General features: G+C 41.9%; 3 protein-coding genes across 8 annotated transcripts in view; all 3 read left to right on the top strand.

The window, feature by feature from the left end:
• Positions 1-18,705: 18,705 nt before the first annotated feature.
• LOC115781849 (tyrosine-protein phosphatase non-receptor type 5) lies at positions 18,706-34,402 on the top strand. 2 transcript variants are annotated; one of them, XM_030731732.1, is made up of 14 exons: positions 18,706-18,813; positions 23,061-23,167; positions 25,127-25,400; positions 28,318-28,440; positions 28,575-28,670; positions 28,925-29,181; positions 29,316-29,508; positions 29,938-30,022; positions 30,252-30,331; positions 30,508-30,645; positions 30,734-30,844; positions 32,599-32,759; positions 32,989-33,102; positions 34,031-34,402. In XM_030731732.1, the coding sequence occupies exons 3-14, from the start codon at positions 25,134-25,136 to the stop codon at positions 34,122-34,124; spliced, it is 1,719 nt and encodes a 572-aa protein (XP_030587592.1). In that variant the 5' UTR covers positions 18,706-18,813; positions 23,061-23,167; positions 25,127-25,133; the 3' UTR covers positions 34,125-34,402. The 2 variants fall into 2 exon arrangements, with proteins under 2 accessions (XP_030587592.1, XP_030587591.1); XM_030731731.1 differs by lacking the exon at positions 18,706-18,813 and adding an exon at positions 18,877-19,005.
• Positions 34,403-38,199: 3,797 nt separating this feature from the next.
• Positions 38,200-82,305, top strand: dusp8a (dual specificity phosphatase 8a). Of its 3 annotated transcripts, none has more exons than XM_030730515.1 (7): positions 38,200-38,535; positions 44,993-45,397; positions 56,492-56,630; positions 77,373-77,539; positions 77,641-77,800; positions 78,156-78,279; positions 78,571-82,305. In XM_030730515.1, the coding sequence occupies exons 2-7, from the start codon at positions 45,161-45,163 to the stop codon at positions 79,811-79,813; spliced, it is 2,070 nt and encodes a 689-aa protein (XP_030586375.1). In that variant the 5' UTR covers positions 38,200-38,535; positions 44,993-45,160; the 3' UTR covers positions 79,814-82,305. The 3 variants fall into 3 exon arrangements, with proteins under 3 accessions (XP_030586375.1, XP_030586376.1, XP_030586377.1); XM_030730516.1 differs by lacking the exon at positions 38,200-38,535 and adding an exon at positions 38,758-38,777; XM_030730517.1 differs by lacking the exons at positions 38,200-38,535; positions 44,993-45,397; positions 56,492-56,630 and adding an exon at positions 71,458-72,330.
• A 12,663-nt stretch (positions 82,306-94,968) lies between these two features.
• The window catches only part of mob2a (MOB kinase activator 2a), a 62,745-nt gene continuing 13,534 nt past the window's right edge, over positions 94,969-144,179 (top strand). Inside the window, exon 1 of one of the 3 annotated variants that reach the window (XM_030732208.1) lies at positions 94,969-95,538. In XM_030732208.1, coding sequence (XP_030588068.1) covers positions 95,522-95,538 — 17 coding nt within the window. In that variant the 5' untranslated portion in view covers positions 94,969-95,521. Of the gene's footprint in view, positions 95,539-124,222; positions 124,424-127,100; positions 127,451-144,179 lie in introns of those variants that run through there. The other 2 variants (XM_030732206.1, XM_030732207.1) reach the window with 2 other exon arrangements.

Consider the following 144,179-nt stretch of genomic DNA (forward strand, 5'->3'; position numbering starts at 1 on the left):
GGATTCTCCCTCGACGGCACAAAATGCCAGTCGTGAGGTGATGTCAGCTCTTGGATTTCTGCCACTCGGGTTCCAACAAGCACTTTAAAGTGGCATGACTCAGACTGCAACCAAGTTAGAACAGTGGTGGAGTCTGACCACAGAAAAACTCTCTGGATAGGTACGCTGAGTTCAGTCTTTAGCACATGAGCTAGCTGGGCACCAGTAAGAGCTGCACACAATTCCAGCCTTGGAATGGACAGCTGCTTTCGTGGAGCAACTCGTGACCTAGCTGCTAGAAAGGCGACTTCCTTGAGCCCGTCTGGAGCTTCTGTGACTAGATAGGCAACTGAGCCATATGCCTGCTCAGATGCGTCACAGAACACATGAATGTCCCTTTTGCTGTCCGGCATATCTAACGCTGCTGTGGTGTAGCATCGGGGTAAAGAAATCTTCTCCAAATCAGGCAACTCTGCTTGCCAGATTTCCCATGTTTGCAGCAGGTCTTCAGGGAGTCTTGGGTCGTCCCACTCTCTTTTCTTGTCCCAAAGACGCTGAATGACAACCTTAGCTCGGGTGGTGAAAGGGATAATGTAACCCAAGGGGTCATACAAGCTAGCCAAAGTTCTGTAAATACTTCGCATTGTCACTGAGTGGTCCCTAGTTGGAAGATGCTTGTAGTGCAGCAGATCTGTAGGACAATGCCAGTGGAGACCAAGTGTGGATTCGAATGAGTCAAGCTGATTTTGATTTATCCACAAATTGCTGCTGGTGGACCTGGCATCTTCTGGGAGGTGACTGATCACTGAAGGTACGTTGCTGGCCCATTGTCTTAAATCAAATCCTCCATCAGCAAGGATAGCTTGTAGCTTGTCGACTAACATCTTGGCTTCCACTTCGGTGCTGAAACTGTGCAAACAATTATCCACATAGAAGCTCTTTTCAACTGCCTCACGGATGTCCTCTCCAGGCTGGCTGCGATCTCGAATGTGCTTTTGCAGGGCATAGGTGGCACAACACGGACTGCAGGTCGTCCCAAAAGGGAGCACCTGCCACTCGTAGACACTTGGAGGTTCCTCTCTCTTCAAGTCTCTCCAAAAGAACCGCAGCAATGATTTGTCTTCAGGGAGGAGTCTCACCTGATGAAACATCGCCTTAATGTCACTGGAGATGGCCACTGTATGTTCGCGGAAGCGAAGAAGTACAGCCAACAAGGATGGGCCTAAAGTAGGACCAGGTAGAAGCAGTTTGTTCAAGTTTTTCCCTTGATGCTGGAATGAACAGTTGAATACCACTCTCTTCTTATTGTTATGCTGAACCATGTGATGTGGAATGTACCAAGCTTCCTCAGACTTCTCCACATCTCCAGGTTGCAGTTTAAGTATGTATCCAGCATCCTCCAGTTTCTTAATCTCAGACTTATATGCTTCCCCTTGATCAGGAGTTTTCACCAGTCTCCTTTCGATATTTCTGAGAAGGGGGAGAGTTGCTTCGGGAGTTGTATGCAGCGGTTCTGCGCCCTTAATGCGAAGCATTGGAATGGCATATCTGTGTATCCCGCTAACCTCGACTCTGACGGTTTTCTCTTCCAGGATACGCAAAGCCTCACTATCTTGGCGGGACCTTGTTACTACCTTGGAGCTTCGATATGGAAGAACATCCAGTTGCCAGAGTCTTTCAATCTGTTGATGCAACTCAGTGTCGGGAGACTGAAATGAAATGAAGTGACATTGTTGTTCATCTGATCCTGGTTTTATTCCTTCCGCAGGACCTTGTAATGTCCAACCTAGACGAGTCCTGACTGCTGCTGGTCCACTTGTATTTCCCAAGCGGACAGGTTCGGTAGGAGTGATTAAATGTGGGAAGTCAGATCCAATCAGGAGGAGTGGTTGCACCGTGTTTATTGGTTGAAGTGGAAGATCCTGCAGATGTTTGTATTTTCTCTGAAGAGCCTCAGTGGGTTGACTATGTTCAGCAAGGTGCAAAGATTTAGCTGTGAAGGCTCGATTGATCCCAAATGTCTTCGCTGGTTGAGTTATGGGGGAGACCGAGAATGAGACTGCGCTGCCATGAATGACCCTTGAGTCCCTTTTCACTGTGTGGAGTACAAGGGCTTCAGGCTCACCTTCCAAACCAAGCTCACGTGCAGCGCTGTAAAGCAGAATGGATCGTTCTGAACCATCATCCAGAACGGCAAAGGCGTCCATGCTTTTGCTTCCATTACTCAGTCGGACCTTGGCTATCTTGAGTAACACTTTACGCTTCGTTAGGGAACGTCCAACATAAAGGCTATCGTCCAGAGTGCTTGTCAGACAGGCACCCACAATGGTTCCTTGTTCTGGAGGTTTCCCCTTTCCCGGTGTGTCCCCCTTCCCCTGCCACTTCTCATTAACATCATGTAATATCAGCAGGTGTCTACGACCACAGGTTTTACAGGTTACTCTGAGAGTACATTTGGCAGACTGATGTCCTCCACCACAGCGCCAGCAGCGGTTATTTGTTCTTATCCACAGCACTTTCTGTTCCTTTGTGAGCTGCTGAAAGTCCTGACAGCCATTCAAGAAATGAGTAGAGTGGTCACAGTAGGAACAGTACATTTTACTCTTAATTTTCTCAGAAGTATTGGCGGTCTGTGGCAGCTCAGAAACTTTGATGTCTCCTGATTTCCCAGCACTAAGAAGTAATGCTGTAGTTCTTGAAGCCAGTTTCTTATCCTTATCCATGCCTCTTTTCCTTTGGTTGTCTCTGGTAGGAGTCAAGAACCTGGTGTTGTCTTCATACACTTGCATCTCAAAATCCAGCCACTCTCCAAGATCATACAGCGTTGGGATGGGGACCTCAGTGGGATGAACTCTCCTTCTGAAACTGCTTCTGAGTTCCTGTGGAAGCTTACTTAGCAACCTAGAAACATGAGATCCACACTGGAGTTCAATGTTGCCTTCTCTTCCTAGCTGCTCTAACATGCCTAACAGGGAACGCACTCGTAAAGCAAACATGCGGAACGCTTCTCCATCCCCACTGCGGATGTCTGGTCCATCCATCAGTTCAGCTATGCGGGCCAAGGCAAGCTGGTGCGGCTGGCCAAACTGCCTGAACAGGGCATCCATTGTGTCTGTAAATGGATGTGGAGAGTTGCAAAAGGAATCTGCTATCAGCTGAGCTTCCTCTAATTTAAGATGGTCTGTGAGAACCTGATACTTAAAATGTTCAGAGGCACCCCCAGGTAGGATGTTGTCAAGAGCAATCCTAAGCCTGGAGAACTCCCGTGGGTCGGGATGCACAAAATAGGGAATAGTTGGAGCGGGACCACTATATGTGCCCTCATGCTTAGGTTTAGGTGCAGACGGCGAGCTAGGAATCATTCTGGAGGCACAAGGATCTTCTCTTCCCAAATGCACATCAGTGTCTGTGCAGTTGAACCTGGATGATCCGGGAGGGACTAACCTTCTAGGAGCTGGCACTGGATGTGTGGAGATCTTTGCCTCCACTGAACGTCGTGGTGCAGGACTTAGAGACCCTGGTAGACTCGCTGATGCACTTTCCTGGTATGTTCTGTTCCCATATGTATAGCCTTGGTCTGCATGTTGCACACGCTCAACGTTGTGAGGGACTGCCGACTCATCTCTTATCCTTGCTGAAAGTGAATGATGCTCTACGTCTTCCCTCCTAGCTTTCTGTAGTGTGCGAATCCTGGGCTTTGGGACAGGAAATTCAGCTGAGTGTACTCGGTGTGCTGATGGAGCAGAAAACTTATCCTCGGCCTCACTAGCCATAAGTTTCTCCATTTTGTGTTCCATCACCTTTAACGACTCCAGTACTGTAGGCAACTGTGATGCCGTTCTCCGCAGCTCCTGCAACTCTCTCCTCATCTCACTGTTGTAGTGATATAATTTATCTCTATCTCTTGTGAGCTCCAATATAGCTTGCCGTTGGTTCTGATTTTCATAGCGTAAACGCTCCTTTTCTCTCTCATCATCAGAATGCTCCCACTGATCCATCACTCTCCAATCGGGAGGACTAAGTAGCTGGCTGACGGGTGCACTATAACGATCTTCAGCATCTGAATCACTGAAATCAGCAGGAGGTATCTGTGCTCTAGAAGCAGACTGACGCCCGGGCTGTCTAACATCCATCTGATAATCTGACAGATAGCTTGGTTGGCATATAACTCGTCTGGGCCTCACTACAGGCCGATCTTCATCTCCACTTTGCGCACTGGTTGCCATTTCCTGCAGTCTTTCCCTTACTCCGGCTCGAAGGACCAAATTGTACTAAAGGCTTGGTTACTCTTAGGGGGAAAGGCTGCGGGCATCCGGTCAAGGATGAGGCGTTACTTGTCTTTTGTCGTTTATTTTAGTTCTGCTCACATTACAGTTCCTTTGTGCATGGTTTCTATAAAGTACACATCAAGAAAATACACTAATCAGGATTCAAATTATAAACCTGCACAATATGCTCAGTAATCTTCTTCCATCACTTATATACAGTTCAAACAGATAATAAGTAGCAAGCTACATCCTAAATGCCAAAGTAACTTCAGTAGGTCAGATAAAGAAGATAATTAACGGCTACATACATGACTATGGCGTCTGCAGGCGCCTACCGTTAGCTTATTTCCACATTCGCTAGGTAAACATGCAATGTCTTACACAAAATTAGCTAATTACCACTGAACTCAGTTATTACCAATTCAACGCTACCAAATAATATCAACTCTTAAATGTCATCTACTTACAGTTAGCTGCACGCACACACAAAGCTCTCTTGAGTGGCCTAAACAACTTAAAACTACTGGAAAGTCCGGTTTTGCTCGCTCACAGTCCTCCTGCACTCCATCGCCGTCCTGTGCTGCTGCTCTGCTAAGTCCCGGAATCCTGAAGCGCTGATTGGTCGATGCTGATTATGATTGGCAGGCGAGCCGGCCAATGATGATCCAGATCAGCCTTTGATGCACTGGCAGACAAGTTTCCAGTCTTTTCCACAGTGACATACTCCTCTGTGTTCCTGTGCGTTTCAGGAGTGACCAAAGGCCTTTAGTGCCACAGTGGCTTTTATGACGCTTCTGTTTCACCATTCTCCTCAGGTCAGCCACACAATACCTTTCAGGCCTTTACTGCACATGTGAAGTGAATTCTGAGTGTAAGTGACATAGCTAGGAGGTTACTTCACAGTTGAAATGTGAGCTATGTATTGTTGAGTGCAAACTGAGCTATATGTTCAGTCTAGAACATATAGCGAGACATAAGAGTACAGCAGGGAATTTATGTACTTTTACAGTGAACAGTGGTCATAGACTCAGTCTCAGTACAGCCTCTGTTACATGCAAGTAACACATAAATCTCCTTTCTGGTGCATTCTTGGCATTTAATACTCAAAGACAGATTTTGAATGGTATATTACTTTAAAGTTAAACAAAATTAGAAAATCACCATTTTTATTACTTTAATGTAGCTGGCAACTTTAGCTAGCTGCGACGTACTCTCATGTGTACATGCAAAATTAACACGTCTCAATGCTTGTGCTTCTAAAGATATGCAGTGTTGAGTGGGTAATTTTCTGACCTTTTAGTACACTGGATGCTGAAGCTGCTGTGTGACAAACACTTTTATACTGGCTGTTAAAAGAACCCTCCCGATGATGTCTAATGGAGATAGAGATTATATGAGCTGGTCACTGTGACCCACTGTTCTCAGTGTTGCGTAATCCTCTGGGGATTGTTTTTCTATGGCCCTACCCGCCTTATGTTATTTTGCAGCCATTAAGAATATAAATAATATGATTTTTTTTTCTTTCTAGCCTGCTGCTGTTTCCCTTCTGTACTTTGTCAGGAGATCAAAACTCAAATGGTTTCTTGTGAGCGATATTGCTGATAATGTGACGGCAGATGGGGCAGAAGGAATGTTATCTGCATGTATTTATGAACATACAAACATCTATCTGCACCTACAGTGCAGCAGTCAAATATGCAGCATTAAGCCACGCACACATTACTGTTGGTAGTGTCTTTTCTCTGCTGATCATTAAGTCCCACCAGTGTGTTCCTCAGGCTTATTACTTTACATTTAACATAATGCGATCTTAATTATCAGCACAGAGAGTTGCAGAAGTTCCGCAAACCATCTTACAGATTTTTTGTTGTGGAAGCACCTCAGCTTTGTGTATAAGGAACTATTTCTTCTGACATTTTATTCTCACTAAAATGTCTCTTGACTGTTCTTTTTCTTTTTCTTTTTCTTGTTTACTTTTACTGCTCATCATCATCATCATCATCCATTCATGCATGCACAATGAATAGTCGAAACATTTAAAACACTGATATATTTTTTTACAAAATCATTAAAATATTGCCTCGTGAAGAGAAGATTCCTTAAAACAAGTAACAGTCTAGAGACCACTGAATTATACTGTTGAGTGTAATTATAAAAATGTTGTAACAAATGATTATTGTCTTGATGGACTGGCCAGAAGTTTGTCACCCAGAAGAGAGTTTTTCACTTCCTGTGTCAGTGTTTTTGCTTTGTGTTTTGAACTTTGCTTCACATTCTTTTCACTTGCTGATTTGTTTCATTATTTTAGCTTCTGGGTAGCTTTAGGCACCAAAACCCACTTTGTTAGGTTTAGAAAAAGTTTGTGTTTTTGATGATAATATGCTCCTTCACAGCATGGACCCTGTACATTGAGTCCATTTAAGAAGGACACCATGGGGTCACTTACAAGCATCTAAAATTATGTCCCTCAGTAAGCACTCTGACCAGATGCTTTTGGTAGCCATCAACAAGCTTCTGGCATAATTCTGGTCAGATATTTGACCACTCTTTTTGGCAGAATTGGAGTTCATTTAAATTGGTTGGTTTTTCTGTCATGGACCCGGCTATAAAGCATAGTCTACAAATATTCATTAGGGCTAAAGTGAGGGCTTTGGGAAGGCCATTCTAGAAGCTTAATATTAGCCATTCCATGTTATGCATTCCAAAACCATTTTCGCTGTGTGTCTGGGATCATTGTCCTGTTGAAACACCCAATTGTATCAAAGTGTCAACCTTTTAGCTGTTGATTTGAGGTAAAGTTGAAGAATTTGGAGTTAATATTACTCCATCAAAAGAGCAATCCCAAAGCATGATGCTACCACCATCATGCTTGACAGCTGGTACAGTGTTTTTAGGTGTGAAAGCCTCACCTTTACACCCCCCCCCCCCCCCCCCCCCACACACACACACACACACACACACAAACATACCTCTTGTCATTGTGGCCATATTGTTCAATCTTTGTCTCATCTGACAACAGAATGTTTCTTCAGAAGGCTGTTGGCTTGTCCATGTGGGCAACTGCAAATTTCAATTGAGCTTGAAGGTGTTGATTTTGGAGCTGAGGCTTCAGTCCAAGCTGATCAGATTTGCATCACTGTGCACCGTAACACTGTTCTTCTAGCAGTTTCCAGTTCCTAGGTTGTTCTAATATAGTTGTTTGAACTGATGATGAAATGGCTATAAGAGACCTTACCAGACCTTACCAATTAAATACACTTTGTCAAGTTTTATGAGCATTTCCTGAGTATATTTTTCTGCAATCTTGTGGGGTGCACTCTGTGGGTAGGAGAAGGCTGATGCCTTCAGGGAGCTATGTTGCCATGGATGTTCATTCACTGGCCACTTTATTGGCTAGACAGTTCAGCTGCTTGTTTTTTTTTGTTTGTTTGTTTGTTTGCTTTTTGTTTGTTCTTTTTTTCATGAGCCCAGAAACCCCAAAGTGCTGCAACCAACAACAAAGACCAAGAACCAGTTGAAACCAGCACATCCTAGTTCCGCCCTAGCAGCACAGGGCCCCCAGTACACCGCACGAGCTGAGAGACAGCAAAGAGACCAAAAAGCCCATGAAGGACACCAGCCAGCAAAACCAGGGAACCTGGGCACACCCCTGTGGCACAGGACAACCAGACCCATGGGATGCCCACCTAGTGTAATGGTGTAGCTATGTTTTCTTGCCACACTTTGGGTCCCTTAGTACCCGTTAAAGATCTTTAAATGCAGCAGCATACCTGTGTATTGTTACTGACCGTTTCTATCCCCTTATGACCACAGTGTATTGAGATTCTGATGGCTATTTCCAGGAAGATAATGCACCATGTCACAAAGCTCAAATCTTCTCAAACTGGTTGCAATAAGTTCACTATACTCTACAGTCACCAGATCACAGTCTAAAAGAGAAACTTTGGGATGTGGTGGAATGGGAGATTTGCACCATGATGTATAGCCAACAAATATGTAACAAACATGGGTCAAAATTTCTGGGAAATGTTTCCCGCACCTTGTTGAAAATATGCCACAAAAATTAAAGTACTTCTGAAGACAAACGGGGTCAAACCCACCAGTAGTAAGGTGTACCTAATAAAGGTAGCTAGTGAATTTTGCCATATGACATGAACAGGTGTTTACTTGAGACCTCATTCAACAAAGTTCCACTTGGGAAAACTTGAGTTGCCTTTTTTCTGTTTCCCTCTTTTTGTTTATGCAAACAAGTGTTAATCTGTACTAGATGAAAATAAATCTGTCAACATTAAAATATTTCAGTTAGTTTTACTTAAAAGCTATGAATGTCATGGTCCTGGGCCTCATGCCCAGCATTTTGTGTTCTTGCCCTTATGGTTCTGTTTTGTTGTGTCTCTAAGTTTGCTTATTTAGACTTTTAGTTTGTTTAGCGTTCTGTATTTTGTTATGGTTTTATATTACATTCCTGGTTTCCTGTATTCCTGCCTCCCTTGCGTCTCTGTGTTCTAGTGTTTGTTTTGTCCCTCTGTCATGTCCCTTGCCTCATGTTTTTGTACTGAGTTTTATTCCCAGTTTTGTGACTAGTCTGCATCTCTGCTCCTTTGCTTGCTTGTTTCCTGTTTTACTTTGTCAGTCTCAGTCTCGTCTGCCTTATATTTAGTTTACTTCCTGGTCTTGTCCTGTTTAATTATTCCCAGCTGTGTCTCCACCTGTTCCCGATCCTCTTGTTATCCTGTGTCTGTATTTAAGTCCTCAGTCTTCGTCAGTTCTTTGTCATGTTGTTGTCAGTATTTACCTTGCTGTGTGTCACCCTGCTATTGAGTGTTGTTCTGGTACCCATCCAGCTCCAGTGTAGCTGTGTTTATTGTTTCATGTCACTCTTTAATAAACCATCTTTAAGTTTACTTCCATCTGTGAGTCTGGTTTTTCTGGGGCCTCACACTATTGTTTGCTCAGGGTTTCTAGATCATTGTGCTTGGTTAGCAGCAAAGTGGGTGACATGTACTGAAGTTGTGTCATCCACAGGATCCAAGGTTTCTTAGTAGAACAATGCATTTTAATGAATTCACCTACCTTAAACATATAATCCTCCCTTTGGAGTTCAGTAAGATGCAACTGGTATCAGGGCATAAAGTTTTATCATATACTTTATTTGTAAAAGATAGAAATATTTGGCTGCCATATTTGTCAAATATTGTTCTCATCTGCAAGGTGACAGTGTGATGTGCAAACACAAGGGAGGGTTAATTTACGCTCATAAAGCAAATCCAATGCAAATCATTACTATTGTTGTTCCGCATTTAGCATGGCAGTGTACACTCCTATCCAAAAGTAAAAAAGCAAAAAAGCAGCACAACTTAAATTAGATATTATTGCATTTCTGTAAAAAAAAAAAAAGTTTGTTGTGTTTTCAGATGTTTTCTCACAGCCACTGTGATGGTGCAGAGTCTGTAAATGCTATTAGAACTGATCTGAATAGATTCATTATCTGTTGACTTTGTGTTATGTTGGATTACTTATTGTAATAATGAAAGGAAAGTAAAATGAGAAATGCTCTGTTTACAGTATATGATAGAGTAATGATTGACTGTATATTTGATAGTCAGATTTGCTGGGAATAACTTCAAAGAACTGCACGTATAGACAAAAGCACCCTGGTTCAAGTTCAAAGGTGAAAAAAAAAATCCTTTGAATGTTTGCATTTATCTTAGTATTTCAATTTCCAGGTCAAACAATGAAGACAATTGATGGATTTCCTATAGGCCAAACTTGGCTCTCAGCCTAAAACACAAACTGAAGGTCTTTACCAGAGATAAAGAGAAGAATGTGTATGTACTATAGAAGTGAGCTGAGTTGTAAGAGGACTTGTACACATAAAAATATCTCAACTTTTTATTCACTGTTTTGAACTGGGAGGATTCCTTAGAACAGTTCTACTCTGAGTGAGCCCCACCTCTTCCTCAGCCATCTGAGTGATAAAATAGCTCTCTGATATGGATGATCTTTGAAAAAGAAAAAAAAAAATAGATCAAGTGTTTGAAGTTTGCTCACACAATCTTCTTCCAACTGAGATAATGTTTCTCTTTGGTTCCATGGGAACACCCAAGGAAATGACCAGTGAATTCTCTTTCTCCAGACATGCTTGACTCTTGTTATTCTGCAAGAGTAATACTCGTTTCCGCTTTAGGAGCAGCACTTTCATGTAGGCACCTTTTAAAGTGATGTTAAAGCATTGTTGCTGTATAGCTCATCATTGGCACTGCTACAACACAGCTGGAAAGGAGGAACTAGAGGGGATGGAGAAAGTCACTGCCATAGATGACTGTGAAGGCCAAGGACAAAATCAATTAAGCAAATACACACATTGGAAACAATGAGCATATAAATCTTTTGTAAAAGTGCTAATATGAACACAATGTTCTTGATTATTGTGATAGAGCTACACATGAACACACACAGATACTTGTAAACTAACTGTTTTCTGCACCTCTGAAAGTAAAAACGGACAGCTACATTTCTTCACCCTCTCTGCTTTTCTCCATCTTTGCAAAAGATCTTCTCTTTGAACCTTTACCTAACCCATTCTGTCCTCTGTGCACTGATGTACTTTTTTTTCTGCTTTAGGTTGTTGGCAGAGAGAGAGCTGCAGCATCTGATTGTATTTTAAATAACAGGTCACGGACCCACACGCAGGCAAAATATCCACGTTGTGCTGTTCATGCTGCATGCCAAATGTTCTTCATAGTTAAAATAACTCAATTTGTTTATTTACTTCCTGCATGCATGTGAACAAACTTCATGGAGTCAGACCTGTTTAACAACACATAAGCATTATAGATGCGACACGAGTGGAGTTAATCACATCCTCAGCTCCAAGATTCTCAAACAGGGGCACTTGCAGTGACAAATAACTGTAGAAAAAAATGTGACAAAGTTCGCATGTTCTCCCCGTGCCTGCGTGGGTTCTCTCCACATACTCCTGCCTCCACTCACAGGCCGAAGACATGCATGTTAGATTATTTAGTGATTCTAAAATGGCCATAGGTGTTAATGTGCAAGCGTTTGTCTGTTCTCTGTGTTGGCCCTGTATACTGGTTACTTCTCCCATAGTCTGCATTTTGTCCATGTCTTCCTATACTCTCCTAAAATAAATAGAAAAAACTTGCCATAGGCTAAAATTGTTAAATAAAAGGACATGACAAATAGTTTTCTCACACCCATCAGATAAAGTGCTGTTGAAAATCTTGCCTAGAGGTTGCAAATAACTCACTGAAATATAGTAAAAGTTTAATAAGCTGTTAGGTCCTTCATACACATCTTAAACCTCTCTACCTTCTGTTCATGTGATATTCTTAAGGACTGAACCACAGCACTTCTCTTTTAAACACAATATTATTTTAAAATCCAGTTATAAAGCCATCCATGAATATAGAGACCTGCATGAATAGATTATTAATGAACAATTACATGCAGAAAACTCCTACAGTGATAACTAAGGTCAGTTCTCAGATCTTAAAACATGTTGTATGTCAAAGATTTTAAAGTACTGAATAGTTTTGTGGCAGCACAGTAGTGCAGTGGCTGGCACTGTTGCTTAACAGCAAGAAGGTCTTGGGTTCAGATCCAGTGGTTGACTGGGGCCTTTCTATGTGCAGTTTGCATGATTTCTGTGTGCTTGCTCTCCAGCTACTCCAGCTTCCTTCCACAGTGTGCATTTTCTCTTGTGCTAGTGTGTGTTGTTCCTGTGTTCAGCACTTTGGTCAGTGGTTGCTGTTTAAATAGTGCTTTATAAATAAAGTTGGCTTGGATTGGTTGTCTGTCTCGCTGTATTAACCCTTCAACAGACAATTGACCTGTCCAGGCCACTTGAAATACAAATGCAGACTTTCTTAACCTGACATGAACATTTCTAATGCTTTACAAAAACAAAAACGAATAAACAACAAGAGATAACATGAGGGGAGGGGCATCATCAGACAGTAGTGTGTTTATTCCTCATCTGTCAGTAGGCTTTTGTCTGTACTTCCCCCGATACAGTCCACCTTCTCATTTTCAGTCTCGTCTGAGATTTGGTGCTAAAGCATTGTTGTTGTATAGCAACAAATAAACTACATACAATTTATACAAACCCAGTATTGATAAAGTTGGGACGCTGTAAAAAAGGTAAATAAAAACAGAAGGCAGTGATTTATAAATTTCATAAACCCATATTTTGTTCACTAAAGAACATAGAAAACAAATCAAATGTTTGAACTGAGAAAATGTAGCATTTAAAGAAAAATGTTGGCTGGGACTGGGACAACAAATGAAAAAGTAAGTGGTACTAGTGGCGGAACAATTTGCAACTAATTAGCTTTATTGGCAATAGGTCAGTGACATGATATTATTGACCCATATAAAAAAGTATATAAAAATAAGGTAAAGTGGGCTGAGGCAAAGCGAAAACCTTTTCTGTGGTCGGAATTAAAATTTGAAATTTCAGTTTTGAAAAACATGGACACTTCATCCTCTGGACTAAAGAAGGGGGCCATCCTGTTTGTTGGCAGTGTTCAGCACAAAAGAAAGCAAATCTGAATGTATGGGGATGCAAAGGTGCCTATGGAACTGACAGCTTGCACTTCTGGAAAGGCATTAAACATTTGATATGTTTTCTGTGTTCTATTGTGAGTAAATATGGCTTTATGTGATTTACAAATCATTTCACTCTGTTTTTATTTACATTTTAAAAAGTGTCCCAAATTTTTGGGAATTGAGCTTGTATTCCCAGAGAGCTTTGGACACTGTATATGTCATACAATCTGCTATTTGACTGTGGTCTGCCTTGTCCAAAGCATGGAACTCTCCTCTACATCTTCCCATCTGCATTACTTGTTTGTTTATGTTGGGTAAATGGGCGTAATTGCTGTTGTGAACATGGACATGAAGCTGTCCATCTCCACTATCTGGGCTTCTTGAGATTTGAACCCTGGAGTAAACAGGGATTCGCAATCTAGCATGCAATCTGAAGTCTAGCAGTGCTGGTGCGGCAAGGTTGCTGTGACGGGGCCCTGCAGCAAGGGTGGAGATGCACTGGAAAAACATTATGTCTACACACTCCATTAAATGCTCTATCAAGGACGTTTGATTTCTCCATAGCTTCTTCTTCCCAGATTAATGTCTGGTAGACTCTCTGTCACAAGCATGTACACGTTAAAGCAAATGCTTTGCAGATTTGTATCCCTTGTACATAAATGATTAAGCATGCCACATTCTCATTTCCAACACATAAACAAAAGTCCTTGCAAGCACTTGTAGACAACTGATAATGGTCTATTTTCTTCCCTTCATTAAATGGTTACAAGTTGAATAAAAGTATTATTTTTGTAACGCTGAAGGTTATACTGCCACTCTCATGTTCACATCACCAGTCCAGGCGACAAAGATGTGTTAAAGTTTTTTTTTTACATAGCAGCTCGGGAACTGGGAGGAGGTGTTTTTCTCGCTGCTTACTGTCATGGGCAGCGTTAAAAAAATTATTCTTCTGGGTAAAGTCAGCTGAATAATGTCTTTTACCTCAAATGACAACATTTGAGTAGAATATCCGAAGGGAAAACCGAGAAATGAGTGGCAGATTGATCAGGAATGAACCGCTTCCTGAATGCAAAAGTTAAAGAATAACTAAAGCAAGATCTACTAACACTAAAAGATCAGTTATTTATGAGCAGATTTACCAGTACTGTGAATCTGCAAGAACCCTCTGATTTTAAACCGATAGTTAATTATTACCACACATAACCTATACTCAATATGGCTCACTACCAAAATAAAATGAAGGGCATGGCTCCAAACTACAAGAATTATCAGAGAGAGAGAGAGAGATTCAGGAAGTGCTTCAACATTTTAGTATGATTTCTATAAAACAGATTTTAAACAGGAGTCTGAGATGCAGAAGGCAAAGTTTTATGGCTTTTATTCCTTGCGATTGATTGAACACCCAAAATACTCTGTCTTCAACATCCCATATGGCAACAGACAGCATGTTCGTTAGACCTGCCCTGCCTCGTAACAGCCATCTCTGATATTCAACAGATGTTTTAAACTAAAAAAAGTGCAGCATTCACTGACTAATTTCAGCGTCTCGAGGGACTGCAGCGTCAGAGAGCTGATCCTGCACATTTCAGCTGTACAAGTGTTTCACAGGCTCAGTAATATTTCCCATGACAGGATCAGTAAACTGATCTCTAAAATCAACAGAACTCTTTGGTTTTGTTGCTCCAAATTTAACTTGGAAAAACAAAACTATTTATATAACTTACTGTGTTGTGCCACCATCATACCAGTGACAACAAACAAATGTTTACTCGAGAATTTTGATGTGGTTTACATAATCCTGTGACATTACAGTAAATAATGTATCCCCACAGAGTTTCACGTGTCTGACTGTGACAGGCTGCGGTCATCAGATGAACACTTTATAGCTCCCTGATTCCCTCTGATGCAAATGTGCAGCAAGATTAGCCTGCCTGTCTGTGCTGAGTTGTGCTTTAAGGCTGGAAGCTGTTGCATTCATCTGGCTGTGACATGATGAGTCACAGTCAAATCTGAGATTGGCATCGGTTTGGTAACAGACAGGAAGGCTTTAAGCCCAATTAGCGCATTTAAAAAAAACAAAAAAAAAAACTCCCCACACTAAATATCACTTGGCTAAATGTTCCAGAGGCAAGTATTAATGAGACAGACTCCACTGGGTACATCTCTGGAGGTACCAGCAGTGAGTCACCGGGACCACTAGATGCCTCCATTTGCTACCACAGGAATGCTGCTCCATAATCTTTTTAAATTTTTTTTTACTGTTCTTTATATGTACTGTATCATGTAGTCAAGTTTTCCAGGAAGTAACCATTTTAACACCATTGTTGCTTCCTTCTGTGAGATTACAAACATCACATTTCAGTAAAATGTCTGTGTGGTGTGAGAGGGAATGAGGAAGTGATGTAACAGTTTGATGTTTCAGCGTGGCAGCTAGTGAACCAGGCAGTTCAAGGCCACTGGATATATCTTTCCCTGTATCATTAATTAGGTTAGATCATGCTTTAATGCTCACTGAAAAGAGGGAAAGGCGATGGGAAGATGAAGGACAGAGGAGTTTGGTTAGTTGATTGGAGTAGGGTAAAGGTGAGCATGTGTGGGAGAGACATGTGGATGGGAAGGAGAGGACTCTGAAGTGGGTCATAAATAAGAAAGAGTGGGAAGGAGAGAAACAAAATGTCTACAAACATGAGAGGTAGTTTAGCAAGTCCCTTGAATTTTATTGGTGAAAATAAAGGAAATTCAACCATCCTGTGAAAGGATAACACCAGCTATAATAACAATGATGCTTTCAGACTGTAATCCTCTTTAAAGGGGACATGTTTGCTTTTCCCTTATAGATCTGAGCCAGAAAGCTCAGGCTTCAGTTTATTATTCCTTTAAAAAAAAAAAAAATCATTATTATTACTATTTTAACACTTGGCTTTGTGTTTTGCAAATAAAAGTGAATAGCCCTAATATGGTCTCAGGTAGGCTACAGCTCTGTCTGTGAGTACAACAACCGTTTCCACCTGCTGTTCAAACCTAATGTTTATGAGGAGCGGCCAATCAGAAGAAAGTTAACTTAAATAGAGGGGGAATTAAACCAAAACAGATTGTACACTATGACCTGAGGAGCTGCATCAAGGCCCAATATAAGATACACTGTATTGCCAAAAGTATTCACTCACCCATCCAAATCATTGAATTCAGATGTTCCATTCACTTCCATGATCACAGGTGTATAAAATCAAGCACCTAGGCACGCAGACTGCTTCTACAAACATTTGTGAAAGAATGGGTCGCTCTCAGGAGCTCAGTGAACTCCAGCACTGTGAAATTTCCTCACTACTAAATATTCCACAGTCAGCTTTTAGTAGTATTATAACAAAGTGGAAGCAATAAAATTACAGAGCGGGGTCAACGGATCGCATAGTGTGCAGTTTGCCAACTTTCTTCAGAGTAGAGAATTGTTTTTCAGGAGTTGGGCTCGGCCCTTTAGTTTTAGTGACAGGAACTCTTAATGCTTCAGCATACCAAAACATTTTGGAGAATTTCATGCTCCCAACTTTGTGGGAACAGTTGGGAATGACCCCTTCCTGTTCTAACATGACTGCGCAGCAGTGCACAAAGCAAGGTCCATAAAGACACGGATGAGTGAGCTTGGTAAGGAGGAACTTGACTGGCCTGCATAGACTCTTGACCTCAACCCGACAGATGACCTTTGGGATAAATTAGAACAAAGACTGTGAGCCAGGCCTTCTCATCCAACATCAGTGTCTGCCGTCACAAAGGCACTTCTGGACGAATGGTCAAGATTCCCATGAACACACTCCTAAACCTTGTGAAGAGTTGAAGCTCTTATAGCTGCAAAGAGTGGTTTGACATCATATTAAACCCTATGGATTAAGAATGGGATGTAATTCAAGTTCATATGTGTGTGAAGGCAGATGAGTGAATACTTTTTGTAATATATTTTAGAAAAGTCCAAGTGTGAAAATATCAAGGTGAAAATGAGTATAAAAGCTTTCTTTTCAAAGTCTTTATATTGATGTTTACACATCTGCAAAGATTCAGAAAAAGTACAACAGATGTATTCAGCTACTGTTGTATCTGCTTCCTTTGGTAATCAGATGAATACTTATATTCATCAACACAGAAGCACTGCTTCAGCTGAATGGTTAGATTATGCTCTCTATCTCTGCCATAGAAAAGGCGATAAACCCTTCTTCTTTTTACAGATTGTTTCTGCTGCCCCCAAGTGGCCAAAAAGAAATCAGATAAGCCATGGTGGGTTTCTGATGGGTTTAAATAGTCACTTTGCAACAATTTGTGTTGCGCACAAAAGCACATTTTAGCAGTGGACTCTGATGCTTTTTAGAATACAACAGTCTCCACCTTTTCCCCCAAATATCACAGCTTATTACAGTGACTGTATGCAGTCCATTGTGGCAATGCAAATGAAACTAATTTAAATGTGAAAAGTAAATCAACAACAACAACAAAATGCAATAGTGCTTGTGTTCCCTGGGATTTGTGTTGATCATATAGTGGCTGTTTGTGTTGCTGGTTAGTTCAAAGAGCTCATGACAGGGAAAGGCTACCATATGGCAAGACAGGAAGGAGGGTGAGAGAGAGAGAGAAGAGAGAGAGAGAGAGAGGAGGAGGAGGAGGATGGACAAGAAATGACAGGAGATTTAAGAAGAGAGAGAATGATAGAGACCGGAAATGGAGAATAGATCTGGGTGATGGTGATGATGATGATGATGATTGGGGGGATTGAAATGAGTGAGAGATGGTGGGTGGCAGAGCGTACAGCTTGGAAGCAGAGGAGGTGACAGTGGGGGGTGTTCACTGCTCAGTGATGTGTTATGATCTGACTTCCCCCACTACATTCACAGAGAAACACATCTTTTGTCACTTAAGAAGATGTTAATTTTACCTTTTATTTTTTACTGGAGACGTACTGGATTTTTATTATTATTATTGTTACTGTTATCATTATTATTAACAGACCGAGCAATGTATTTGTCTCTTTGCGCGTGAGTTGACATCCTCCGTCCTTTCTGTAGCACTCAGCCCCAACCTCCATTCAGTAACAAATATGATGTGAATCTTTAAAAACTAGTAACAAATATATTTTCCCCCACAAAACAGCTCACTTTAGTTGATATTTCTCCAGTGGTAAATAAATGGGGTGTATTGTTTTAGCCGCTGATTATTTAATTAATGGTGTAGTGGTGTAGTGAATAATTTTTGCAGTAAGGTGGCACATGAGAACTACAGTGGCCCTGTTCACTGTAATACTGAAACACTGTGGCTCAAATATGTATTTTTATTATCTGGGGTAAAAAAAAATCAAAGTCTAGAGTCCATTAGCAGGATGCATTTGCTGGAGGTTTTGGTATTTTTTATAGGGGCTTGTTGACAAATAATTAAGATGTATGATATCTCTAAGCTTATCCTTAAACTCCAAAACTTAATGGTTTACCTTGTTGCAACCTTCCTTTAGAGGTGAGCCCCCTGATATAACTGTATTAACAGATTTATGTCTCCACAGTATGATTAATAAACACACTCTCTCTCTCTGGCTCTATCTCTCTCCTTAACTCCCTCCCTCCCTCCCTCGCTCTCCCTTATTCTGGCTCTGTTGCCAAGGCTACCGTACAGCCTCTTGCTGCATATACCTAGACGAAGCTGCCGCCTGTGGATCTCTCTCTCTCCTCCAGGATACAAACAAAAGAAACCCATCAGACTTTTGTACCTCTATCTCTCTTCCTCTCACAGACACACACACATCTTATATTTGCAGATTCTTGTTTTCGAGTCTCACGCGTGTCCTCTTACTCTCTGTGTCTCTAACTGTCAGTCTGTCTCCTTCTTACGTGCAAACACACTCCTTCATCTCCCAGACAGAGAACCAGTAAAGGGATTGGCGTGGTTCTTGGTGTTTGGCTCCTGGTGTTTGGCTCGCAGGGAGCAGAGCGGCAGATGGCGATGTGAAGACGGGCTCAGCCAGGTAAGAGGACTTATCCTAACTAGACTTAAGGCTGTGGGTGAGTGACTGTTCCAGCCCTCCTCTCCTCTCCTCTCCTCTCCACTGTCTCTCCCTGTTTCCCCCTGCATGGCTGTGTGACATGAGGTGAATATCAATTCCTCAGCAAAACCCCCACGGTTTACATGGCCGCTGCGCTTTCCTGGCTGTAAAAAGGTAGGGGGTGTGTGTGATGTAGGAGCTGCATATGTGTGTGTTTATTCTTAGATTATTGAAACCGATCATTATGCCAACAGGTTGGTCCATCGATGCTGCTGTTAACTGGATATTCTCCCTCTCTTTTATCACTCAAAGCTTGATTTCCTCTGTGTTGTATCATGTCTATGTGACAATGTGGGAGTTACCAGAGAGAGATGCAACAGTCCACCTCCCTGGGTGATTCATTACTAATCCATCCAGCTCTGCACTGTGTGGTCGCTCTAGCTCACCGTAGCCATGTACGTGATATGAATGGTGTTTTGTCTTAGTATGAATGACTGCCAGAGAATGCCATTCCTGCACTGGTGTTTTGATGCAGTGCAATCGTGTAACACAATCCTTTGTCACCGGGAATCCAGATTTATCTCCAGCAGCCTGTAAATCAATTTGCTATGCAGCACATTTTAATTATTCATACAGTACAGCTTCGGCTGAATTGTAAGTTTATATGTGCGTTAATGAGATTTCTCTTCAAAAATGCTCGTGGAGCGGCTGCGAGAGATTGTAGGAGTGTATGTAAACAATACAGCTGATTGATTATCTGTCTTTATGATATACAAGTCAATGCTGCAGGTTTGCTGGGCATTTCGTTTTAAGGTCATTGCTGGCTAATGTGTGTATTAATATCAACATTTTCTCTGTGTGTATGGGAGATAAAGGTTGATGAGACAAGTCTTGGCCCTCGTGACTTTATCTCACGTTTCCATCTCATCATCACTTTCAGTAAGAGCTTCCTCTTACCTCGTCTCTCTGCCATATGAGCACTTCAGCAACACACTCAATACTCGCTCTTTATTCACTTTGATTCTCCTGGACACAGAAAATCTGCCACATAGTATACATGAGAATTTTACTGTAACGATGGAAGCACGTCCAACAAACATTTAAAAAAAAAAAAAACAGAGCAGAAAAGCAGATTTGGACTTATTACTTTTCCACACAGAGATACTGGGAGCATCAGGAATATCCATTAAAGCACACGCCAGCTGTCACCACTTTAATTCCCTTCGTTCCTGATTGCAGGAAAAAGCTTTACACAGCTGGCAGCCCCTTCTCATTCCTGGTCCTATGGCCCTTCTGGGACAGAGGCCATAGGCATATTGCATGGCTCGGTTTAGACTCTGTTGGACGGTGGGTTCTTGAATGGATGCAGATCAATGGAAACACTATGCGCATACTCTATTTGAAGACTGTGGGGGTGGTGTTTGTAAGGACCCAAGGACAGTAGACCTTCAGCAAGGAATGAGGCTCAATCTATAATCAGGTTTGACTTATTTGCTTTAAATTCACTTGGACTGAGCTCACTGCTCAGGTAAATGATTTAGGCAATTTGATTTTGAATAACACCTTTAATTTTCATTGTGTGTCTGAACTATTAGCAGTGATATTTTGTATACTGTAGCAGCATCATATATCAGCTAAAAACCCACATTTTCTTAGTTTCTAGATATTATCAGTGGCAATGTTCACTCTTCAAAGCCACAAAGCTTTATTTTAAATCCTAAGGAAGAGTCAGACATTTGCAAAGATACCAAATATGACTGTCACAAAACAGCTGCACTAAAGGGCTTTGGGTTGATGTTTTTGTTAAATGATTACAGTGTAACTGAATAGCTTATAGCTGAGAACATATAAACTGTTAGACACTCAGTACATGACCCCAGTATTTTCTGTACTATCCATCCATCCATTTTCTTCCTCCTATGAAAAAATCTATCTTCACATTTACGTACAGCATGTTAGGAAATAAAACATAATAACATAGCAAACCAGGTTTAGAGTTAGTACAGGTTCATATTTTTCCATAAATCAATATAACTCCCCATTTTCAGCACACAGTGCATTGTGCTGCCTCAGTTACTCATTCATTCCGGATTACTTCACCCTTAAAGTTTACGGGAAAGCAGGAGTTATAGCAAGTATTTAATCCTCATTTTCATACCACGCATCCATCAATATTCACATTCATGTCTTTTTCTGTAACATCAGAGACAAGAGTTCATCAAAAATGTAAATAACATAAATTGTACCATAATCTGAAAGTAATGAGAAACCTCTGAGTTAGTGTCTAAAGAATTACTAATGTTGGAGTAATGACTAATAAGTGAGTAGGAGAAGAGGAGTCGTGACCTCTGTGTTTCTGAAATCCTAGTGACTGCTTGGGTTAAATGTACCAGACGGTTCACCAAACAAGCCCTGAGACAAAGCAAGTGGCAGAAAAACAGAAATATTTACCTCAAAGAATAAAAGCAAAGAGAGGCAGGATTTTTTTTTTCTTAGAACAAACGTGAATATTGTCACTGCTCTCCCAGTGCAGATGTATGTTTGTGTTTTTCATTTTTCATGCAGCATATCTGACAAGTCTATGCCTGTGTGTGTGTGTGTGTGTGTGTGTGTGTGTGTGTGTGTGTGTGTGTGTGTGTGTGTGTGTGTGTGTGTGTGCGTGTGTGTGTGTATGCACACACACTACAGTATGCTAGTTGCCACAGTTACCAAAACGCCAACCTCACTGCGTCATTGCTTCAGACAACCTTCACACAAAAAAAGAGTTGCTCTTCCTCCCATTCATCCCTTCATCCACTCTTCTACCTGTCCACCTATTGTTGAAAAATGGAAGCACACTGAAAGTCTCTTATACAACACAATCTATGCCTGTATGTGTATGCGCACGCATGTGTGTGTGTGTGTGTACTTTATGTATGTGTGTACATTGTATGTATGCACATTGCCATGGCTACAAGCCGGTCTAACTGGCGTCATCACTTCAAAACCACCTTCACAGCAAGCAAAGAGAGAAAGAAACGGACTCAAAGCAGCTTCCCTCTGTTCAACACCTGCACTCAACACACACACACACACACACACACACACGAAGCTCCTGCTACTGGTGTGGTCTCATATTCCGCTGAGCTCACCCCATTCGTTCAACAGGGTCCAGTGGCACATAAGGAGAGGAGGAGAAACGGTAGAGAGGAGAGGAAAGCAGAACACGCTCGGCTTCATCATGCATACTGATTCGACTGGAGCAATCTGAATGTATTTCTGAGGGTGTCTACTTAGTCTGGCTTGAATCATCCCTGCCTCTTAGGGATGCAGAGAGAGGCAGGGAAAGAAAGAGTGGGGAAGAAATATTGACAGTTTACTGTGTCACCTTACATCACCATCCTCCGCTCATGAACGCACAGCTGGGAGCCGACAAGGGTGCTACTCTGATCCATCATTAGAGAAAGCTGAATTACCAACCCTCTTTTAGTGTCTCTCAATGTTACCAGTTGAATTTTTCACTGTACTATATATCATAGACTTTGAAAACAATGGCTGTAGCCACCATGTCATCACTCACTGGTTTGTAAACTGATATTTTGAAGGCTGTTGCCATGTTGTATTTTAGAGTCAGAAGTTGCCATATTTAGACAGGAGGGTGGAGTTACCAGCGAGCAAATTTTTATCCATGAACTGTAAGAGTACATCACACAGACTCGGGTAAGTAACATACTAATAACATGGTAGAGTTTCATTCAACAAAACTGGAGCAAAAGCTTCTGGGATGGGCTCACAGTACAATCTGTATTGTTCCTCAGATAATTGTATTATTAATAGTCTGAAAGGCACCATCACAAACTGTCAAACAATCCAGTTCACTGCTTCAGTGGCAGCATTAACACCCAATTATCATTTAAAGAGGTCAAACCCTGAACCATGCATCCCTTTAAGGTTTTGCACAACAGGTGACTCATAAAGCTATATTTTGTACCATGTTCTAAACATTTAAACATGGGTATCTATGAGGATTGACAGGCTGTCACAGACGGCGTCACATGGCTGTTTAAGGAACAAGTTTTAGCCACTTAGTTTCTCTTTCTTTTATTTTTTTGCCCTGGACGTTGGAAAGATTTGGATCATGTTTAGGACATTTGCAGCTGTTATTCCTGTGTTTTTACCATTTTGCTAACCTTAATTTTGAATGTAAGCCCCCAAGCTAAAATGTTTAGCCACTCTCTTGTGTCTTTCAGAACTGACTCTGCCTCACAATGACTGACTATGACCAGATGCCACAGAATACAGGATTTACCTTGATCATGTGATGTGACTCCCCTGCTAGTTCTTTGCCATCTCATTGGTGAGTCATTTGACTTTATTGCTCCTTAATGTTGGAAAACAGGCAAACAGAGAAGTTGTACCCTTGCATTTTTAGTCATTGATGAAAACTTGTTCCAAACTCACTCATGACCAATTTAGCTATCAGTAACACATTCAGACCAAAGTGACATTCACACATCCACACAAACCATGTGGTGCACACACACACACACACTTATAAATTAGCACAAAAAGAAAGGAAATTTGTGTTTGGTTGATTATTTCTTTGTTGCAACAATTCTTCTTGGCAATAAATCTCATATCATTGAGCTTCTGGTATCCCAGGTGCTGAAAGTCAGGCTTGTAATCATTGGAGGCAATCTCAATGTAGATTTTGAGATGAGATTCTGCAACCACTGGCAATCCCATATCTTCACGGTCTGGTACTGAACTCTGTTCTCCAATATGACGTTTGCCCTCACATAGTGGGTTTTATCAGAGACTACTTCGAGAATTTGGGAGTGGACAGGATGGAATGGCCTGCTTGCACTCCTGACCTCAATCCTATTGAACACTTGTGGGATCATCTTAGGTGCCAGAGTGAGCAACCTGACTTATGACAAATGGTGGTTGAAGAATGGGATACCATCCCACACCAGTATGTGACCAAGCTGGTGACCAGCATGAGAAGGAGGCTGCCAGACTGTTGTGACTGTGTGTAGTTCTTCCACATGCTACTGAGGCCCCTGTTGGTTAAATGAATACATAGCACAATTGCCAATATGTCTTGTTTCTTCAGACTTTAACCATCCAATCCAATAAACAGTCAATAGAGTCAATAGCAGAATAAGCTGTTTGGCATTGGCAGAGAAAATTTGGCAAGTTTTTCATGGGCATAGCCCACATACAGTACTCAACTCTGCTGCTCAACAAATGCCTTTTCCTTACAAATGTGGCACCATTAAAGGGTATATATATATATATATATATATATATATATATATATATATATATATATATATATATATATATATATATATATATATATATATATATATATATATATATATATATATATGGTTGAATGATAAAAGTACAGAGCAGAAAAGAGCATTGAATACACTGCTGACTGATACATAGAGGTGTGTGTCAGTTGATGATAATGCTCAGGACGGATGAGAGGGATGAGAGCCACTCTGTTGCCAAGGTGACGGACAGGGCTGTAAACATGCTACCCCTGACTCATTTCTCCACAATGGAGCCTCTCTCCCTCTCTCTCTCTCTCAAATACAGACACCCTCCACACACACACACACACACACACACACACACACACGTGTGCGCACGCACACACACACACACACACACACACACACACACACACACACACACACACACACACACACACACATTCATACAATGAAGTCCAATCTAAGGGAGACAAGAGGATCCGGAGATGAGAGGCACTCTGTGCTGCTTAGCTGTACATTTGAATAGACCTGTGGAATAAATGCAACCCTTTTTGTCATATACACGCTCATTTAGAAGCACACATTAGACACACACAATGTGACAAACACAGATAGCACAATAAAAATCAGTATGTAGTCCTGGTGAGGCTGAAAATTATGGCCTAGACATTTTATCATCCACAAAAGCAGAAAAAGAGTAAAGCTGTGAGTTCACAAGTACATCTGCATATTACCTGTTGCTAACACCAGGTGTTAAAAAGTTTAAGATCCTGTCAAAGGTCTCCAAAGCTATAAAAACCATTAAGAAACACCAGCAGTATTGCCATTTGTCTGCATTTTAAAATGTTAAACAGTCAAAACTGGACTCAGTATTTTTTGGTATTATTTTCAGATAATGTACATAATATGGCACACATAATACCTAATAATAAATACATGTTAACCAAATGCATTTAAAATCTGATCCATAAGCTACCTGGTGATCACATATGAAAGACCTTTTAACACAAAGGAACCTCATTCAACAGGGGCATCATGACCCGCCGGCTGAGTAGCTCCACTCGTTCCCACACCGAGGACTCTATCTTCCTGAGGCCTGATGAAGACCCTGTCTGGTTAGATGAGCCTACAAAGACTGAAAAAATTGGTGATGGAGCCCTTAAAAAAGACAGGCTATTGGAATGTAAAGAGGGACACACTGAAGGCCAACACCCCCAAGAGGAAGTGTTTCTACGTAAAGTGTACGCACTGGTGATTGAGCTCCACTGCTGTGCAGCACTGTTCATTGCCTCCCAAGTCATGGTATGTGAATCAGGCTCTCCCATATCTGCTTTTCTATCCATCCATCCATCCATCCATCCATCCATCCATCCATCCATCCATCCATTGTCTTCTGCTTATCCGGGAAGGGGGGGGGGGGGGCAGGTCGTGGGGACAGTAGCCTAAGCAGAGAAGCCCAGACCTCCCTCTCTCCAGCCACCTCCACCAGGTCATCCGGGGGGACCCCAAGGCATTCCCAGGCCAGCCAAGAGATATAATCTCTTCAGCGTGTCCTGGGTCTGCCCCGGGGCCTCCTCCCAGTAAAACATGCCCAGAACACCTCGCCCAGGAGGCGCCCAGGAGGCATCTTAGTCAGATGCCACCTCAACTGGCTCCTTTCAATGTGAAGGAGCAGCGACTCTACTTTGAGCCCATCCCAAATGGCTGCACTCCTCACCCTATCTCTAAGGGAGAAATCAGCCATCCTTCGGAGGAAGCTCATTTCTGCCGTTTGTATTCACGATCTCATTCTTTTGGTCACTACCCAAAGCTCATGACCATAGTTGAGGGCAGGGACATAGATTGAATGGTAAATCGACAGCTTCGCTTTTACACTCAGCTACCTCTTTACCACAACTGCATCACTGCGGATGCAGCCCCAAACCGTCTGTCAATTTCCCACTCCATTGTCCTGTCACTCATGAACAAGACCCCGAGATACTTAAACTCCTACACCTGGGGCAGCAACTTGTCCCTGAGCCAGAGTAGGTACTGCACCCTTTTCTGGCTGAGGACCATGGCCTCAGACTTATGGGTGCTAATTCTCGTGCCAGCCATGTCATACTCAGCAGCGAACCATTCCACTGTGAGCCAGAGGCCACCACCTGATGAAGCCAAGAGGACTGCATCATCCACAAAAATCAGAGATGAGATTCTGAGGCCACCAAGGCAGAAGCCTTCTGCCACTTGGCTATGCCCATAAGTTCTGTCCATAAAAATTATGAACAGAATTGGTGACAAAGGGCAGTCCTGACAATGTCTAACACCCACAGGATACCCCGAGGGACGCAGTGGAAGGCCTTCTCCAAGTCCACAAAACGCATGGAGACTGGATGGGCAAACTCCCACGGACACTCCAATATCCTTGAGAGGATAATGAGCTAGTCCAGCATTCCGCGACCAGGACGAAATCCACATTGTTCTTCTTGAATCCGAGGTTCGACTAATGGACGGACGCTCATAGACCTTACCGGGGAGGCTGAGGCTGAGGAGTGTGATAGTTGGGGCACACCCTCCAGTCTCCCTTCTTAAAGATGGGGACCACCACCCCAGTCTGCCAATCCAGTGGCACCGCCCCAGTTCTCCACACGATATTGCAGAGGCATGTCAACCAAGACAGCTCTACAACATCCAGAGCCTTCAGGAATTCCACTGCCTCTCACCGAGGGCAATTCTAGACTGGCACAAAGTCTAGCCCCTCTCCAGGAGACTGGTTTCAGAGACCAGGGCATGCGTTGAGGTAAGCCCAACTATATCTAGCCAGTATCTCTCGACCTCACGCACTAGCTCAGGCTCCTTCCCCACTGGAAAGATGACAATCCATGTCCCGATAGCCAGTCTTGATAGCCAGGGATTGGTCCGCCAGGGCCTTTGCCCTTAGCCACTGCCCGATACACATTGCACCCGACCCTAATGATGCCTCCTGCAGGTGGTGGGCCTACAGGAGGGTGGGCCCATGTCTTCTCTTCGGGCTGCGCCCAGCTGGGCACCACGGGCCAGACGATCTCCCTTGAGCTCCCTTCCCATGCCTAGCTCCAGTAACCCTATCCTGGGCAGGGTAAACAGTTCCCTTGGTGACTCTTCCATAGGGGTCTTTGAATCGTTCTTTGTCTGGCCCCTCACCCAGGGCCAATTTGCCATGGGAGACCCTACCAGGGGGACAAGCCCCCAGACAACATAGCTCCTGGGACCACTGGGACATAGAAACCCCTCCACCACAATAACACTTAAGGAGGAGGGTTTGCTTTTCTTGAAAATCAAACATGAGCTAAAACATACTCTGTCTGCTTTTCTCAGAGTATGGTTTAGGTCAGGGGTCAGCAACCTGTAATCCGGAAAGAGCCATTTGAGCCCCATTTCCATGGAAAACAAAACAGTGAGAGCCGCAAATACTACTGGAAGCCGGTAGCGGCTACTGCGGGTGACGCATATATTGAGAAACAAAAACAGATAAATAAAATGATTTTATTTTAATATTTCAAGATCACAATAATGTTCCAATTTAAAACTACAACAAAAACCGAACTGACAAAAATAAAATACACTTCAATTGGATACTTATAATTTACTTCCATGAGCCGCACAGAGCCGCAGATTAAGCCTGAATGAGCCGCATGCGGCTCCGGAGCCGCGGGTTGCCGACCCCTGGTTTAGGTCATGTTTGATTTTCAGCTCAGTAGGTAAACAGATAAACTGTTCACTGCAATATCACCAATGCAAATGACACTTTAACACTTAAGCATGAGGTGTTCTCTCAACTTGACCTTTAATTTCCTTTTCATATGCTTGATTGCATTTTCATATTTGCTTGAAGTGCTTCCTAGTTGGAAAAAAACTGGGGTGTGTGGGTAGATGAGGCTAAAATTTGACACCTCTTCACTATTAATTCCCTTTTCTTGTTTCTGTCTTTGTTGACTTCATGTTTGATTCATTCATACAGAAAAAAGGACAGGTGCAAGATTACCATTCGTAAATAAAAAAGCCTCGTAAATGCAGCCATGATTATGACACTAAACTGTATGTGGTCAATTTACATATTTTTTTTTTATTCCTGTGTGTAATGGGCCATCTTCTTATCTTTTCCACTCGCTTTTCACCTGAGAGTGGCCGCTGCCTGATTACCAGTGCATGAAAGACTGGAGCAATGACAATCTGCCTTTCTTTCTTTCTCTCCCCCCAGGGGTACTGGGTGTTTTTTGTGGTCGAAGGAAATGGGCCACTCTCTTCCATCTACAAAGCCCTGCAGGTCATTGACTTCTACCTGGGGTTCATCCTACCCTGCCACCCGATTTTTGGAATGGACGTAAGTATCAGTCCTGAATATGACTGACAGCTTTTTATTCTGGGTGGAGAACAAACAGCTGTTTAAAAGGATGTGAAGCATTCAACTATGTCTGATTAACTCATTCTCTCTCTGTGTTTCACTGCACTGGCCAGTCAGTGGTGTTGATGAGGGAGGTGGTAAACACCACAGAGCATAATTGGATTGTCCATGGCACCGCAGGCATCGGCGTGGCCATCTGTGTTGTCATGGTAAAACACTGGATTGATCCTTCATTTCCCATACAAAACTCTTTTCTATGCAAACGTTTCAAACTTTTGGTCATTTAATTTAATGTGTATGCTGGATTCGTGTTATTTATTATAAAGAAAAGAAGTCTTCAAAAGAAAGGTGTGCCATCTGAATCAGTTGTTTCCTAATGTGGAGACCTGTTGCTGTTTGTTTGATCAATTTTCTTATTGACTGAGAACTTCACTGCTTTTTTTGTCTTCTCTTCCCTCCTCAGATCATCCACATGGTGTGCAAGTGGTGTTATGGCACTGGCTTGTGGTCATCAGGAACTGTGTCGAGGGACATTGGCGATCGTCGTCAGTCTGTGAGCCGCCAGCCCTCTTTCACCTTGTCAGAGTGGACAGATGCCCAGGAGGATCTGATAGACCTGGACCCTGTGCCCCAGACTCCAGTCTTTGACATGGGCACAGACACCAGGACAGAGGGAGATGCTGCCACCCTTACTGTTACACCAGTGGGGCTTCAGGAGAGGTTAGAATAGACCATAGAGAAGCAAGAGAAAATGTTTGCATTTATGTTTGTTTGTATCTGCTGGGAGACTTACACTGTATCCATTCATTAGTAATGCATATATATGCATTTGTCTGACTGTCTGAATCACACAGGAGAGGCTCCAATGTTTCCCTGACCTTGGATATGTGCACACCAGGCTGCACAGAGCCCTACGGCTATGGAGCCCAACTCTCTCCCAGAGACCAGTCAGCCCAGGAGTATCTCCGACAGGGAACGCACATTTTGACCCCTGCCATGCTACACACAAGGGCCATGGATGACCAGAGCCTGCAGGCTGAGTTTTATGTGAGTGCAGCAACAGTAGCTCACCCACCTACGTGCTCGAGATTAATATGAAATGAACAGAGACTCACCGGAAAAGACGTACACACACACACACAGAGACGAAAACACAAATGCACACACCCACACACACCCATCAGAGCTCTGCACACACCCGTAAGCTTTTCTACTGCCTGTTAGTGGGCGAAGGATGGAGGGATGCAAGCTTTTTTTTTACATACAGAAAATTCCAGTGTCTGCTGGGCTGAAAAATGTGCATTCAGATTCATATACACACTGTCTACATGCACAATAAGACAGCAATGGTTCAGTGTGAGAAGCTGTGAATGACTTAATATGTTTCAATATTATTGTTGTTTTGTAGAAGGTAAGGTTTGGACTTCCCCATTTCTGTAATGACTGATTTTAGTTGCACTCATTGTTCATTGGCAGGAAACTCCCATGAACTTTGTGGACCCTAAGGAGTACAATTACCCAGGGCTGGTGAGAAAGAACCGCTACAAAACCATTTTACCCAGTGAGTACAGCTGTCACACAAGCAGTTACTATAAACAGATGAAGCTAACAAATTTTTATGCTGATTATCTTAAATAATTTCACATCCTCTTTCACTAAATATGCAGCTGTAAGATGAGTTACAGAATAAATGAATGCGCAGCAATTTCTTCCAACTTCTTCTGCTGCTATCTTTATATTACAGTCCCCCTGTCTATTAAATATGATAATGTCACACTGTCCACCTGCAGATACACACAGCAGAGTGATCTTGAAGTCACAGGATGAAGATGATTTTCTCTCTACCTATATCAATGCTAATTATCTTAAAGTAAGTGAAAATGTACTGTGATGCAGCTATTTTTTATGACTTTGATATGTAATGGTAACAAAATAACTTTATGTGTGTGTGTGTGTGTGTGTGTGTGTGTGTGTGTGTGTGTGTGTGTGTGTGTGTGTGTGTGTGTGTGTGTGTGTGTGTGTGTGTGTGTGTGCATGTGTGTACAGGGTTATGGGGGTGAGGAGTGTGCATACATTGCTACCCAGGGACCCACTGTGAACACAGTGGGGGATTTCTGGAGGATGGTGTGGCAAGAGAGAACCCCAATCATAGTGATGATCACCAACCTAGAAGAGAAGAATGAAGTAATTGTTTGAAGCATTATTGGATAAACGCCATTTAATATGCTAAATATTAACCAGAAAAACTTTCTGTGTCCATTGTTTCTCATAGAAATGTGCTGAGTACTGGCCCGAGGACACTGTGACACATGAGGGCATTGAGATCACTGTGGTCAAGGTGACCCAGGAGGATGACTACAGTCTGAGGGTGTTTACTCTGAAGGTAACTGTCAGTAATATGTCAAATACAAAGGGTGAAGAATACAACACCACTTCAGTTAACTAGTAAATGGGTCGGCTTAAACTAAACTAATGATATGCATATGAAACAATGGAAATAAACTTAAAGGGGGTCTTTTAGATTTCTTTTTTTCTGTCATACTGTCGCAGTAGTGGATACTCATGTTAAACATGGTCAAAGTTTCATTTAGGTAAACATATGTAAACCTAATCCCTGTGAGCCAAAAGCCAGGGTCTGCTCTAAACAGTCTGCTCCAGACAGATGTCAGTGTGGTCTCATGCACAGCTCTGGCTGTGAGTACATAAGCCCCACCTACCTGCTGTTGACATGTTCTGTTTGCAAGGGGCAGCCAATCAGAAGAAAGTTGACTTAAAGGCAAGACAAAAGATTAACTGAACTCAAGTGGCTGCACAAAGCCCAGTATAACATAAATAATGATTATTTCAAACTGTGAATTATACAAAGCTATTAGAAAAAATATAGAACTGGAAATTAACTCAATAGCCTTTTTAATTGTTTTTTTCTGGTGCTCATAGTGTCAAATACATGCATTAAATAAAACTCAGGGTTCACAGCCAGGTTTTGAATGTAATTAGGCACAGAAGTGTAGAAGTTAAGCTCTGCCATCTGTATGCTAATGTGCTTAAAGCAGCAAATGTTACCATTAGCAGGTAATCTCAGAAAGCCTCTCTGGCATTATCCTGAATGATGCCTTGATAAACTTTTGGAATTCGTCTTCTCCTCTCTCTCTCTCTCTCTCTCTCTCTCTCTCTCTCTCTCTCTCTCTCTCTCTCTCTCTCTCTCTCTCTCTCTCTCTCTCTCTCAGCCCAGGCGGGGTATACCCTGGTCACCAATCCTTCACACGTCTAATTCCAAAGTTTGGAAGAAACACTGAAAAAAAAAAAAAAAAAAGCACTGAAAGTGTACTTCATGTTATATTCAGAGTTACAAGAATGCAATTTCTGCAAAGACATGTTAAAATTTTGTGTTTAATTTTCAAATGAAGGCACTCAAATGAAATTCCATCACCTGGGTGCCCATTTAAATTCAAATGTTAGAGGCAGCTCTCACAAGCAAAACCATGGCTACAATTTAAATCAGAAAATAGTGCCTTTTGATTAACTGCTCTTACCTGCATCTGTTGACACGCGTGTGCACCATTAAATACACTGTTTAGACGATCTCAATTAATATTACAAAAACACCACAGAAGATCATCTCATGTTTTCAACATAACAAAAAACATGTTCCAATAAGTGTTTATAAAAAATAAAAACACATATCAAATTTTCATAATCTATCCAGTAATTTATCACCACAGATATGAGTGCTGGGAGGTGGTTTGCTCAGTGTTCCATTCATGTGTTCATGATGGTGCTTTATTTTTAATTTGGGGTTATGGTGGCATTGGCACTTAGCAAACAAAACAAGATAATTCAGTAAATGCAGCCTGCATCTGATTGCTGAGCACCAGGGGGTCATTATGTAACTGTGCACTGAGTTAAAAGCTTGTTGATTATTCATCTCCTGTGGTTATGTTGTTTATCTTATAGGATTCATAATTATTGGAAGACTGACATTCAGGGAATTCATTCAGCCATTTTTTTTCTTTTTTTTTTTTTCTTTTGCACCATTACACCACAAGGTAACAGTTTGGTCAAGCATGCAGAGCAACAGGTGCTCTCTGTGTGCATGGTATGATGACATCTGTGTCACTGTCTGTGTGCATGGACCAGTGCGGGGAAGAGGAGCGCACTCTGCGGCAGTACTGGTACACCTCCTGGCCTGATCAGAAGACCCCGGACAAGGCTCCACCCCTGCTGGAGCTGGTGCAGGAAGTGGAAAGGGCACGTGAGGAAGCCCCGCCCTCCAGTGGCCCTATAATTGTCCACTGCAGGTAAAGTGCTAAAGTTGTTTGTAATATTGGGAGCATTAAAGAGTATCTGTTTTTGCTGCTTTTTCCCACTAGAGAAACTTAAAATCCACTTGAGTATTTGTGTTTTCTTACTTCTAGTTCCCCATTTTCTGATTTCTTGGAGGATTTACTTTTACTCAAATTGGTGGGTTCAGTTCTAATTAATACAGAAATCCATCTAATTTCCTCTTATCCAACTTTTTCTTTGCAGTGCTGGAATTGGTCGAACTGGCTGCTTCATCGCCACCTCCATCCTGTGCAAGCAGCTGAGAACTGAGGGTGTAGTTGACATCCTGAGAACCACCTGCCAGCTCCGTCTGGACAGGTGAGATATGCTTAGAGTTCTTATCTGTGCTCATGCCTATCTTTAGTTCTGGCATGAAAGCTCAGCTGACGTAGTTTGATTTGATGTCGCTCCAAATCACAAGCTGGGTAGTTATGGCGTTAATAAGAGAGTGAAAATGTTGTTGAGATCATTGAACCTCTGGTTAAAAGAGGGTCATCAAACCTTTTAAGTTATTGTTCATCAAATGCACACATTCAAAAAATGCCTCATCAGAAGTCCTGTAAGCATTAAATGAAATTTTCACCTTTACTCACTTTTCAGTCAGAAAACAGCAAGCATGGGTGTTACTAATAATATTATTTATGTGAGGTACCATCCCAAGTGAGCCATCATGCACATTAGTACACCCACAATGAAAGCAGCCATTATTAGTGCTATTGGTTATACCTGTGTTTGACAAGTCAAGATGTCACGGCTAATGTACTGCATTTTATTTTTTTACTGGAGCTGTTAAAAAAAAAAAAAAAAAAAAAGGCGACCCAGTTTTACTTCAATACAGCAAAAAGGCTCATGAAAAAATATAGAAAGTTTGACTGAAAGCAATGTGAGGAACTAGACTAAACTGAATTTTTGGCAATGTCTGTTCACTATTTTGGTCAAGTTAGATATATGCGCATTTGACATTTTGTTTTGACTAAAGTCAAATGCAATGTCAAAGTTTCCTCCTCTGTGAGGAAGAATCCCACTGACAATCACCCAAAGACCACGAGGTCCTCATTGTTCTTTTTTTTAATTACCCGTGAGACGGCAATAAGTGAAGGGTGCAAACTGCATCCATAGACTGCTAATTAGTACTAAATAACATACTAAAAAATATATCACTGTTAGATCAATTAACTACACAACAAGCCATAATATTATTTGCGTGTGTGTGTGTGTGTTTGTGTGTGCCTGTGTGTGTTTTCAGGGGTGGCATGATACAGACGTGTGAGCAGTACCAGTTTGTGCATCACGTCCTCAGCCTGTATGAGAAACAGCTGTCTCAAACTGCTGAGGAGTAGAGTGAGCGCGACGGCCACACCCAGACTGAGACACACCACTGTACACGTATCCGCCTCAGGTGGTATGCACCACTGTACCTAGCATCATCTCAATCTCACCCTTTAACAAGTTCCGACCATCTTAATCTCTTCACTCAAGTCAGGCTCACTCAGACAGGACTGACTCTGTCCTAATTGTGTGTGGTTGACCAGAACAAACATAGAGGACGTGTGATTTGAGATACCCCACCCCCACCCCACCCAAAAAAATTGTAGTAACGCAGTCCTATTGATCCACATTTTCTTGGTAAATTGCAGCAGTCAGGCCCAAAATAATCCAAGCCAGCACTCTCGCCTTCATTTCATTTGCACTGCTGAGGTTTCCATCACACCACTGTACATTAGTCTCTGTCACCAAGGCCTTGTTTTGTACTTGGTCTAAATCAGCTTCCTCATGTAAGGATTATACAGTTATCAAAAGGTTAAACTGGAAGTGAAGTATAATCAGATTGCCTGCAGTGGTGTGAGTTTACTGTAAGGAAATTAAAGAAAGTATGTGTTAACAATAAGGGCCCTTTACAGTATAAGTGCCAGCATAGTTTAAATCTACAGAGATAATCAAATGCCAGCCAAATATTTAACTATATTGATATAAAAGTTCATATGAAATGTAAGTAACAGTAAATGACGTCTAGCGTCTCACCGACTCTCAATTTTAATGTAAAAAAAAAAAAAAAAACATTACAGAAGGCCTGTCTCAACTTTTGCTGCATTCAAGAGTCACCTCATCTTCAGGTTGCATGGTGCTAAGTGTTCATTAAAGGCATGTGCAATGTTATGGAACATAGGAATGTATAACAATTAGGTTATTAATTAACTAATTAGGATTTCTGTGCAATCTACAGTATTACAGTTTTACCATGCTGCCTGTGCAGTCCTCATGGCCCGTGATGTTTACAGTAAACAACTTCTGCATTAAGGCCACATAGACATTAACTCAGAGGCGTCACAGAGCAAGGGATACTGAGGGGACAGAGGCCAGAAATAGAATCACACCATTAGAAAAAATCAATGCAGGAGCTCTGGAGAATCCAATGTGCACAATCGATGTTTCCAGTGACACACACAGGAGGATTTAATGAAGAGGAAAGCAAAAAATGTTGCATAAAAAAATACACCATAAATATAAGGATATTCTTGCAAATGTCCTGTTTCTATCATGAAGCTTGTTGCCCTCAGAGTTTCAAGTTCTGCAATGCCTCTGCTTTAAATAGTAGCTTGAACACATCTGTGAAGTAAGAAGCCCATGATTGTTGTATAGACAGGCCAGGCCTAATCTGTATGAAGCACAATAGACCAACAAAGGTTGTCTCTCTGATGTTCAGTTGTAAAAGTTATTTTTATTTCCTGTATTGTGTTTTGATTGTGTTGAGTTTAATGGATTGCATGTGCTGTATGGGACTCCATAGGTCCACAATCAAAGCGACGTGATTGGTTGTCCTGCTTTTTGTTGTGTAAAAGGGTTTAAGCCTACTATTATTGCTTGCTCTCGGCCAATGCTTTTGATACAGTTTGCTTTTGTGAAACCAACCAGAGATATTTTTAGAACATTTTGATACAATCCTTTCGAGTAGATGCCTTGTGTATATTTCCGTTTACACCATGATGGAATGTAGCTCATACTGTGGATCAAACCATCGGTTTATATTGCAAGATTTAACGGAACAAAATGTGACAACTACCTAAGTTACCTTACAGTACAGAAGATAAATAGATTATGTTCAGTCTTCAGTATTATTACTTTAGGTCTTTAGGCTTTGCTTTAATATGCTTTGCTTTCTGTGTACGTTTTTATCGTTTTCTTGGAGAATTTTACCTCAGACTGAGTTTTTACGCAGTCCCCACTCTATTCTATCTGTGACTCGAGGCCATTCTCAGTTGACAACACGACAAGTAATTGTTATGTGTAAGGCAGCTAAAACAGTGAAGACAGTTTTCTACAAAAGTCAAACAACTTCTATTTTGACTCGATGCTTCAGATCAGTGGCCATGGATATTATCAGAGGGTGGTTTTAAAAGTGTGGACTCGGACCAGTTCATAAATATGAAATCAACTGGGAGACTATAACTGCCAAAATGACCTTTTATAGCAGCATGTGGTTGAGACTAACAAGAAAGGCTACAACATATTATCACACTTCTGAGATAATCCTCTGATAATCTCCCGCCTACTTGACCGAAAAGCTTTTATTTTGAGTGTTTGTTGTCCGTGCTTACCTGGCCTTCTTCTGAAGATCCAAATGGGGATGACACAACAGCCAAACAGTCAGACATACAACCAACCAACCAGCAATCAGTATTCCTCTCCTCTGCTACAGTATCGCTTTAAGTTGTGACTTTTTTGCATCCAAATAAAGATAGATTTTCATGAATCTGTGTTGCTGTTGTTTTTTCTGGGTTACCCTTTCTTAATTGCACACACAAGCCTGATTAGTCCTTTGTTGGTTTCATGCTGTGCTGAAGATAAGACTGTTCTAAGTGACAGGGTGCAGTTACATTCTTTCACCGCTAGATGTCAGTATATGAGATCTAATGACACATTGCCACAGGCTCCCTGCAGTCAACTGTTTGCTCGCTGACACATTGTCCAGAGCAACAAAACAAAGGCTTTCAGTCTGACAAAAGAGAACTGATGACACAGAATTCAAACACCCAACATCCATTCATTAAAAGAACAGTGCTAAATAATAATGCAATACTGTATATTGATCAGGTTTCATCTCCCTCTATTTCTCTTAAATCTCTACATTTATACAAATTACGGCCCTTCTCACTTTATTTGTAGGAGACATTCAGACTCCCAGTTTTTTGTCCTTTCTGAGAAAAATGTACATCTTTATCATTGATTTTATTTTTAAAAAATTTAGATCATGTAAAAATTCATGAAGCTCTCGATTTGAGAGCTACCCAGCTAATCTGATAGCACTTGTGCAGAGCTGCAGAACTGAGACAAATAATCACATAAATATTTACTGCAAGTATAGTATCGATTGTTTATGATGCTATATTTATGTATATTTTTCATGCATATTTCATCTATTTAAATTGTGCAAAATATGTTGTAGTGCAGGTTTTTAAGTAGAAGAATTTTATGCTGTAGTGGTAACTTGGTTTTGCTTGGATGAACGGCATCCCAATGAGACTGTAGACTATGCTTACATCTTTAACACAGAGAAAGGGGCAGCTCCATGGCTTACAAGTGCATTTCAGCTTAAAATGTCTGCTGCGTGATGAAGAGCAAACAAATGTAAATAGAAAAGTAAATTAGTACCTGTAACTGCAAACAAAGAGAAATACTCAACCATCTAGGATTTGTTACACAAAACCAGGTGAGCCTGTTTAGAATTTTTTCTTATGCAAATGGTTTTGTCTCTGTTACTTTCACATACCTTGATGAAAGCTGCAGGGTTATATCCTTTGCTCTGGATCAAAAACATGTTTCTGCAAGCTTTATTTCTATTTGAAAAAAAATTGTAAATTCAAGAAATTAATGCAGAAAAAATGCATTTTTTCATAATCGAAAGGGTTTAATATCTGTAAGAAAAATAAAGTTCCTCAAAGCAAAAACACAGAAATTCACTTTAAGAATTTTCATATTTTTACAGTAGGCATAACCTCAGAAAGGAAAAAATAAATAAAAAAATAATAATAAATAAATGAATATGAAATAAACACATTTTAAAAAAATCACAAGACAAAATTGCTCAATCGCGTAGAAGAGAAAGGAGCACATTTAAATAGAAAATAGAAAAAAGTGATAAATATTTTAATATAATAAGAAAATAAATAAAAGGTAGGCCTATACATTATTCCTCTTTTTTCCGTGTTTACATCAGTTTTTACTCTCAACGTGAGCGCGTCTCCTTTAAAAGAAAAAAAAACAGTCGGACTGTCCCTTTAGTCTGCAGCTCAGATCACTGACGTCACCCTACTCCTAAGCCGCCACCCCTGATTGGTCGGAGGTGACGTCAACCTCACAGTTTCTCTTTTTTTCCCGTCTCCCTCCTGAACCATGACCTCATCGGTTTAGTTCATGAAAGTGCTAAAGTGCACCTTCCGTACCTAACCCCCCACCCCTCCCTCCTCCACAACACACACTAACAGTTTTAGCCTTCACCTAGCCTAGTAAAGCTAATCTTCCTCTCCAGGAACCAGCTGAACGACTGAAGAGCCCGTTTGTAGCCTATCACCGCGCGCTTTCATCCCTCGTTTGCTCCTGGCGCTGTCATCCTCCGTCAGCTGAGGTCTACTGTACTGTATACCCCGTAACACCGCCGAGTAAACACCAGCCAGCCCCATGAAGACTCCGCCGCTGTCCCCTCACACATGGAGACTAGCTGAATAATACCCCTGCAGACGCGTGGAGCCCGAGGTGAGTGTTTGAGTGTGTTTATCAATTAGTAAGAAAGGACATTTGTTTGTTTGAGGCGGCTGCTCGCTGTTTGTGCTCGTCCCCTGCTCGCCGCTGCGGCGTGTCCGTCAGCGCGCACCCCCTCCCCCCCTTTTTTTTAATGTGCGCGCCTGTCTCGTAATGGGAATAAACCCTGTCCAGGCTCAAGTTATCGATTTTTTTATTGCTATTAAAAAATTGGTGTGCTGGCTGTTTATCGTAAGGTAGGTATATTAGGTTTCTTCCCTGAATTTTCTGTTTAATTTGAGCGCTGTTTACAGCCATCACAACCGATCAATGGAGTGGGTTCATTTTCGCGTGCGGACATATCCACGCGTCATAACAAACCCAAGGCAGGTTTCCCACTCAAAGGACGCCCGCTGAACCTTTCTGTAAGTGTGGAGTTTAACAATAGTTAATGCTGACTGTATCCAACGTATGTAAAGGCAGTGCCCGCTGTCCGCACTGGAGTCTGTTCTTATTTCTAATGTAGGTCGGTTTATTGTAGCGCGCGACCGCTCAGTCTCCATCATTATTAACGCTGACAAACGCTGTACAACGTCCTGTCTGTTTTGTTTTGTTTTTTATTGTTTTGTTTTTGTGCGCGTGTGTGTGTGTGTGTGTGTGTGTGTGTGTGTGTGTGTGTGTGTGTGTGTGTGTGTGTGTGTGTGTGTGCGCGCGCGCGCGCGCGCCCCGCCTCTATTTGATCAGTATTTGATTTTCAGAACATCTCTATTTGTCCACATTATATGTGTATGAGGGTGTATTTTTGTGGCTCATATTCTTGGTATCATTTGCATCAGCATTCATGTTGTTGTGCTGGTGGAGTCTGGGGTAGTCCCAACTTGTTGTATGACCCTGCATTTTGCAGCAGTCAATGCTCTAGGAGAGTATTGATTAGAGGACACCGGAAGGCTTTTTGCCTGGATGTTGTTTACAATGTGATGGCGCTGTCCTGCTGCACCAGGAAATCGATTTTTTCTTTCTTTTCTTTTTTTTTCTTTTTTTTTATGACATGGCCATTACAACAGCGTGTTGCACTGGTTAGTTCCAGTGGTAAACACCCAGGATTTAGCCATCATCAACTGTCAACCGTGAATTGTAGGCATATTAAAAATGTGATGACTTAAGGTGTGCCAATAACTGTTTTCTGACATTTTTATCTGATTATTGTATAGCTGTAACAGCAGTGAATGACAGTGAATATAGCGACTTTTAGTCACAGTCATGTCATGTTTTAATTAGTTTAACTGACAGAAATTTAATGATCTGGCCCTTTAACAGCCCAAGAGGTCAATCAATGAACTGAAAAAACATTTTATTCATCTTACTCGAATAAGTATAGTAACATATTGCCATTTAATAAAGTTAGAGGCACAGCCAAACGTATCAGTGTAGTGTCTTGTTTTAAAATTCTCCACTATAAATGGGTGACCCACTAGTGTTGGCCCAAGTACCTGCATGTTGCTTTGTTGTGGTCCCTCTTTAAAGTGTAAGTGATACACTCGAGAGAGACAGACAGCTTGTATACACAGACGGATGCAAACTTTGAGTTCATGAGAGAGCCTGTTGCACAGACTAAAGGGCGCAAGATGCTCTGATGATGTAATTGTTTGTGGTCTAAACAAACCAGTCCTGTCTGTCATTGTGCGAACCTTGCTCGCTTTATATCAGGCTACTCAAGGCTGTGGCCACAGGTGACGTTATGCAGGGAGTTAATGAATAACCTGGATGGTATTACATCACTGCTGGTTGCCCTCCAGTTGCTCTCTTTGTGTTTGCCGCTGTCCCTGATGTCTGATAATGGCATTATGGAGTTGGCCCTTCATGTTCAGCCCCTGGTTAAAGGCTGTGAATACCCCTGCATGAATTGCCCATTTTATGGAGATAAAGTTACTTCCTCAACTTGATGCTTATATGTACCACAAAAACCTTTTTGTTATCAGTCTTTTATTGGCAACTATAAAGAGAGTGTCACTAGAGAGTCTGTCAGTGTTTGTGTGTTTTGCTTGACAAGAGAGGGAAAGGTTTGCAGCTCTGGAATTTTTTTTTTTTTCTAGTTGGAAAACAAGGCATAGCAATCCTTTTTGAATCTAATTCTTAATGTATAATTAATTGGATTTTGAAATGAGACCATATGTTTTTTGTGTTGTATGTCTGTTCATTTTCTTTGCCTAGAGGAAACTCGTTAGATTTTAAACGTCACTGTGACCTCACAAAACAAAATTACAATTACAAAATCCCACACAAATTTCCAGCAGTGTGAAATGATGAAGTGATGACATTTTACATCCAAAAGGTCAAATTCGCTGTGACTATGAATGGATATTGATAAAAAAAAGAAAAAGTCTCCTATTATCAACTCTGCCTGTTGCCCTGATTCTTTATCATTCCCCTTGTTGATGTCTAATCAAATTTCTTTGTGGAGAAAAGTAGACTTGCACAGGTTTTTAGCATCAACACAGCAATGTATTATCTTTGAGTCTTCACAGTACAGACAAAAGGCTTGAATGCAAAGAATTACAAAAAGCTCCACTGCCATGAGATTAGCCGTATTGTTTTGCAATGTGCAACTGTTAGAAAACCACACCAGCATTGATAGGAGGACTGATACTGTAAGCATGGAGGCATATGATTGTGAAGGATTTGGAACTGGTTCTCAGTTTCCATCCTTAACAGTCACATCAAAAAAATACATTTCTGGATATCATCCAACAGCATAACTCAGAGAGGAAGGGAGAATTTGAGCTTGGATGTAACATGGATGTAAACGGCAACTTGATTGGTTGGTGGAGGCATATAAGTGGTACTGAGAAATAAGTGAAAGAAGAAAAAAACTTAATGTGTAGTAGATTCTAAGGGAAAGAGGATGTTTGGATTTGATTAATCAAGTTGAATGTTAACTTTCTGTGTAATTATTCATTTACAGCTGATATTTCCAGTACCCTGGAGGATGTGTTGTGTGTTTTTTTCCTCAAAGCAGACCCGTCAGTCTAGTTTTTCTGCTAGTTGTCATGCTGTCACTGCTTTGTTTTGACTTTGAGGATGTGCGCTACCTAGTCTGCCTGGATTATCTGACCATGTGACCTTGCTTGATCTTAGACAGCTTTGGAAAAGCATCCATCCGTTTTCTTCTGCTTATCAAATTCAGGGTCACAAGGGGGAGGGGGAGCGCCTATCCCAGCTGCTATAGGGCCAGAGGCAGGGTACACCCTGGACAGGTCGCCTGTCTGTCGCAGGGCTAACACAGAGAGACGGGCAACTATTCGCACTCACAATTTAGAATCGCCACTTTGGAAAAGTAGTGAGACTAAATTTAGGCTATGTTAGAGGAGACATCATATAGAATTAATATAACAATTTAAATCAGTGACTTGTGGACTAATTTGTTGCTCTTTTTTTTTTTTATTAAGTTAGTGAGTAAGATAACATTGGTGTACATACAGCTCACGCTGGGAGAATCTATCTTGAGTTGCACTGTCTGTTTTAGCTTTCTCTTGTATTCAGCATCAGCATCAGTCAGCATCCCATCACAATCACCCTTCCCGTGCCCCCCATCACCCCAGCCTGGGCTGTTTCTATGGCAACCGAATCTGCTCTGGGCCTGTACACACTGTGTCTGTTTCTCTGCTTTCTCTTCTCTTTGCTTGTTTTCCTCTATTCTGCTGGAGCCTCACAGCCTGGTGCTGTGTGATGAGCTTATTTTTATTTTATTTTTTTACTGTTTCTTTATTTTTTTTTTCCTGCCTGGATGTGATGTGGAGGGAAAAGGGCATTTTTGCATGAAGAGATGAGCTATGTTTGTTGTGCTGAGTAATCATGTGGATGTTTGTGTTCCTTCTTTTAATTTCTCTGCCTTTCTTGTATTTTCCTGTCTATGTTGTTGCTTTTTTTCTCTTATTAACCCTTCTTTTCATTCCCCTTCCTGTTCATACAAACAGGGTGTTTTTGAGTTTACCACGGGACGATTGTCTAGCGACACAGAAAGATGCAGAGGGCTCTTTCTCTGGCTACCACACATGTAAAACTGCACACTCCTCCCCTCCCCATCTCTGCTCACTGCACAAAAGCAAGAAAGAGAGTGATAGAGAAGGAAGGAGAGATTCAGAGAGGAAAAAGTGTGAGACTCTGGGTGGGTGGGAGAGCGGTCGCCATTAGACATATGCAGCATCAGATGCTGTGCTCAGCAGCAGGGACACAGAGAAAGAGAGAAAAAGATTCACATCCCTGGAAGCTGTGTTGTTAGCTGCTCGACTGAAGGGCTGCTTGCCAGATAAGGTATGGAATAACAGGTGATGGGGCAGGTTGTAATGTGACAGGGGCTGTTTCTTGTACAGGGGAGCACTGGTATTGCAGCAAAGCTTCCTGCAGAATAGATATTTTAGATGCTTATTATGTGAAGAGTGGGGGTTATGTCGGTGTGCCAGTAGGATATGAATTTTGATGCTGCATGTCACAATACTGTGCTTCACATTTGCAGTTACACACAGATTAGCTAAGCTTAAGTGGATTGTATTAATTTGTTTGTGCTGCTTTATATGCTTGTGCAGGCCACTGGGTGTTTTGTCTTCAACCTTCATTGACTAAATTTTTGTCTGTGTCATAGCTTGCTAGTACTTTCTGATACAGCAGCAGTTTGGTTGTGCTTAGCAGTGCAAGCAGTTACTACTGCCTGTTTAGACTCTCTTTCATGTTCTTGTGCTGCTCCCCTTGCATCAGGCGAGTTGCCAGGCATGTGTATATCTACTGTATGTTCACTTCCACAGTCTGTAAGTCCGTAGGAGACAAACAGTAGGCCATAGTGAAGGTAAGCGTAATGATGCAACACTGTTTGGCACCTCTCATGTGATAGCATTATCTACTCCACCTCCATGTCATACATTTTGTGTGGTCGTCTGCAAGTTAGATTCGATTTTTCACCCAAATTCTCCTTCATGTTTCCTCCTTGCTACATCTCCACAATCATTCCCTCTCCCTCACCTTGAGCTGGCTAAGTTGCTAGGCTAGAGAGCTCCTTGCTGAATAACATCCTTCAATACATCCCCCCAGCTCTCCTCTGTCTCACTCTCTCACTCCTCTCCCTCCCTCCACGGTGCTGCTGCCAGAACACAGGTGAAAAGTTGCAGAGCTGCTTTTATGTCATCCCAAGACACTACTGATCAGCTTCTCCCAGTCTCTCTTTTTTTTTTTTTAAACTTCTCTCCCACCTTCTCACCACTGTTGTTAAATGTGTTTTCTTTTTCTGCCTCTCTTCTCAAGAAGAACATAGCTTTATAATCTTTTGTATTTGGCTACACTCTATTATTAGCTTCTGCACCTCTATCTCTCACACTCTCCCTTTTCAACCGAGGTTTAAACATCCATTTACGCTTTGGGGTAAATGAGAAGGTGTCTATTCATTTTTAATGACACCATGTGCCTGTAGATGAATAAAACAACACGGTGGCATTCACATTCTGACCTTTTGCTTGTCGCGTGACACCTGGTAGACCAACGAAATGGACCTCAACCTGCGCTGTTTTTTAATTTTTATTTGCGTGTTCTCTTAATTAAATGGCACAGTGGTTTTGTAATGTGTAGTCTAGCACACACGCATACAGTGTTTCTCACATATGTGCAGTCATTGGTTTCTCAACACAATAAACGACTGTGTGTCCCATGTTAAAGGTAAAAGGGCTGTGGTGAATGTGAGCACGGAGGAGATCAGAGTGATTAGAAGTGATGGATAGAAGGAGGCAGTTCATCAAGTTTATGGATGGTTAATTTGGAACACACATACAAACACAGGCACAGGATGTCACACAGGCCTGTGTCCAGACCTGCTCTCTGAATTCCCCTGGCTTAATTTATCGCACGCCCTCAGTTTCCTGTTTCACAAGCTACTGCACAAGAGACCCTCGATCAACAACCACCAACCTTCACAAACTTACACAGGCACACATGCACCCCCTGGTTTTATTGTCTAATTTAAGTCTTTGTCTTCGGATGTGTGATATTCCCTCAGATCTCAGGACTGCTAAATCCCATTGGATAATCTGGTCAGCCTTTTAGTCTTTAAATAACTTTTATATTCATGTTTATGGCATTGTGGTTATTTTGATGTGCCAGGTGTTAAATATCTGCCAATAAAAGATAAGACAAAAGCTCAAAAGTATGTGTGAATTCAAATGCTAGAGCGGGGTTTGGAAATGTGTATGAAATGGATCTGTTGTTGTGGCTTTGCAGCAGTTGAGTTTGAAGGGTTTTATTTGTCGCTGTGGCATGACTGGACTGAAGCTCAGAGCGACAAGTGACGATGCCCTTTCCATTCATCAAATGTCCGATCATCAGCATCTCAAAACTGGAAGTGGCATTCTTAAATTTCTCTGTGGATACGTTCCTTACTAAATTCTGTTTTTTCGTTTTTCTTTTTTTTTTTTTTGATCTCTTCTTTCTGTAGGCACCATGGATCTCCCAGCGCCTGCTCAAGTGGTAGCCCTCCTCCACTGACCCTTATCTTCTCCTCCTTCCTCAACCTCTCTCACCTGCCCCTCTTTCTTCATACCTCACTACCCTTACTACCCCCCACGTCTTTGACCCTGGTTTACCACTCAGCCCTTCCTACATCATGGCAGGGGAGAAAGGGCCCAATAAGAGGAGTGTGATGGACATCAAGCGCCTGGCGAGCCTCATCCAGAGAGGGACAGGCCGCTTGCTGGTGATCGACAGCAGGACGTTTTCTGAGTACAATGCATCACACGTGCAAGGTGCCGTCAATGTCTGCTGCTCAAAGTTGGTGAAGAGGCGACTGCAGCAGGACAAAGTGTCTGTCACCGAGCTGCTTCAGCCCAATGGGAAAGTGAAGGTGAGTTAAAGCTCAATTAAGGTACCTGACAGCTGATGCTTTTTGGGTGGTAGAGTGTGATTAGAGAGCCTTTCACTTAAGTGCCAAGCTGTCATTATGCCAAGCGTCTACCTTGCTGATAAGGGCAAGACACTTGATTCCCACCAGCTTAATAATCTGCTCTTAAAACCTCTTAAAATGGTAATTTGTACATTTTTACACGTCTCACAAATAAATTAAGTTAGCTTTTTCCTGTGTTTCCAGTCTTTATACTTAGCCAAGTTTAGGCTGCTGGTAGATTTACAATTATGCACAGCGTGCCGTTTCTATTCTTACTGAACTCAATCAAAATACAGTTTTGGGTATTTCCAAAAATGTCTCATTTTTTTCAAACATGTAGTGCTTTGTATACTTCATAAATTCCCTCAATTCATAGACTGAAAAACCTAATTTAAAAAAACGGATTAACTTCAGAAATGCTTTTGTGCCAAGCAAACTTTGGGGATTTACAAGATTTTCGTCCATTTCCCACTGGAAATATGTTTTTGTTGCTTTGGGTCTTTTCCTCTGCTGAGATTTAGGGCATAGTAGTACATCAACACTGCTTGTATCATGTATTCATTATGCAGTAGGTGCCGCGAGTTGGTATGCAAAGACTTTCCTTGGGCCCGTGGTCTCAGAATCAGGTTCCCTTTCTAGCAAGTTGTCACTCTGTTGAAGTGCCCTCGTGCAAGATACTGATGTTAAACCAGTTTTATGAGATCATTACCAACAGCCTGACCCATGTTTCACTGTAGTTCTGAACTGGCATCCTCTGTGTTAGCCAAGCCTGCAGCGCATCAGTGGATGCTATATTTGGCGGGTAGGCACACATACTGTAGGTTTGTTGCTTATCAGTGGCCCTGAAATCGGATCCTTCTGGTTTCCATGACTTCTCCTCTGAATATGACAGCCTTTTTTCCATGGCCTGTCCACCCGTGGCATGCTGACTCCTGTATTTTTAGTCTCTGTGTGAAACTGAAGGAACTCTGAGAGGGGAAACCGAAGCAGGGAGAGGGGGTTGACATTTGTAAATGGTAAATCGACTGGTTCTTATATAGCACTTTTCTACTCTGCACGAGTACTTAAAGCGCCTTCTACAGCATATTTCTTTCAGCCATTCACACACACACTCATGCAAACACTTTCTGCATCTGAGTGCTTTCTATCTAACATTCACACATGCAAACACATCGCAAGCAACTTGGGGGTTCAGTATCTTTCGCAAGGATACTTTGGCATGCAGACTGGAGCAGCCAGGGATCAAACCACCAACCTTCTGATTAGTAGGTGACCTGCTCTGCATCCTGAGCCACAGCCATTTGTGTGTTATGTGTGTGGAACGTTATATTTGACTGAATACAGACAGCAGCAAAGCTGTAGAGGACATGGCAGATGATATTCTGCTTCCAGGCTTTAAATGTTATTTATAGATATTTAACTTTTAGCCATGTTACACCCAGTGCAATAAAGCAATGATTCACAGCAGCCCATGACACTTACCAGGTGAGTGAAATTTTTTTCTTAGGTGTGACTCAGAATGGCAGTTCATACAGTGTTTTTTTGTTGTTCTACTTCCTGATTGCCGGGAGCAGGTCTGGTTGTCTGACCTGTCATTCGTCTTGCTCTTATAAGGGTGATTTATGACCAGCTTTCATTGTGTGTCTGTCCTAGAGCTGACAAACTGGCTGATGTGTGTTTCCATCTGGTACCTGTCTAGTACCTCTGTAACAACTGAAAATCACACACTTCCCAAAAAATAACAAATACTTAGACTTTAATGTGTTTATTAATTTATTGCTTTGCCTCTCCTGCTTGATTACACGTTTAACATTTTTAGATGACAGACACTGTCTGCATGGTAAAATTAACTTTTGCTCTGTTAATAGCACCTGGGACATTGGCCAAGAGTCCCTATATACCTGCTGTTTCACACTAACCCTCTGATATAATGCTTTAATACAAGAGATTTAAGCAGTCAAATCCACATGCCTTTCCTTTCACCCAAAATGAAATATTACTAGCTGAATAAGGATGATGTATTAAACTGTTCAGATCAGTATTTGGTCTGAAGGTCACATAGAAAATTCTGTATCTGAAAACTTGACTTATTTTAACCAAAGGATCCAGTTTTGTTCAGATGATGTTATTATTTTAGCTCTGATCATGCACACCCAAAAATAAAATCTTTTGCAGACTACAGATGTAGACAACAAAGAGAAAATGATAAGAAAAAGCAGACGGATTTAAATAAGCTGCCACTGGAAAAAAGTTTGATAGAGATTTTGGATCACTGTCAAGAGTTTCAGCTTCATTACTTGCCCTGAGAGCAGCGAGCTTGAGTGTGTTTCTGTGCTCTGTCTTTGGGTTCATCTCTGTGTGGGGCTCTGTGCTTGGCAGATCTCACACTGTGGCACCCCATGGAGCCATGCTTCCTCCTGATTTCGCTCACTTTCATTCTCGTGACAGCTCTCTCTGTCTGTTTTGCAACCATAGCCTGCAGCTTCTTGCAACCAACTCATTTCTTATTAGTTTATTCCAGCTTTCCTCTCACTGTCTAGTGTTGCCCCATGTCTGCTTTATTATTATCCATTCCCCACCCGCAGTAAAGAGGATAAGGCTTGCGATTAATGCAAGGCTGGATAAAGCTGGAACTAGCCGGGTTAGAGAGGAGGGCCTGACGGACCCAGACTCTTTTGTTATTGGCTAAGCATGACATCATCCCTTTTGTGTGGCCACTGGCAGGCCGCGGGCTGGGCACGTGCAGATTGGCTGTGTGGTGTTAAAGCCAGCTTCCAACTAACCCCCCATACACGCATACACACCATCATCTTTACCCCCCACATGGCTCTGAGCATCTCCAGGAGCTGTCTCAGCCAGCCAAAACGCCAAAGGACACCATTGTGGCTCTTTGTATGGGACGTGAATACAGGAGGCAGGAGAGCAGCATTGACAGTATTCATGGATGGGCTGCTGCCTCCGCCTCCTCCCCGGCTGCCTCTCGCCTCACATCCCATTGAGAACTAATAGCCTGCGTCCCCCAAGGCGCTGCACTCACCCTCTTTCATCGAAGCTCCCAATGCTTCAGTTAACTGAGCTGAATGAACATAACAGACCAGAACAGCAGCAAACAAAATGGTGTCCTCTTTCTTCTGCCTTACACGTTACATCCCTTCATAACTCCTTTTATTAATGCTCTCTATTAATGTAGGTGTAGAGAACTGGACAGTGTAGGTTAGATGATGGACGACCTCTGCTGGGAGAGCACAGGCTTAGTCGGAAATGGGGCTTCCTCGTGCCTTCTCTGACAGGCTAGAGGGCAGGCGGCTGGTTTCTTGGCTTAAGCCTGGCTAATCCCTGCTGCTGTGACGGGGACAGCCGGCCAGGCAGGCCTGACAGATGGACCAGAGGTTTTCACTACCAGCAACCAGCCTGGGGAAGCAACCTTCCTCTTGTATATAGACATGGACCCCACATTTTTGTTAAATGGATCTCAGATTAGTATGGAAATAGCAGCCTGCTTATAGACACGTTACACTTATGAGCTGTCAAATTTGTTAATGTGGCAGAACCTAAATATTTATAACTACACACAAGTTTCCAGATAAAAATTCAGCTGATTTTTGCATTTCTTATTAGTAAATTGATTACACTGATTGATTGAGGGTTGAAACATTAAGTCAGTGCATCAATTTGTAGATCAACAGAAAAAAAATGTTCAGAAAGGCAAATAACAAGTGAAATCCCGAACCTTCAGCTTCATGTTTCTAAATGCTGCTGCTTTCATTTTGGGATTTCTACACTGTTAGTCAATATGAAGACATGAGCACTCGCAGGAATATTGGTTAGCTGCAGCCATACCAATGTCATGCCTTTATGACAACATTTGTAACGCTCATCCTATTTACACCTGAATTATACTCTAGTATGTCTTCATCTGTTGTGATACTGACATTTTAGACATGATAATGAACAGCAGGTTGATTATTCTTGTTTGGTACAATGGGCATGCAGCAATAAAGCAAGAAAGGCAATGGGTCTGTAATCTTGTCTGTGATCTTAATTGGTGAGACCGGCTGAGTGCCCTGCCGAACAGAGAGACAACACGTGACCAACTAATGGATTTATGCGATGAAGATCTCCATCAATTCCACTGATGACACACCATATGTTGTGTTTATCCTCCATGAGAAGGTTTCGGGGGTGGCTTTAATGATGCATGATAGAAAATCCCATATGGAAAGAAAATTAAAAATATATCCAAATAGCTCCAGCTGTAAAAATGAATGTTTTCTGTATGTCTTTTATATGATTTTCTCATTAAAGTTGCCACTTTCTCATTCTTCTCTTGCTACATGTTTACTTTAATTCACACTTAATTCCTATATCAATATAGCATGACAAAAATGTGGCTACTTTCATGAGTAAACCATGGTGTAAGATGTATAAAACTTAGGGACATCTAAAAAAAAAATTTTTATTCACTTTATGGCAAAATGAGTTTGTCATCTAGTGTCTGACACAGGGCAAAGGCAAAGACAGTATTTCAGCATAAAGAACAACACACATTTCATTTGTCACTTCCCATGACGGTAGCCGCAGAACTGAGGACTTAGCTCAGTGTTTTTCAACCAGTGTGCCGCGGCACACTAGTGTGCCGTGGGAGATCGTCAGGTGTGCCGTGGGAAATTATCCAGTTTCACGTAATATGCCACGAGTGTCTGTGCTGTAGTAGTGACTGGAGCATAATCATGTAATATTCTTCTATATCACTAGACTAGATAGCAGCAGGTAGCGAATTGCATTGTACATAGAGACAAGAGAATTAAGCCGCTTTTCCATACGGAACGACTCTCCGCAGGTCGACTCGACTCTCCGCGATTTGACGGCATCTCCATTAGAACCAGGTACACTTTGCCGGTCCTTTTTCCGTACTCACTCACCCGAGGTTCTAAGCGATCCGAGGCGATACAATGTGACGCGGAGGACAGCCTGCCACTGATTGGCCTGGGAGTGTCATCACTAGCGGAGGCATGAGAGCGACTCCTTCACCACAATCATTTTTAAAACCCCACAGCAAGAAACTGGAGGCACGCAAAGCATCGGTTGAATGCTCAGACCGACAGTTCTCAGCGGTAGTTTTGAAACATGAGAGCCATCTGAAACGCACACACAGCATACATATTATAACTATACTGCCGGGCGATCGCCGCTACTAGCCGAACAGCTGGTTAGCACAGAGCCTGAGGCGGCTGATCAAAGGAACTTTGAATTACCGTAATAACGTTTGTCCTATCGGAAAAATTCAAACAGTTTCTGAAAGCTGAGAAACTGCACTTCACAACCAATATAGGTTATTACTGTGGTGTTATTACGCAAATTGTTGCCGTAAGTCCGCGAACGGCGGCTCTTTTGAAGTACACTGAGCCAAAGACATGTTCGGTGGTACAGGGTTATAGTTAACAATGATAACCTTCATCCATGAAAACACTGTACGGGGACTTATACATGATGATGATATTAAATGATGACATTAGCTGTGAGCTTGCCTCTATCTCATGTATTGTTGTGTTGTGTTATTCCTGGTAATAGAATGCTTTTGGACAGAGTTAGAGTTTGCAAAACACTGAAGTTTTCTACTATAAGACCACATTGTTGTGGCATTTGTTATGTTCAAGCTGTGTTTTTGAAGTGGACGTGTTAAGTGCACTTTTTATTTGAAAGAAGATATATATTATATGACAAAGTTCTTTTTTGTGTTTATTTGATTCCTATTCAAGACACTTTGATAAGAATGACTATAATGTTAATATAGGCTACAGAGTATAATTTTTTAACATTTTTGGCTGGTGGTGTGCCTCGTGATTTTTTCAATGAAAAAAATGTACCTTGGCTCAAAAAAGGTTGAAAAACACTGACTTAGCTGATGAGTTTCTGTGCTGGTTATTTCCCAGATGACCCAGATGGGAAAAATGGGAAATTTCTGTGTGTTTCATTCACATTTATCTGTTTACCGAGTTTAAACAAAAATGCTATAGCCACCCGTGGTGTTTCTACAGAGATGGATAGGTCATGTGTTTGCTTTGATGAGGTCATGCAATGAATCATTGTTTGCTTTTAAGATCCCACTGTTTAACATAGACACACATGTCATGTTCTGTATATAGTTTCAGATGTAATCCCAAAGTAAAACTAACAATTACGTAAAATATAGTGTGTATTTCGTATAGACAAGAGTTTAATCTGTGTGTACTGTGTTTGAGAGACAAAGAAACTTTATACTTTTCTGTAAAAGTATAAGCTTTTACTTGCATGTGAATGTGTATCCTGAGCTGTGTGTGTTAAAGGTCCCCTGATATTCACCAGCATGAAGGTGTGACCACACCAGATCAGGTGACCACATCTCTGAAATGATGAGGGATGACCTCACACTGCACATGCACAGAGCCATCAGGGACTTTCACCACCATGCCACATGCCCACATCCCTGTCAAAACCACACTCTTTCATTCAGGTGTAAAATTGTACTTTCAAGGATGTTCCACATTAATTCACCATCCTAAAACTTAATCTAATTCTCAGCCTAGATCTATTTTTTTTAAAATATCTATAAACCCAGGTTGAACAGTAAATGCTTCATATCCCTCCTTCCATTTCATATGAACACAGTTGGTCCTCACGCACACATCAGACCTACTGAAGCATACATGGAAGTGGCAGCTGTCAGTTTCAGTCAATGACATCATCTGTCCCCAGGGTGGTGGCCTAACAGTAGCAAGAGGTGTAGTTTGCACCTGTGTGCCAGGGTCTTAAACTGACATGTTGAATACTTAAAGAGAACACTAGATTACATGTAATGTACTGCACTTAATGTTGAAAATTTTGACCAGCTGGTGCCACACTGGCATAAGAAGAATGTTAGAAATGTATCTACAAATCAATCAGAATAATAGGTGTTTGGGTGGTGTGTACTTAATTTTCTTCAGCTGTTGAATCAGTATAAGATGACAAGGTCTGACTCCTGCTCACAGTGCTGTCTTTTTTAAGAGAGATTTCGTAATGCACCATGTAGTGCCATTTCCTGTATCTCTTAAGCTTCTCGTTAATGAAGAATTGACTGTTAACTGAAGAGGCTTCCTATTGCAGTCCTCTTGTTTTGTGTGGGACATCCCAGAGTGGACACAGCAAGGGGACCCAGACTATGCTTCAAGAATGTGGGTCCATTTTTAGATTGTTTGTGTCACACACCAGTACACACACACACACACATACACCAGCCTGCTCAGCACTGACTTTGTCACTGGTCAGCAGCATGACAGACAGAGGTCAGAAGGAAATGATGTTTCACTTTCTTACACAAACTGTTACCGTAAAGCAGGGCCGTGTTATCCCAAGTCTGTTGCTAAGCTACCCGTTGTGTGTGTGTGTGTGTGTGTGTGTGTGTGTGTGTGTGTGTGTGTGTGTGTGTGTGTGTGTGTGTGTGTGTGTGTGTGTGTGTGTGTGTGTAAGCTGTCCCTACAGAGGAGCATTGACACCAAGTCCATGCCTTGACTCTCAGCCTTGTCTCAGACCTTGTTTTTCTCCCACTCCTTACATATTTTATAACAGGGTCAGTACAGGCTTCTAACTCTGTCTTGCCCATCACCTTCATTTTTTTTCTCTTTCAGGGTCAAATATTATCCATTTTCTAAGTTTTTTATATCCAACACAAATGCACAAATTTGTTTAATAGTATTTTATGTTCTCTGTATCTTGCTTCTCTTGCTTCGATGCTAGTCTCCAGCTGTTTTAGAGAGAGCCGGGTGCAGCAGGATTGTAGCATTTGGTCTGCTAGTGCTACCTTCTGTCCCTCCATGCCTCTCTTGCTATATATCTAATCCTCCCTCAAGTTTCCATCTGAGCCCCTTCTTGGCATTCCTTTCCTTGGCTTCCTTTTCTGTTCTTTCATCCCTTGTTTTCCCTCTCTGCCAGTGGTATTCCTTGTTTACCTGCAGTGTGCATGCGTCAGAGAGCCTGGGCCAGTACTGTAATAGCAGTGATGCTGTAGCACTGCAGAGGGACGAGGGATCTGTACTACTGCTGCAGTCTGACAGCAAGACCCAGCCCTGGGTCGTTGACCTCCAACACTGCAGCAACCTACATGTATATCACATGGCAGATGGGTAGTTTTGTCCTCTAGAGTTATGTTCCTCTATCTATTATCCCATTTATACTTTCTAATACATATAGAAGACATTTATTTTAATTTTAGAGTGGTTAAAGTGAGATCTAATTTATCGTTGTAGTTTAAACACAGAAATCTTCCATGTTTACTATGATTTTTGTGAAAATAGAGAAGAAAAAGACATTTTGTCATTTAACTACATCATTTACAGCAAATTTAGATATTATTTCATTTTGTTGTAATACAAACTCAATACTACATTATAACCCAGCCTGTATAGAATAAAAAAATTGCAATGTCAATGGGTGTTTGAGAAAAGTACTTCATTATGATGGCTTCTTTATAATGTGCAAACATGGTAGTTTCACAGACATCAACATATTTCCTTGATGTGATTCAGTTCATGTTTTCACAGAAGAAAGAAAACCTTGTATGCTGTGCAGCTGATCAACAAGACCACAGTGTGCGTTGAGCTGTGTGTTTATATTTGTGTTATGCACGTTTGTACAGTTAAAGGCCTGTAATCCTCCGGCACTGAGATCAGACTCCCAAATTAGATCTGATCCCATTAGGATTATTAGCCAAAATTACCCAGGGTTAGTTAAGATGGAGGATGCAGGGAATTTAAAACTGAGACAAAGAAATCCTGAGATGAATGCAGGATAAATAACAAATTGTGAACAGTGGGCATTTAATGGCTGAAAGAGGAAATCGGAGAAATTGTGCATTTTAATTTTCTGTTAAATCCATGCTGCTGAACCTCAGGCCCTCTCTCTCTCTTTTTTAATCTGGTTTATATTTTGTATGCGTGTATATTTGGCCAGATGGCCTCACAGCTGTATTTCAGACAAACCATGATCTTATTATTTTTATTAGTAAACAGATGTTTGTGGGAACCACTTTAGGTGTTTATAGATGAGAAATAAATGTCACAATGATTAGAAAGCATAGTGTTTGAAAGTTTCCAGTACTCATATTACAGATCAGAGGATTATGAAATTGTTCCCAGATTAATGCTTAAAGGTAATAGTCTGCTTATGTGCAGTCCCTAAAAGATGCTGATCATGATAACTTTGCTTAAGAATCCTATTTATGATGCAGAAATCTCAGAGTGATGCCACCTACCTTGTGATTTTCCTGTATATATTTTGGAAAACAAGACGATCATGTTCATAAAAGTCATTCTAGTACGTATCCTTTCCTAAAAGCATCATTTTCAGTGTCTTTCAGTGATGTCATAATATAGTTATGGCTACTTCTTTCAAACTGGATGAACTATATAGAGTATCACATCATGTCTTTGGTTCAGATATTGATATTTTGTGTCACATTGTGCATAAAGCTGATTTAAATTTCACTACCTGACCACACACACCAAGTGCAGGCTTTGCTGTAAATAACTACTTTTGTATGGTTTTCTGTCATGAGTCATATGAAGGCTCAAAACGTACAGATTTTCATGCTTTTAGGGCAGTATTGATATTGGATGCGAGGAGCCTTAGCTAAGTTAGGATTTACTAAACCAGAGTAAGTTGTTAGTAGACTTCACAGACTGACCTTGTCCTGTCTAAATCACCTGCCTGGCACTCTTCCAAGCCACTCTGCTACAGCTGCTCTGTAAGCAGAAACATTATCAAACACGCTCCAGGTGCACTGTGGAGCTGTGTATACCATGAGTTATCATCGCCATTGTGCCTTCAGCTGCATAAAGAGCAAAGAGGTGATGAGGAACTGGAAGCTAGTGGGTAATCAGCACTTTGCACATGAGGATGATGTACTTTTGTTGTTTATTGAGGTAAACAAAGAATTCAGTGAGCTGTCTTGTTTCATTCTCGCCACACTCCGTCTTCTGTTTTCCCTTCTACAACTCCTTTTTTTCCCCTTCATCCTCCCTTTCTTCTGGATTTGCATTATATATCTTGTGCCTCTATATTGTGCGTTGACCCAATGTGTAATAATAACCCCCCACCCCACCCCACTTCTCCCTTTAGCTGGCCTTCCTTCCCACTCCCTCTCACGTCTCCTGTCCAGTGGCGGTTCAGTCAGGCTGTGATTCATAGCTGCAGTAGGCGCTGCCTGATAGTCATGTGACCAAAGCCTGCCTGACAACATGGGGAACGAACACAGTCTGGCTAGTTTGTGTGCAGCCTCATGCACATGCTCCCTCATGCAAACACACGCACACATACACACGAAGAAATACTTTGTCGCACCAGCGCATGCTCATATCCTCTCATCTTTCTCCCAATCTGACATAAACAGCATCACTACAGAGCAGTGGATGTCCACGCCCTGCACTATGCCGCCAGCTTTCATGATTTTACCCTTTATAACAGCAACCATCCTTCTCACTAGTATCTCTACAAAAAAAACAAACAAACATTACAGCTGAATGGTGCAATACTATACCTTAATGCAATATTTATAATCCTGTGCATTATCTTTCTAACTATAATCGCGTGTACTGCTTACTGTTTACTGTTGCAGTCACTGGCACCAGTAAAAGTTTATTGTCACAACACCCAGTGATGTGGTTTTTGAATTCTTTTTTCATTTTCTTGGTGCTTCTTCCTGGAGCATATGAGTGCAGCAGAGAGGTCAGGTGTTTGAGGAAACAGGTTTGGTCCCTGCTGCAGTTCATTTTTCATCACTGCGTCATCAGAATGTCCTCTTTCAATGCCTGGGTTTACTCAGCCAAAAGAAAATATTTCTCAAACCCCACCCAGCAGTTTGAATACATGTCATACATTCAAATGCTGCATATATGTAAGTCCCAAATTGCCCAATATGCCAATTAGATGGTTTGAATTCCAGTCTTATCCCGCTCTGTCTTCCTTGTTGGCAGTGGATCAAAATATTTAGCGTTGAATAATGAATTCTCCTCTCTTCCTTGTTGTTTATCCTATGCACAGGTCGAGCTGGGCAGGAAGCAGGAAGTGGTGGTTTATGACCAGAGTTCCAAAGAAGCGGGACATCTTTCCAGAGATGGTTTTGTGCACATTCTCATGGGGAAGTTGGAGGGCACCTTCCACAAAGTCTCCCTGCTCACCGGTACACTGAGTGTCTATATGTGTGTCCATACGTGTGGGTGCTGAATGTTAAGAACATGATGATGATAATGATGATGATGGTGTGAAGAAAAGAGACAGAATGGACTCAAAGCCTTGATATTTTTTTTTTCTTTGTAGGTACACTATTGTTTATTGCACATTGAACCTGCACATTGTTGTCATTGCACAGTTTGATCAGCAGATGTCACTCATGAGAACAACAAATGTTGCTCTCAGTCAGTTGTTTCCCATTTCTTAACACTATAGTAGTATTCTGACTTCGTGGTGTAAGGTTTGCAGGTATGTGTGAGGACAGGAGGGAGTGGGGAAGTACAAAATTGAGCTCCCTACATACAAAGCCTCTCTGATGCTCAAACTTCCCTGGAGTCTTCCTCATACCGAGCATCTCTACAGTAATGTTGAAGCTCAACTTTCAGTTCTCTGGCCTTATTTATCACAGTTATTACCCTGTCATAGTGTCCACTAAGCACACTGAGACTTATAATTGAGCCCCAGCGAGGCTGTTAATAGCCTTGTTGAGTTAATAACATCTTGACTGTGGTGGCTGCAGCTTTTTAAGAGATATTACACACACACACATCCACCCGCTGAGGCTTATGAATCCGTCCCAAATGTGTCAGTGCAGAATGGAGAGTGTAATCTGCCTCGGTCAGGATTGGAAATGAGGCAGCAGAGGCATGCTGCTCTGGCAAATCTCGGCTCTTCTCTCTGCATCCCCATTCTTCTCCTGTTCTCTCCACTGGGAGATTAGTGCTTTTTTCATGAGTCATTCATGGATGCTGAAGATTGCCTCAATGCACAGCCTCTACAATTTGTCACAGAAGTGTACTGAGCACATGCTTTGGGCAGACACACCCGTACATACTCTATCCATAGGCATGATTGTGTTTGGTGTCTCACACACATACACACACACAGACACACATGCACACTGACTGCCTAAAAGCCAGGATTTTGTTAATGCAGAAGGACCCCCTGTCAGCAGTTCCCACTTCTTTATCAGTCTCGCTGTGTTTCTTCAGGAGAAAAAAAAAAAAAGAGGAATCACACCTCTTCCATTTTTGTCCCTGCTTTTCTGCTGTTTCCAGGACAACAGTGGCAGAGAATATTCCCCTGAAGGACTCAGCCAATGGCGTCAGGTTTTGTTTGGGTGGTTGTAGTATTGGGGTCAGTGGAGCTAGCAGCCGCGTTGTATACGTAATGTTTTTCTGTATATGCAGTGCATGCATGCAGGTGGGCGGTGTTGCGTGCATGTGCCTGCATGCATTATAACGTCATGTGAATGATTGCCGAGGGATCTGCTTATGTGGAAAAGAAAGAAAGTGAGAAGGTGTGAGGGATAAGAACAGGACATGCTTGTCAGAATTTTGAAGAGTTGCTGTTAAGTTGCTTTTATTAATGTGATGATGCTTAAGAAATATTTGGGGAAGACTGTTTACATCAGGCGTTTTTGTTCTTTGTGCAGTCTTTACGGTTCGCAGCAGAGCCTGGTGTCTAACAGGATGCCTGTCTTTTCTGTTTGGGTTAAAAAGAATTTGTGAATTCAGCCTCGCAGCCTGTAATGGTACAATGTGCGATTTGTTAACAAACTAAGTACAGAGAAAGTTCAGAGGTCAGGGGTTATGATGTGCCATGCTGGATCTCAGGCTCTTCGCACAGTAGCCAAAGCAAGCATGCAAGGAAACTGTTTCTTGAAATATATCTGTCAGTTAGACAGAACTAGTCATTTGAGGATGTTGCACTTACCTCCTAAAAACAGGTTAAATATTGCTCACCTGGTTGCATGAATGACCAATACGCTGAAGGCTACAGCAGAGGCCTGGGCTCGAGTCAGCCCCAGACATTACTGTCATTACTCCCACACTCTCTGTGCTTTCCTGCCCACTCTCTGTACTTTTACATTAAATAAAGGCTGAAGATGCCAAAAACAAATCTCAGAAGAAAGGTCAAATAAAGTAATGGATTAAATAACCAGTAAAAATTAGAACTTGTTGAGGCACTTCTTTTATTCATCCTTTATTTTTGCCCCCTCTCTGCCTCCTCATTCTTGGCTTTAATTGGCATTATTCCTGTCTCACAAATTTCAAACAATAATCCGTCTTCACACCTCCCTCTCCTCCCACCTCCTTGCTTTTACACCTCCCCTCTACTGAACCTCTGATTTATGATACTAATAATTCCTGTGATGACCTCATATCTGACTGAGGAATTATTTTCAGCCTCACACATGCAGACCGCAAGTACACACACTATGCACACTGTAACACTGGTGCAAATCCAGTGAGGGGTAATGTGGGTGTGTAAAGGAGGGGGAAATGGATTGTGAGATGAAAAGAATCCATAAATGGGATGAACAGCATGAATAAGAGAATAATTATGAAGCTGCCTATCTGAGGGGAGGTTGATTTTTCTACCTTAAATGTCAGTTATGCAGAAGCTTGCTAAAGGGAGATTAGGGCAACATTTCTGAAGCTGATCTATGTTTTTTAGATCTAAAACCTATTACTTATTGATATAAATTTCCTTTAAACTAGTGAAGATAGGAGCTCACAGACAACCTACTGTACTTGAATGAAATATTACACAATTATAATGCATGTACTGGGAACATATTGATCCCAAAAACAATCAGTGACCCCTCTTAGGTTTCTCGTCATTCAATAATGGATCAACTGGAAAGCAAACTATGTTGTTACATGTGGAAGACGTCATGCTAGTAGCAATGACGCAATATGGCAGTTGTTTTTGTGAATGAAACAACTAATTCTCACCCCATTTTAAAGAATGCATTCACACAGGATGTAGTGGTAGTTGGAAAGTGTCTTTGTGACTCCGTGTGCATGAAGGTTAAGGTTATGCTACTTCATTGATTCTGTGAAAGTGTTTGTGAGAAACATGTCTCTCTCAGGACAGCTGTATTTTTAACAGTGATGATCTCACCCAGTTGGAGCTCAGGCTGATGCTTCTTGCCTTTTTCAGAGTTCTGATTGTGTGTGTGTGTGCGTGCGTGCATGCATGTGTGGACGGGGAGAACATCACTTGGTTGGAGCCAGCTGCCTCCCCAGTGGCTCTAAAGTTTACGCATTTCCCACCAATCTGCAAGCACACAGCCAAACCAGAAACCAACGCTGAACACTGCCTGCTAGTCTGGAGCTAGGTAGTTTGTTAGCTGATGCCAGCTGTGTCATGCATTGCGGCAGCAATGCTATAGGACTGCCAGGGTGAAACGTTTTGCTGCCAGCATCATCATCCTGTTCTAGTTTTAGCAGATGAATTTGCAAAACAGAATAAAAAAGAGAACTTTAAAAAAAGGGAAAGAGAGAGGGAAAAGAAAGTGTGCAGTGTGCACTCATGAGCTGCAGATGAAAAGAGAGTTGAATAATGGTTTCAAGTGGAAGGGAGGTGGAGATAAAAATAACAATACATTTTATTCATAGCACACTTAGCAGGGGGTGTTGGGGGGCGGGGGAGAAGAAAGTGACAGCTAGAAATTAGGAAATAAAGCACGTGCAAAAATACCACTATAAAAGTGGCCCGACAGGAGTTGGGCCATGAAAGAGGAAATGAAGGTGCAAGCACATGCAGATGTGTATTTCATCTGTGTAGTGTGTGAGTCTGAGTTTTCAGATGTGTGAGACTGCTCCTAATCTTTTCTTGCACCATCTGCCAGTGTTTTTCATGGGATTACTAAAGCGTCACACCATTGGGTCAGAGAGAGAAAGGAGGGAAAAGGGACACAGGCAGAAATGAGGTAGAGATGAGGAACACACACACACACATCTACACTGGCAGCACTGACTTCACTTACAGTGCACATATAATCCTAAAACAGTTATTTGACCAAAAGAAAATTAATAGATCAAATTTTGTAATTTATTAATTTTACATTTTTACATTTAAATGTGAGCTCTGTTTTATGTCACAGTGAACAGAAGACTTTTTGGTTTAAGATTTAAACAAGTGAGATGAAGACGTCACCGCGAAAGTGTACACGGTGACTTTCGGAAACACGTGTGATACAATAGTTAGTTGCAGAAAAACTCAAATGCATGTTCACAATATTCAGTCCAGATATGTGGGTATAGTAAGTATGCACTGTATTAGAGAATATTTGGTGAAAGCAGAAATCCGATATTCCAATATATCGGTCGAGATTTTTTTTCAGACACGTGAAACGTAAACAGATTTCCCTAACATTTGTTATGTGTAGTTATTTACTTCTTTACACTCTACGCGAGTCTGCAGAGTGCCCTCTAGTGGACAAACTAAGCAACATCAATATTAATAAAGGTGTTTTTCCCATCCCGTTTTTAGTTATTAAATTTTCATTTAAAAAATTTTTAAACCATTATAAGGCCATTATAAATGCCAGTACAGTAGATTGGCAAATAGCTAATATCGTCCAATAATGTTGGTCCACCGATTAATTGGTTGGGCTCTACACGGTATGTCTGACTTATGACTTCAAGTGCAGCCAGTCGACTATTTGTTTTTAAAATGCCACACAGAATCAAACCCTTTGACTATCAACTTTATGTCTCAGGAATTTTGGCAAATGTTTTTATTTTTTTATTAATTTTTTTAATACTTAGTTAAATAATTGAAATAAAATTATTTGTTAACATCATCAGGGAGATGATGTCAGTGAATATTTCAGTGATCTCATCAGATGAACAGGCCTGGTCAGGTTTGAGCTGTTTCACATTCCAGGAAACATACCAACCAAGTTGTGCTGTTTCACAATAAAATGTGACAAAATTAGTCAGGTCATTGCATTATCAGTGCACATACTAAAATGAGTATTCTAAGTCCTATGAACAGCATTGAATCACAAAAAGAAAAAAAAAAGTTTTCTCAAAGCACTTCTGCTTTCTTTAAATGTCAGTGTGATTTTCAGTAAAGCTGAAAAATTGTACACTATAAATGATAATGTATTTTACATTCTGTAGCATGTGATATGTAGGCGGGGCACAGTTTTAGATTTTTACTGTCTCCCATTCTGTCAGCTTACCAGCTCAATGCAAAAGCACACAAGAAGAGACAAGGCAGTGACATACTGATGAGAGGTATTAGGAGATGAAAGGTGCCTCGCTCTCATTTTCTTTCACTTGCACTCTCTTTGTCATACACATTGTAAAAAAACACAGGAGCTGCTGTGTTCCTCGGAGCTTTGATGACATCAGGTTAGGGTGTGATTGCACAGACAAGGGGTACAAAGGTCAAGTTAGTTACGTCTCATTCTTGTGTCCTGTTATACAACAGTGTGGCAAGCAGCCGCTGCGTTTGCATGTGTGTGCGGCGAGTGTGTGCGCACACATTAGAGAGAAGCTGAAGAGGTGAGGTAATCATGGGAGGCTGAACCTTACAATGCAGCCGTTCAGACATTTCAATGAGCTACATAAGGAGATCTGTTTGTGAGCATGCATGTTTTTGTGCGTGCATGAATACGTACATATAAAGCAGAGCACAAATGCGTATGAGGCAACGTTTTGGAGTATTTGTGTGAGAAAAGACATAATAGACAAATGAGAGCAATTGAGGAGATGAGGTAATACTCCTTATTTCATCCTGTGTGTGTGTGTGTGTGTGTGTGTGTGTGTGTGTGTGTGTGTGTGTGTGTGTGTGTGTGTGTGTGTGTGTGTGTGTGTGTGTGTCTCAGAGCCTGTATGGTCAGAGAACTCGCTCAGAGAGACAGGTCGCACTGCTCAGTGTTTGTAAGCCTCCACAGAACTGAAAGACTTTTTATGTTTCTTCTCATGGAGCTCAGCATGAAGTCTCCTTTTCTGAAGCTGAAGCCTGAGGTGAAGAAACCATTTCACACACAATGTGCATGGACACCTGCAGTGTACGTGTGTGTTCGAGATGCTTCAACCGACACGGATTGCCAGTTTTATGTGACTGGAAACTGCTAAAAATGTAAAAGTTTTATAGTTTGCTTGGGGGTCCAGGTTCTGCCAGCTTCTAAAGAGCCACAGAAACATGTGTGATGGAAAATGATGTGATCAATCAAGTTGTATAAACAGTGTTTGAATGACCTTTGCTTACTGCTCAGTGCCTCCAGGTGTGTTTTCATTGGTCAAAGTGCAGGTCAGAGGTTGCAAACTAATTGCGGTTGTGTGTCTGAGGTATATTTTCTCCCCACCTACAGCTTGTCTCTCTTCAGCTTCTCTGTCACCCTCTTTTTCCTGTGTATACTAACCTCCTAACCTGCCCTTTCTGCACCTCCACATCCCCCTCCTACCTCTCAGTTAGGCCATGGGGAGCTCTAGCAGATCAATGATTTCATTGAGAAGGAGCCAGTGGTGCCATTAGGAGGTGATCTCACCGTCCCCAGGGTGATCTGACACAGGATTCTCAATGACCTCGCCTTCCTTACCATTCCCTTTTACATCTCTCATTCAGCCCCTTTACCTTCCCTCTTACTTCTACATCTCTTTACCCATCCCCTCCTCCTCCTCTTCCTCCTTCCTCTCTTCTGTTTCATGGTGCTGAGAACAGAGCTCTATTTTTAGGCCCAGACTCCTGCGGTCGTCACATCTGGCGCCAGTGGCCTCAATGCTCTCACCCTTGCCTGTAGATACACAAAACGCGCGCACACACCGGCCCCACCCCATCTAGCACAGAGGGAGAGCAAATGTCAAAGAATAAAGGTTTCAAAATATCTATGACATCACCTCCCACCTCTGAAAAATGTGACATAGTTTGAAAAGCCTTGTAACTGCACAATACTGTTTTCTGCTTTGCAGGTAATGACCTCTTTCTCTTTTTTTTTCTTCATTCTTTCACCTTGATGAGATATTGGGCAAATCCTTAACTTGTACATGCACTTCAGAAAGCCTGCAGATGCATGCACATATAAACAGACTCTCTCTCTCACACACATAATATGGTAACAGGGCCCAGAGGAGGCCTGTACCAAGTTGCGTTTTATGTAACAATGTTCTGTTTCTGCCAGTGTTCTCACCCCCTCCCTCGTCTGTCTCATTGGCCTCACATGATGAGCTTGATGTCATTTTCCCCTTCTTTCCCTTAAATTTGGAGGAACAAAAACAGGCCAGCATATGTGCGTGTTTATGTGTGTGCACAGTATAATGTGTGTGTGTGGTGTGTGTGTGTGTGTGTTTATGTGAGCCACTGCCAAATGTTTCCACCATGACGTGATCTCACTACTCTGCTTGCCTCCTGCTCTTCTTCCTTTTCTCTTCCATCATTCAGTCCCTTGCGCACACACAGACACACATAAGTGAAACACACAGTTATACATATGTACTTTAACATGCAAAGGAGAAGACTTAACATTTTCTCCCAGATCCCAGTATGGGAGAGATGTTCATAAATTTCAAATAGTGCATATAAAGATTAGAGCTCGATATGTCAGTGTGAATGAGACCCCCATACTGATATAGCTCAATTCTGTGTGTCAGAGACAATTCAAGACTGCAAAAATAACCATTAAGAGTATAAATTATGGTTTAATTTAGACATGCAAAATAACATTTGCTCAATTCTTGCAAGGTGTGGTTTTCATGTTTTACTCTAAGTAATGTTTCTGGCAAAATCCTGTGACAGTGACCTAAATACTTAATTATTTATAGTATAGTTATTTAAGCTAGTTTGTGTATATAGTCTGTTCATACCTTCTGTGTCCTGCTACATTAGAAATCTATCTTGAAGCCTTTTGAACATCCTAGCCTACCCCCGGTCATGCATTCATCCAGCATGGGATAAAAATAGTTTGTTGAAACTGTTACCTAGGCAGTGTCAACACATCAGGTCAACAGGAGCTGAAGTTGAACATTGTGCTACCCGAGGCTCGGTTCACCCCCATCAGCACCTCATAACTCAAACCTCATCATGCGTTTGGGCCAAGTGCTCTTAGTTTGGTTGCTACGCCATCAGTTTACCGCTGAAACCCTTATGCTGACGACTCTGACACACATGTGGAGTGGAATTTTCCAAAGGCAGAAGAAAAGGGAAAGGAGTAGCTAACAATTATGCTAGTTTATCTTACCAGGGCCTGGACTGCATCCACCAAATTCCATTCATGCTCGGACTGCCCACTGCCGCTTCTGTCATAGCTTCATTCCCTGGAACAATGGTGGATTCCTGTTTATCGCTGGCCTGTCTTTGATGCACTTTATCTTTGGCATGCCGAAGAGCTGCTTCCTTATTTACCTGCTTGGAAAAGACTTCTTTTACTGTGTGAATGAGGCCGCATTTCTTGGTGAACTTGTACTCTGTCCTCTATAATATTACAGTATAAAAGAATCTATCTTAATATGCTATTTGCTAATTATTCTCCAAAAAATGTTGAGGTCTTTTCTTTTCCTGGCTCAGTAGCTGAGGAATAGAATAGTTGCCTGTTGAAGTGCTGGTAGTTTAAATCCTCTGTGGTTTAACACTTTTCCTGGTATGTATACAGACTTGTAGCAGTGGGCTTTTTTACCGTAAATACATGCTGACCCCACAGAAATGTTTGGGTTCAACCTCAAGGGCTGCTGTTGTTTCCTGATAAAAAAGCAAGATTTTTTATCTCCACAGCAACAGGCTAATTTTGGAGTTCCAGGCAAATCCAAAGATTTAGATTGAGGTATGCAACAGTTTGCAATCATTCTCAGTCCTCCTCATATCTCCCCCTCTGCACACACAAAAAACACCACTCACTCATACACAGACACACACACACACACACACACACATAGATGGAGGCAGATCAGCACAGAGAGGCCTTCTCCCCTTGTGTTGTCTAACTGTTTCCTGTTTCTGATAAAGTGACATCAGGGTTCCCCAGGGTTAAAGAGAGATGTCTAGGGAACTCAGCATGTATGCACACAAATCTGGTGCATGTATATTTAAAATAAAAGCCAAAGTATTTTTTTTTTAATTTAGACCAAAAAAAAAAAAAAGAATCTCAGAATTCCAGCTTTACTAATGATTAAACAGTGTTATGTAGGTGTGGGCATGGTGGTGCACACAGAAACAGCTTGCCCAGTTCCTCTTGTGCCATCACGTCATTCCCTTCCTATTGTTCTTCTATAGCTGACGGAGTGATGTCACTGTTGCATTGTGGATGTGACACATTCACACATGCACGCATTCTTCAGGGCATGTAATGGCTGGAAAGCTGACCTTGACCACGGGTGTTGCGATAGCTCTTGTCACCATGTCCTCTACACCCAAATCCAGACTGCAGGGTGTAACGCCTTGTGCCAGATGTCTGTGTGTGTGTGTGTGTGTGGGGGGGGGGGGGGGGGGGGGGGGGGGGGGGGGTGACTGAATGAATGACAGGAATTATGTGCGGTCTGTTTCATTTTGGGGGTTTTTTGTTTTGTTTTTTTTTTTAGTTGAATTCCTCAAAAAACTTTTTTCCCCCAAATGATTATATTATTTAACATTTCTACATACATTTAGCTCACTGGAATATAAGCAGATGGGTATGTTACAGTTCCCTTTCTAATATGCCTTTATATGGTCAGTGAAAAACTGGGAATCAGTCACATCGATAAGATAATGGTAGTTTTCGTGTTAAAGAATATCAGTTAATCTGATAACACTGCTCAGTGACAGGCACAGACAGGCACTGCATAGACTGCAGAGAGATGCCCTGGTACTGCCTGAGACTGTCTGAGTTAATTGTAAGACAGGTAGACAAGACACTGAGCTAACAGAGGACCAGATGGCGTGGCTTCCAGCACTGTTGTGAGGACAGAGGATCTGTCAGCCTGCCTGCTGTGCCGGTAGGAGCTCATTAACACTTAATTGATCTGAGACCTGCCTGTCGGTCTGCATGTAGCAGGGGTACAAGCCTGTTTAAAAGCAAACAGATCTGGTGTCAGCTCCTCTCTGTCACAGCATTGCCGTTATAACACTGTTACCGCATACGAGAGACAACGAGAGAGGTGTGGGCTGTTATTATTTTCTGGTGCCTTTTGAGGAAACTCTGTGCTTGGAGCTCTGGCCATTAGCATTTAGAATCCATCCGTTTTGCTCAAGAGAACCTGTGTAGACAAACTCACCTCTGGGGAAATCAGAGCAGGGTGCAGTGTGCATTCTTAATACACATTCACATTCTTCATGTTTTCATTACTGTGTAGTCATAGACATGGTTTCAGCACATATTCAGCCTATTTTGCACACATACATACATTATTCATCCACAGAAAACAGCTGTAAGCTGTCTCACTCTCTGAAGCTAAAGTTAACATTTATTTTATACGCAGCCAAAGTGAATGCACAGTCTTTATATGCATGCAAACACTGCAGTGGCCAGCAGCGATTCATATTGAAACTTAACAGTCCCCCTTTGTCTCCACATGCATACACACACACACATCATTGAAAGCCTCCAACTGGCATTTTTAAGTAGTTCATCTGGTTTATGAAAACCCGTCTGGTCCTGAAGGCCCCCTTTGGTGTGTTTGATAGCTTACCTTCTCTCTCTCTGTGTGTGTGTGTGTGTGTGTGTGTGTGTGTGTGTACCTTGTGTATATGCTTGAGTGAGTGTTTATAAGTAAGTCTAAACTAATTTCTTGCCAGTGAGACAGATTTACTGGTGCAGTAGCCCCGGGTGCAGAGCATCTCCAGGGGGTTAAGTTGTTTGGAGGTTAGGGGGGGGTCTGCTGAATGACTGTTGCAAGCTAGCATCCCTCGAGGCTGTGCAGATAGAGATGAGACTGCCTCATCCCGGGCACATTGGTGCATCAGTGCTACTTTAGTTCTATGCACCCTCCTCTCGCCTACATCTAAGAAGCATTTCCCTCCATCTTCCCTTTCTTTTGATTTCCTCCTCGTTCTCACCTCCTCAGCCTTTTTAGTGTTATCATCTCTAATCACAGCTTCTCTATATGTCTGAGAAAAAGAGATGAAGGGGTTTCATTTAAAGGTGGATGGGAAGACATACTTGCATACAACTTTAAAGGTTTTGTATTTTAAATATCTGATCAAATAACAAGTAAACAAGTCAAATCCAGTGCCTTAGAAGGCATTTTCAATCTTTTTTTTATATTTAATAGCATCTGCACATTATCGTTGGTGCAACTGATGTTTGATAAAGAGTCAAGTTGGACACACACAATACCAGTGACATTTCTAAGGTCCCCTGGCAATATGACCACATCATTTCAGCTGTCTCCATATTGATTCAAACACCCCCTCTTCCTTGCCAGCACCCCCACACACACACACACACCCCCACCCCCACCGAATGACTTAATCTCCCTCTCCTCTTCTTCAGCACTTCCCCCACCCTCACTTGCTCCATCCCTCGATCCATCCTCCCCTCTTTCTCCCCTGGTGACTACCTCACCCCCCAGGCATGGCAGCTGCGTTCTCCTGTAGGCATTACATCACTGCAAGAGCATCCTTGTTACTGATCCCCTGACAACCAGCACTATCAACACATTTTCGCTCGCTCACACACACACACACACACGCGCGCGCACACACACACACTTACATGCATGCACAGTGATCATACACCTGTGCAAGGGTGCATACACTTGTATTTACACATACAGTGCACCGATGTGTGTAAATACAAGTTTACTCCATAAATAACCGTTTATTCTATTCCTAACCCTAGCAGCATGATTCTTTCCTTCCTCTCACCTTTGCACCATTCATCCTTCTCTCTCTCTCTCTCTCTCTCTCACACACACACACACACACACACATGCATTAACTGACAGTGTTCATCAGCCTAACCTGCCCTATCCAGAGGATGACGTCTCTTTTTCCTGTGATATCTTGACAGATGATCCAAGGTGTAGAATGACGCTCCTGTTGCTGTCTGTCTCAGTGGAAAAGGAAGGGGGGGACAGGCTCTAACAAAATATATTGGAAGAAAAATATTTGTATCAGTATGTAAACACAAACAGGGGTTGTGTTTATGTGTGTGCCATTTTTAAAATTATATATATTTTTTGATTGGTCGTTTCTGGTGGTGAAAAATATTTAAAATTGAGTCAGTTTCTTAAATACTGATGTGTCATTTGTGCTGGTGCAACACTGTATGTACCTACAAACTGAGAATAGAGGTGCCTATTACAGTAGAGTTGGCATATTTATTTTAAAAACATTTTAAACAGTTCATCAACTAATTGAAAAGAGGATTCAGAATATTAACTGTGCAAATCAGGTTTGGCCAACTCATATTTATTTCCATTATGGGTACATAGGCCACATAGCTGTAGTGTTTCATATTATCTGTGTTGTGAAGTGTAAAACTGTACATGCAGTATTTAATTTTATTCAAAAATAATGGTTTTGCTTTTTGGGCCACACCTGTCAATTTTAAACATACCACCATTTAAAAAACAAAATCGCAGAAATTTCTCTTATAATATCCATCCACCCATCAATTTTCTTGTACTTAGGCAGTTCAGGGTCACAGGGGCAGGGCTGGAGCCTATCCCGCTTTTCATCGAGCAAAAGGCAGGGTGACAAAACTTAAATGAGTCATTTTATTTTATCTTAAAGGACAATATATACATAGACTTTCAGGCAACATTTAAAAGTGTTTAGAGTTAAGACTGAAACCCACTTCAGTAGGCAGTATATTTATATGCATGATACATCTACAACATACAAACACAGAACTAGAACCTCCCTAATATTTCCAGCTGTCTACAGAGGTTGTCTTTCTCCTTTCAATCAACCCAACACCACCATCTCTTGTTGAGGCATTTCCGGTAAGTTCAGACATCCTTTGCCCTTTACCCATCTTCTCCCTTTCCTTCCCTAAAATCAGTACCTCACACCCATTGCTCTGTATCAGTTTTGGCTGGTCTCTGTCTCACTCTCTCTCTCTGTGTGTGTGTGTGTGTGTGTGTGTGTGTGTGTGTGTGTGTGTGTGTGTGTGTGTGTGTGTGTGTGTGTGTGTGTGTGTGTGTTTAAACTGTGCGTTGTCCTAGTAACAAGTTCTGTACCATAAAAGCATGCTCTAAATCTAAGAGAGAATCTCAGAGGAGGGGGCGCGCAAAGTGACCACCCCACCTATTTCTGTCGCGGGGGCACACATGTGCAGTCAATAAAAAAGGCCCGGCTGTCATTTATAGCATCTTGGCTGTAATCCTCTAATTAACACATCTACTATTCTGAGCCTTGTTACCCTGCTGAGGACCAGAGGAGGAGGAGAGGGGTATAAAGAGAGGGACACCATGGAATTTGCTTTAGGAACAGAAAACAGCTACTTTGTTTTGTTGTTGGTTTCCACTACTCCGGGTTTACAGGTGTTAGAGCCTCGTGCGTTTCAAAGCTACTTTATGGCTTCGCGCCACATAGCCAGAACAACTAATCCGACATGTGGATTCAAACTGGGGTGATTGGTGTGTTTGAAACGTAGTTACCCCGGCTGACCACTATGGAACGCCACACCTGTTCAGCTGCAGATCGGAGAACAATGTGTGAGATTGTGTTATAATGGTGATTGTAGGGCGACGTGTGTTTATTCACAGTTTGACGCACTCCCAAAAGTAATGTCTGCATTTTTCACAAAGCTCATCGTAAGGCCCATTTCCTCCCGCTCCCTCCCTCACAGTTGAACAGAGGGTGACGTAAAGCTGTTCTCACCCATGTGTGATCATTCAGGGGTCTACAGTGATGAGATGAGGTCAGTCAGCATGCAGCTGGTCCCCTAACTGGACATCTTGTATAAGCTTATTTGACTTTTTTTTTTTTGTTTGTTTTTTGGAGCTGGGCGGTGACTTAATGTACTTGAAGTCCATCTGACTTGGTCTGAATGTAATCAGTGCACTATGAAGTCTCAACATGGGACTGAACAGACAAGACGGTTGACTGTCATAGACATAGCAATTTCCATAAATCTATTATTTCGAGCCAGAGGTTGATTGGCATAAATATTAGCTAAAAAGAAGAGAACACATGTTTGAACATGCTTGTTTTATTCTTTTTTTTTTTGATTAAATGTACAAAACAAAATAGTCTTGCATTAATAATTCAATAAACTGCTGTACCTACATCATAATTTGTTAACATTGAGTTTCTTCCAGTAGTTTTGTAAAGTCCTGCGCTGCCTTGTTTCTGTAACTGGACTTGTGGCCTACATATTTGTAATTCCATAGTAAAGTACCAGGAGTCTGTGGCGTGTCAAACGGATGGTGGCTGGCTGACCACGAGCTTGTTTGGTCTTTTCATCACCTCTAGTCTTCCCTTCCTCTTTTGTCTGCTTTCATTTCATTTTTTTCCCCCTTATTTCTGCTCCACTTTGCTCTCTTTCTTTTCTCCTCTCTACCTTTACATCCTCCAGACAAAAAAACGCAGTGTCCAAACACAAGCATGTTAGACATGAACCAGCACAGGAAAAGTGGTGAAGTCACACACATTCCCTCACCTTGAGAGACAAATCGGCTCTCAGTGCACTGGCACAGCCTTAATTCCCCCTCCTACAGTAAGTGTAATGTGCTTAGAGAATGCAGTACATTTAAGGCAATCAGCCTAATGTAGGTATTTAGCTTCTACTTACTGATATACAGTGCTGTATAGCTATAGGAGTCTTTAATTATCGTAGATATGAATAATCCCTAATGTCTAAAATGAATTAAATGAAAAAGCTGTTCATATAAGCAGCATATTTCTGTGTCTTATGTATAAAGACATTTAAACAGACAAGAAAACTGACAAACACCATCTTTGCTTGTAATGCCCATCAGTACTAGGCTCCTAAAAGCCAAGCATTATCCTCTCTTCTGTCACTGAGAACAAAGACAGTTAAATCAGTGTTGTAGCTGTTTGTTAACAGTTTGATAGCCGTGTTTTAGCCTCCATCGTACCCTGATAGAGCCCTGCTTTGTAGCTAGGCCCCTGAGGTAGCCACATATTTGCTGGGTGAGTAAGGAATGTGGTTACATGCCTTAGACATTAGCTATGACGGAGCGCTGGCTCCACAAGAGAGGGAGGTAGCAGAGTAGGAGGAGGGAGGGAGTTTGGGTAGAGTCTGAGCTCACGGCAAGTGAGCTCATTCACCCCCAGAGCTCGAGGAGAGAGTGCAGCTCCGTCATCCTCTTTGCAGAGACAGAAAGAGAGAGGAGGAGGGAGGGAGAGGGAGGAGTGTAAGCCAGTGACTGAACGAATGAGAGGAAAGGAGAGTGGAGCAGCACAACAATAGTGGGCTGCTCTTCTGGCCGTGGACTCATAGAGACTGGGAGAGCGCTCAGAGGAACAACCAGACGCTCTGTAAACCAGCTGCAGGCAGATTACAACTGGCGTTTACATACAGGCGTTACAGGCTACTCAGTTTTGTTTTTTCTCTGGCATTTTCTGCTTCCACCATTCTTCACAAAACCACAGAATTGCCAAATATTGACACAGGAGCATTTTAGGAATTTTTGTGGTCATTGCATGGGATTTTGGCCATTTGTTGCCTTGAGGAGCATGTCCACAGACATTGTGCACTAGTTTTTGTTCTGCTGGGTCAATTTGCTGAGGGTCACCTCCTGGACAACTGGAACAGCTAACTTGACTTCAGTGGAGTTTTGTGGACTTGGGATTTTTAGAAGGTTCGCCTTCATCACTCTTCCAAGGAGGGCAGAGTGCGTTCTGGGGGATGCCTCTGGATGTGGTGATTGCCCCAGCAGAGGACTGTTTTTGGCCAGACCTGCAGGACACAGACATGAGGCTGAAGATCAGGGTCCGCCGGATGAAGGAGGGGAGAGAGCTTCGAGGTGTGTATCCACCTGGAGGAGAAGGGATATGTATGTATGTGTGGGTGCAAGGTGATGAGATGCAACATGGCCTGTAAGAATGAAGGCATGCAGAGTGTGATTTACATGCATAAAGTTCCATGGCTATAAAATGCACTATTGTTAAACACATGCAGAAAAGATGCGAACAAGGTGGAAAGGCACTGATAATAGTTTGTGCACTGCAGATGAATACAAAGGCACAGTGGACTGTCAGGTATTCCAGTCCAGGGATTCCACAAATGAAACATAGATGTGAAGTGAATTTTTAAGACTTAATAGTGAGGTTTAAAAATATATATATATTAGGAGTACCAAGCCAAACCTGTGAGTTGTATCATTTTTTTTGTTTTTGGAGTTAATTTGTTCAGAGGTATAGAATAGGAAGAAAGGGGATTAAGAAGATGACATCATGAAGATGAGAAGCGATGAAGAGGAAAAGGAGGAGAGAAAAAGGGCTCGGGGGGAAAGAATGAGAGCCGTGACCCACGGTATGACATAGTGCTCATGCTCTCTCAGCCTGTGGTCATTGAGATGTAAAACTATCACAAAGGCTCTTTCTTTCTCTCTTTCTTTTCCTCTGCTCTTGGCTTTTCTCTCTCGCTCCTGCTCACTCCCTCTCTCTGCAGAATGGTGTCTTGTGGAGATTATGTTATCAATATGTGTGCAGTGTGCACTGCAGGTGTTTAACATAACACCTTTTCACACAGAGCAATGAGGCAGTGCAGAGCAATGGAAAAATCCTGTTATACAGCAAGACAGCATCGTGCATATTGCACAAAATATCTCTTAAGCTTATCATTTGTTCAAATTAAATTGCTTGTTTTGTAGTTGAACCATTTTGATAACAAATGTATGTCTATTTAGATAGTATATGCAGCGTATTTTAGAGCACCGGTTCAAAGCAGCTATCTGCACCTGTCACTCTTCACATGTGCACATGTGCATCTACAGCTTATCTCTACACAGCCAGATTCTGCTGCTAGAAGTGTCAAATTCATGTGCTCAGAGAAAGCTGGGGAAAAAAAAATCACACATTTGCCATCCATGGATGAAAGAATTATGTGTCACAGGTACTGAGGACTTTAACACATTTCTGTGGAAATAGATTTGTCAATGCAGGCTAAATTATATGGTGGTTTATGTTCTTATATTGCAGTAGCACAGTGCTGTTGAAACGGCAGTTGACCAAAGTGACATATTCCTGTCACTTTATCTGTCCAGTAAGATAAAGAGCAATGAAGTTTAACCATCAGCTAATATGACGTAAATATCATGCACTCATTCCCAGCCATTATAAAGCCGATGCTGTGCATAAAAGCAATGACCTCATCCTACTATCTCATCCATGTTCTGTCAGTCTACACATTTCTGACACAAAAACACACACAACCACACACACTTGCATTGCATCGTCAGGCTCCAGCACAGCCTTTGTGGAGATGAAGTGGGACATGTGTGCAATGATGTCATGTTAGGAGGGCAAGGCGGGGAGGGGAGCGGGTACATTGATATGCTAATGTCCCCTCATAGTGGAGGGACAGCTGGAGGGGCAGAGAGGATGGCGTCATGTCTCCCTTGATATCAACCACAGAGAAAAATGATGGAGGGGGAGTGGGGTAGTCGTTCAGGCAGATCAATGCCCCCCAGGCTCTGGACGCTTGTGTGTGTGTGTGCATGAACATGCCTGCTTTGTGTACGGCCCCCCTCTCCATTAACAGACAAGTGAAAGAGTAAAACAGAGACTGAAGCGCACACGCACACACACACACACACACACATACACACAAAGAGAGAAAGGGGGTGAGCTTGTGTTGGCAAGGAAGTCAATTGTACCAACAGCAGTGATGTAATAGCAGAGGTCCCATTAAACCATAACTGCTAGGCAGGTGTTTTGTGTGTGTCTGTCCTTTTGGCCAGCATCTCTGCAGCTCCGCCTCCATTCATCTTTTAGCTTTCTGCAGCAGCACAGCTCTGAAGAGTCTATATTTGATCTGCTTAACATACACACTTTTCATGTTAGTGGAACAGTAAACTATACCTTCAAACTGAACGCTGGGTATTAATTTAGATGTGGGAAATAACCAATGAGAAGAAGACTGCTGCTCATTGCCGGCAAACAAAGAAGGGCCTGAGTTCTCGGCTCTGATGGAGAAAGAGAGAGGAAAATAAGCAGTTGCTTAAATGATGAAGTGGGCAAAGAAAAACGGAAAAAGGAAGTCACCACTGCTTAGAGCAGCCGATGGCGACACAGTGCCCTCTTTCCTGGTTGTGGGTTTTCCTACTGCCCTTTTTTCTTTTTCTTTTTCTTTTTTTTTAAACGAGCATGTTCAGAATTTTAGTCACATCCTGTCAGAGTATGTTTTCATCGTTTCAGTGTATGACTAATAATGATGTTTCACAGAAGCTCTCATTCCACACACAAAAAAAAACCTATAGATTTAGATTGGTGTATCTGTGATAAGTTTAACTTGTGAGTTTTAATGTAGCATGTCAGTTTCTGCTGATTATCATGAAGGTGAACTCTCTCTCCCTTTTGACTTTCTGATGTCATCTTCATGGACAGCTGGGCTCGTGTGTGTGTCACAGGGTATTTTCAGTGACCTCAGTGTGAGTGTACAGTGTGTTTATGTGTGTGCTTAGATAGGAATGAACAGATGTGTCATCCTTTTCTAAGGGAGAATGTGAGGCCACATCTCGTTAGGCTTTTTGGTCTATGTGTGTAGATCAGTGTCTTCAGATGCCCTTATATCTTGACTGTAGTTGGACTAGGGTGGTGGTGGTCACGGTGGTGTTGAGGGGAAGCAAACTGTCATCAACAACATTGCTATTCCTTGTTGTCTTGGCAACCTTAAGTAGAGCAAGGTCAGGTGACGAGGTGACAATAACATGCTATCTCCTGTGTGACTAATGTCCATTAGCGCCAACCATGTAAAGCTTTGACTACAAGGAAGGTGTTTGTAATTGTGTTGACGTAATGTCGCTCTAATAGCACTTGAAAAAGCCTGAAGGCACATTCAGTCCTGCTCTCTTATCTCTGACTTCAGTTTCCCTTCGTGCAAGTAACCCCTTACTGAGTCACAGGCAAACTCTAGCTGGCCCAACTTTCTGCCCTTTAGTGTTTATTTAACACGGGAGGAGGCGTGCTAAACTAGTCATGGCTACAATTATCAGTCCAATCAATTCAGTAATTCTATTCATGTGTGCACCCCCTCTCCTTCTCACACACACACACACAAACACACACACACATATACGCAAACATACGGTCTCCTCTCTGGAATGTCCTGTCTTCTGTCCTTCTAACAACTCTCTAACAATGTCCGCACATACAAAAGGAAATGCTTGCTGTGTGATGTAGCTATTCCTGTTGATCTAACTGTCTCCGGGAACATACCACTCCCTCACACAGACACATTTTATGCTATATGTAGTACCATATTTTTTCTCCACAAGAGCAGCCTGGGAACTAGGAAACCAGGAAGAAACTCTTCAGAGAACCCTTCCTCCCTCTGCTTTATCAATTATCATTGCTGTAGCACTGCCGGTAGGTTCACTACAGGGAGAGAGGCTCTGGTGGAGACAGTGTAGTGTGAACTTCACACTGTCTATTTAGTCTACATTATTTAGGCCAAAAAAAGGTTTGATCATAGAGTTGTTGCTGTAATGGCAGCAATCCCTCAGCCTCCTCTCATAAATTATCTGATTGCTCCTTATGCATCAAATCCCTCTCTCCACTCCACCACCCATGTGGACCACTGATGTCATCGCTCCGCTGGTTGCCATTAATAGCTGGAAACAGACAGGCCTTCTTCACTTTGCTCTTAAAGGAACATTGCACCCAGAATAGCACTAGGTCATCGGGATGCACCCAGCCTACTCACTCTTCAGTAGCTGTGCTGTTGTGAAATAGCCCCAAATACCAAAAGCTCCTATCTTCTGAGCATTTGCACAACCTTTTTGTGCAGCTCTTCTGTCTGTTGAGTGCATACTGCTGACACTGTGTGCTCCACATGTGTGTGTCTGTGTGTTTGCCAGTTGTTGTTACTTGAGTAGTGCAGCTGGGTGTGTGTTACAGGGGAAGGCAACGTCCTGCTTGCACTGTGCTGTGTGTGCTACTTTAGGATCGTGATGTCATGTCTCACTCACTCTCACTTTGTGAATGCGTGTGTGTGTGTTTAGGTGTGTGCATGCGCTACATCCCAGATTGGGTCAGGCAAGGCTGAACCTAGATTAGGTTCTAATCTCCTTTCTGGGGCTCAAGGTTTCCTTGAAGAACTCCTCTCTCTTCTCCACGCTCCTCAGCGAGGTCATTACCGAAAGAAGACACACAACCCTACCTCCTTTCCTTGTTCCTCACCCTGTAGTTGTACAACTGCAGTATTGCAGAGTATTAATGAGTATGGGCATTTGTGTGTGTCAACTGGGCGGAAAGAGAGTTAATGCCAGTGAGAGTGAATATTGAGCATATGTTGACCGCAACATTATGAGATCATGTTTTCACAGTGTATCTCTCCTTCATCTTCTGACATATGTGTGTGTGTGTGTGTGCACATATGTTTGACGATGCATGTGTGTGCGTGTACTTTTCAGCTGTCAGTGGAGATGTTACTGGGCCTCTGTCCTGGCCCTGCACCTGTGGCCTCTTTCATTCCCCCAGCCTGACGCAATGCTCTGCTACAGGACATGAGCTCATGCAGGAAATGGAGCCACACACACGCACACATACACATATGCCAAAAGTGGAGCCGCCTGCCTCTTAAAGGGCCAGGCGTGCATTCCTGGCCACCCAGCAGTGAACCTAACTCACTCACAGAAGCAAAAAGAGCCCCTTTTTTGCTCCTGTCGCTCTAAGTGGGACCCAGATTCACATTTTAAAGTCTACTGAGCATCTGCTGATGATGGTGCAGTGTTCATGATGGATGTCTTTGCAGAGTTCCCAGTGTGTGTATTTTTTTTGTATGCATAAACGGAAAACCATTCATATGTTTAACTGCTTCTCTCGATCTCTTCTTTCCCTGCAGGAGGTTTTGCAGCTTTTTCCTCCTGTTTCCCCGGCCTGTGTGAAGGGAAACCTGCCACTGCTCTACCTATGAGCTTGTCCCAGCCCTGCTTGCCTGTCGCTAATGTAGGGCCCACTCGCATCCTGCCACACCTTTATTTGGGATCACAGAAAGACGTCCTTAATAAGGTATCATTTATTTTGTTTGTTCTATCAGTAAAAAAATGGCTGACTTGCTTTTAATTCCAGTAAAATATGATGCTAAACCATGTGTATCTCTGTCTCTGCAGGATCTGATGGCTCAGAATGGTATCACCTATGTGCTGAATGCCAGCAACACCTGCCCCAAGCCAGACTTTATCAGCGAAAGCCATTTCATGCGCATCCCAGTAAATGACAACTACTGCGAGAAATTGCTTCCATGGCTGGACAAAACGAACGAATTCATAGGTAAGAAGGAGGGGGAGGGATGGATTGAAGGTGAAGACTAGCAGTACAAAGCACAATAGCCACTGAAGGAAGTGTGGAGATAAGGAAGTGAAATTATGCATCAGAGAATGAAGTGATATTTAATACAGAATAACTGCATTGTCCTAGTTAATAACCATTCACATGTAGTGCAAGTAACAAAACCATCTGTTTAGATCCCTGTACTCTTTCAAGATATGTCAGTTTTCTTTCAGTAGGCACTGAAAGTCTCCTGAGACTTTCTGCTAAAGCGGAGGCTTGTCAGTGATATGCATTGTTGTATATATTTTCATATAGTTCTATATATTCATACTTATTTTTTTCCACCTCCCAACAGACAAAGCTAAAGTATCAAACTGCAGAGTCATTGTGCACTGCCTGGCTGGAATCTCACGTTCGGCAACCATCGCCATAGCATACATCATGAAGACAATGGGCCTATCATCAGATGATGCCTACAGGTACGCCTGCTCCTCCTGTTCACTATTAGCTAAGCTAAGGTCTCAGTACTAGTAAAAAAAGGCAGTTCACTGTTGTCATGTGGAATACAGTTCTTAGATCCCTGCCAGGGAGCATAGTTTGTACAAAAGGCTTTGCTTTGCCCTGTCAGGACAACAGTATTATGTATTGTGGATCAGTTAAACAAATGTAATCTCATGAATTCAGATGGGATTTACTGCAAAACCATTACAACACTTTACAACACAACTGCTTAGCCGTGACCTCTTTCTCTAACTCTTTTCTGCTGACAGATTTGTAAAGGACAGAAGACCGTCCATATCCCCCAACTTTAACTTCCTGGGTCAGTTGCTGGAGTTTGAGAAGGGTCTGCGATTACTCCAAGCTTTAACTTCTGATGACAAGAAATCTGAAAACAACACTAAGCAGAATTCAGAGGTTAATGGTATCACCACAGGTTTTGAGATGAATGGTCACCATAACAACTGTGACTCATCTGCCACAGAGTCACACATCCCGCCAGAACCCAAGCTGCCATCACCCACCTCTCTCCAGCAAGGCTTCAATGGCCTTCACCTCTCTGCAGAGCGGATCCTGGACACTAATCGCCTCAAACGCTCCTTCTCCCTGGACATTAAGTCTGTCTATTCCCCTAACAGTCCCCACTGCCCCAACCTGGCACCCACACACTCTGAAGACGTCCCCAAGCTGTGCAAACTTGACAGCCCAGGAAGAGGCATCTCCAATGGTGTCTGTTCTCAGTCGCCCGTCCTAGACAGCCCCAGCTCTTCCGATTCACCATTCCCCTCACCAGGCAGTGGGGGCAGCATAGGAGGTTTGGGGCTCAGTGGAAGTGAAGGAGTCCATCGTTCCGGTTCTTCCTCATCCAGACTTAGGAGAAAAACCAAGCAAAACTGCGGCAGTTCGCCAATCCACTCCCAACCACATCAACCTCCGCAGTCCCTCAACTTGTTGCTGGACCACAAGAACCACAGCCTGGAAGAAAACCTTAAGGGCTCCCTGCTCCTCTCATTACCTTCCCTGCCCACCATGGGTTCTGGGGCTATGTGGACCAAACACAGAGACACTGTCCAGGCCACCACCCCTGTCACTCCAGTCACCCCAACCACAGATGCTCCCTGGCACTTTGGAGCAGAGGAAGGTGGTGAGGGAGAGATGGAGTTGGGAGCAAGAGAGGCAGTGGGCGAGGGGTCATCAGTGAGGTTTGGTAGCAGCTCGACGTATGTGGCATTTGGGTGTAGCGAAGGTGTGCGGTTACGAGAGAAATCCCAGAGAGAGAAGCCGTCAGCACCACAGATGCAGAAAGACCACCGGGACTCTACATCGTCATCAGCAGTGACCATGTCCACCAGCTCGAATAACAGTGGGGCTGCATCTGAGAAGCAGTTCAAGCGGCGCAGCTGTCAGATGGAGTTTGAAGAGAGCATCTCCGAGACAAGGTCCAGGGAAGAACTGGGTAAAATAGGGAAGCAGTCAAGCTTCTCTGGGAGCATGGAGATCATAGAGGTATCCTGACAGATAATGGACATCATCAGAGTTGCTCCATGGAGGCAAAAATGGACTTGTTAGAGGGAGGGCAGGAAGAAGACATACATGGTGGAGCAGAGGAGTTTTTTTGTTTGTTTTTTTAGCTCCCCTCACAGACAGTGTTAAAGACTCAGTTGAGAGAAGGACAAATGCAAGCTGAGCGTTAATGTGAAAAGGTTAGCATTCGCACCTGGACAGACAGAGCCTCAGATGTGGTGCTTAGCAGACCATACCCATTCTGAACTCTTGTACAAAAATGAAGAAAAGTCTGGGGGGGAGGGAGGTAAAGGGGGCAACTGTAGGTACTGAAACTCTTTATGTTTATCAGCTCTGTCCCAGACAAAAAGAAACAACCCAGGCCAAATGTTGCATCCTTAATATATAGAATTCCCTTATTTTGACAGTCGAGACACAAACCGCTTGCCTGTGGTCAAACATAGTGTGTTTCAGTGGGTGTATAGCTTGTGATTTGAACCAAACCCAATATTTTCTCTCCCAAAGCTTCACCCTGGTTCCAATAAGCCTCATAAGCTTGCACGGCTACATTTGCTCCCCCCCTTCCCCTTCCCAAAGTCTCTGCCTGCTACAGGCAGTACAATAAAGGACTCCTTAACAGCACCATCTCCTCACATCGCCACAGCACAAGGCAGAGAGATCCTAAGGACTTAATATTAAGGCGGTACTGCATCCAGACAATGAAGGATCCTCAGCATTTTGTTGATGAAAAGACTATTTGAAGAATGGGCAGTGTTTTCCCCTCCTAAAGCACAGTGCATCTTTCTTGACTTTGTACCCTTGTTTCCAGTGTTAACAGTGTGATGGAACTGAGGTTTCAGGATGCTGATGAGGGTATGTGTTAATGACCCCTCAGCTCCTTATTAGACCCCCTCCGAGCCTCCTCCCACTCCTTCCAGTCACCATCTATGGTCACCACTGAGCATGCACCTGAGAGGCTGACTACAGACAGACAAATACTATATATACAATATGAATATATATAGCAATTTTAATGGACTTCTGTTCAGTTATAGTTTTAATTTATTGTATTGGTTCATTCTGGTAATGAGAAATAATATAATGTTTTGTGGATTTATTTCTTTTTTCTTTTGTTGAATTATAATAATAATTATTATTATTATTATTTTCTGTATGGTATTTATGAACACACTCAAACAAATACACACATTCAACAAATTCAAGCAAAGCAATATGTGATGTTCCTTCTTTTGGGAGAGTGATGTATGATTCTGAAATGCACTTTTCTGCTTTCTGGTAACAATTAGTCCAATTACCTTTCACATCCTTGCAACATGATACTCCTAAAGCCAAGTTTTGCCTGTTGTTTTTTTGTATTTAGAAGATGACACAGACTCCCCTCTAAGGGCAGCACTATTGTTCTCGCTCATCTGCAGTGTGAACTCATAGATTTCAATTGAGGGCTCAAGCGTTACCTGTAAAGACTGTTTTGTTTGACTGTGTGAAGAGGAAGACAGAGTAGCCTTGCAATCTCTGATAGTTCATACACAGTAAAACATTTTCTGCCAGTTTCATGAGGGCTTGCATAATAACAACTATATGCAAACAGACACAGTCTTTCACAAGTTTGAGATTTAAAGCCTGAGCGTCCTCCTTGAGCCAGCACCAGTTTATCAGTCATCATCACAGTGCATCCACCAAAGCTGAAATCAACACATACACACCTCATGCTCTAGGCCCTTATACTCACACATGTAAAGCCCCCTCCCACACAAACACACACGCACACACACACACACCCTTTTGTTCATTCTCAGGGGATCTTTCAGTGAGCCAAGCCCGACACAGGGTACACAGCTGCTGGTACATCAGCACAATGCATGTCCATAAAGCTCCTTAGCTTTTCTCTCTGTTTTTGTTTTCTTATTTCTTATTTTCCAAAGCTTTGATAAAAAAAAAAACAGGTTAACAAAATGGAAAGAAAAAAATAGGATCTTCATATCCTGAGCTGCAAGACATGAAAACTTTGCTCTCCCGGTGCGAGATGGTTATTTATTTATAATGTAAAATGTGTTTATTTTTCCTTTGACCCTTGATTAGCTTTACTCTTTGGCGATCTCTGACTTTTGACCTTATGCTGCTGCAACTACAGTAAGTTCAGATAGATTCCGATGTTTCCCCGAGGCTCAAGCAACCTCTCCTTTCCTCACCTCCCTCCTTATATTTTTAAAAACTGTTGTTAGAATTATTTATGACATGTAACAAGGATGATGCAGGCTGTCCCATTTGCTAAAATTATTATTATTATTATTTTGTTGTTGTTGTTGTGTAAATAGCAACGCATCTAAGAACACTGATGAATTTAGATGAGTTTTTAAAAGAAAATCCTGATACCTTAGGCTGCTTGATGCAAAAATACCTCAGGTTCTACTGAAAGGCTTTTCCTTCCCCTGTACATGTTTTTGTGAAAATGAGACAAAAATACAGACATGACAAAATACAAACTCTTCTCTGCTTCTTCTTCTTCTTGTGTGGTTACATTGGGTCTGATCAGGGCAGGGAGGGAATTCCACCAACAGATTAGCAACACATTATGACATCCAGAGATGCAGAGACGCTGTATTGATTTTGTGTTTAACAAACTCTTCTCTGACCACACAACAGGGATTCATTGATTTTTTTTTTCTCCTCTTGCAGTGCCAGTGGCACATGTTTCCATATGCTTGGGGGGGGGTGTAATTTATTAAATAGAGAGATGCATTCAAAATTATTGCTTACAGTTTAAAAAGGGAAGTGGGTGAAGGAGGTAAAAGCAGTGATACCTGATAAATGGCTTAGATCACCTGTCATAAAAACAGAAAAATACTTTAGAAATCTGTCAAAAACTTGATTAAAACTGAAAATGTTATTATTGTTATTAGGAAAATAAACTGAATTAACATTTTTATATACACATATGCACACTGGACACTGGAAGTCAGGAAAAAAATCAGTTCAGGAATGCAAGTAAATGACATCTTAATCAGAAACTAATGTTGTGCTTTGCTATTTTTTTTTTTCTGGTTTGTTTGTAAAACAATAAATTTTCAAATTCACGGATAACAATAATTATATTTTAGCATTAAAAATATGATTTGGATTAAAGAGATTGCACATACTGGTGGATTAACCTTTACAGAAGCACATTTTGATAATTTAGCTAATTTAGTGCAGCTGTGGCCTAAACCACATTGAGTGATGGTCTAATAAATTTGTTTAGCACTGTATGAACCCTCATGGCCCAGCAAGAATACTTTTTTCTGGCTATAAAGTACGTGTTGTAAAGTCACCCAGTTAGCTTAGCTTAGCTTAAAGGCAGGAAACTGAGGGAATCAAATAGCCTGGTAACACCCTCACCCACTCTCAGCACTTATAAAACTCATAACTAAGCAGATTCTATGGTTTCATTTGAAGAAAGTGGGATTTAAAAAAAGAAAATATTTTATCGGAGATGGATAAAACTTGCTTTTTTAGTTTTCAGTTTCTAAGGTAAGTTAACTTGTTGCTAGCTACAGGTTTATGCACATGAGAGCAGTGCCAGTCTTGTTATCTAAGTAAGAAAGTAAGCAATCATGTCAACATTTCAACCTGACGTACAGAATATTTTTAAAAACTTAGATGCATAAATATAAGGGGTTTTAGTATTTTCTCACCACTACTTAACAGAGGAAGTTACACAAAGATGACTTTTAGGTGTCTCCATCAGGGATAGCCTACTTTTTCCCCACAGGATTATAGAGACCTGAGGCACACCTTCAGGCAATATTCGTGCTCACTGAGCCTTTACTGGGAACATTTGTGCAATCTAATGCAATCCAACACAACAGCTCCACCAGAAATTCTACTTTTACGAAACTTGTTTTCAGTTTTAGCTGACAGTGACTTAAAGGTGTTGGTGTGACTGCAACATGTGCTATAAAAAAGGAGTTCCTAATATTTTGTCACTATTAGAAATGTATAAGCCTTGTAAGGGCAGAGCTGTTGTGATGGATTGGGCAAGTGTTCTATATAAAGTGCTTGGTGAGTGTACGTATGTCTGGGAACAGGGAAGGGACCTAAAAAAAAAAACGTCACCTTGTTCTTCCCCATTTTCCAGGTTGACTCATTGTCTGGTATTACAGCTCTGCTTCCTCTTTTCTTACTTGCAGCGCACACACACACACACACACACACACACACACACACACACACACACACACACATCCATGAAAGGTTTAAAGGTCTTTGCCGGCTCAGCTCCTACTCTGCCTCTTCCTTACCCATTTGTTTCTGTGAGCACTGGAGTAGGGGACGCTGACTGGCAAGGGTGTGGTGTTTGCCAATGATATGATGTGTTTGAACAGTGCTCACCTCTAGGGGATGAGAGACTGAGATGAGGTAGTGGTGTATTTGTGTGAGAAAGAGAAAGACAAAGAGAGGCATTTGCCCCAAGAGAATACAGTGTACATGTATGTTACAAAAAACAAAGTCCAAATCCCCACCCCCACCCCCGTCAGTGGGGGGCTTCACTTCACTGCAAAAGCAGTATCGGTTTCATTATGTCATGGTGGAATTCCACCTTTTGCAGTCAAACAGAATCTCTCTGCAAACAAAACATCACTCCCAGAGCACCACCATTTGGTCTAGTCTAGCCCAAACAACCAAGGGGGGAGATGAGTGAGGTGAGGGGGAGCAAAGAAGATGGAGCAAATCCTTTCAGCGCATCCAAACACACAAACTGTATGCAAAACCAGATGGCCCTTAGCCTTTAGCACAGTGCTGCCTTAATGAGCATGTCCAATAAGAGACAGGCAGAGGTAATGACATTACCACATCTTAAGCTGAGTTCCTCTGCTTTTATTCTCTCTGAGTGTATCTCTCTTTTATTGCCATCATGGGAATTCCCCCTGACAAGACCACCATGGCTATGGAATACACCGTAAAATCCCATTTACTTGCTTTCATCCTACCTGCTATGCTGGTGTGTGTATTTATTACCTGGATCATAACAGATAATCCCTTCACAATATGAGCCTTCTATATGTGTGCGTGTTTGCTTTTCAAGGTGCCCTCAGCCTGTATTATATATGGATCTGCATCTCGGGTAACCTGCCTTGTCTACAGTCTCTTCTGTTTTGCTGTAGTCTGCACTTCTTTGCAGGTTTCCTGTTGTGAGTGCTCAGTGACCTGAAATAGCTTCCAGAGGATTTTTTTTAATGGTAGTTTCTCTGCTTTTTATTTTGTTTTCTTTTATATCTTAATGGCCCTGAGTGCTTATTGACTTTGCAGATTGTTTAGTAAAGCAAATATATGGGAGGGTCAAGGCCAGACAGGCAGCAGGAAAGAATGCAAATAACGTGCATGTGGATACAAAGTAAGTGTGTGTGTGTGTGTGTGTGTGTGTGTGTGTGTGTGTCTAGGTGTGGAATAAAATGTGCCTCTATTGACTACATACACGCAACTAGGTTGGACCCCCTTTTACCCCCAGAACTGCCTTAATTTATAATATTATAGATTGAACAAGATGCTTGAAACATTCCTTAGAGATTTGGTCCATATTGACATAACAGCATCACACAGTTGCTGGAGATTTCTTGGCTGCACATCCATGATTCAAATGTCCCATTCCACCACATCCCAAAGGTGCTCTATTGAATTGCGATGTGGTGGCTGTGGAGGCCATTTGAGTACAGTGAACTCATTTTCGTGTTCAAGAAACCAGTTTGAGATGATCTCAGCTTTGTGACATGGTGCATTATCCTGCTAGAAGCAGGCATCAGAAGGTGTCTGCACTGTGGTCATAAAGGGGTGGGCATGGTCACGAACAATACTCAGGTAGGTTGTGACATTTAAACAATGCTCAGTTGGTGCTAAGGAGCCCAAAGTGTGCCAAGAAAATATCCCCCCACACCCTTCCACCACCAGCAGCCTGGATCATTGATACAAAGATGGATGGATCCATGCTTTCATGTTGTTTATGCCAAACTGTGACCCTGCCATCTGAATGTCACAGCAGAAATTGAGACTCATCACACCAGGCAACATTTTCCAAATCTTCTATTGTCTAATTTTGGTGAGCCCATGCAAATTGTAGCCTCAGTTTCCTGTTTTTAGCTGACTGGAGTGTAGTCTTCTGCTTCAAGGTTTGACATGTTGTGTATTCAGAGATCCTCTTCTGCATACTTTGGTTGTAACAAGTGGCTATTTGAGTTACTGTTGCCTTCCTATCAGCTTGAAGCAGTCTGGCTTGGCTCTGTCCTCTGGCATCAACAAGGCATTTTCACCCAGAGAACTGACGCTCACTGGATATGTTCTTTTTTGGACCATTCTTTGTAAACCCCAGACATGGGCATATATATGTTTATATATATTAGGGGAAAGCCAACCAGTTAAGTGTCTTGGCATAAATTTTGTAAGTTATATTGATCTGTGTGGTGAAACAAAAGCTCCTGGTTATGATTGTGACATGTTAATGACTGCACAGTATGCACCAGTGATTTTTATTCTACATCACGATTATGTAAGCATATAAAATGATGTTTCAGATGTGAGTCACATTGCCTTATATATGCTTTATCAATATGCAGGATATCATGTTTACATGGTACATGACAATCCAGTACAGTTCATACTGACCAAATTCAAACCACATAGCACACATAACAAAGAACACCAGGGCACTCAGGGTTAGCATCTCCAGGTTTCTGGGTAGTAAGTTTATGTGTGGAATATGGACTTTTTTTTTTTTTAAATATCCACTCATAGTGGGATATTAGTGTGCAGCAACAGTAGAACTGGATTCCCCAAGTCTCTGCAACTCACCACAACTTTTTCCATTTCTGTTTGTTTTTTTGTTTTTTTTGATGATGTGGTGGAGAGCACAGTTTGAACTCTTTGAATGCAGATCTACATCATTATTAATATCCACAGACCCCTTGAGGCTAATATGGAAGTATTAGCAGGCTTGTATACATAAGTTATGAATACATGAATAACTGTTCATGGTTTATGCAGGCTGCAAATAGCAATGACAGTGAAACTCGTGTAAATTAAACGTTACATCTGTGAACAGTATGTGCATTAATATGTGCTGCATATGTGTTAGCATTCATGTGTGGGTGAATGATAGCGTGTGTATCCTCCCTCTCACAGTGGCTGATGGGTACCAGACGTATGCTGAGGGGCTGCCTGGCGCCTGGTCCAGGCCTTCTATATGGAAACAGTTTGGAAGCATTACGTCAGCAATCTACGCCACTCTTTTTTCCACTTTTCCACTCGCTCACATCCAAAGTGGACTCACGCACGCACATATTTTCACAGAACATGCCCGCTTTTTCTTCCTCTCCTTCTTCTTTATGTGCTGCTTCTTTTGCACACTTTAATCTCAGCCACACACTCATTAGACTCATTCCCTGCTCGAAAGTTACGTCAGCAAAGCATTCCGCACTTTTCCACGCGTCACTTAGGATGGCTGACTCCAAACAGCATTTCTTGCCCCTTTTTTTTTTTCCCATGGAAAACTCTTGTCCTTATATAACCCTGCAGTCTGGCAGCCTGCTCGTCCTACTATTTCTCTCTGTCTGACTCCTTCTGCCTAACCTCCCTCTCATCCCTATCCATCTCTCACGCAAGCAGGCGAAAAGTGAAGCTCTTTGGACTGGGAGACCAGGCAGACTGTGGTAGTTTCCCTCTAGTCTATGCCAGGCCAGCAACAGCCTTGGTACAAACATATGTGTCTAATATGCCTTTCTGCTGTTTCCCTCATGCAGTCTAACACACATTCATGAGCAGGCCTTCGTTTCTACATGAGTTACAACTTGCCGCAGAGAAATGAGCTAAATAAATGAACACAGGGAGATCATTAGTTTCTGAAGCAACAGGCGTGTGTCTGTGTGTGAGGCCTGTGGTGAGGAGGAATCCCTGGTTGGCTCAGAGGCTCAGCAGGCCTCAGGTAATCCAGCCTAATGCAGTTAGTGTTGTCATGGCCACCTGTGTATTACAGCCCACAGCGTTACAGCAAGACAAGAGGGGGTGTCTAGACAGGCAAATCACTGGAAAAAGAAAGACTGAGGGACATGCTGGGCTGTTTGGAGCCTTTAATATGAACAAGAGTAAAAGTGCTTACAGAAATGGGTCTTGGTAACAATCACACATCCACCTGGTTGATTTTCATAAACCACAAAGACAGGTTCAATATAATTCCCATCTATAGTGGAGCTGGAGTGTGTTTGGGTGATGAGGGGCTTGATTTGCATGCACAGCAGCAGCAGAAAGCAGACACTCAGTCTTGATTACTCATTCAGGTGTTGTGTAACTGACTGCTGCCACCTACTGCTGGCTCTTAGTCAACCTCAGCAGCTCAAGTTTGTCCCTTGACAGGAAGGTGAGAGGCGATCAATATTTTTGTTCCACTAGTGAAGCCAGCAGCAGATTGAATCTACATTAGCCCGTTGGGCCTCAGGTTTCCCATAGTTTCCATTTTTTGAAAATGAAACAAAATGAGAATTAGAGAGGGAAAGTCTATCTTCATTTCCTCTCCATGTCCACTGTATGTATGAATGAGCAAAGCAACTCTTCGTCACTGTAAATGAGTGTGTGTATGTACGCTCAATGTGCTGACTGAAGCAGCTGGTGGTGCTGACATCTGTCTCTGTCTTTCAGTAGAACAAACTGCAACTCTCTCTCTCTCTCTCTCTTTCACCACATCAGCCCCATCAGCACTCTCTGCCCTGCTCCAAACCCCATCAGCATGTTAACGCACACACACACACGCACACAGGCTACTGTAGTCAGCAGCACACAGTGTGTATCCCATATCTCAGCATCCGCACCCCCCAAAAAAAACCACATCCTGGACCACCACAGAAGAAGACAGTGCTTCAGGTGGACGTGGTTCTACTGAGTTCAGACACTGCATCATCTTTCTGAGAGCCCAAAATAAACAAAATAGTTGCACAGGCCACAGTATGCCAGTTAAGCACCATAACTGAGGCTTTATGGTGAGCCTTAAACACAATACCTGCACTGACCTGCAGGTATTGTGTTTCAGCTTATTTTAATGTTTTCTTTGGTTTCTGTTTGAAATTGAAGTATTTCAGCTTTTTATTTATTTATTTTTTTCATTTAAAACTTTGACGGATTGATGGAATTGTGACTGAATCAGTACTTTTGTGACTTTTCCTGTTTAGAGCATTACAGGCTTGTCTTTTTTTTTTTTTTTCTTGAACAATATAACAAATGCCAAATTTGTGTCTATACAGTATCTACAAAACCATTTTTGAAACAAAGTTTTGTAAATAATATTTATGGTCTGGCTACATTTTTTTTTGAGACAATTAAATAAATCTGACCTGCTATATCAAATAAAAACTGTTGTTGTTTACTCTTAGCCCAGCATAAAGTGATGATAATACCTCGTGTAGAAGGAGTATTCTGTATTTAAAGGCTTTTTCTGTTGATTATAGCATTGGAATTTGCAGCAAAAATCTGTTTTGACTGTAAACACTGATGCATATAATTAAACCCGTTGCTTGGGGAGGACAGCTTTAACAGTCACAGAGACATGATGACTTGTATGTTGCTAAGACAAAGACTGAATCGCTCACCATGTAGACTGCTTGCTGCTGACACTCAGTATTTGTGGCTGCTGCTCTGTTATCATTTCTCCTCTCTCTGCCCATGACCTCAGAGCCACATGCAAGCTATTTCTGTTGAGTTGCTTCTGGCTGAAAATGACTTCATGTCTGATTTGCTAGAAACAGAAAGGGGGAGGGGGCTGCATCACTGTGGTCATGGAAAATTTACTGCATTAAAAGAGCATGCTTTGACTGCTCTGAAAACTAGTTGGTTTGGATTTAATGTACCGGAGGCAAAACTGTGCAGCAAGTGCAGCTTTTCTTTTTGAAAATCCCAAATTGGTTTCAGAGTCTTTGGTCAGCCAATCTTCTGGCTTCACTTCTGTCCTGTTTAAAATCACAACAGCATGAATTTAGTCCGAAAGATTCATATCCATCCTCTGCTTCTCCACCCCCTCCACCTCTGTCCATCTTTAAAGCATGGGCACACTGGAGCCAGGTAAGTCTGCAGACATGAGTAATGTGGCTAAGACTGACTCACACACCAAGACATCAGCCGTCAGTGTGGAGCCAGCAATGACACAAGCAGAAGAGCAAACACACACACACACACACACACACACACATCATGTACTGTAAAGACACAGGCAGACAGACTTGGCGGTGCCGACGTTTTGAAACCCAGTCATCCAAATAGCCATTATCATCACCTTATGTGATCATTATTGAGAAACTGAAAATTAATCCATCAGTGATATGAGATCAGTCTGCTAACAGTAAACATGTCTGATGCAACCACACATGGACAGACACACTACCCGACTGAAGGGATGTTTACCTATTTGAACATAAATATGTCTGCAGTTCTACTATTAGAAGTTCACCAACAAATTATGTTAAGGTTATATAAGTCTGAATTTTTTTAACCATTATCTCATATTTCAATGAGTGATTTATTCGCTGAGCTTAATTTGCAATCTCCATCAGTGTTTCTTAAAGACACAAGGATGCATCAAGAGGGTTCTCGCAATCACTTCCAATCAAAACATACTTTTAGTTCTTTGTAGGCAAAACAGTGTTCTAATAAAGCTACAAAACACACATCTGCACACACTTCATTGCTTCTATTAAGCATTTATTATTCATGCAAGAGTAATGTGAGGTGTCTCTGTTTTAATGCCTCCTAATGGCTTTTTGAGTTACTGCTGCCAGCTATGAATAAATCATATCAGTCATGGCGCAGCTTCACTCACCCTGCAGCACTGAGCTGATCTATAGGTATGCGCACTTATATGTGTGTGTGTGGCCTTCACAATAATCTTATTTTTGATCCAAAAAAAGCTTTAAAGTTTGAGGAAAAGAAATTGACCTGAGGTCTAATTCTTCTTCTTCTTCTTCTTCTTCTTTTTTTAAGTCTGCTGCAAAAGATGGCCATATTTTCAGTATCTTCAGTTAGGACTGTGTTATTACAACAGCAGTGATCAGGATGCATTTGTTGACCAGATCACCTCATCAAAGAGCTGCAACAGGTGCACAAAGTAAAGGGAAGTCAACAGCTATACAGCACAAGCACCATGTTAAAACAGCCATGCAACAATGCCCCATTTTAAAAAAAATTTTCATTGCACAATATCGCAGCTCTTTCTCATGCTCAGAAACACTGTTATTGTGCACATGATGTCCTTACCTTAATTAAATAGCTGTTACAGTTATTAGATAAACCTGTGCTTTCTTTATGTTTGATATGAAAATGGGTGTTTTGTATTACACTGTAATTACATGTTGTGTAATCTATTATCTGCTTCCTGTGTTTAAGATACAAGTTATAATAAACCACAAACAAGAGCATGGGTTTATTTTTAAATTGACAATAACAAACTTAGCAAAGATGGTATTTAAAGTACTGCTGGATTGCATTACATTGTATTGTTGCTGTTTTTATTGCATTCGCTGACTGTACGTCTAAGATTAGCCCTGACGCACTGTCCACGGATGCAGATCTCTTTCATGCATCGCACTGGCTGGGATGCTGTGCAATGGGAACATATCGACCCCCTGGATGGCTCCGTATCGACGAGTGGATGGATTTCAGGAAATGACCTTGGCTAACTCAGACGAGCACCTGACCAATGCCCAGCTCATTTTCCCACAGAGCACATTTCTGGCACCAGCTGCTTCTCTGAAGTCACACTGCAGGTCATACCCTTGAAAGAGGTAAACATGGTTCACTGGACATCTGAGGTCAATGCAGACTCATCTTCGTTCACAGTGTCATGCTGAAATATTGTTACAAATTTTACAGTGGGAGTGTGTTATAAACACATGTTTTATGTTTCTGTTCATTTTTCATTAAAAGAGGCGGTTAACTTGGGCACTTAGTTAAATCATGTAAATGTGCCAGATTTAAAGGCTGACTTAAATGTGCCGTCCTTAGCAGGTTGTAGAAAGTGAAGGAAAACCAAAGGTGCAAAAGCAGAAGTATATGAATCATAAATAACATATCCATGCAGTCATGTGAAAAAGCAATAACCTCAAGAACTTAAGAGATGTGTGTGCTGCTCAAGAAGAAAAGAATGATGGCCAAAAGCATTTTTCCTTAAAGGCATTTTACAATTCCCCCTAGAAAACACTCTGTAGATGTGGGTGTGAACTCACTGAGAAGAGGAGGGGGCATACTGTGAAAAATATCTGCAAAAGTTTCCCCAGTTTAAAAAAATCATATTTGGCTAAATTTTTTTGATTAAAATTTGACTTTTTATCTACTGTCTTATCTGCTGCAGGACACAGATTAAGTCTCAGCAATAAGACTGAACTTATTAAACAAGTGGATATCAGCCAGATACACCAAACGTTCTTAACATATATTTTGACTACAAGAAACATGCATGTTGTAATTTGTTCAGGTTTTAACGATCAGCATTTGAGACCCCAGTGCTGTCTCCCCAGTTAATTGAAGGCAAACTGCACTTTGTGTCTTATTCTATGAACAATGACACAATTCTTTTGGGCAGGACTGTAGCATCTTGAAAAGAGACTTCCTTGTGTTTAACAATCCGGCCACAGATTCCTGACTGTAGCGTCAACAAACATCCCACACTCCCCCCGCGTGGTCTTTAACGGCATTGCACAAGTTTTGAGCTCCCCTTCAGCTTTCTGTCAATCGTCACAGAAACTCCGCCCCATATTAAATCGATTGGTGGCCAGCATGACGCTAGCGCGTCAAGGAGCCAATGATGTGGCTCTGCCTGCTGTTAACAGGGCTGCTGTTCTGAATGCCCTCTCTGTCGCCTGTGTGATACTGTTATTTATAGACGCCCGAGGATGCATAGTGGAGCATAACAGAGGAATGGAAGGAATAGGAAGCAGAGGAGAGCTGATACAGACAGAGAAGGAGGATGAGGGGGGTGGGGTGGGGGGTTGGGGCTGATGGCTATACGTCTTGCTCTAATGATGCCTCAGATAGGAAGCAGGAGAGGAAAACAGTCATTTTTATAGAGCAAAGTACATTTTGATCTCATCTTTTCAAAATGCATCTGTCTGATCGATGCGTTTCTTAAAGAGGAAAATGGAGGAAAGAATGAGAAGAAAAGGAAAATCTACTGAAGGGGAAAATCTGGTGTATGGTGAATTATAATGAAATGTATTCCTGTTCTAAGAATGAAAAGGGCAAATAACTACCACAGTGAGAAAAAAACAAACAAATAAACAGACAAAAACAAAACAAAAATTTAACTTTTAAATCACTTCTTTGAAACTAGAATAAAAAAAAAAATACTTAAAAAAACAAAAAACAAACTTCAGGTCTTCATATTGAAGAGGTGCCAGCAACTGAAATATCACTAGACATAAAAACCAGTTTCTCCTGTGGGGTGGGGGGACCATCTGTTCCTGACAGCCAGCAGAGCGTTATAGCTAATGATATATAATAACACAGCCAGTGATACAGTGATACACTGTTCATTACTGTAGCTGCCCTGGCTGCACAGGTTTGCAGTGAAGGGTCAGTGTACATGAATGGCTTCCTATTGAGATCTATGGCCTCCAGTGACATTTATAGGAAGTGTGTTATAAGGATAAAAACACTAGAGTAACAGAAGGATTTTCCCATAGAATCTGAGATCTTCTGCTAGATCAATACCTGACCCCAGATAAAGAAGTGGTCTGATCACTGATCACATGAGCATGTCAGAAAGTAAAATAATAAAGCACTTTAAGTGCAACCAGTTGCAGCTGCATGCATGATAATCTGGTTCTAGGACAATGGAACTTGATTTCCAAAAATGGGTCATTCCATCTCAGATCACTGTGGGCCTCCTGCTCAACTGTCTCAGATTGGCCTAAAAATGTTATTGTCCAAAGTTTGGACATTCAGTACTGTATATAATGATTGTTGGGAAATTTTAGCTTCATATATCAAATACTTTTCTAGGTATTTCCAGATGGTACTCTAAGTATAACTGAAAAAATGATTTTGTTAAGTAAGATAAAACGTTAATGATCCTATGATGGAGAAATTTGTGTATTACAGCAGCTCAAGTACAGAGAAGAAGGATAAAATAAAATAAAATGAAGTAAAATCAAATAGAGTCTATATATATAAAATACAATAGCAGATATCAAAACACTATATACATTTGTAGTAGGTAAATTTGTATACAGCATACACAGTATGCATTATGGGTGGAAATGTAAATAAATAAAATGTATATGTACTATATGTAAAGGTACACTGTGTACATAAAGTAATGGCAGTGGGGGTACAGTGTCCAAGTGACTCATGACATCATGATGCGTTATACAGTCTAACTGCTGAATGACCTGCGAAAGCGCTCCTTCCTGCTGCGAGGATGCATGCAAATTTTTCATTTTCATGACTCTACCTACCATTCCGAGGCCTACTGCCCTGGAGGAATCTTATAATTCAGGCTAATTTAAAAATTCAACAAATAAAGATGTTATTTTTTTTTCATACATAAGAATATGTATAGCAATTTTGCATATAAAAATTGTAATATATTTAACAAAGTTATTTTCTCATTTATAATTAGAGTGCCATCTGGAAAGTCCAGAATTTTGCTCTGTTCAGGTTAGGCTCTCTACTGATGTTTCTGTTTTTGTGGTACAGTGTGTCTTATTTGCTCAATCCAGCATGAAATTTGAATGGAAATAGCATTTTTTCTTTATTTTTGTGACTAAGAATCATAATGTTAAAAACTATTCAAAACGTTTTATTTTTGCATTATTGTGAACGACTGTATACCATTCAGAAATTGGCACTAGTTGTATTTTGCAATGTTAACTTCTTTGTTAGGTGCGCTAAAAAATTTGAGTTTACAGGAGTGCTTGATTTCACCCACGGTGACCCAAGAGTGTCTTGGCTTGGTGTTATAATACCCTAACTCGCTAAGCTGTATATCCACAGCTGATATCCGTGGTCATTCAAAACCAGCTGGGGTTTACTTTCCTTTTTTTTTTTTTTTTTTTTTTTTTTTAACTCGCCAACTACATATCCCATTGCATCTGCGCTCACACGCATTTTACGCACAGGAGAGACAGAGTGGGTCGGGTCTGTGTTTACTTCCGGACTCCGATTTAGACTTCGCTCAGAAAGCGACAGCAGCAGCACCTCCAGTGAAGGTTCAGGCTGGCAGCTAACACAGAAGCCATACAAGGCTTCATGACAGAGGTTACCGGGCTGACCAGCGGCATCCCAGTACTCAAGTCTAACGCGGCGCCATTGAACACTGGATACACCGCGACTCAAGATAGACCCGCTCCGCTGCCCTGCTCCCCTCCGCTCGCCTTCGTGCTCAAAGTCAATGCTTCACTCCCGCTACCAGCTAACAGACTGACCCGACTGTGTTCCTGCCGCTTCATGATCCGAGCTAACTGGGGGATCAAAACAAGGACAATCGCTTAAAGTTAAAGCGGCGTTTGCGTTTGACCTGCCGGGATCCATCAACTGGGAGAGACGCGGGCCCCGCGTGGAAAGAGCAACAGGACTCGGGGGGGCCAGGCAGCCAGGGTAGCGAGGGTGGTGGCTGGATAAACTAGGGGGTTGCCTCCAGCTCCTGGTGGATTTATCCCCTGCCAGCTAACGTTAGCTAAGCTAGCCACAAACAGCACCATGGATTGGTTAATGGGGTGAGTACAGACAGCTAACTTGCCTAGCTAGCATCCTCTATTCTGACAGGTCAGCTGCGCAGTCTTTCTGATGCTGCCTGCAGATTCATTTCTCTGCAGCTGACACCACAAGAGCCAGCATTATGCAGGTGCGCTGTCGTGTTCAATAGTGTTAAATTTGGCATATTGCTTAGCTTAGCTTTGGTCCGGCAAGGCTAGCAAAGCTGGCAACGGTTAACCGGCCTCATGATAACGTTACCCAGGGCCAGGCGGTGTTTTTCGGCATCTCTTTTGGCCTATAAATAACTAGTCAAGGATGGCAGCGCCAGGAATAGATCGTGATAATATTGCTGTGCATGGTAGTTTGCTGGACGGCGACCTCATTAACCGCGGTAATGGCAAAGGTTAGCGGCTTGTCAGCGCTGCTAACGCGGCTATGAGCAGTTTCCCTTATTTCCCGTGCAAGGTGCGCTGGTCCCTTTGACGGAGGGGAACTGCTGTTAGCAGTCGTGCTAACTTATCTAATGTGCAACCTTTGAGGCACAGCAGAGGTTCTGGTGTCACACAGTCAGCTCACTGATGGAGACTATGTACCTTGCACATCTTAAAGCACATCGCCTACCTATGTTTTTCTTTTTTCGTTTTTGTCAGTGAAGCGCGCATGGAATTCAAGAGCTTTTGTGTAGTTGTGCGCCTTGATGTAGCGGATGGCACCTGACAGAGGTTGGTGATGCTGTTAAGCTGTGTTATTTTTAGGTCGAGGCTGCACAAGTCATGAGTTTTGAGTGAAAGCTCGTGATCAGCACTGCATTCACCAGTCTCAGTAATGACACCTGCCATGCAACCAAAGTTCAAAGCCACGATCGGCGTATTCAGGCTTAGCCTATGAGATCAGTGGAAGTGAGAATAACTTCCCAAACCCTGACAGCCCAAAGCAATGTTGTAGAGTTCAGATGTTATCTTGGGTTTACTTGGGTATTTGCTATGCAAACTCTGACACTGCATTGTCTGGTCTTGTTTGACTCCAAGTAAAGCAGGACATCAGTGAAGTTGCAGTTCAAGGTGTGTCTGCAAGTTTTAAGTAAGGTTTCATTTTATCCTCTAAACCTTGGATGTAAAGTAAAATAACATGACAAACAGAGACCTTGAGGCATAATCACTTTCACAAATGTTTTGGACTTAAACATTAATCAGGTTATTGTTTTTGCTGACTGATTATCAGGTTGGCTCTCTGGAGCACTTTAAAAGTACATCAGCATGAGGAAGGGTGGAGGCCTGTTGTTTGGGGAGTTTCTTCGTTATTTCTGATAACATTGCTTTTAGTCAGTTGACTGACTGTTAGCTCTCTATAGGAATTTTTTGTGCAGCTCGTCGATCCATCAGTCTGCAGAATATCCCATAAACTGTTTTGCAAACTTCAGTGAAACTGGACAGATAGTTAAACCGTGGTCCAAGACAGTTTGTTCAAATATCTCCCCAACATGTCTCAGGCTTACTCAGTTATGCTCACACAAGTTTTCCACTAACTTTAAAAATCCTGCTTCCCCTTTAGATAGCACTCAGTCTTGGTAAATAACACATTTGAATGTCTGAGTAGCATTAACATGCCCATCTGGTATTTCATACGTTTTCTACATATGGTCTGCTTTGCATAAACACAGCATTTGACTGCTTTGCTAGACAGAGGTTTCTTGTAGTCATTGTTTTTCTTGAGTTTTTCCCCTCCCTATGACACTGGTTGTCGTGGTTTCACCAACTCGTTCTTGCAGTGACTTGTCTTAAATTACATCAGCTCTCTGCTATAAATGTTTTTGGGTTTTTTTGTTTTTTTAATAGGTCCTAAACTCCTCTTCCCTTTTTCTCCAAGTCATGAAATAATTTTTGCCCAGACAATGTTTTCAGTCCTGAACTATTTTGCACGGTAATCTGTTGTAGCTTGGTTTTAGAGGAACTGAGGAAAATAAAGACCTCTATCTGCCTGTGAATGCTACTGAATGTAGTTGGTGGTGGTCCACTTTCTCCACCTTAGAAAAGTTATAGTTGGTCACATTTAATAAATACTTGTTTATGACAATTGAAGCAGGGTGTCAAGTCTGTCTGATAAACAGTCATGCCTCACCTCCAATGATGACATTTGGTCATGTTGAGGGTTTGTGTTTACCTACATGTTAAAGGAGCTCTCTGTATAGGGTGCAGGTAAGGTGTGTGTGTGTGTGTGTGTGTGTGTGTGTGTGTGTGTGTGTGTGTGTGTGTGTGTGTGTGTGTGTGTGTGTGTGTGTGTGTGAGAGAGATCTGAATGCATTGGGACCCAGCAGGAATGCATCCAGCGTGTGTCACTGACAGTGTGGAGTACATGAATGAGTTAACCAAGTGTGTAATCACTCTGAATACAGACCCGGGTTAAAGGACACCTTCCAAGATCATTGGAAGAAGGAAGTGAGGAGAGCGTGAGCATAAGGATAACGGAAGAAGGCGAAAGAGTATCTGATTTGGAGGGATGAGGGAAAGACAGGATGCTCAAAGGGAAAAAAGATGCCTTTTTTCTTTTAATTAACCAGGTGATGGTAAAGGCCCTGGGCAATATATCAAGTTAAGAAATGTTGATATATTTTCATACGCGATATAAGATGAGACAATATCATTTATATCGATATAGTCTATATTGCATTACAGTCATACTTGCAGATCCACCAGTTCACCTTTCTCTTCTCCCAATTTGTCTCTGCACAAGTTCACACTGCTCTGCCTCTCTCCCTCACCGCTTCACCTGCAAATCATGCAAACGGACACAAAGCTATTCCAGAGAAACTGATTAGTAAAAAGAAAAACAGTACTCAGTTATTTGGAGATGGTTCGTGTTCAAAGTGTCAGATGAGCAGCAGAACAATGTATTCTGTAGAGAATACTGCAAACAAGTCCCAAAAAAAGGTCTGAGCGCTACTAATCTTGCTAATGGCTGCGTCGCTAGCTAACTGTTAAAATAAAAGCTGAAGTCCTCAGCTGGCGTGATGGCACCTCAGCATGGCGCAGCTAGCTAGAATCCTTATGACTGAAGGATGGAATTTTGTTCATTCAGTTTACATGTTTTGTTATTTGCTCAGAGTACTAGATGTACAGGAGTACACACAGGAGGAAGCACTTCAGTGAAGTCAATTTCACTGGAGACTGGCTTTTTAAATAATAAGTCAGCTATTGCTATTTTTGCTCTGTATCTTTTCTGTTTACATTTTAATAGCACAGCCGTGAGTCTTTTGTTATGGAGGAAACATGCATTAATTTATTTGTGGAGCATTATTATTTAAATATGCCAATAATTAAAATTTGAGCAATTTCTCATGTACATCTACAGCTGAGTGCTAATAAAAGTGGCTGTGTGACATTTGGGACATGGAGCTTTGACTCAGAAGTGCCTTTTTGTTTATACCTTTTGGGAAGAAAAAATATCGAGATCTATATCGTATATCGCCATTCAGCTAAAAAATATCGAGATATCATTTTTGGTCCTATCGCCCAGCCCTAGTAAAGGAAGATGATTATGAGATTGCTTTTTTTTTTTTTTTTTAATAAAATGGTTGATTGTGGGAAATTTAGAAGAAATTATGAAGTGGGGGAGGGGCAGGGACTCAAATGGAAGGCTGAAACAGATGAGAAACCCCCGAGCGCTTATAATGGTGGCTAGAGAAGGAGATCTAGAGACATTTTATAGTGGAAGACAAATTCACAAGAACAGTTTTTTGTTTTTGTTCTTTTTTTAATCTTTGGTTTTAGCAGAGGCTCCAAATAACACCTTTTGGTATCAGTCTGTTCACATACACGTATCACTTTTGCCTAAATGTGTTTAACTAGCTGCAGTCTATCTGTGTAATTTGATATTTTAGACGGCGTGCATTATTTCAGAGCTGAATGACCTCATCTGTCCCTATTCAGAGTCGACAGGATGTTAAATCACTGGAGAGATGTACGACGCCTAAATGTGTCTTTTCCTGCTGGGTGAAATGGGCAGGCTTTGACAGATGTTTAATCCCCTTGCTTTTGAGTGATGGGTTGGTAATGCTGAACGAAGAGCGAGTGAATGGAAAGTGCAGCGGCTAAGTGGAGCACTGCTTCAGGCTGCCTCATCTGAGCAAGAGTCAGATGTAATGCACACTTTGCTGGTATTGTATCACCTGTGGATTACTGGTATATGGATAGTGTATCAATATCCAGCATTGTGGGAGTAATGCAAGTGATATGATGAAAGATTCCAGCTTTTTGTGTCCTAGATATCAAATTTTGGACTTGTCGGGTTCATATTCTTGATAAAGCCATTTTATTTTGTGCATGTTGCCTTTGCAAGAAAAAGTGAATTATATAGAAGTCTTTCTTATTTAGTCTATTCTCACTAGTATATAACACGTAATGCAGCATAAATATAACATCACAATCATAGCAACAGTAACCAATCATCACAAGGCACGCTAGCAAAGCTTCAGTTCAGCTTGTCCTACATTTTGATACCACACTGCACAGGCACCCACCTGATGTTTTCATGGCGCGGTCTCATTGGCTAATGATGGCACTGGAGCCTTTTAATAAATGTGACTGGATTGGCTGATTGGCACTTCAAAGTCGAAGTTCTCTAAACTTTCAGCGTGAACAAAGCAACATCTGCAGTTGAGTTCGGCAGCTCGTGATGCCACCTCGTTCAGAACGAGTGAGAAGCGACAGCATTGAAGCCTGAAATGCATCCGTGTGAATCCTGCCTAACCACATCAGCCTAAATAACCTTAAAGTTGAATTGATGCCTAAAACAGCTTCAGCAGAGCTTCCAGGACATTTCCTGATTTCTATTATTACTTCACTCTTTATGACTGCTTTTGGGGAAATTTCTTGTAAGATGTTAAGCTCTAATATGTTTAATCTATTTAGCTGTTTTCCTTTCCTCAGAATAAAGTGTTATGGTGCTTCTTTTGGTGTTTTATATTGAAAAATGTCAAACATCGAGTATGACAATTCAGATTGAAATGGCTTGCCCACTGGTGCAGTTTAGTTGCTGCCTTTAGCATCAGTCTTTAAACATATCTGCTAAAATTATTAAAAATAAAATAATGAAAGTGATGACATATAGACGAGGGGAATTCACATGAACCACTTATAAGTTGAACTTCCTCAGCAGTGGGGAACAGCTGTCTGTTTGTAACTTTGTCTCACCACAGTGGCTCACTTCCAGAATAAGAAGCGTCTTTCAGTGTCCTCGTAGGTTTTAATGTTGTGATTGTTCTCACATTGTTTGTGGTGATTCATTTTCTCGGCCGTTTTGTCCCCTGTGAGCATATGAGTTTGCATAAAACTTTTGTGAATAAATCTGCGATGAGATTTTTACCAGTTTAAATTAAGTCATGCCTAAATTTGGGCATGATGTGCAGTCTGTTTTAACAACTATGACAAAAGAGAAAACATTTAGAATAACCAGTCGCCATGTCTTAAGCCTTATATAGCAGACTCACATTTGAATATTTTTCTAGTTAAATACACTACACTATACTACATATACACTGTAAAAATGTGTATGTATTTTAGAAGACATGCAACATGCTCAGTTTTAAATGAGGTAACTCTATTTGCATATGACCTGATCTCTTCATGTGGCCACAAACCAAAACTTATGAAACTTTGTGGTAGACTATCTCAGTACAGGGCCAGTGCTTGCATTCTGAGTCTGTGTGTTTGACTAATATCCCTTTCTATACTTTTGACTTGCTCTGTGTGCATCTTCCCAGTGGGGATTTTGTACACTTCAACCCTGTCCTCAAGTAACCTCCCTGCCTTATTTCCATCTCTGCCTCTGGTGCAGGCATACACATGTGAAAACACATGCGCACGGTCTCAGCCCAGGTGGCTGCTTCCGCTCCTTGCACCGCAGATGCAGTGCTGATAATAGACTGCGACAGATGAGACATCATCCTAAAGCAATCACCTGCTTAAGGGTGGAAACTAACCAACCCTGTAACTGAATTGGTAGTCCTGAGCAGGGTTATTATAGTTAACGAAAACGAACGAAATAACGAAAACTGAATTTGAAAAAAACATTGTCGTTAACTGAAATAAATAAAAACCATAATTAAAAGGAAAAAACGATAACTAATTAAAACTGAATTGTGAGTTTATAAAACTAACTGAAATTATCGATAAACTGACTTTCATTTACTTGTTTTTTTTTGTTTTGTTTTTTTTTAAACCTTGTGGATTGATATGAAATCATTTTTTCTGCTCTCCGAGTTTAAGCTGGGAGCGCCATAGGACAACTGTGTGAGTGAGTGCGCATGTGCGTGAGTAATGGCTGCGGTCTGCCGAGAAAGCGGCAGAGTCCCGTATGGAGGTTCTTTGAGTACAAGAGCACAGATAGAATCGAAAGTCTTGTTGTGGTTGATGAAAAATGTGCGGAACACTTCTCAGTCAGGAAAAACCAGCAACATCAAAGTCCACCTGAGAAGCGCACAGGCTACAGAAACCGCTCTGATCCTACCAGGTAACCTGGCCTGCGCCTCTGGAGAAACGGGACTAGTTGTCGGGTCCATTCAGCCCAGAACGTTGTGACTAAACTGTTTCGTCCTTGTGCGTTTCCGGCTACTTTATCAGTGAGAGAATAACAATCAGGAATAATAATCAAAGCATCAATATAAGGACTCACAACTGTCAGCAAATTCCTGGTAGGAGACTGCTGAAACTGTCGAAATGGACGTGAAGGAATGAAGAAAGTGGGGGAAAAAAAAAAACAGACACAAATATGTTTGCAGCCAAAAAACTGAGCACAAAGAGCGTCCCAGTCCCAGCCTGTACCGCATATAAAACACCTGCACACGACCACAAGGTAATTAGCACACACAATCCAGCTACACAAGCATAAATGTGGACATGAGGTCGGCAACTTCCGTAGGTTGTGTACAGAGGCCGCAAAGACCCTGCAAGTTTAATCAGCGAGCATCTAACCAAGCTAGCTCCAAAACAGAAGCAGCTTCAGGTGGTGAGAACATCAGGATGCAGCTGGATTTGAGCTTTGACTCCTTCAAAGAGTTTGTTTTTGTCAAACACCACATGTAGGTGTTGTTAATCTGCTGCACTGATGCTGAAGTTTATTGTGGAGTTTATTGTAGAATTTATTGAGTTTGGGAATTCATGTTTTTCATTGTTTCTCCCTGTTGATGTTATGTGTGTCCTTAATATTACACAAATTTAGCATGTCTTGTGAACAGCTGGTTATTGAATATATTTCTTTAAACGGTATCTTTTGTCAAGTTTTCATTACACAATAGTCACTTTTGCGCCTTGAATCTTGCACCTGATTAGGTATGAAAATACTAAAACTAATACTGAAACTAACTAAAACTAAGCATGAAACCAAAAATAAAAACTAATAAAAACGAGAAAAACCACTCTGAAAACTAATTAAACTAACTGAATTAAAGAAAAAAAAGTAAAAACTAACTAAAAATAAACTATAATGTAAAATCCAAAACTATTATAACCCTGGTACTGATTCTTACTTTGCTGTCTAGTATCAGCTTTTCAATCATGTGTACTGTTTCTTTGGTACACTGTTCGCTTACTAGGTCTGACCTGAGAGCTGTAAAAGTTATTTACTAGAAAGTCTTTGTGTCTGCCTGCAGAAGAGCTGTTTACTCTCTTCCTACATTTAAATCAAACAAGATCTGTTGGCTCTCTGCAAGCAGTGCATGTAAGGGTCTTGGTCTATTAAGAATCAATCTGTCATGTCTGGCACTAAAGTTGCTTTACTATTACACACCCACAGCAGCCCAGGGCCAAGACTTTTAAGACCACGCAATGTAGATAAATCTACTTTAGTGTTCAACATATTACGCTTGTGGTGTTTGTTGCTTATGCTGTATCCTGACACATGCAGTCTCTCCATACCTCCTAACATGGGGCAAAATTTATGCCATGATTCACATCAATTGTTTCATAAAAGCAAAATTCTGTGACTGCTGTTGCTTGATATGTGGTTTATTCAGAAACCGTTCTAATTTTCTAGTAATTCAGTTGGTATAGAACTTGTCTGTCTCCGAACAAACCAAACTGCTCTGTGCAGTCCTGGAAAAAAAACTCAGTACACTGTTACTGCTTCCATGGGAATTAAGAGGTGCTGCTAATCAAATGCACTTGATCAGTTGATCATCAGCAATTGTGACCACCTTTATAAAAGCAGATGTTTTGGCATTTTGTTGTCCGGAACATTCAGGTGTGTGATAAGAGTGCCACAATCTTCCCAGGAGCGGACGTCCCAGCAAATTCCCCCCCAGGTCAGACTGTGCAATGCTCAGAGAAATTGCAAAAAAACCCCAAGTGCTATACATCTTAGACTCCATGGGTCCCATGTTAGAGTCAGTGTTAAAGTTTGGATCTGAAACTACAAGACTTCTGGAACAATGTCCTTCGGACAGGACCAAAGTGGAGATGTGTGGACGTAATGCACACATTTCCCAAACGGCAAACGTAGCATATCTGCACAAACACCTCAAAGCAGCTGTCAAGCATGGTGGTGGAGGGGTGATGATTTGGGCTTGTTTTGCAGCCACAGGACGTGGACACGTTGCAATCATTGAGTTCCTCTGTATACCAAAATATTCAAGAGTCAAATGTGAGGACAACTAACAGCTAAAGCTTAACCAAAATTGTGTCATGCAACAGGACAATGATCCCAAGCACAGCCACAAGTCTACAACAGAATGTCTGAAAAAGAAAAGGATCAGGGTGTCGCAGTGACCCAGTCAAAGTCCAGACCTCAACCTGATTAAATATGTTGCTAGGGGAGAGCTTTTGTTTTTTGTGATAAGTTAGAGTCTCTTTGTATTCTGAATGTCACTTGTGTAGATGCTGCTGAAATGCATATTTTTGGAAGGTTAAACCAATTTTTTTTTTTTTTTTTTTAACTGAATGTTTTTCTGATCATTGTTTTATGCGACTCATGTTAATTATACACTGCTTTAATTTCCTGGGGCTCTGCATCAGGCTTGAACTTATTCTGCCAAGATGTGCCTCTAGACTGAAATTTTTTTACTTCCCAGAATGGACAGTGTAGTCACTTTCAACCCTTTAACACACTCTGTCTTTTACACCCCCCTTCCCCAGTTTCTCTCTTTGTCTGGACACTGATGTGCAGAGACGTTTTCGTTCTTGGCTGCTGCCTGAGCTGGACTGTTGAGCCACATAGAGCAGCGCAACATCCAACAGGCCCAATACAGCCTTGGCTCAGATTGAGAAATGTTTTTACTAGTAAAAGCTAGCAGAGGGGTGGGAGGAATGCCTAGATGCTGAGCAATGTTGTACAAGCTCTATCATGCTTTTTTTTTTTTTTTTTTTAATTATCTATTTATTTTTATTTTCTTTTTTGGTGTGTTTTCCTCGTGTGTGTTTTGAGGGACAGTGAAAGGAAAACGGTATAAGGGCAGGGCAGAGCTGGAGGGGCAGAATCAAAACAAGTCCTTGTCTTGCCTCTGATATCATCCCCATTATTTTGGGACAACAGTGGCAGGTTCCTCCTCTTCCTTAGCCACACCATCAAAGCTCAGCTGTCATAGTTCAGAGGTGTAAATTACTTCAGGTTTCACAGAAAGATGACACCTAGAGCATACAGGTGATCTTGTAACTGGCACATCTAGCAGTTTTAGTACAGATACAAGTATTTTCCATTTATAAAATGATAAATCTGACATCGCTTGGTTAAAATATTGGTCGAACATGTTGTAGTACTATCTTAAGCCACCTAGTGTCTAGGTTTCTGTATTGTAGTGTTTCAGGACATCAGTGTGCATCTATGAGGGAGATATAAAGGTGCTGTTGAATACCTTTTTCAAGAGGCAAATAGCCTTGGGGGGAACATGAACACACCCACACACACTATTGAATAAATACTGCTGGACCCAAATGGTTTTGTCACTTTGGATTTGACTCTACTTCCCTGTCTTCCCTTTCCTTTCTGTGAGGCAAGGGCAGGGAGAGGCCCAGAAATGAATCTGATAGCAGGATGACTCGGCAGTTTGCCTTTCCCTGAATATGCATAAGTGGATAAATGAAGAATCCAAATGCATGCGCGGCTGTATTAAGCACTTTCACGAGCACTTGGGATGGAAACTTGCTAAGTGTGGTGGTTTTTGTTTTTCTCTCTCTCTCTCCGCCCCTTTTCACCAATATGTTTGAGGGAAGATGAGCTTTCAAAAGCCTCGGGGCAATGGGTGCTCTGAGTGCACTGCAACTGAATACTGCGATAGGTTGAGAGGCTGCAAATGAAACTCGGCTTGCTGTACCTGGTGTTGGCTGTGCTTGTGAAATTTCTCCACCCACTCACATGGGTCCCGACCTGTTCAAAAACTTGAACAGCTGTTTTACAATGTCAACTGCACTCGTTGCTGACATTTAACCAGCATATTGTTGTGATCCATATTATAGACCTATTGATGTCATAACATTTTGGAAAATCATTTTGTTACTGCTTTTATTGTGAAGATGTTCTCAATTGTGCACCATTCGGCCTCTGGCATGGCCGTGTCTGTGTGTGTTGCCTCTATTCACTTGGCAGGGGAGTGGCACCATGCTGCGACTGTGTTTACTCTTTCGTAATGCTCTGGGCAGCTCTGCCCAGCACACACCACTGGCGCTGCCAATGGATCGAGAGTGAGAGACAAGGAAAAACACTGACAGCGGGCAGGAACAGTCCTAGCTGATCAGCTGCTCTCTAGCTCTCACCCCTTCCACCTCTTGTGATTGGTCAGATCAGGGTATTTCCTCTCACGTGCTTAATTTCAGGCCCAACTTCAACACGCAGATCCCAAATTTCATTGGCTGCTCTTGTAGCTGGACTGCCTTGCCACACGCCTCGAAGCAGCTACTGTTCTGTCAGAGAGCATCGCAGTCATGGACCGCTGCCGGCTAGAACTGTCTTAAGATCAGCTAAAATAAGTTGAACATCCTGCAGCAGATTTTTGGTGCTTGTTTTTGCTGTCCACCCACATCAGATGCCATGCAGAACAACTAGCTGCTTCTTTTTCAGAACTAGTCTGGCTATAAGTTGCATTTAATGACAGCTTTCTTATTGAAGATTTATTTTTTCTGTTTGCATGTTTCTTTTCTGTTTATTGGGTTAAATATGGGTATCTTTTTCTAAATGAGATTGTGAGAGATTGATCATATTCCTGAGACCCAGGAAAAAAAATATATTTTTATTTTTATTTTTTTCATATAAATCAAGCTTTGGAATGGTAAAAAACACATTGCAAAGATTATTTTGGTTTTAACTCATTTTCTTTAAATTTTGCAACATGTGTACTCCAGTGCACAACAGGACTTCATTCATCACGAGTGTGAAACATTGATAAAATTCAAGAGCTGACTATGAAAATTGATAGCTCCACTGAAATCATTGTGAGCAGAATACCAAAACATATTTAAAATATTTACATAAAAATATCAGAAAAGTAGGTCATGGATCAACTGAGAACTTAGTTTAACCAGCTGTAGGCCATTTAACTAGTAACGACTGATTATACTTCTATTTCACAAAAGTTCATTCATTTATGATATCTGAGGAAGCACTGTGATTTTTTGGAGACACAGAGGAACATTTGGCACTTCACACATCTCACATATGTTTTACTGTTGCACCCAGGCATTCTGCACCTGAAAGGCCTTGGACTGTTAACCATTTCAGGCAAGTGGACAGCACCATATTTTCTTACTGTCTCATCTGGATGGGGCTTCCTTTTTTTGATTTCCAGAGAGAACTCTTCATCACTTGAAACATTCAGGTCTTGTTGACATGTTTGTCCCTGGGTTATTAGTTCCTCTGCCAAGAGGAGTTTGAACTCCAGATACTGGGAGGTGTTCTTTGCAGCCCATTGCAAGGCCTGGCTGTCTTGTCGGTACTGAAGCCATGAGTTGGTGATGGCCAAATCAATGAAGTGAAGCATGGTGCGAACAGTCCACTTCTTGGTCCGGCTGGACATTCTGTAGAAGCTGAGCATGCGATCACACATGTCAACTCCTCCCATGTTGATGTTATATTCTGCAACTACTGCAGGTCTCGGGACTTGGATTTGTCTCTGTTCTTTCTTTGACCATCTGGAACAGGTATCCTGGGGCTCAACTCCATGGGCAGTTGATGCCATGATAACAGGCTTGTTGTCCATCCACTTGGTGATTGCTATTTCATCAGGTCTCCGTACAATCATTTCTGATGATCCTCTTGGTATTTTAATCAGGATGTTGTCAGCAGTGAAGTGGCACTCTTTTGGGATTCGATTCTTTTGAATTGTTCCTGTAGCAGACAAGCCCCTTTCTTCAAGTGCATCTAGAAGCTTGACGGTCGTAAAATATCGATCAAAGTAGACCAGTGATCCTCTGGGAAGTGTCTCAGTCAAACGCAGGACTGCATTTCCACTTATGCCCATCTGTTGAACTTGAGTGAAGGTGTTCTTTCCCATGTAAGTTTCAAAATCCAGTACCAAGCCACCTGGACTTGCAAGAACGAAAACCTTTAATCCTGTTGGATTTGGTTTCCCAGGCACAAACTGACGAACTGGACAACGGCCGGTGAATGGAACAATTTGTTCATCAATACAGACCTTTGTTGGCCTAGGTAGGCCAAGGCAACCTTGGAGGACTCGCTTTAGAACTGGTCTGATTTTCCACAAGGGATCCATTTTCTTTTCGTCTTCTGGTACAACTAGATCATTGACCACTTTCAGCAAAGACCTGATCTTGTAGAAACGATCACGTGTCATGGAATCTGCTATAACTGCGACTCTTGTTTTGGCAGCCCAGTACATTTTGATTCTTGGATATCCAAGGCATGCCATATACATGGAAATTCCTAAAAAGGTTTTGATCTCTTCTGGTGTTGTGTTTAAACTAGACCCTGAATCCTGTACCATACGCTGATTGGTGAAGAAGGACAGGTCCTGAATTAGTTTTTGGTCAATGTACTGTTGGAAGTACTGCTGTGGGCTCCAATCGCTACGGGTCATTAGGGTCCCATCATCTGCAAATCTGTGTTCTTCCAAAACAGGCATGAACCTAAGGGATAGAAAAATGATTTAACAAAACAAAATTTAGCAGAACTAACATATGAAATGTTTTCTCAAATATCTTGGATACGTCTCTTACAAAATTTTAACACTATATTAAGAATTATAATTTAAATCAGTTTATTGGAACACATTTCTGTACTTTACCCTTTATTTTTTGCTCAAAGTCAAAAATCCCAAATTCTTACATGTTGGTTTTGGACCAAATAGGACGACGGTACACTTCAGAAAGCCCTGTGTCTTTGTCCACTACATCTGGCCCTGCATCTTGTAGGTCATCCTCATCTGGTTCCTCATCTGAGTTCTCAACCTCTCCTGTCTGGCTCATTTGACTCTCATCTTCTGAAAGATCTATGTCTGAATCTCCCTCAATGATTCTGTTAAGAATTCTCTCTGCCTCTGTCAAAGAGCTGGCTACTACAAAAAGTGAAATAAACATAAGTACGAAGTCCTGACGTGCACTACAGTGAACATTAATAGATTAGTAATTTCTACTGTGAAACTAAATAAGATGAGTTCTGAAACATCACTCAAATTATTTATTAGATGCTCATTTTGAAAAATTAATCAAGATATGACATTAAAAAACATTTTAAATATGAAAATCATGCTTACCTTTATTTCTTCCATAAAACGAGCTTGCCGGGATGCCAGCCATTTTGAAAAGGCAGGAAAAGGAGAGTTGACAAGGACACACCCCCACACATGTGACATCATTTTAAAGCTACAGTGGTCCTCTTTAAGAAACATCAGGATGTAGAAGAGTGGCACGTGTAGTATGAGAGATATAAGCAAAAACTAAATGTGTACTACAGTGCACAAAAATGAATTACCGGGTCTCAGGAGGATATGGAGGGGATCATCTGATTGTTTTGTTCTTAAACTAATGAGCATACTAATTCAATTGGCACAATTTCAATAGGCACACACATTTTCCATGTGAGCATATAAATCTCATTATATTACTGAGTCACAGCGGAGTGCCTAACCTATTAATAAGCCTCATAGAACTTGAGCTGCTGAAACTACTGATGTCCAGTTGTTCAATGCCATAAACTATATATAAGAGATGGATGAAGCTAATCCAATGTCACCTACAGACTTGTGAAGCCTTGTGATGTGCATTTTGGCCACCGCCGTCTTGTCTTTTTGAAAGCAGGCGCCACTGCTGAGGCATTTATCTGACTGAGAAACCGAGGGATGTTGTATACTCATACAGTAGTACGCTTTAAGGCAGGCGTTCTTGCTATTTTGGGGGGAAAAGGAGGAATACTGTGGCAATGCAAATTAAAAACACCAGAGGGAAGGGGGAGCAGAGGCCGCTGATAAGGAGGAGAGCAGCATGAGAATATAAAAAGAGCGAGGGAAGAAGGAACGCTATAGTGGCGCTCAGGCGATAGGTGAGATATTGAGATAAATGGGAAGAGGCAACGTGGGTCAGAGAGGTAGATTAGAAACATCAGAAGTCTAAAATAGAGGACAGCGAGGGAGCTTTAGCAGCAGGGGCCGAGCTGCTGGTGACAGAGAGAGAAAATGCAGTTTGAAGCTTTGTGCAGGTCAGAAATAGGGAGATCTCCCAACAGAGGGATTGATAATACCAAATGCATAGCATTTCTTCTTTGGATTTTTCACTTACTGTTTGATTCCCAAAACCTTGCAAACCAAGATTTGTGTGTTTCTGCAGCAGAACGCTAGGTTCTCAGTCAGCCAGTCAAGCTTAATTTATCTTGGAGGAGGACGACTTGAATTTTTATTTTTATTTATTTTTCACAGAGATGTGGTCGGCACCCTCGGGCGAGGTTTCAGCTGAGTGGTGAGCTGCTAAATCTGTGCAGAGCCGGTGGGCTGGCGTTGGTGTAAGCTAGCTAGGCTTGTCCTTGGTGGCTGAAGCTAGACTGCTAGGCTGGTTTCAACTATAATTGGATTAGAGATCTCTGTGTTGCATCAGGCATAGCAAGCCGAGTACACACACACACATTAAAAGCAGGGAATAATCTCAAGGCTGTACTCCTCCACTGCCACATGTTCTTTCTCCAACACTTTCGTCTTTCCTCAGCATCCCACTATTTTCTTTATCCCTTTAATCAGCAATCCACCCCTTCCCGCTGGCTGTAAAGGTGTGTGCAGATGTGTGTTGTGTGTGAGAGCATGATGATGCCTGGCACAGGAAGGATATGGATCATTCCAGTGCCAGAGATACCCACCCTAAATGGGATTACAAGGGTTGCAGTGGAGCTCATGGTAGGAGAATAAAGAACAAAAAAGAGAAAAGGAGGGAGTAGTCATGTGTTGATACTAATATGGGCTCTCATAGGAACATGGTAGATGTGAATATGAAGCTGTCTTACTCAGAGAAGGAAGTGAGAGAGCTAGTCTTGCCTTAAAAAAATTATTTCCTGTTTGGCAGCATTGGACAGGAAGTAGAAAATTATGAAATATGTGCTGTATCCTTATTGCCTCTTTACTGAATGGTGTGCAAAGGCTTAATTTGTGATTTGTTTCCTCCACTTTGCCCAGATCTGATGTGATTTCTTTTAACTCAGTTAGATGGTAACTTGAAACAGTTTGGCTCCTTATTCCATTTGCCTATCTCACTTTGTGGCTCACCCATGTCTTGTATCCATCATGAAAGTCTCATTTCAATAAATGAGTAAAGGAAATGCAGCTTACCAGTAAACACTGCACAATTTCTCAACTTTAAAGCACCAGGAAATGAAATAACACAAATGTCTAGATGAAAAATGGACTTTGCTGCATGACCTGTGAAAGAAACAGTGAATATAAGTGTCACTGGTTGTGTGTGTGTGTGTGTGTGTGTGTGTGTGTGTGTGTGTGTGTGTGTGTGTGTGTGTGTGTGTGTGTGTGTGTGTGTGTGTGTGTGTGTTTGTTTGGCTGGCTGGCTGGCTGGCTGGCTGGCTGGCTGGCTGGCTGGCATCAGTGAAGAAGAGGGAAGAGACAGAAGTTGATGGAAGTTGACTATGATGGAAGAGACTTAAATGCTGACAGGCCAACATCAGCAGCCATATGTTTTGTGTCACTGACAGCCCCACTGTACAGCTCTGATCTGCCCATGTGGCCTGTACGTGTCTTTAACTTGTGAGGGAGGAATCAGACGGCATTTGGACCGATGTGGAGGGAGGGGAAGTCTTGCTCTGATGTGGGATGATCTTTAAACAAGAACACACAGGGTAATAGATGCAAAACAGCCACATCTACACCCAGCCAATGTCATCCAGCTGTACCTGTCCTGCCTATCAGTATGGAAAATACAAACGGCAGCAATTTAGACTTCCAGATTTAGTTAAATGAGCTTATAATGTACACCAATCAGACATAACATTATGACCACCTGCCTAATATTGTGTTGCTCCCCCTTTTGCTGCCAAAACAGCCCTGACCCAGTGAGGCATGGACTGTTCTAGGCCACTGAGGGTGTGTTGTGGTCTCTGGTGCCAAGATGTTAGCAACAGAACCTTTAAGTCCTGTAAGTTTTGAGGTGGGGTCCCTATGGATTGGATTTGTTTGTCCCGCACATCCCACAGATGCTCGATTGGATTGAAATCTGGGGAATTTCAAGGCTAAGTCAAACTCGTTGTGTTCCTCAAACCATTCCTGAACCATTTTAAGCTCAGCTATTTTGAAGAAAACGTCAAGGTATCATCATAGCCTTGGTGGCAGTGGCGTCCAATGTTAACATTGGCCATAATACAAGAACAATGCGAACTAGAATGTTCAAATTCACACCCTAGACACATCTACTAAAAATATGAGTTTCAATCTCTGCGATCTTGACCTCAAACTAAAGGTCAGAGGTCAAATTTTCTGAAAATCTTGTGACAAGGATAACTCTGGCACAATCTGACCTAGGATGTTCAAATTCACACCATAGTCATGCTGTTCAAGCTAGACCCATCAAATGTCATACACTCTTTCACTGACTTTACTGTAACAGCACTTTGGACCCAAAGACATATGGATCCAAAACAGCTGAGCATTGGCACCCATACCATTTCCATTAAAGAGTGTACATGGTCTGCAGCAATAGGTGGTACGTTTCAAAGTAAAATCTGCATGGATGGCAGGACCCAAGGTTTCCCAGCAGAACATTGCCCAAAGTATTACACTGCCCCTGCCGGCTTACCTCCTTCCCATAGTGCATCCTGGTGCCAGGAGTTCCCCAGGTAAGCGACACACATGCACCCAGCCATCTATGAGATTCATCAGACCAGGCCACCTTCCATTGCTCTGTGGTCCAGTTCTGATGCTCACATGCCCATTGTTGGCTTTTTGGCAGATGACAGGGGTCAGCATGGGCACTCTGACTGGTCTGCATGCAGCCCCATACACAACAAATTGTGATGCACTGTGTATTCTGACACCTTTCTATCAGAACCAGCATTGTATCAATGAGCCTATGACCTTGTTGCTGGTTCACCACTGTTCTTTCCTTGGAGCACTTTTGATTGATACTGAACACTTCAGACCAGGAACACCCCACAAGAGCTGCAGTTTTGGAGATGCTCTGACTCAGTCATCTAGTCATTAAAATTTGGCTCTCTTTCAAATCTTTACACTTGCCCATTTTTCCTGCTTCTAACACATCAACTTTGAGGACAAAATGTTCACCTGCTCCCTAATATATCTCACCTTTGGAAGCTTGTTTCTGCCACTGAATTTTATTTTTTTACTATCCATAACTTAAAATTTTGACTTGCGCAACTCGAAAGTTAGCTCTGCGAACCATGAAGCTCTGTGAAAGAGGTCATTTCCTTGTTACCTGGAAGCAGATGATGCCAACTCAAAATCAGATAGTGACAATATTTCTTAGCTAGCAGTGTATTGCAAACGTGAACAAATTGTCATCAGGTTTTTGACCCTTGAATGCCTTCTAGTGATTAAGATCTGCATAAAAGGTAAGAAATCGGTGTCCTGCTTCCAGGTAACAAGGAAATGATGTAGCTTCACAGAGCTTCCTGATTGGCAGAGCTAGTTTGAAATTTCAAGTTACAGATGCAAATTTCTTTTTTTTTTTAAATAGTGCCAGAAACAAGCTTCCATACCCACCCACTAACAGGTGCCACAATAAAAGGATAATCAGTGTTACCCACTTCACCGGTCAGTGGTCATCATATTATGCTTGATTGATGTATATCTCCACAGCATCACTTTCTTTGCCTCTAGGACAATCAACATGCCCACATCTACAAACCTAACAAGGCTGTGTTGTGGACAGCCTGCTAAACATGAGTGTGTGAGGCTGTGAATATGTTAGCGCACGTCTAAAAAAGGATGTGGATGCGGAGGAGGGAGATGTTTTTGAGGGGAGAGTTTGACTTGGAATGAAGGCAAAGGGAGATAACAGAGAGGGAGCTGATGTTCAGGGTCGTCCGATTTCCGCTGAAGGGTTGGGGTCGCTGTATGGGAGCTGCCGACAGGGCCTCCCAGGAGCAGGGCTGAAAAGCTCAAAGCTGGACAAAATACAAGAAACACAAGATGCACAACAAAGTATTTGACCCCCCCATAAGCCCTCTGATATCCCCTTGAGGCAGTGTTAGTGTGTAAATACGGATAAGTCTGATCAACTGAGGGCTTACAGAGAGCCACGCTGGGGAACATGTTCTGTCTACGCACTGTTCTCCATATCCTCTCCACACAAACACTGCTCTTCATTATAACACAGTCATGGTCTTGCATACAGTGTCACAACACTGATCTTCATCTTCTCTGGTGTTTGCCAGCTGTAGACCTGTTAAACATGACCTTTCTTAAAGCCTTTCTAATCCCAGGTGGTCTCTGAGCTGAGTGATAAATGATAACACTGAGCCAACAGCTTGTTAGAAGAGGGAGCTAGGTTACAAGTTTGCTGTGCTGAAGACTGGCTGTGAGCACAGGGTATTATGAGGAGTATGGGGACAGGGGCTTGATGAGTAGCTCACTTTGCCAGTTTAATCCAGGAAGCCAACTGTCAACATCAAATTTAACATTTTAAATCATAATTTGGGAGGCTAACTTTTTTTTTTTTTCTATTCATAAAAAGTTATAGTCAGATTAACCAATTAGAAATATGTATATCATCTCAGCCCTTTTGTAAAACCACAGACCGAGTTGTGTATTTAGCAAGTTTTACAAACTGAAAAGAAAAAAAATTGCCACAGGTGTGAAATTTCTAAAATACTCTGCCCTAATATGTGACAAGGGTCTAGACAATAATATATTTAACAAAGATGAAAAGTTCTAAATGACTAAAGCAGAGAAACAGGAGGTTTGAGTTGGCTCTTTATTCTTCTTGCTTCCAGTCTCATCCTTTCTGATTTTCTGCTTGCTGTCTAACCCCTACTCCCAACAGTAACTGCCTCCCACTAGAAGTCAGGGTGGACTGAGTCATATATCGGGAGTGTGCGGAGCAGAGCAGGCTACAAGAGATTAGAGGTGAGAGGAGTGTGCTCCTGATTTATTACCATCCGTTAGCTGGTTAAAAGAGGCTAAGTGAGCCAGTCAGCTCAGGGAGATGGAAGAGATTAACCTACATAAAGAGTGATGGAGGGAGATCTCTGAAGTATGCCAGTGACTCCTGAACTCCTGTCTTTTCTATGCCATTTATCTTTATTCTCCCTCATCCTTTCTGTGCTGCTCTTCATTTTTTCATCCACGTTTCCTCCCCATAAGAATGCCGTGTCTCTGTAAAGCATCAATACCAGTAACTGGCTGTTTGGTGGTTAACAGTGTTCTGTGTTGTAAAATCATTGTGCAACTAGTTAGTGCTTGTCATTCACAGTGACAGTGTTTTCTTTTTTTCTTCCGTGCAGTATTTTAGCTCAGTCACATTCACATAGATGGTATATCTACCACGCGTCAAAACATTTCTGTTAAAAATTCTAAACTTTACACTTGGAACAATGCAGTCAGACAACCACCAAACCCCAGACTCATTCATCGGATTGCCAGACGACGGAGAAGTTATTCATCACTCCAGAGAACACGTCTCCACTGCTCTAGAGTCCAGTGGCAGCGTGCTTTATACTACTGCATCTGACGCTTTGCATTACGCTTGGTGATGTAAGGCTTGGATGCAGCTGCTCGGCCATGGAAACCCACTGTATGAAACGCTCTACACACTGTTCTTGAGCTACTCTGAAGGCCACATGAAGTCTGGAGGTCTGTAGCAATTGACTGCAGAATGTTGTGTGCACTGTGTGTCTAAGCATCTGCTGACTCTTCTCTGATTTTTTTTTTTTTTTTTTTAATATTTATTTATTTTACGTGGCCTACCACTTTGTGACTGAGTTGCTGTCATTCCCAGTTGCTTACACTTTGTTGTAATACCACTAACAGTTGACTGTGGAATATTTAGTAGCAAGGAAATTTCACAACTGGACTTGTTGCACAGGTAGCATCCTATCGCAGTACCACGTTGGAATTCACTGAGCTCCTGAGAGCGACCCGCTCTTTCACAAATGTTTGTAGAAGCAGTCTGCATGCCTAGGTGCTTGGTTTTATACACCTGTGGCCATGGAAGTGATTGAAACACCTGAATTCAATCATTTGGATGGGTGATTGGCAATATAGTGTATATACATACATATGCTACAATCATTATAATAAAACTGACAAGTATTGAAGATGACTACTTTGCAATATATTTTGTCTTGCTGTCTCTGAAGTTATCACAGACAGGATAATGCATTGTGATGGCACTATATCATGAGTTACTTTGTACCCGGCTGTAATAGGAATATGAGGCAATAAAGGATGGGAAGATAACTGTTAAATATATCACTGGTTTTTGGACTTTGCATTTTGAGGCCTCAATGTTACGGTATTTGTGTGTGTGTGTGTGTGTGTGTGTGTGTGTGTGTGTGTGTGTGTGTGTGTGTGTGTGTGTGTGTGTGTGTGTGTGTTGGGAGGGCAGGCAAGCATAAGTTACCATATTTGGACATGTGGGTAGAGTTCTAAATTAGGTAAGGTTAGCAGTTGATATTTATAAGCTGCACAGACACTAGGGTTGGGTGTTATATTTAAAGGAAATTTGCGCTAATATTTATGAGGATGCAGGGGGAAAAATTCCTGGACAGCATTTTATTGGTGATTTTAGCTTGCAGGTGGCAGCATTTATTAGTGCAAACAAAATGAGAGGCGTTTTCCATCCTTCTAAGCACAAATGTAGCCTAGGTAGTGTTTACCCAGGAAATCTTAAGTATAACATAACTTCTTAACACTTTAGATTAACAATAACTAAAGTAACTTAACCTTGTAACTCTTCAGGAACCTGCACAGTACTGTCACATAACAGAATTGAAGTTAAAAAAAATTTTCTACCTTCTACCTTGTATCTTGGGTGGACCTTTTTAACCAGCTGCTTGAGCGCCCTGCTTTGTAACCACATGAGTAACGTCCATCCACCATTTGCTCTTCCTGTCATCCGGAATGCAACTAACGAGCGCTTCAGCAATTCTTGGTTGAGTCATTTTAGTTTTTGGTCACACACTTCCTTGTATCTCCCTTCATAGCCTTGTTTGTGCTCAATGGTGTGTTTTATTGTGCTTATTGGAGGTCTGATTTTTTGTAGCTGTTAACACTTCCATACTATACAAGTAGCTCTTGTGTGTGAACTAAATCATCACCTGAGGCTGGCAGGCTGCTCTCACACTTAGACATGCCTGGGCTTGTCTAGGCTTGTGTCATTGTTGTGTCGTTAAAGAATGTAAACACATGGTGTCGCTGTATCATTGATATCACGAGGTGACGCTTATCATGTAACGGCACAGCTGTTATGGAAACACGCTGTTTCATAAACTAGGCTGTAAGGATTTGCTTGCTTTTGGACCAATCTTCAAGTGGACAGAGACTCAAAATGAAAGCATTTTGATCACATTTTCCCATTTGTGTAACTTTCCTACCTGGTAAACTTGAGAAAAAAAAAAATAAAAATTTTTTTTCAACAATTACGTGTTTGTAGCCTTAAAGTGTAACACATAGACAAAAGTATAGCTCTTGTTTGTCAAGTTCCCTGTAGCACATTCGATGCAGCACAACTGTGACTTTCCTGACTCTACGTCAAAAGCTGGAATTTGACTGGTGCAACAGATAGAAAAGCTCCATCCATGGCTCTGGAAGAGGCTATATGTGTAGGAGCGCTTGTGTGCTGGATATCTGCTCTGTAAGCTATTTCTCTTCTCAATTTTGGTGACATGTCAGTTTGACCAGGGTGTGAAAGAGGAGAGTAAGAGACATTCCCCACATCCTTTTCTCGTAGAGGAATAGAAGGTCAGGGGTTTGGTTCACTCTGATGAGTTCATGTGTCGCTCAGGGCTGTGTACTGTATACACAGATGGGACATTTCTCATAACCACCGGGGGTTTTTACCTCATCGAGTAACCTTGGTGAGGTGGAAGCCACTCCACTGACTGAATTAGACCATGATTAGTGTTGACTGATGAATGAAGCTAACATTTTGCAGTCTTGATTTTGATAAGCTTATGGTCCTCTTCGGGCAGATTTAATTCTTTTGTTATAATTTCTGTGTCTTGCTTACCATTTTTTTTTTTTTTTTTTTTTTGGTCCCTTTGCTTCTCCTTTTTCATGTTGTATTTGGCATCATTGCAGTTGTTCACACTGCCTGCTTGTGTGCTTGTTTGATCAGGGTGTGTGTCCTCACGTACACCTCAATCCTTGCCTGTGTTTGCACATGATCTGTGTGTGCGTGCATGTGTGTGTGTGTTCCACCATTATCTCGTCCACTGCCCCTGCTCTCTTTTCCTCCTCATTGTTCTGCCTCGCTGTCAGCGCTCGGAGTCTGGAGCAGGAGCTTGCAGGAAGTCTTGTCACTTGTTGTGCTGAAGGGAAAGCAAACAGCGAGATTCACAAACACAGGAAGTGCTGCTTCCCTCACGCGGGCCCCGGCTTGGCGTCTCTCACTCCCGTGCGTTTATCATAAAGCGGCAACGTGAGCAGCATCTCTAACCGCACGTGCCTTTTTCCGTCTTTCTGTCTCCTCTATCTCACTTAGTCAGCGTGTCCCTTTTACTGTCAGTTATAATCATGCCTGAGAGCTAATAAACAAGAAGGATAAGAAATTTATATATACAAAGCATTAACAATGACAATTATCATAAGTGGATTTTCCTTAAAGTTGTCTTTAGACCTTTTCCTTACCCTAGCTGCCCTAGAAACTTTAATAACAGACATAAATTCTTCATTGTGGCTCTTCTGTGTTGCTCAGAGCAGATGACCTTGCTTTATTACTTTGTCTGGCTTTACATTACAGTCAGACTTTCACTGGTACTGGTTTATTAGATCTATCTATCTGTCAGGATATAATCTCTAACAGCTAAAAGGTGAGCAGTTTTGCTCAGAGGCCTTAGGTCACTAGTCTCCACAGACTACAGAGTAGCTGCAACCTGGACAATGCTAGTCTTCATACAAACACACTGCTGCACATGCCAGCTGTTGCATAACCACTGGCAGGTGTGGGCTGCACACTTCAGCACTGTCAGATTTTGTGTGTTTCCAGTGTCAGGATTAGCTTCCTGGGCAAGGATGATTTTTTTTTTTTTTTGGTATTAGCTTAAAGCTGTTTCGGGCTAAACTAGAGATGCTCCGTTTGCTCAGCAAACACTTTCTGTGGCATTTTCACACATCCACGCGTCTGGAGACTTGAACACATTAATTCTGGAATTTGGGTCTGAGTCAGACACAGCCTCATTTGTGTCAGAAAGCTCAGTGTTTGGTCACAAGGAGTCACTGTACAGTAGTTCACACCATTAGTTTGTACAGTGTTAGGTACACAAAACGTTTGTATGAACATTGATGTTGGAGTTACTGTTCAATATGTTTTAGGTACAGAAGTGAAAATAAAATGCATTGTTGCAACGTAACTGATAAGGGGGCACAATTGGCATTAATATTTACTGTAACAATCATATGCAGCATGTTGTCAACTTGGAAAAAAACACACACACAGAAGAATAATAAACTACACTCTCACACACACACACACACACAGTCTTGATCTGGTCACAGATTTTTAATAGCCACACCTCAGTGTCACTTGGTGGTGCTTGAAATAACTAAAAATGACTTTGAAAGGTATGGGATGTGATTTGACTGCACAAAAGGCTACCTCTTTTGTGATGAAGCTTATGAGATTAAAAAAAAACAAACTTGAAAGTTATTTAAATGTTAGTGAGACAATCCTAACAAGGACCTTTTATGTTTTGTCTTTTGTGAGTTCACATGTTGCAGCTTGAACCTGTGCTCCTCTCCACCTATTGTCTAGCACACCCTTACCTGGTTCAACCAGCTTGCCAGGCTCCATTTTTCTCTTTCCACAAACTCAAATAGTAAGAAAGGTGCAGCTGTGGCTCACGGACTTTGTCTTTTCTGCTTTGTAAACCACCAACAATAAGAACTGGTAGTTTTAGACATCATGTCCATATAATGTGGATTTAAGGTGTCTTTATACCACAAGAGGGCAGCACATCTGCAAATTACATGACTCTTCAGCAGGCAAGAACAGGCCTGTGGGTGAAAAATGATTACTTGTCAGGAGTTAGGCCATTTTGTTTAGTCAGTCATTGATTTTTAGTCATATAATGTTACTATTATACTCTGCCTCGTGCGTGTTGAAGACTGGTGAAATGCAGGAAGTAATACAAAAGGAAAAGTGATGTTGAAGACATTCTGGTTGTAGGAGACATGTAGATATAAGTACAAGCAGAGATAGCGGAGAGGAGCGATCCAGTGGGTATGAAATCAGATCTTGTTGCATAATCATGGCTTGCAGGCTTTCCCAGCATGCACCAGGCTTAGTGCAGTCCAGTATCACATGACTGTATCAAGCAGCTGCAGTAATAAACCAGTAATACCAGTACACCACCAGCCAGAAACAGATTGAGATCACTAGTTCTAAGCTTATTTGTGCTGAGGCACGCTCTTCTACCCCCCCCACCCCCATGGGTGGTTCATGTCTTCATTGCATCATCTAATCTGTAGTTTATAAGGGTTCCCCCTCGGTGGGTATGAAACTGCTTTTTGGTGTTTTTTTTTGTTTGTTTTTCACAAACCTCTTCTTCACTGATTTTGCTTCTCATTGTCTCCCGTCATTCATGTCCTAATGTCCTGCCTTTCACATACCAACAATACCAGGTCGCTGAGAGCCCAGCTCTGCTTAACATAGCCTTCCTCCCTCATCTATCCTCTCCTCTTATCACTAATGTAAAGTCTTTATTCACATGCCAGTGATACCAGACTGCATACCAGTCAACAGGACATCAGTGGCGGCCTACACCTCTGCTTGCAGCTTTCCTGCCCTTCCTGCTGCCTTTCTCTCATGACTGTTCCTTGGCCCATTACACCCCGAATATGAGTCTTTCACTTGAGCAGTGCAATATTTCTGTATAACAGTAGGTGGCACCATAGTCCCACCATCCTGAGCAGGAGATATTTGAGAAAATATCAACATTATTGTCATTCAACTTATTTCACATCTGTGCCCTCACGAAGCTATCTCAGCATTGTGGTGCCACAAATTTTGGTGGCAGAAGCCCCAAAACATGGACAAGCAGTTCTCTCTCAGGCTGTGACGTGAAAGACAGACACACACACACACACAGACTGACTGTCTCCTGGCGTCACCCAGCCTGGCTATATATATATATATATATATATATATATATATATATATATATATATATATATATATATATATATATATATATATATATATATATATAGGCTCTTTCATTTTATGCTTGGCTCAGCCCCAGCTCACATATACCTCAATGGTGCCGTGCTGTGTGTGTTTGTTTGTGTGTGCGGAAACATATTTAGAGTGTGCCCACTTGTGTTAGAAAGAAAAACAGCATGTGCTTGGTTCTTGGCAGTAAAACCCTATGTACATTAAATTGCACAACACAAACATGGTAGTGGTTTCATAAGACATTTTTGGCATTAAAGCAGGGAGAGTGTGTGTGTGTGTGTGTGTGTGTGTGTGTGTGTGTGTGTGTGTGTGTGTGTGTGTGTGTGTGTGTGTGTGTGAGAGAGAGAGAGAGAGTGGTGTGTGTGTGTTCTGTCAGAATCACCTCTGTCAGTGCAGGGGGAACTTGGAGGCTCTCTAAAGCTGGCCTCTCATACATGCACTCAAGTTCCCGGAGCCTTGATATACTCTGTGTGTGTCTGTTGTGTGCATTGCGGTCCAGCACTGTACTCCTGGAAAGCTTCTGAGCAGGAGCGGGGGTTGAAGGGGAAGGGCTATTCCACAGCCGCACCACAGCCACTGATGACCGCTTTCTGGAAGCTTCCCTGTCATTAAAAATGTGGGAGAGAAATAGACAGAGAAGGTTTATGGGTGTTTTATTTCATCCTCTGTACCCTCAGAAGCTTCATTTCATGGACACAAAAAAAGAGAAGGAGCAAGAAAAGGCATTGGTGTTTGGGTGGCACCTTTTAACACCATTAGTATGCGAGAAGACACTTAAAGTTCACATCATTCTTACACAACAGGAATAAGATTGTAGGGAGGGATGGCCTAGATGGAGAGAAGTGATGCCAGGAGGAGGAAAAAAAATAAGACTTGCAACAGAAGAAAGCTCAAATTAAGTTAATGAAGAGGCTGCAAGCAGAGCAATAAAATCATGGACAGTTAAGGTGCAGGAAGACTGAATGGGAGGGGGCACGTCAATAAAATTCAGGCTAAATTGTGCATCGATGGTCTGCAGTGTTTACCCTCTTTTCCTCCCACTGCCCCACACCTTTAAAAGTCACGTGACGTGATGTTGCGATTGATATTCTCTCTCATACTCCTGCCTCCTCTTATCATCTTCCTCCGCTCTACCTCCAGCAGCTGTTGTGCAACTTTGCAGTGACTGATGGAGCAGCAGCGCGATTGATCAGCACTTTTGGTGCCAGGCTGCTCTTATTGTAATAAACAACTTGGAGCTATGAAACCAACCCAGAGTATTTTGCAGCCACAGAGGAATCTCTCTCTCTCTCTCTCTCTCTCTCACACTCACACACACACACGTGCTACACTGCACTCTTATGATGTAATGCTGAATAACTTGGATTATTTTTAAAGTACAGACACTTCTAAAAGCCTGATTTTCAATTAATACAGCACACAATGCTGTCCTGGATTTTGAACCTTCATTACATGTCTTCCTCCTTTTGTCAAAAGCTTAGTCCACTATATAGGGAAACCATACCTCCTCTGTTCGCTTCTTGTGGTCTGGCCCTCTGCCAGATTTTCACTCCTTCCATTCCTCTTTTCACTTCTCCAAGTCCTCTCAACTAACTTTTTTTTTTTTTTTTTTTTTTAATCCATAAAAATCTAAACTTGACAAAATAAAGGCTTTGCTTCACCTTTGGTTGTAGTCGGTGCACACAGATTATCAGATGGTGTCAAGATTATCAGGCAGGTGAGTGAGCTTTCTTCCTGCTGGAACTGCCTACACACTTGGGGGTAGCTGGAGGTGCGTTATTGTCCTGGTCATTTCAGTCTCACCTCTGTGTCTGCTCAAATTGTCCTGCAACTCATTTCATTTACATTTCTGAGGAAAGTGCTGGGGGGAGGAGTACTCATTAGCAAGTCAGGGATGATTGCTCTTACTTGATCATTGTGCTCAGCACTACCTGGTGTGAGGTCAAGAGATTCTTGGTTCCTTTTTCTTTCTTTTTTTCAAATCATGATTACAACCAACATCAACCAACTAACCATGTAATCAGTTGTGATTACCATAATTTTCCTTTATTAAACCACATCCTCTTAACCTCTTAATCCAGTGATTATATGCCTGTAATTTACCAAAACAAGAGCCTGAATTATCCTCCTGGAGTTTAAGGTCTTCCTGCTTTATTAAATGTAAAGTGAGTAAATGTGCGTTAGAAAGAGACCGATACACTTGGAAGGACTACTTTGGATTTAAATGGCATTATAGATCCCCAGCCCTATTCTTAGCCTCAAATCTGTCTCACCCTTCAGTCGCTAACAAGAGCCGTGTTGGGGTGGTGGCGTCTGGTTTGCGTTCAGCCCATATGGAAGACTATAAATGCGTATTTTTAGTACCTCTGATAGGAAACGCGGTTGAAACATGAGATCCTCCCGTGTACGGAGAGAAGAAAACTGGCTCGCATCGATAATCATTTTTCATAAAGGGACTGTTTGCTTTAAAAACAAATGTTTTCTTGTGTTTAGAGGTCACTTTATATCGGTTTTATGCCGCGGAGTGGAGGCGGATGAGGGATGTAGATGTGGGAATATTGAAAGAAGGGCTTTAAGTTACCTTCTTTTTTTTCTCTCTTTTTTTTTTCCTGTGGAGTAAAACGCGGTGGTTTGCGTCAGCGAGGCTGTGAACACAAAGCCGGCCAGTCTCAACCAGACTATGTGTTAATATCATTAGTTTTTTTTTTTCCAACTTACACCGACCACATGTCACCGGTACGAGCTCTGGCTTTGTTTTAATCGCAACTCCTGCAGTATGAAGACTCGTTAACCCTGCCCCCTGCACGGAAACTAAATCGAGTGGGGAACCAGAGGAGGAGGAGGAAGAAGAAGAAAAGGAGGAGAAGGAGCAGAGGAGGGTAGAGGACTGTGGAGAGAAACGGTAGAATAAAGAACAGTTGTGGAGGAGTGAGAGAGGCAGAGGTCTGCAAAAAAAAAAAAAAAAAAGGGCGTTTATTTGTTCTGCAGCGGTCTGGAGGAAGACGCGGCAGGGTTCGTTTGTTTCGAGGTGCGACAATAAGAAAACCGAAACGCCACCAATTCTGGATTTCTTTATCCGCTTCCTGTCATCCAGGATGAGATTCAAAAGGAACGGGTCCTATACGTTAAATAGGTAAGAGTGTGGTGTAATGCTGGCAGCGAGTATCTGTATGGAGAGGAGGAGGAGGGAGCCGTTTTGTCGTATCCTTAGCTCATAAATCAGTTCACTTTCTCTCAAAGGACTTCGGTGTCTTTATGGCATTTCTTTAATATACTATAATAATGCTCCGTGTTGCTAACACAGAGTTTGGCTACTTTTTGACTGCAACATTAGCGATATTGCTCTCGTATTAGCTGCAGTGTAGTCTTTGAATGCTGGGTCTTTATTGGCATGCATAGATATTGGAAACTTTGCACTTATTTATAATGCACTTAAACAATATGAAACATTTTTTTCCGTTTTAATGACAGGCTCCAATTTAATTGCCCTTTCGAGCACTAGATATCAGAGATTGATAAATCTGTCAGTCAGTTCCTTTAACCGTTGGTGCCCTTTTACCAACATGGTACCCACGTGTAATTCAAGTTTGGGTGGCTGGATCGGGAGAAACCTGTCGTTCCTGCTTTTTTCAGGGGTTGGGCTCTTTCTTTTGTTTCCCATCTTTTCACTTAGGAAAAGAGCAAACTGTTTTCACCCTCTCTCCTTCTTTACCCTCCTCCTTCCTTTTCCCTTCACAGGAATATCCTTTCTTGGAGGTTCCATCACCTAGCAACTTTGTGGCATGAATGATGTACCTCTGCCCCTGCCTTGACATGATTGCAACAGCCTCCATTCATATCCCAGTGTTTCAAAACCTGATCACGAGTCAGGTCTTTCCCCTGCTCGGTGGTTCACTGTGGCTCTTTCTCTTGCCTCATAGTTATCAGTTCAGGTTGCACGTTTCTACAAAAAAAAATAGTTTTTTCCGCTTTGCTCTAAATGAGTCACGTACAGCTCATGCAGCCGTTACTCCGGATGTCTTGCTTTTATTGTTTGCTTGAATTATTTGGCAAAAACATACACAGATTCAGACCTGCAAGAAGTTGGTCGTATTGTTGAAAGTGACAGTTGAATTAATGGCAGTTTCATTTCTTCATCTTTTCCTGTGCCACTCCTTTTCCCCTTTGCCTTGTTATAAGATGCATGGTTCTGCACCATGTTTCACACACACACACACACACACACACCACATCCTGACTCTCAGGTGCTTGGAAGCAAAAGGAGCTAATGAGTGCCAACACCCAATTCATCATGCAGTCAAGAACGCAAGAATATTATCACTGCATATGGCTCCATCCCACCCCTCCCACCTTTCTGTTTTCACTTAGGAAGTGTGTGCAGTAAAAGTGTGTTTCAGCCTCCCCCCCTTTATCTATATATATATGTGTGTGTGTGTGTGTGTGTGTGTGTGTGTATGAGTGATGTAGTCATGCTCCAACTATGCTTTCACATCTGCATGGATGCAGGTGAGAGGGAAAGGGTTACAAAGCTAAGATAGAGGAGGCCTTAAGATGAAACTCCTGGTGACGTGTCTCCAGGGAGCGGAAGAAGATGAGGAGGTGGTTGTTGGTGTTGGAGAAGAGGTGACGTCATTGCTGCTGCGGTGCTTCTTTGTCACCTTTTATCGCAAAAAGTTGTGCGCAGCAGGGTAAGAATAGGTTAGGCGAGAATATCTACCATCACTGCTTACTTTTCACATCCATCTCGCAGTTCAGAGCTTCTTTGAAAAGTCAGAATAAGAGCAAAGCCATCCCCCTGCTGTGGTTGCATAACTACCATCTTCTGAAGGTGACTGTCTCCTGGCTCTGCTATCTCTGTCTTTTTCTTGGCAGGCTGCAGTGATTTGTTTTCACTGAACAGCAGAGTGAAGTTGGTCTCTTTGACACTGAAGCGTCAGTATTCAGCAGCATAGGCTGCCTTCGTCATGCTCAGTTAATCCTGTGTTTGTCTGTCGAGTCCGGCAGTGTCTGCAGCCTTCGATTAAAGCAGCAGTCAATTGATCTGCTCTCTGCAGTCTTTTAAAGTGTTTGTGTGTGTTTTGATCTGTGAGGAAGTGAATGATGGAGATCAAAAAGAGGAATTGCTTTTATTTTATGAAGGATGTGTGGTAGAGAGGGATAGCAAGGCCTGTAATCCACTCCTGTGTCCTTCTCCTTATTTGCCTGCATCATAACTAGAGTATTCTGCATTGATTGGCTCACTTCCTGGGGGCTTGCCTCTGCGCCAGCCCCTCCCTTACTGTACCTATGCATCATTTATGTGAATGAATAGCCACGGGCAGTTATACGTGCATAAAGCGCTGTCCTTGTGCTACATGTTCATTCACGTGTACAGTCCCTCCTCAATATTAACACATGAATTGACAGTTATCTTTGTGGGGTTATAGCTCCAAGTTAATGATGGTGAAAAAAGGATGACTTTGTCAGCTGGCTGAACTCAACTTTCTGCAGAGGTTTGATAGGATTTGAGTCAGATGTAGATTTAGCAGACGGTGCATGTTTGCTCTGCGATGGGTGGAGATAGGATGTTTAGCCCTTGTTTAGGATGTATACAGATTGTCAAGATCATTGCCTCCCAGGGATTGTTCTCCACCCCCTGTGTCCCTGTCCCTCCTTTTCTTTCTCCCCTACAGTCCACAGTGTACTGCCCAGCAGTCAGCAGTTTGTTTATGGGACTCTGTTTGCCAAGCTAATCTTCCCGCCTTTCAAGTGTGAGCCAGCAAGTGAGAGAGAGAGAGAGAGAGCAAGAGCGCAAGAGTGTGAAAGTGAAGCAGGCAGTTGCAGTAGTTGGACAGGAGAGAAAGAGAAACGTGCTCAAAGACGTGCATCTGGTTTTGTGAATAGTCGTTTGTTTTAAGCTGTCTTTGCCTGTCAGTCCATCTTGTGTGATCTGCATTTAAAGTTGAAGGTCGTTTGAGCAGCCGTATGATTACACACAGTGCTAAGTTGGAGCTGGGAGCCGTTTTCCTGGTGCACCTGTAGCCAAGTTTCAAGATAAGGAGTAAAGACGGGGAGGTGAAACGGAGAACAGGGTGCTGTGGTTCGGAGCATCGTCACCTTGGCTGTGCTCGATCACCTACTGGATGGGGGTACTGGTGTGCTGTGACTGCTTCTTCTATAGGTAGAGTTTATGTACTATTTCTTGACCTTTCATTTCTCTTTGCTCTTGATGGTTGTTGTTGACAGTATAATTTTTAGTAGTCTTTAAGTTAAATTCAGACTTTAACTTCTCCGTCTGATCCATCCTCCCGTTTCCTCTCCTGCCCGCTCTGTTATTGTGCTGCGGTTTGGGGGGAGACATTTGAGGACACTGCTGCTGTAGCAGGCAGCGATTCTGCTGTAGTCAGACACAGAGTGTATCTTGCATTGTGGGAGGGCAAGAAGAGGGAAGGAAAGAGTTGCAGACAAGGGGACATTGATGGCTCATAGCCAGCCTCTTATATAGCTGACCAAAGAGGCGTGCTAGACTTTGCTGCTTACAGAGTTTACAGGGTTTGTTTGGAGGGTAGGTTAGGACTGGCTGGAATAAAATGTAATGCAGCCAAAAGGCAGCTAGTCAGTCATATTTACCCAACTTCCCCTCTCATCCTGCTGTGTGCCCCTTTGGCTGCGCAGCACTGTTTGTTTGGACATAGTGTTCCCTCATAAAGGGACAGGGATGAGTTTTTTTTTTTTGTTTTTTTTTCTTCTTCCCCCTGTTGTTTGCAGAGCACTGGACTTAACAGACTTTGCTCTTTAAAAAAGTAAACTTACCCATTTGTTTCCCTACAGACAGACCTAGCACAGCTACCATGCTTTGCAGCGCTTTAGTTTTAAAATCTGACTGACTTACTGGCATGCACATAGCTGGTTATTGTGCTTGAGAGAACGGCTAAGATGATATAGCCTCTTTGGCAGTTGGAGCAGAAAGGATCTGGTTCTCCTCTCTTGTGGTTGGAGGGTTAGCCAGCCTAAGCGTGCCTTAACTGCTGTATAAAGTCTAAATATAGCTTTCTAGTTTTAAAGGACCATTTTGATGGTGAGGGCAAAATTGTAGCTTTAACACATCCACCACAGCTGGATTCGATTAGGCCCCAGTGGGGTTCGGAACTTTGTTTACACTTCACTGCTACTTTTAGCATGAACAACAGCCCGCCGTTTATGTGTGTGTGTAATGTAAATGTAAAGCTCCACATGTGTTAAATGCTGTTGGTGAAATGCACACAGAAGCCTGGTAAAGGCAGGGCTTATGCCAGAAGTATTTAACTTCTTTTCTCCCCTAGTCATGATGAAAGTAGGGGTGGGACTTGAGCCTGATGCCTCTTGGGCTCATTAAGCCAAAATGGGCTCTCAGGTCTATTTTTAGCACTTCCCTTCCTTTGAGTTCTTCATCAGCCAATCAGATGTCTTGGGAGTGACGTTATATGCCTTGATTGATGTGTGTTTTCGGAGGCACACCCATCGGAACGGGTCCTCGTTGACCTCGGCTCGAGCCAGCCCTCTGTCCCCTGGGCTCCGGTGTTTAAGCTTTCAACGGTAGCATTGTGTGAAATAGAAAATGCCTGCCAGCACTGCAACAATCACTGTCAACTCTAATGTTGATCATCTCCTTTAAAACAAAGCAATGTGAAAAGTCTGTTGTTGTGACGTAAGTAAAATAAAATGGACTTGGCTTTAATTTCTTGGCCTTTGTCTTATATTTTTGTACAGTGAGTAGCAGTGATTTTTATACATAAGCAAAACCAGAGAGAGAGGAAAGATCTTATTCTGTATTTAAAGCTTCCAGCTTTGAAATATGGAAGCACCTAATGGCCAGCACGGAGCAGAATCTGGTGGTATAGAAGTTTATGGGAAAATGAACCTGCTGTTTACTTGATATATTACCTTGCAAAATATTTCCCAGATAACTTTGTCTTAATTGTTTGTTACAGATGTCCCTCAATAGATGATAAAGCAGCAAGTGCTTTATTGACTACCACAGTGTCCTCGGGTTCTCAGTCTGATCCACCCATGCATAAGTCATTTATATCTCCAAAAAAAGAAGTTGGTGAAGAATGGATGACAAACTCGGAGCTTAAAGTGATATCAAACACTGCCTTTTGGAGCAATAGTCCAAAAGCCAGTGTTTGATATTACAGTTTCTACAGTCTCTAACCAAAATTTATTTAGGTTAGCTTTTGATACATGTAGCCATTTTGCAACATTGTAATATTATACTTTAGTTTGTGGAATGGAAGGATAATATAGTTGAAAATGAACTTAAAAGGCATTACTTGGAGCATATCGTCTGATCGCATGCATGTAACTCACTGTATGCTAATATATTTTTAAATTGAAAGCAGCAACTTGTCAACAATATATTAAAGATAGCAAGAGGAAAGGGTCGTGTCTACAGTCACGCCACTATGTTTTATGTCTGCCTAACCAAGGGAGCCGGAAATAGTTACTGTTCTTGCTTAGTGTGACTGTCCTGATTAGTTTTGATTAAATAGCTGAAATAAAGTAGCCGAGCTTTGTCGGTTGTTGTAGTCGTCGTAGTCTTTCAGTCTCGTTGATGGTTATCTAAGGATCCCTTCACTGAGATCTCTGTGGTGTAACATGGAAACACATTCTCATGCACACACGCACTCTGTGCACCCACAAATTCACAGAATCGATTTTCCAGGGTCTCCTCCAACACAACACTCCCGAGGCAACTACTGCAGTTGGAGTTGAATTCAGGGTCAGGGTTTCATTCAGTTTTTAAATGTCAAAGATGTGGTTGTCAGTTCTCTATACACAATTACTCCATGATACAAAGAAAAAAAAAAAAGTCATTTTTGGCTTGGTTTTGTGGTTTAGCGTTTCTCTACCCGCGAGATGTATTGCTGATGTGTTACTGGAAAGTGGGTGCATTCAGACTGAAAGGCTCCAGCACATGACAAAGCTGGTGTATGTTTGCTTGCAGTGGGTCACTTGGTTAGTTTTATAATGTGCGGTGTGGAACAATAGCTGCGAGTGTATCAGCATGCTGTGAGTCGTACTAGCAGAGCAGACCATACTGGCTGCCATGTGTCTCTCATTAGGCTGTCTTTGGCAGGCCGGACTGCTGTCACAGAGCTGAGCTCAACAAGAACACCATTCTCCACCAACAAGCCCGGCGCTCCTTCCCCTCAGACCAGCGGGTTCCCTTATTATCCAGCTGCTGATCACTCAGATTGGTCTGAAATGCTCAAATTTTTCAGGAAAGTTTGTTGAAATAAATGGTGCCTAGAAATGTTATGAAACCCATTACCTATTCCGTGCCTGGAGACACCATATGGCATTATTCCCGTGACTTTGTGCTGCACAGTAGACCAGATTTGTCATTCTGACTTGGGGAAAAATGCTTAGATATCAAGTCAAACAGTAAGATCACCCCCTAAATTTTAGATGTAGGGTTTGGTCTGCTAAAGATAGTTTTGCAGGAAAGAGGTCTAGGAAAATATGGATATTGATTCTGTATAATCACTTTTTTTTTTTTTTTTTTCTGTTGTCCTTCTAACCCAACTAGTGTTTGTCATAAACTACTCCACCCAAATAAATGAAGCATACAGTTTAAAGCCAACCAGTATGGTTCAGCAAATCTTAATCCTCGTAATTCTGTATTAGACACTCCCTGATTGTCTCTAAAAAAGCAAATGGCTGCAGTCAGACCGTGTCCTTGTTAAACTTGGTGAATTTGTAAATGGATCTTTATCTTGCCTTAAAACACTACTTTATTTTTCTCCCTTAGAACTGAGATTTTCCCAAAGGGATGTATAAGTGTGTTAGGTTGTAAATACTAGAGTTTAATCCCGGGATCCGGGATTCCCGGGAAATGCGATCAGAACCATTTCCCGTTTCCCGGGAAACGTTAGACGGGAAACCGGGAAAAAAGTCGCGCGCGTCGATTTGACTTTCAGAAAGAAAAGAAAGCTTCAGAAAGTTAAATTTAAGGAAATATTGAGAGAAGGGTTCGTTTAATGCGAAAAGCATTTCTCTTCATTTCAGGCACGTTCAGCCTCCGTTTAAGGCTTCAGCCTTCATCTCAAGCGTTTTAATAGAGGTATTACACAGTTGTACTTTTTTCCTCTTTAATTTGTTGAAATCGTAGGCAATGTGTTTACCCTAAGGTATTTTGTATTATATAATTCTATATTATTATATATTGTTATATTGCATTATATAGCCTATAAAATATGCCTGCCCTGAACAATAAAGAAATATCTGTTTAACTTCGAGTGTTTCTTTTCCTCGTTTGCAGCCGCTTACTAACAATCATGAATTAGGATACGGGCCTAATGTGTGAAGAAATTATCATGAAATAGATTGCTTTAACATATTTCGCTTTTAAAATGGAGTTGAGTAAAATGTATATTTTTTAGGCTATAAGGATTGGCCAGTTTTTCAATAGACGATTCACAGCGAACCTACTTTAACCCTCAGACACGGTGTTATAAATTTGCTGTTGCCAGAATGGCAATGACCAAGTCGTGGAGCATTACTCAAGGCCCTGTGTTATGTCATATTATAGTGTAGTACGGTAGTTAACTTTTCAATGACTATTACAGCGTTCCACTGGTGGAGATATAGCACAACAGATGTCGCCACGACAGCGTGGCTGAGCCTTTATCAATGCTGTGGAGATGAACCGTATTGTTTTGCACCAGCAATTGTAAAATATCTTGGTATAATTCCATGTACAATGGAGGAATATTTGAATTATATTTGTTAAGGGAGTGTTGAGGAACGATACAACACCGCATAGCTCGAGCACTCCAATGTCCAGATGTAGGTTTTATTGCATTAATCAAGCCGACGTTGCCCCCTACTGGGCATAACAGGACATAGCTGGAAAGCTACCTCTACAATATCAGAATAGGTTAAGGCTGACACAGGCTACAGAAGGCCTAATTAAAATAAAAAAATAAATAAACTTTTTCCCGGGATTCCCGGGAAATGGCTCGTCATTTCCCGGGATTTGATTCATGTCATTTTCGGGAAAAATATTAAACCCTAGTAAATACTAGCTTGATCTTGTAATGCGTGAAGGAAAATGAGGTGTGTTTAATAACTGTCAGATTGTTTATTGACCTCAGTTGAAGGAGGAGAAAAAAAAAAAGCATCAACAGCAAGGCGTTGCCAGCTTTGTCTTCCCTCCAGACTGGTTCTTTAGTGACAAAACCATGACTCAAGTCTGTCTCACTGAAGTTGCTGTAATCTACTGGGAATAATCAGTGCATTAGAAGCAGAGTAGAGGTTTATAGCACAGCATCACCTACGTCCAATATCCCAGGATGAGAGGAAATAATCTGAACAGGTCAAAACTCCAGCAACACTTGATATGTAGATTATTGTGTTTATTGGTAGACCAGTTTATGGCCCTGATGACTCAGATGAAGGTCACGAAGTTGTTCTGTGTACTGAGAATTTTGTTGGAGTTTTGACCTGCAATAAGGAATTAATTTAACAGACAGGCACCCACTGCACAACTAGGAAAAGGCGTATTTTGTTTCCCTGTTTGTCTTTCATTGGTTTTTGAGGCTGGCCTCTGCACATGCCCAGTAGATTTTCTTGTCACCCAGCATCTTAATGTGGAAAGAAATTTTTGCCAAAATAATTTGCAATTCCTGATGTGATGCAGAGTTACAGCTTGTTTTTGCATCTAAAAATTAATGTAGGCAGTCACAGGTGAGCACAGGTCAGGTGTCATTAGACACTGGGGAAGTTAATCCAAAAAAAAGAAAAAAATGTCTCCTCAAAGTTCAGACTTTTGAGAACAGATACCTGCCTTTTGATTTGCTCATTTTAAGCCTCTGCCAGTCTTCACTTTACTTTCACCTGCCCTCTAGTCACTGCAGAGGGCAGACCTCACACACGAGGCCAGTTGCATAACCGTGCGTGCGTGCGTGCGTGTGTGTTTTCAGAAGCAGCCCAGTTCTGCTGGCTCAGGAGGAGTACAAAGAGATGGCCTTGCACTAACCTCACCTCCGCATTGAGATTGTCTCGGTCAGCAGCACACATGCTTAAATCAAAAAGCACTGGACCGCTTTGCAGGGGTTTTTTTTTTTGTTACAGAAACAACCTTATCCAACTTTAGTGTTGAAACAATAACAAGGTTACAAGTCAGAGCTGTTTAGACAAATATCACCTGAAAATGTTTGTGTGTGGCAGCAGGTCCCCTGTAGGCATGGAAAAATTTGTTACAGCTGCATGGTGGCCCAATTGGCAAGTGGATAATGGCTTCATTGTGTTGGCTCAGTTTCTAGGTTGGTCAGGTGGCAGGAAAGGGGTGAGACAAAATTCACTACCGAAACGTGTCTGGAAGCTTTGTACGGGCTGTAAAGGTGGCGGGTAGTTGTTGAAGCAGCCAATGTCTTCTCTGTTTAGCCTCTGGCAACAGCAGGCCCATTTGAGGAGAGAGAGGAAGTGCCTTGGCGTCTCACTTCCTGTTTATCAAGTTTGTCCAAGGCAGTGGTGAAAAGGGAGGGCTGGGGTCTGGTTTTGTCTAATTGAACAGAGAAGATGGTGATCAGTAGGTAAGACATCTTTTTTGTGTGTTCAGTTAAAAAAAAAAAATGCAGTCACTTGCCTGCATAGCTGCATAATTGCCTCTGTGCTGCAGTGCCTCTGGAAGCCGTGCCCCCTTATTTGTTTCAGTTAACTACCATCTGACATGTCACAGTTACCAAAGAAGAGGGAAAACGAGAAAAAAGTAGCCTCCATAAATGCAGCTTCGTTAAGATGGTTTATTTCACACCTTGAAATCACATAGTCACGTTCAGATGTAGGAGTTGCACACAAACATTGATTATGAGACAATAAGAGGGTGGAAACTGTGGCTCCAGAGAAAGCAGGGATGCTGCAGAGTGCTGACTCCAGTGTGTTCCGAGACAGCATTTAGAGGTTGTGTGCCAAAAAAGAACTCACCTCCCTTTTAGTAGCACTAAAGCTCTTCTGCTTGTTATAAGTCTTGGTTGCATTGTGGGTTTTCTTTTTTGTAACCTCCCCCCCCCCCCAAAAAAAAAAAAAAAAAACTGTTGTGGAAGTCTTTTGTGTTGCAGACAGATGTGCTTATTGCAGCGGCAACCCTCCCATCCCCCACTAGGAGAGATGATGTCACTGCATAAGTGCATCTGCCCAGGTGGGAGCCAGATCCTCCCCTGCTTACAGCCAATCAGAGGCTTGTTTACACCTGAATCCCTTGGTGTGGAGATGAATAGAGACACTTTCTTTGTAGTGTTGTCACCTGCTGAACTCATCTGCTCAATGAAAACATGAGATTAGTCTAAGATGAGTCTCACCACAGCTCATCCTTTAATGTATAGTCTGTGGAGGAAAATCTTAACATTAGTCATCTGTCTTTGCTGTTCCGTGACATCTATTGATTTGACCTTTCCTGTGTATCCTTTCTGTCCATCTCTTTTTATTTCCCTCTTCTTATACTGGTGGCAGCTGCCTCTGCTCACTTCCTTCTTTTTTCATTGATGTGCCATCTGTGGACGTCAGGGGTGCTTTTTGTTCGGAGCCATGTGTTGGTGAGGATGCTGAATAGAAAAGGGGGGCATCAATCTGTATTTACACTTAGTAGTTGGTTTCCCTGTGTCAGTGTTTGTCTGCTGAGTGACACATGCACACAGTCTTACCGAGCCACTCAGACACAAGACAGGAAAAGGGCAGAGCTTTGCTGTGGCTTAATTGTCATCTCTGCAATGTTCTCAGGTAGCAAAACATGAGTGGCTTTGTCCAGGAATTTCCATAACATTTACTGCCTTTCTTTGTCTTCAGGCTTCCCCCTCCTCTGATTGCCCAATCCTCTCCTCTCCAGTCTGGTCCTCTGTTGTGATCGCCACACAGAAGCATGTGACTTTGCTGCTGTATTATACCCAACGCTGCCACCTCGCTGCCATTACACTCAGATAACACTGTTTTTTTTCCCTTCTGATAATGACGAACGGGTATTTACAGAGATGGCTACGTGATATTCTGTCATTGCTAATTACTGTAACCAAGGTTTTTGGGTTGAACACACAGTCCATGTGTTTTTGGGCTGCTGCAGTTTGGTGTCAGCGCTGTTGTTGTTGTTATGATTGGATGTCCATGAGAGGCGTTGCTGGTGGTTAAAACTTCCCTGCCTTCTTTCCTTCCTTCCTTCCTTCCTTCCTTTCAAGTATCTTCCTTGGAGAGATCCGACTTCCTTTCTGAGCAGGAGCTGTTGCACAAACCCACGCTCACATTAACTCTGTAGACCTCTTGGCTGATTTAGAGGTTAAAATGCACACACCAGAGGTTCTAACTCGCTCATGTTTTCCAGAAGCTTGGTCTTTGTAAATTTGTTGGCCTCCTTTTGGTTACACGATTCTTTTCATCTCCTTGCGAGCTCCTGGGTGTGACCGCTTCCGAAAGCTTCATCACTCCCAATATTAATCGGACACACACAATGGACCAGAGTTTCCTCTGCTATCAGATGGCAGGGAGATCTCGTCTAGTCATCAGGGAGGTGGATGTTGTTTTCTTTCTTTCTTTCTTTCTTTCTTTCTTTTTTTTTTTTTTCCCGCCCCCTTGGCTTGCTCTTCTCTCTCTTTTGGTTAAATTAATAAACTTCCTCTGTACTTAAAAGTTTGTTTATCCTCTGTTTTAGATGTTATACTCATATCCCTGAGTTATTAGGGATATGAATTATGATCCTTGGTTTCCCCATTTGACCCTGCAACTGTTTTGATAATCAAAGCAGCAGATGTGAGTTGGCTGATTTAAAGCCAGTCAGGGTCTCGGGGGCTGTTGTACAGCAGCTGATGTCTAGTAGTTACAAAACACACTCTTGCTGATGGATGCTGAATGATCTTGCGCTCACATCTGTGGACACGAGTGTTTTGAAGAGCATTTCTCAAATGCCCATGTCACTCGCTGAGCCAAATTTTGAAAAGAAATGTGCCAAGGAGAACACAGGATTTACTTTCTGAAAGGGAACCCATTGTGCAAATCACAGATGTGTGTGATTTGTTTGCTATTTATTAGTAGCCCCAGTTTACAGAGTTTAGAGTAGGTCAGCTCTTTGGGTTAAAGAACAGAAGGGCACTGGCCCGGCTGAAAAAAACAAACAAATCAAACACCAACGTGCCAGACAGTCTGATGGAGGAAATTGAGCACTTTCCTCTGGGAAAGACACCCCCACCCCCCCCAAAAACCCTCTCCTTTCATCTCTCATGTCTGTCTGTTGTCTCACAGGCAAAGTAGATGCAGTAAAATAGTAGATGCAGCAAACTAATGCGATATTAAGGTATCAGATTTTTAATGACAATGTTGAGCTCATCAGCTGGTTTTTAAGCCATTGTTATTTGTGCTGCCTGTAATTCTGGTTTGTCTGAGTGGCGCTGAGCCATACCTGTCTTTATGTAACTCAGATTTTGAGCATTTCACACATACTTGTCACATTTAATTTTTACACACTTCATCAGACAGAAACATAATCCGCATGTTAAACATGTCAATTCAGTCATTCAAGCAATCGTGCTGCTCTACATCAGTCACGCATTCCTCGTCGTGATCTAGTTTTCACTCTGAATCCCAATTACTTGTGCTTAAATGTCCATGTTAAGAGAACATTCTGTGCTTTTAGTTGGTATACGCTGGTGTGAGTCTCTATAGGATACTTGCGTCCACATTCTATTCAATAGGAAATGTGACTAAATGCCCTTACTTAGGAGTTAATGAGCTGGATCAGAACAGGCGTGCACTGCCCTGCAGCAGAATGCAGAAAGCCACCCAAACTGTGTAGAAACCACACACCCCCTTCTTAATTTGTGTCTTATTATTATTTTTTTTTTTTTTTTTTTTTTTTAGCTCTGCCGTTTTGAAGAAAAAGTCAAGCTATTGTCATAGCCTTGGTGTCAGCAGTGTTAGTGTCTGTTCCACAAAAACGTTAACATTAATTTTGCCATAACTCGAACGATGTGACTGAGGATGTTCAAATTCACACCACAGATGCGTCTACTAAAAATCTCAGACACGTTCAAATTGCGGCAACATGACCTCAAACTAAAGGTCAGAGGTCAAGTTTTCTGAAAATCTTGTAAATGCAATAACTTAATTATTTCATCTAGGATTTTTTTCAATCTTTTTTTTTTTTTTGCATTGCTAATTTTAATTAAAAAAAACAGCTAAGTGTGGAATCCTGCCATCATTTGCAAAATTAATTTTATACATGTGGAGTTTTACAGCTCTATCACTGATTTACATTGTACAGTACTGAACCTTCAGTAATCTTTTTTTCTGTAAATTCACTATCCATTTTTGCCTATTTAATGACAGTTTATCACACCTTTTGTTCATATGGTTGTTTTTTAACACTTATGACAATCTAAGTGCACTACACATATAAATCCACAGTTGCCAAACTGTTTACTTCATTCTATCTTTATTTTTTGCTGTAGAAACAAAACTTATCAAGTAGTTCATTAACCCTGGCTGTTTCTCAATGCTCAAGTACACCAGTTCATACTTGGAAATTTCACACAGGAGTCCGGACTTCCCGAGGATGGGAGGACGCAGCGCGATCATTCTACAATTGGAACCACCAGCATGTTTGATAACGTCACAGCTTGAACTCAGCTCCTGTTTTGTTTTGTTTTTGTTTTAAAACCACCTTTCCTGTGATTTAATATTTACAATGGAACAATACGCGTAATTACTAGAGTTCTTCAAAAGAATTCATTATTTTAAAGTGTTTTAAGCAGTTATAAAAAAAAGACCATCAATGTGAAATAATTTGGAAAGATTGCAGTAAAGACTGGATTGATTAGATTCATTGCAGTGACATTGGGTGATAAAGAACTGTATGCCACTATACTAAATAAGACCTGTAACATACATGTGTTGTATAAACTAAATCTAAAGGTGCTGACCGCTATTCAATTAATCTTGTTATTTATCCCCATTTTTTAAACTTTGAAATTCCACTAAATCTTTAACGTTAGCCACAAAAACATTGGTCATAACTTTTACAAAACAGCTGAGCGTTGGCACCCACTTAGCGATGCTGTTGTTGCTTTTAAGAGTCACCAACGGTTTCTCCAGTGCTTTGTGATCTTGATTTTCATTTCATTTTCCCCAAGCCTGTTTATAGGCATAGCTGTCCTGTGTGTGTTTTTGCAGTACTGTTTGTTAAATCTGATCTTTTTTTTTTCCTGATGGAGTTTAAGGTCCATTCTAGCAGTTCCATCTCATTTTGTTTTTTTTTTTTTTTGTTTGTTTGTTTCTTTGTTTGTTTTCTTGGAACCCTGAAAAAAGAGATCTCTGTTCACTCTGAAGCCCCTGGGTCTACCCCATCATACTCCACCCTTCACACATACATCCTGTGCAAACATGGGCGCTACCTCCATCTTAATTCCTGCCACCTCCTCTTTCCATGATGCTCTTTCTTCATCCTTCCCCTCTTATTTTACAAACTTCCCACGACCATTTTTTTTTTTAAACCTCATCTATCCTGGATTTACTGAAAAGTTGTTACTCCTTGTGTCCTATTCTCACTTTAAGATGAACATAAATGAAAATACTTAACCAACACCAGTAATAGTGGAAACCTAACTCGTTAAATTTTACAGTCTTCAAAGGATTCTGGCGTGGAGTCAGCACAGTTATGCTTCAGTCTCAGGTGAAAAAGCACACAGAAACTTAACACGCACATCTAAGCATCCACACCCAGGAATGGAAAAGTGGAGTGGAAAACTTAGTCTAGCTGTGAAGTTGTGTAAGTTTCAGACAATGTCTGCACTGAGAGGTCTTTTCCACTACTCTCAGCTTCTTCTTACATAGATGCAAAAGGGGGAAGAAAAAAAAAACTCAAATTTTTTTCTGCAGTGTGTATTTGTTGGTCTGCAGGTATGCAGGTGTTCTGTGCCAGTAGATGGCAATGTTGATCTCTCACCCAAGTCATACCTTTGTGGTCCTCTTCTTCCAGCCTGCTCTGTTGCTTCATTTGAACTGTAACCTACAGATGGTGTTTTGCTTTGGTTCAGAAATGTTCTGAATTTTATCTGCAGTTGGGAAATGATTAAGATAAGTTTGTGTGTATCCAGGAATTTGTTGTCTGACCCATCCCAGGAAAAGAGACGTTCTTTTCTTGTCTCTTTTAAGGGTTTAGGGAAGAGGTCTTGGAAGAGGTTAAGGAATGCTAATGCATTCCTAAACCTGCAGCAATACAATATTGTTACATATGCACATACCTTCACTTCCGCTATGTGGAAGCTTATATCTCAGATTACTAAGAAACTGAGTCACACTTTTACCTGCGGGCCTGAGGGGACCACCACATTCTGACCATACTATGGACACCAGTGAGGCAGCAATGTTTCACAGGGTATTCTGCAGGTCATCTGCCTATCCTGCACCGCACTCTGTTAAATATTTCATCATGCCTGACATTTCACTTAAATCCTTGGACACTCTTGTTTTTGTGTGCGCTCTTAGACTTGACAGACAGGTGTTTGGCTGGCCCAAATGGTGAAGTGCAGGATGGATAGACTCCTCCCATCCTAAGGAATGCAGTGAGGAGGAGTGCAGTGGGCAGCCAGGGCATGCTGTGACAACCTCCCACACGATCTATACTCTTTCACTTTTCTCATCTTGTCCACAGCTCAGTTTTAACTGTTATTCACTTTTTTCTCTTCTGTTTTTTCCCTTCCCTGATCTTTTGCTGCTCACACCTCTTACTCTTATCACTCTCGCTATCCTTAACTACTTTCTCATTCTCACTTCCTAGTCCTTCCTCTGATTTCATCCATTTCTCCTAGTCATGTTTCATTCTCACTCATTTGTCACTGATACGATCCACGTAATATCCATAAAGCTCTCTCTTCCTTCAGCCTTAAACAAGTGATAGCATGTCCTTCTGCCTTTTAAACAGTCTTCTCTGCAAGCTTTCATATTGAAATCACCTCGGGGCCAAAGATTTGCAGCAAAATCTCAAAATCCAGACTAAGCTGACTTGTAACAGGCTTAAAAATGCAACAGCAGTTTGGCAGACAGGTAATTTTCTTTGATGTCATTGCTGCTGTTAAATAGAGCATGAAGTTAAACTCTGTTTGCAAATGAAGTGCACACATGTACCTCCCAAACAAGAGAGTCCAACTTGAATCTTGAATCTAATGCTCTTTACCTCCTTTAGTTCACTCTTTACGCAACTCTCTTCTCTCCTTTGTTTAGCAAGGCTGTGTGTGCAGAGAGCAATGGCATGTCTTTGCTTGTAGCCCTTCCCCTACAGGAATGTAGACCAAAGAAGAGATGAAGCAAAGGAGAGAGTAGAGCACACAGTCAGAGAAAAATGACATAAAGGTGGAAGCGAGAAAGTGTTAGTTAGTCTTTCCACCTTTAAGGGGTTTGCTACATTAATGTGAATTTAAAATGCCATGTACTTTATATGAACAGTAAGCTGGGAATTGTGCTTGTTGCACACTTTATAAGCCCAAAATGGTCTATAGAGAGTAGGTGTAAGCACTTCATAGCGGAAGGAAAAAGTCACTGTAGTTGCTGATACTTGGCAAGTTTGAAGGTCCCTATTCTGGCTCAGGCTTTGTAAGTGCACAGACATACATAGATATTTAATACAGACCGTGCATGCCCATTTATCTGCAGAATTTAGCAGAAGAAAAATGGAGTGGGAAGTTTATAGATTACCCAAGTAGCCTTTTCTAGGTTCACTTCTTTCCTTATTTTCATTTATCAGGGGGCTATGGTAGTAGATGCTGTGATTTTGTTAAACTGATTTTCTTTTTTTTTTTTTTCTTCTCTTGGTTCTCTTCCTAATTCAGGAGTTTTGTACTACAGGGCAGGTCGCTGGGTTCATGGTCCAAAGTGTCTCCTGGCCCTGCTGACCTTTATCCATGCCTATAGAAAACCCCCAGGCTCTAAAGACCTTCAGTCTGCGCTGTTTTCACTTGCTAAGACCTACACCAAACACAGTGCACACTCCCACATGCCCAGAAGGCAACACCAACAGGTCATATAGAGAAACTTGGAACTACTGTTTCCGATTCATTTATTTTGGATTTTAACATGGTTGGGTGCCTTACCCGATCATTTTGATCCCAGCTGTGATTGGCTGGAGATTTGCTGCAGCAGGGCCATGACTAGGCTGTTGCCTGGCCCCGAGGCACATCTGCTACGGTCGTGACTCATGTAGTGCTGGCCTGGAATCAATGTTTTCTTTGTCTCAAATAGGTGGAATTTGTCCACTGACTTTCAGACTCAACCTGTTGGGCCAGCCAAAGAGACTGCCACTCGCCAACATGCTTTATTCAGAATCTTAGCCTCCACTAAATAACTCTTCAACATATTAAAACTTTCCGCAACTCAACGTGTTATAGAAGCACCATGATGTCAGTGCTGTGGTGATTTGGATTTCTTACATTTCTTCCACAGTTATTTTCCTTATCTGTTGTTCTGATCAGTTGTGACTACAACTATCATGCTTTAAAAAAAATCCTCATCAGATTAAGGCTTTTACTCATCCTTAAATCACATGGCCAGTGATGTCAGTGTTTCGACACACGTCACTGTTTAAACCCCCCCCCCCCCCCCCCCCCCCAAAAAAATATATATATTTTTTTTTACAGTTGAGAAAAAAGTTTCATAATTTTTCTCAAGAAGCATTCGTTACCGGCAAATGAGTGTGTATTCAGAAGAAGCGAGTTTTACCCTGTGTTTGTGTAACCTTTTGGTCATTACAGGATTTCCCCTTTTATATCTAGCCCTTTCTTAATATAGCCCCCCCCCCCCCCCCCCCCCCCCACTTTATCATTTCTTTTCATCAACATCTGGTTTGGTGAAAGCAGGTAGCCTTGTCTGTGTATTTGAAGGGGTGGTGACAGTGACGTTAGCAGCAAGGGAAGAGTAAACCTCTGTCTGCGATACAGTGGAATGTGGCAGTTAGTTTCCATTCACGTCAAACGTTGCATAAGAGAGGTCCAGCTCATGCATCATCAGTCTCCACCTGCTCACACAGCACTGGAGACTGCAGGTGTGACTATATGCTGCCTGTTCAGTGAAAGAAAAGTCCACTACAGGTTAAAATCCATCTCCTCTCTGATTTTAATGCCTGATTCATTAAAATGCTTTGTCCCCACAAGTGATTGTAGAGGCCAAGCGCCAGTGATCTTGAATGGCTGTTTTCTGTTTTCAGTGACCACATGGGTCCAGTAGTTAGTGGAATTAGTGGAAAGTTCCTCAAGCATGGGATTTCCATTATAGCAACACACTGTTTTCTCGTGATTACATCTGTTTTAACAGCAGTATCACACTGTGATAGGCCACATAAGTATTATGATAGTATTTATGATATACTATGCTTTGTCATTAAGAGTATATTCATGATAAAAAAAAAAGCTTTTATTTTTTTCATCTTTTAAATAACGTATAATAAAAAAAATTTTAATTTAGCAGAATGAAACTGCTAGCAGTTCTGAAGAACTTTACCAAAATGCCAGGAATTTGATCCAAATTTGCAGCACAGTTTTCAAGATTCAGAACATTTTGCCACTAAGACCTCTGGACTTTTGATAATTGAACACAAACCACCCCCACATCTGGTTATAGGACCTTGCATCCCCTCCCTACCTCAGTCTCTTGCCTGCTTACACAGTCACTGTTTGTTCCTACTTACGCACACTAAGCCAGACACATAGCATGCTCCTCCCTCCTGTCCCCCTGTTTGCACTGGGTTTTTATTTATTTTTTGGATTCTTTATGGCCCAGTCCAGACTGAAGCTATAGTTAGCATCTTGTCGAAAGAGTCGGTGCCCTGTTCTGGTCTCTCTCACTCTCCCCCCCTTCCCCCTACTCCCCATGGTTGACACCAGAGCCAGAGCCACTCACTGGGCTTCTGGATCACCCATCTCCACCCACCAAACACCAGCTCAGTATGTTACCCCTGATGTGGCATGCAGGATGTGGTGCCTGTCAGACTCTGTCTCTTGGATTCTTTTTTGTGGATCACATAGGGGTTAAACATAAACAAGCATTACATACACAAGCATAGACCTCACACACATCCTGACAATCTGTTTTATCTTTGTTTCAAGAATGCATCCCCCCAGCTGCACACGAGGCATGCATATAGCTCTACAGATTCCCGTTGATTTGTGCCTATGCATCTGTACTATAGTTGGTCACGCCAAGGTTTGTCTGAGGAGACGGAGGGAAAACGGACAATAATGGAGTGAGGTGGCGAAATGTGTGAAGAGAGAATAAGAGGGCTTGTCTGTAAGGAAGTAATTAGAGGGAAGACCAGCAAGGGAATGATAGCTTAGTAACACTAGTTGTAATCTTCTCATCAGTGGAACACTTTCCAGTTGTCTGTGTTCATTCACTCTAGCACATTTTGTACTTGAGTATTCGCTTCAGTCGCTTCAGCTCTTTGCTGACAATTTAATTAGAATTTATGTCATGCGTGTGCTTTAGATTATGACTATTTAAAAAACAAAAAAACATCTTGAATCATCTCAAACAAAACCTGGCCCTGAAGAAATGCAAAGAAACTGCTAGATGTTTTTACACATGTACCTTTGGCACTCAAACAGGCTTTGTTTGATTCCCTCACTGGTTCTTCAACTCTTATAGTCACGTCTGAACTCGCCTGACTGCTGCCAGCCTATCATAAATTGACTGAGGTGAAGATCAGAGTGAACAGGAGGAATGCTGCCCAGTATGCAGGGCACTAATTTTCACAAAAGCTTTTAATGGTTATTTTAACATTATAGGTCTAATCTTAACTATCCTTTCATGTCTTTCAAGGGCTTTTCATCTGCAATTCATATTGAGAAAACGCATAGGATAGTGTTATTTAGAATGCCTATATTGCTTTTAGTTATATTAGT

Source organism: Archocentrus centrarchus, chromosome 6 (genome assembly GCF_007364275.1).
Source record: "Archocentrus centrarchus isolate MPI-CPG fArcCen1 chromosome 6, fArcCen1, whole genome shotgun sequence".
Taxonomy (NCBI): Eukaryota; Metazoa; Chordata; class Actinopteri; order Cichliformes; family Cichlidae; genus Archocentrus; species Archocentrus centrarchus.

Bases quoted from the DNA above. Each gene is read 5' to 3' on its own strand.
- LOC115781849 (XM_030731732.1), top strand. From the start codon at position 25,134: ATGACCCGCCGGCTGAGTAGCTCCACTCGTTCCCACACCGAGGACTCT. The intron at 28,441-28,574 runs GTAAGTATCAGT...TGCACTGGCCAG, and splicing joins ACCCGATTTTTGGAATGGAC to TCAGTGGTGTTGATGAGGGA. The intron at 29,509-29,937 runs GTGAGTGCAGCA...GTTCATTGGCAG, and splicing joins GCCTGCAGGCTGAGTTTTAT to GAAACTCCCATGAACTTTGT.
- dusp8a (XM_030730515.1), top strand. From the start codon at position 45,161: ATGGCAGGGGAGAAAGGGCCCAATAAGAGGAGTGTGATGGACATCAAG. The intron at 56,631-77,372 runs GTACACTGAGTG...CTTTCCCTGCAG, and splicing joins CAAAGTCTCCCTGCTCACCG to GAGGTTTTGCAGCTTTTTCC. The intron at 78,280-78,570 runs GTACGCCTGCTC...TTCTGCTGACAG, and splicing joins TCATCAGATGATGCCTACAG to ATTTGTAAAGGACAGAAGAC.